At 38.6% G+C, this 144,179-nt stretch overlaps 5 protein-coding genes across 6 annotated transcripts in view; 2 read left to right on the top strand and 3 right to left on the bottom strand.

Moving 5' to 3' along the window:
- Positions 1–2,336, bottom strand: part of LOC131941180 (uncharacterized) — a 5,221-nt gene extending 2,885 nt beyond the window's left edge. The window contains exon 1 of the mRNA XM_059300194.1: positions 2,290–2,336. Coding sequence (XP_059156177.1) covers positions 2,290–2,336 — 47 coding nt within the window. The remainder of the gene's footprint in view (positions 1–2,289) is intronic.
- A 6,070-nt stretch (positions 2,337–8,406) lies between these two features.
- Positions 8,407–17,317, bottom strand: LOC131941187 (beclin 1-associated autophagy-related key regulator-like). Its single transcript, XM_059300205.1, has 9 exons — positions 17,102–17,317; positions 16,028–16,090; positions 15,407–15,449; positions 15,208–15,289; positions 14,460–14,844; positions 13,386–13,558; positions 12,388–12,541; positions 11,932–12,099; positions 8,407–11,135 (listed from the first exon to the last, which is right to left on the bottom strand). The coding sequence occupies exons 1-9, from the start codon at positions 17,290–17,292 to the stop codon at positions 10,850–10,852; spliced, it is 1,545 nt and encodes a 514-aa protein (XP_059156188.1). The 5' UTR covers positions 17,293–17,317; the 3' UTR covers positions 8,407–10,849.
- A 377-nt stretch (positions 17,318–17,694) lies between these two features.
- Positions 17,695–31,079, top strand: LOC131941183 (DNA annealing helicase and endonuclease ZRANB3-like). The gene is made up of 19 exons (XM_059300203.1): positions 17,695–17,780; positions 18,831–18,849; positions 19,605–19,783; positions 20,056–20,290; positions 21,630–21,748; positions 22,125–22,269; positions 22,469–22,624; positions 23,145–23,312; positions 23,441–23,512; positions 23,759–23,938; positions 24,248–24,406; positions 24,718–26,415; positions 27,130–27,260; positions 27,702–27,819; positions 28,106–28,237; positions 28,594–28,737; positions 29,476–29,579; positions 29,781–29,889; positions 30,438–31,079. The coding sequence occupies exons 1-19, from the start codon at positions 17,731–17,733 to the stop codon at positions 30,627–30,629; spliced, it is 4,110 nt and encodes a 1,369-aa protein (XP_059156186.1). The 5' UTR covers positions 17,695–17,730; the 3' UTR covers positions 30,630–31,079.
- A 455-nt stretch (positions 31,080–31,534) lies between these two features.
- On the bottom strand, positions 31,535–44,198 carry LOC131941184 (uncharacterized). The gene is made up of 9 exons (XM_059300204.1): positions 44,136–44,198; positions 42,614–42,785; positions 41,217–41,306; positions 40,361–40,509; positions 38,203–38,384; positions 36,406–36,537; positions 35,054–35,163; positions 34,469–34,687; positions 31,535–32,311 (listed from the first exon to the last, which is right to left on the bottom strand). Exons 2-9 carry the CDS (start codon positions 42,716–42,718, stop codon positions 32,237–32,239), a joined length of 1,062 nt encoding a protein of 353 aa, XP_059156187.1. The 5' UTR covers positions 42,719–42,785; positions 44,136–44,198; the 3' UTR covers positions 31,535–32,236.
- Positions 44,199–56,151: 11,953 nt separating this feature from the next.
- Positions 56,152–126,036, top strand: LOC131941189 (A disintegrin and metalloproteinase with thrombospondin motifs 6-like). Of its 2 annotated transcripts, none has more exons than XR_009386620.1 (12): positions 56,152–56,457; positions 77,762–77,926; positions 89,574–89,678; positions 91,046–91,099; positions 91,635–91,746; positions 94,772–94,905; positions 100,202–100,325; positions 101,398–101,481; positions 101,991–102,154; positions 104,057–104,200; positions 105,040–105,184; positions 125,925–126,036. XR_009386620.1 is itself a non-coding variant. In XM_059300207.1 (12 exons), exons 2-12 carry the CDS (start codon positions 77,843–77,845, stop codon positions 115,780–115,782), a joined length of 1,182 nt encoding a protein of 393 aa, XP_059156190.1. In that variant the 5' UTR covers positions 56,152–56,457; positions 77,762–77,842; the 3' UTR covers positions 115,783–115,827. The 2 variants fall into 2 exon arrangements, 1 of the variants encoding a protein (XP_059156190.1); XM_059300207.1 differs by lacking the exon at positions 125,925–126,036 and adding an exon at positions 115,746–115,827 and having other exon boundaries at positions 104,057–104,195.
- The last annotated feature ends 18,143 nt before the right edge of the window (positions 126,037–144,179 follow it).

The following is a 144,179-nucleotide window of genomic DNA, read 5'->3' as shown; positions in this document are numbered from 1 at the left end:
CTATTTCCGATTTATCAAAAAACGCATGTAAATTTATAAAGTACTAATAATATTGGATTAAAAATCATAACTGTCCCGAGTTCCCATCCCCTGTTGTTTTATATAAGAATATTCGAGAAAGTTTAGGGGAGATCACTCCCGGTTTATTCTCTTACATATTAAATTATGTGTAATATTTTGTATCAAAGGTTGTCTCGCTACCACTATTCCGCTCTATTATACGTGCATTTTGGTGCGCAATCGTTTTTAATCATGAAACTCTATGGTATTAAAAAAATTTAAATTTCTGTGAAAAAGTTGCATAAAAAACGTTTTAATAACAAGCTTTTTTGTAATAATGCACTTAAAGGAGAAAATAAATGATTTTCTGGAAATATATAATAATACATGACTATTTAATTTAATAAATGCAGAAAAGCGTGGGTCTCATACCTACATTTTGGTAAAGATATCCAATAGATAATTTAGTGACTCACGCGTAATTTTTTTTTATAGTTGTCCTATTTTGGGAACTCTTGGTGATTTTAAAATCTCGAAGCAAGGCTTAGAAACAAATAAACGCCATGTTTTGTATCAATGGAGTTCATGTTCACAACAATTAATTTTACTCAAAATTTTTCTCTCTCTGGCTAACGAGATTTCGGATTTTAAGCGAGATATACTGAGACTTACACGCGTTATTATAAAAGTCCTAGATGTATATTATTTCCTGGGCGTTCGCACTTACTTTTGATATAATTGTTTTAGATGTTCATAAAATATTCAATATTCAAAAAACTATTTATTTTACCGTATCTGGATATTGGTAAAAGTGTGCTGTACTTAACGCACACGAACTTTGGAATTCCTAAGAAAAACTCATCGACCTTTCTGTTTAGCACTTTAGACCTAGATCGTTCTCTAAGACCTTTTCTTAGAGCTTTCAGGGGATCTTGTGCTATCGGAAATAGGTCTTTGTGGCTAGGATGAACAAGTTTCTAATGCAAGTTTAATAAACTTAACGCGTACCAAATTATACATATAGTTTTAAATTTTTAAGAATTTTCGGATATTAAGGGAGATATATCGAGACTTACACGCGTTATTATATCGCAATTTTGATATAATTTTTTAAAGATGTTCATAAAATATTCAATATTCAGCATCCAATTTTATTTTACGTATCTGAATATTGGTAAAAGTGTGCTGTGCCTGGGAAAAGGTCATCGTGGCATATTTCACGATGTTAACGCACACTAACTTGCAGATAGAATTTGGAATTCTTGTGAACTCGTCGACTTTGGACTGTTATAGCACTTTAGACCATGAACGTTCTCTAAGACCTTTTCTTAGAGCTTTCAGAGGATCCTGTGCTATCGGAAATAGGTCTTTGTGGCTATGATGAACACGTTTCTAATGCAAGTTTAATAAACTTAACGCGTACTAAATTGCACTTATAGTTTGAAATTTTTAAGAACTCGTCGCCCTTCGCGATCTAGTACTTTCGTTCTAGAACGTTCTCTAAGACCTTCTCTTAGAGCTTCCGGAGGAACTTGTGCTATCGGAAATATAGGACTGCCCACTGGTACGGTTTTGCCCCGTAACTTTACGATTTTAACCCTCGGGTTACTAGATATTTTACGATTAAATAATGCTACCGCGGTTACCGTTTCGCCGACCATTTAAATACAAAATTTCGCAGTACGCCGCGAAACCGATTTACAAGGTTTTATCGTTTTTCCGTAGCGTGATTGTAATGAAACTAATAGTCACTTTTTATTCGCAATTCTGAATATATATTTGCGCATGCGTGAACTATGTTTCCCTACGTAGGGGCTATTGATGAATCGAATATTAGATCTATCGATATGAATATGCGTGTTCGTTCTGAAAAATAAAGCGAAGCAATCACTAAAATGACGGAGAACCTAAAAAAAAAATGCATTAAATTTCATAAAAATCTGTAATTCAATTACGAGTAATGAAGGCTGAATTTGTTGATGCTTGCTAAAATAACAAGACCCACGCTTTGATTTTTTTTCCTAGTTGTCGAATTTTGGGAACTTTTGGTGATTTTTAAAATCTCGAAGCAAGGCTTAGAAAAAAATAAAAGCCATGTTTTGCATCAATGGGGTTCATGTCCACAACAATTAATTTTAATTACAAAATTTTTTCTCACTCTGGCTAACGAGATTTCGGATATTAAGCGAGATATACCGAGACTTACACGCGTTATTATATCGCAATTTTGATATAATTTTTTAAGATGTTCATAAAATATTCAATATTCAGCATCCAATTTTATTTTACCGTATCTGAATATTGGTAAAAGTGTGCTGTGCCTGGGAAAAGGTCATCGTGGCATATTTCACGATGTTAACGCACACTAACTTGCAGATAGAATTTGGAATTCTTGTGAACTCGTCGACCTTGGACTGTTATAGCACTTTAGACCTTGAACGTTCTCTAAGACCTTTTCTTAGAGCTTTCAGAGGATCTTGTGCTATCGGAAATAGGTCTTTGTGGCTATGATGAACACGTTTCTAATGCAAGTTTAATAAACTTAACGCGTACTAAATTGATTTTTAAAATCTCGAAGCAAGGCTTAGAAAAAAATAAAAGCCATGTTTTGCATCAATGGGGTTCATGTCCACAACAATTAATTTTAATTACAAAATTTTATCTCACTCTGGCTAACGAGATTTCGGATATTAAGCGAGATATACCGAGACTTACACGCGTTATTATATCGCAATTTTGATATAATTTTTTAAGATGTTCATAAAATATTCAATATTCAGCATCCAATTTTATTTTACCGTATCTGAATATTGGTAAAAGTGTGCTGTGCCTGGGAAAAGGTCATCGTGGCATATTTCACGATGTTAACTCACACTAACTTGCAGATAGAATTTGGAATTCTTGTGAACTCGTCGACCTTGGACTGCTATAACACTTTAGACCTTGAACGTTCTCTAAGACCTTTTCTTAGAGCTTTCAGAGGATCTAGTGCTATCGGAAATAGGTCTTTGTGGCTATGATGAACAAGTTTCTAATGCAAGTTTAATAAACTTAACGCGTACTAAATTGATTTTTAAAATCTCGAAGCAAGGCTTAGAAAAAAATAAAAGCCATGTTTTGCATCAATGGGGTTCATGTCCACAACAATTAATTTTAATTACAAAATTTTATCTCACTCTGGCTAACGAGATTTCGGATATTAAGCGAGATATACCGAGACTTACACGCGTTATTATATCGCAATTTTGATATAATTTTTTAAGATGTTCATAAAATATTCAATATTCAGCATCCAATTTTATTTTACCGTATCTGAATATTGGTAAAAGTGTGCTGTGCCTGGGAAAAGGTCATCGTGGCATATTTCACGATGTTAACTCACACTAACTTGCAGATAGAATTTGGAATTCTTGTGAACTCGTCGACCTTGGACTGCTATAGCACTTTAGACCTTGAACGTTCTCTAAGACCTTTTCTTAGAGCTTTCAGAGGATCTAGTGCTATCGGAAATAGGTCTTTGTGGCTATGATGAACAAGTTTCTAATGCAAGTTTAATAAACTTAACGCGTACTAAATTGATTTTTAAAATCTCGAAGCAAGGCTTAGAAAAAAATAAAAGCCATGTTTTGCATCAATGGGGTTCATGACCACAACAATTAATTTTAATTACAAAATTTTATCTCACTCTGGCTAACGAGATTTCGGATATTAAGCGAGATATACCGAGACTTACACGCGTTATTATATCGCAATTTTGATATAATTTTTTAAGATGTTCATAAAATATTCAATATTCAGCATCCAATTTTATTTTACCGTATCTGAATATTGGTAAAAGTGTGCTGTGCCTGGGAAAAGGTCATCGTGGCATATTTCACGATGTTAACTCACACTAACTTGCAGATAGAATTTGGAATTCTTGTGAACTCGTCGACCTTGGACTGCTATAGCACTTTAGACCTTGAACGTTCTCTAAGACCTTTTCTTAGAGCTTTTAAAGGATCCTGTGCTATCGGAAATAGGTCTTTGTGGCTATGATGAACAAGTTTCTAATGCAAGTTTAATAAACTTAACGCGTACTAAATTGCACATATAGTTTGACATTTTTAAGAACTCGTCGCCCTTCGCGATCTAGCACTTTCGTCCTTGAACGTTCTCTAAGACCTTCTCTTAGAGCCAGAGGCGTATCCAGGTTTTCGTTGTAGGGGGAGCGAAAAGATAAAAAAAAGGCGCCGAATTTTTAATACGTTCTATATACGTGTATTATATATATATATATATATATATGTTACGGTCAAAGCCCGAAGTGCGGCCAAAGCGCGGATTGGCCGGCCAATCCGCGCATTGGCCGGCTCTCTTGGCCAAAGCCCGAAGAACTTAGCACTAAGATCTTATTTCGTACATTGGCCGGCCAATGCGCGCACTGGCCGGGACGCACTGGCCAAAGTCCGAAGCGCTTAAAATTGACAGCGTATTTTGTACATTGGCCGGCCAATTATTTTGGGTGCGTTTTCATTTAAAGTAACGTATTGTTCAGCTCTTGTTTGTATAGCATTCTATATGCAAGGCGACATGGACCAAAAGGGCCGTCAGACCATGAGACAGACATAGCAGATGGCTGTCAAAAGAAAAAAATGTAAATCCATGTTAGTTTCCATATAAGGGCCCTGGATAAAATAATTACTGAGGAAGATCTTGAGAACATTGAACAAGAAATGGAGGTTGCCACAAATGCAACGACATCCTCAGCTAACACATCTACTGCCGTGGCGGAACGCCCAGACCAGTTGCGTGACAATAATGTGGCCAACAGATTCTGTATAGTTTGTGAAAAACATTGTAGTGCAGCTCATTCTTTTGGATCCTGTGGCAACGATGTCCATGCAACTTGTGAAATACCCAATGAAGCAGACGAAGGATACGGAGGGAACAATACCTGCAGATTGTGTCACAATAAACAAGACATCATGGAACACAGATAAGCAGCTCATACTGGCTTGCAAACTCAAGGTGCTAAGATGCTTAAAACATCAAATACAAAATTTAAAGAATTTTTTTTACCGGGACGAACTGAAATTTAGATAATTTATATAGAAAATATATACTTTTAACAGTGCCCGCCCCCCCCCCCCCGAAGAAAGTTTACCGCCCCCCCCCCCGAAAATTTCAAGTGCCCCCCCCCCCCGGAGAAAAAAAGTCTGGAAGAAACACTGGTCACGGTGATCCGCGAAGCGTGATTGCAGTTGTCATGAGCGTCGAGGGCGGTTTCTACAAATTAAGAACGGAACATGGTGTTCTAAAACAACTGTATGCTAGAAGTGAGTTTTCAATTCTTCAAGAAAAACTGCTCTTATTGTCGTCAGTTGGCACTGAGGAAAAATCACTACGAACCATCGCATCTTCACAATCATTGACTGGGAGACAAGGCTATTGCATAACTAAGTGCACAACAAATCGCTGCAAGTGTAAAAATAACAAGCTGCTATGTAATTCTAAATGCCATAAAAGTTCAACTTGTTGTAACAAATGATGATATTGATAGATTGAGACTAGAGTACAATAAAATTTTTTGAATGTTTCTGTCATTTACTTTAATTAATAATCAATAAAGACTTAATTTCATGATCCTTACGGCATAAAAATAAAACCCAAAATCTGCTCATGATCTTCTAATTCGGACTTTGGCCAGTCGTCCCTAGCCAGATGATCTCCTAATTAAGACTTTGGCCGGTCCACCATGGCCAGTCTGCGGATTGGCCGGCCAAAGGCCGAAATCAAGCAAAGTTTCGGACTTTGACCGACCTATGGGAGGCGATATTGGCCAATGCGCGGATTGGCCGGCCAATCCTAGCATTGGCCGACTTCGGGCTTTGACCGTAACATATATATATATATATATATATATATATATATATATATATATATATATATAATAACTAGCTGTATGTCATTGCTTCGCTATGATGTAAAATAAATTGAAAGTAGCACTCTGAAGAAATAAGAAAAAACACACAATGTAGGCCGACAAAACAAAAATTGTATCAATCTAAACATATATATATATATATATATATATATATATATATATATATATATATATATATATATATATATATATATATATATATATATATATATATATATATATATATATATATATACTACAACCAAAACAATGAACGTAACACAATCTGTTTTGTACTTCTTGTAAAAAAAAACTCTTATATAATAATTCCTGGGAAATTATTTCAGACAAGTGATATAGGGGAAATAATCACTCTCTTAATATAAATATGTATATATCAACACATTTAATTATAAATGTCAAAACAAATAAATAATTACTTTAGAATATAATGAAATTGTTTAACACTATTCGTGTTTACAAAATGTTTTTGTCTATAATCAGAATTTAAGATATCGTCATCATAAATGCTAAAGTATAACAGCATAATGAAAGTTTTTAAAATCAGAGTTGGTATAAAAACACGCTTTTCGATATAATAGAAAAACATTCGGAATAACAGGCTACATTTAACTAAATATCGGTGTTTTAGTTCAGATCATATATTTTAATTAATTTGCTTCTTTGTGTTCTTATGTGTTGAATCTCTGTATTGATCACACACCTTTTACTGGTAATTGCAAAAACAACATTCCCAGAGTTTTACGTTTAAAAAGCTTATTTTCTGGCGGCATGGTACTTTGGTACATCATTACGCTTTTTTCTACATGTACTTAACAGATCAGTTCGGGGTGGGTTGGGGGGGGGGGGTGGGTTCAACTTCATTCACCACAGTCCGTTCACTTTAGGTCAATTATCCAACCCAGTGTATACCTAGGTGTGACATTAATGTCGCTCTATACAATTGTGGTGGTGAGGTGTGTAGGGGGGGGGGGAGATAACCAACTCAAGAGTGAACATAGCGTTAGTTTTTAGATGACGGTTCTAAACAAACATATATATTACACAAATATATTAAATATATATTACAGAAATAGATTTAAATAAGTAGCAGTGGTATTATGACAATATTTTTTGTATAAGGGGTCCATGGGGGAGGGGGTTGTAACTGTTTCATATAATTTGTAATCGCAATCACTATCGCCCAAATTGTCATAATACTACTACTTCATCGTGATGACGTTATCGACCTTGTCGAAATCTCCCCACAACTACGCAGTTTGCTCATAAGTAAATTTAAATAGAGGTGCCACATCAGTTGTATTTGTTTCTGTATTGTAATTTTTTTTAAATTAATCACACGATACAAACTGTATATATAAAGTAATTATGTGTGAAGTTTTATGTATAACTTTTTCTAATTCAATTATTTGTAAGCAAATACATTATAGAGTTGCCTTAAACTTAACACTCCTCTTGCCAAGTGGTACTACCGTAGAGGTTTTTTAAACATTGCAATGCATCGTAATGGTTATTTTTAGAATGGCAAACTGATGCAGCTGTTAATACGTGTTGTAAACGTAGACACTACTAGACTAGTACAATAATGCTTAATTTCTGCATGAATAGAAATCTTGTGATTTACATAGATGTGCCGACCAAAAATATTTTTTTAACAAATATCATTGTTTAAAACTTTGAGTTTAAAAAGTTTCCAAAAAGGCGCCACTTTGCTGAAAATGGCCAGAGGGGGAGCGGCCGCTCCCCCTGCTCCCCCCCTGCGTACGCTACTGCTTAGAGCTCGTTTCGCCGACCATTTAAATAAAAATTTCGCAGTACGCCGCTAAACCGATTTACAAGGATTTATCGTTTTTTCCGTAGCGTGATTGTAATACCATATACCAATATATTTGCGCATGCGTGAAATAGGCTATACTATGTTTCCCTACATATTGATAGATAGAATATTAAATCTATCTATATGAATGTTTGTGTTCCTTCTGAAAAATGAAGTGAAGCAATCACTCCGATGACGAAGAACCTAAAGAAAATATTCGTTAATAAAAATTTGTAATTCTATTACAAGTAATGAAGGCTGAATCGATGCTAGTTTAAATAACAAGAGTATTTCCATTATTGATAAGTGGACTTCTCCCTACAAAAAGCTGGCAGAGGGGACTGTCAAGTAGATTGCCAGACCGGTAAAAGTGGAAAAAAAAACTTTCTGTGAGGCGTCCCCATGTGTTTTGGGCACAAAAAAAAAAAAAAAAGATGGTTTAATTGCATAAATGTAAAGCAGATGTTACTAATAATACAATGTTTTATAAATATATTCATGGTACAACAATAGGTTTTGTGTCAGAAAAATTGCAACAAATTGGCTGGAGTGAGGAGCTAAAGTTTGACCAACTAATGACTACAAGGGGTGGTTACATTTGCAACTAAAAGCATAATGACCACTTACAATAGTTATAAACAAAAAACAAACAAAGCTAAAGTCTGTGGACTCACTTCTGAACACATTGTTTAATTTTCAAAATATATACCTCACATCATTTATCATTAAATGAACATGAATGGAAATTAAGATGAAAAGGTACGAATGTGAAAATTGAAACGATAAAATTTTTTTTTTTAAATTAAAAAAAAGCTGCACTTCAAAGAAAGTAATGAATTGTAGAGCAAGAAATTTTGATGTACAAAAACTGAATTGTTTAAATCACACCATAGTGGCGCAGCTAGGGGGGGGGGGGGGGGGAAGCATAATGTACAGGGCGATTCTATTCATTTCTTGGACACTATGTTTTGGAATAGTTCAGTAAATCAGCACCGGTTGTCAAAGGATGTATAAAAAAAAAAATTTCCATGAAAGATGGATAAGTCACGGACCACGATGTACAAAAAAAAAAGAATTAAAAACAACAAAAAGTGCGTGTAGCACGGTATGAAAGGCTATGGCAAATCTAAATTATGTACAGCAATAGTTCTGCCACCGATGGCAGTAAACAAAACAATACAAAGCTGTTTTCATTTGTTCAACAAATAAAAAAAAAGTGCTTTGTTTTCACATTTATTGAGTTGTGGTTTTTTAATAAAAACTCACAAGAGGGGCGAAGGCTAGCACTATTGGGTGACGCATAGGGAATGTACACCCAGGTTGCAGTTTTCTATATATACATGTGTATGTATATATACATATATATGTATATATATACATATATATATATATATATACATATAAATATATATATATATACATATAAATATATATATATAATATAGGGATGAGGCAGCATAGTTGAGTTTGTCTTCATAAATATGTATACACGAGGGCAACAAAATCAAATATGCCTCATACGATTTGTGCAGGTTAAAAAAAAATCTTTAATATGTAGTATTGCTAATAGGGCTAGAGATCTTTTATCTTAGTACACAACAAAAAATTTAACTTCACATTCAGAGAAGTGAAAAAGTTGGCAGATGTATTTTGTAATCTCTTTCTAAAGTAATTGATAATGCTGAAGCTGTGAGTGGTCGTTACACTCACATTTCATGCAGTCCTATGATCCGAATGTCGGAAGAAAAAAACGCTTAATTAAAATTTAAATGGCTATCAAAAGATAAGCAACCCATAACAGCCTAGAAATCTCCTGTAATGTGGCTTGATCATGAAGGTTGAAACAGACTATGAAGTATCACTAATGTAAATTATAAACAAAATTTCCCACGGCTTTTAGAGAAAAATTAGCAAATTAATTGTTGATGCATAAAAGAATAGAAAATGTACTCCCATTTTCCTCCAAACATTATATAATGAAATCTTATAAAACTGTTGTCCAAAACTAACTACAAATTTATATTTTGTTTATGTATTACCTCATTAAGTTTTTTTTTTCAAAACCAAAAAATATTAGTTTATGGTTCATGAGAATCAATATTGAAGCATATCATCTATTTAAAAGTAAGCAAATTATGGTAATCAATAAATACATAAATGTATTTTATAAACAAAAAAAAACTTAGAAGTTCTTTTAAAAATATTTAAAAACAGATGAAACAATAAATGCACAAAGGCAGATGTATTTCACATTTAAAAAGCGCAAGTTGTAACCAGACTTTAAAAATGTTGCATATATAAATATTGCTAGTTGAACCACTTTTCCATATTTTGTACAGCACTTCACTCAATTTATAAGTAATTTTAGCCTACATTTCAAATAAAATTTTCACCACAGTTGCTACGGATCATTTTAAAAAAAACAACAATGATGTCAGAAAATTTAACTGTAAAACTTTAGAAATTATCATACAATTTAGAAAAAAATTATGTTAAGCCTAAAGTCAGCAAGGTTAAATCAATTTTAAGCAACAATTACAACAATACAAAACAAGAAGTTTGTTACATTAAAATTCTATCATTAAGATTGTTTTTTTTTATAAATATTAACACTGGCTCCAATGAAAAAAATCTAAGACTTTCAAGTTACTTCAGGATAAAACAAGAGCACTCTGGGTAAAAATGACAAAATACATACCCAATAAATTATCTTGCCATGAAACAAAAATATTATTGCACAATGATTTTTAAAATATTCAGCCTGTATAAACATATACAGCCGAATAAAATTTTATTTTCACAGATCTGAACCCCACAAAGTCACTTATCCATTGAAAAAATACATTTTAAGACTCAATGAATAAGTAAGGTGGATCCTTTACCGGTAATTAAAAAAACTAATTTTACTTTGAAGACATCAGGAAAATATTTCTCGCTACAGTTCGTGAAGGTAATATGTTGCAGACCAATCCCCATTGGTCAGTTTCCACGAGGGTCACATGTGAAACACCTTGATCTGATCCCTGATGAGCTGACTCAGTAAATCCTCTGCTTTTGAAGGAAATAACATCCGTTGATATTAAACGAGGCGGAAATTTTTGAAAAAATTATTTTTTCCCGTAGTAGGAAGTGAACCACCCAGTGAGGCTGGCGGCCGCACGATTGGCTACGTTGAACAAGGCACCAGCGGTGGATGTGTTGTTGTCCACCTGCGAGGACAAGCCCATGTTTGAGGCGTCGCACGTGGGAAGACTTGTCGGCACGCGCTCCCAGTCCCTGGACAGGTCCATGTCCGCTGCTGCCTGGTCCGTGTCCTCCTCTACGTCGTCGTACTCCAAGGGGCAAAGTTCGGCTTCGACTAGCATTTCATAGTTTGGACAAAATGCCCCACTCCTGTAACATTATAAAAACGTTAATGATCAATTAATAATAATTTGAAGAAAGTTGTTTTATACTGTCTGTTTTCACTTCAACTTCTATATTAAAATCACTGTACTAACTAAGTTATTACTACATTACTATGAAACCACAAAAATCCGGAACAAAGATCATAAAGTAAGTATGGTTTTTACAAAAAAAAATATTTTCAGGCAGGACCAGTGGCGAATGTAAGGGGGGGGGGGGGGGGGGGGTTGTCAGGACACAAAAATGATGAATGTTTTTAAAATAACAGCCACTGGTGATTTGCCAAGAAACACCCAACAATGCAAACAACACAAAGATGGGCTACACCTGGAGTCAAAATGACAAGATGGCACAGGATAGAGGACTCTGGAGATCTTTGGTTGGCAGTCAATACCCCAGCAAGGGTGACTGATGAGAGGTGATGATGTGATAGTGAACTCAGTTATTTTTCTACAGGTAACACTGTCATGGTAAGGACTCATATTAGGGTTACAATCTGGGCTATGATAGCAATTTCTGAAAACATGATTTCATAACAAATTATTGGAGCATGACTAAGCTGGAATCCCCAGGGAAAAAGGAGGGTGGGCAGGCCAAGGAAGACATGGAGAAGAACGGTTGAAGAAGAGGAGGCGAAAACAGCTGGGCACAGACAAAGGGGGCAGCCCAAAACCGAGTCCGATGGAGATGTGTGGTTGCAGCCCTTTGCTCCCCAGGGGCCACAAAGGAGTGATGATGATGATGACTAAGCTGCAGTATAACACAACTGACCAGGCTGACTTACCTGCCAAGACCTGGGCTATGGAGGATGGTCAAAATATTCTGAAGGGATAAGTTTTCTAGAAGGTTATCAGGGTCAACGTCCTGGCTATAAGCCAGGTGTAATATATTCTGGTGTAAACGCCAGACAAAGTTGCAGAATTCATGCTCAGTCATGTCATCTTTAACTTCTCTGAAACAGATGCAAGTTCCAGTTAAAATATTTTTTATAAAAGAATTTTTTAAAAAGTAAAAGAAAAATTGCTTTATTTTGGGGGAAAAGACAACAATAAAAAAAAAAAACAAGTCAAAAACCCTTAAATAAAAAATTAAAAGGAACATAGTAAAAACAATACATACTTAAATTAACACATCTTTGGGAGAAAATAAACTTTAAAAGTAAGAAATAAAAAAATAATGAGAAACCCCAAAATAACAGAACAAAACAACATAATTTAACATAACAAATAAAATCACTCACTTGATTGAACACATTCTGGGTAGGTGAACATCTAGTATGTGGGACAGCAGTCTGACAAACATGGATGTGTATGTGAGTGCTGACAGAACACCGTAGCTGGAGTTACCCACAGGAATTTTCTCTGGGTTCTCTAATGTATGCCTGCTTGCCATGGCTAAAAATAAATAAATCATGTGATTAGTAATGTTGTTCTACTAGAATTTGTGTTATGTTCTGGGTTCTCTAATGTATGCCTGCTTGCCATGGCTAAAAATAAATAAATCATGTGATTAGTAATGTTGTTCTACTAGAATTTGTGTTCTGTTCTGGGTTCTCTAATATATGCCTGCTGGCCATGGCTAATTAAAAAAAAAATGTGATTAGTAATGTTGTTCTACTAGAATTTGTGTTATGTTCTGGGTTCTTTAATGTATGCCTTCTTGCCATAGCTAATTTTAAAAAATTATGTGATTAGTAAAGCTGTTCTACAAGAATTTGTGTTATATTTTCAGAAAATAAGAATGTTGTTTACTATTAAATTTTGTAGTGTCAATTAGCCTTTTTCCATATTCATAATATCACTAGGGTGATGACTAAGATGTTAAACATCATTATTAAGATGACTTAAATAATTATAAACTACATTTATTTACCTTAAATTAGATACCAATTTTAATTACCAAAATTAATCGGAAGCCTAGAAAATGATTTTTGAAAAATCGCATTTGTTTTTAAATGGTTAAGATGCTATGACTGAAAAGTTGGGTTAGTTTTTAAGGAGTGTTGTTGTGGCGCAATAGACAGTTCAGCACAAATGTGTTGTCTGCTAGAGTTCTTCCTGTAATTTACTTTATTGGTTAAAAATGATTATCAACTGATACTATGGCACAGGTAGCTGACATGAACTCTAAACCTAAATTCCTTTTATAATGGTTATAATTTTACAAAGTTGAAATTTTAAAATTGTTACAATTAAATCACACTGTAATATTGTTATATTAAAAAATAGTTCTCCCTACCAAACAAATGAATGGCTGATGAGGTTCCACTGTAGTCTGCTAGGGTAGAGCCCACAATTTTACAGTGGTTCTCTCCCCTGTGGTCGCCATGGACCCAGCGCCCTCCAATAAATGCAGTATCACAAGCATCCCTGAGTGCTGTGGCCATGCTCATCTCCAAGCTGTCAGTATCTCTGAAATATTGAGGTTTGTTTTGTTGAGACCTGGTTTTATTTTTTAAAGAACCTAAGACAAAATTAACTGGGCAAGTTATGATTTTATTAAGATGATTTAAAAACTGAAATATTTTGTTGTTTTGTTGAGACCTGGTTTTATTTTTTAAAGAACCTAAGACAAAATTAACTGGGCAAGTTATGGTTTCATTAAGATGATTTAAAAACTGAAATATTTTGTTGTTTTGTTGAGACCTGATTTTATTTTTTAAAGAACCTAAGACTAAAATAGCTTGAAAATCAAGACTGTTCTAACTCAAACTTACGATTTTTTCAAGGTTTATACACCATTAAAAATAATCCATGTAAGCATGATGGTGAAAGAAAATTGTGGCCATATCCCTATTATTACACAACAGTTCTACTTCACAAAGTTTAAATATATAAAATATAAAAGAAAACCTGAAAGCCTTGTGGTGAACATTAAAAAAATATTGAGTGACATGACATTTACAGCCCACAGTAGAAAGGAAAGTATTTTTGGATGATTAAAGATACAAATGTACAATAATAGACTCTTCTAAAAATAGGTGTGTTAGGTTGTTAGTAGTATTGTAATCTTGTCTAGTTATATGGATAGAAATAAGGGGTTAGGTGTATAGCAGGACTAGGGTTGAAGTTAGGCTTAGCATTGACATTATCAAGTCATATGTAGAATTTAGTTAACTACAAGTAACCTAACACCCCTTTTTAAGGAAGATTCTATTATCAAGTCATATGTAGAATTTAGTTAACTACAAGTAACCTAACACTCCTTTTTAAGGAAGATTCTATTATCAGACACTGGTATAAGAAATCCCCTGTGTTTTCAAACAAAGAACACAGAATTCAGAGAAAAACACAATGAAATTAAATCACTTACACAGGTGCAAAAACTTCTTCAATGGTGAAAATCCTCTGGGATAAAATCTTGACAAATGTTGCTCTTCTGTGGGCCAGGTACTGGTGGTACAGGTCAAGCTCCTTTATGAGAACAGGCACAGATTTGTTCTCTAGATTTGTTTCTTTCCCGTCCTTCCCACTTTTTGACTGGGCTCTGAGAGCTGCTTGAATCAACTGCTTCACATCACAGTCTTTGTTGAACTCCACCTCGCAAAGATCTTGCAAAGATGGGAGCCTGGTCGTGGGCAGCTCGGAGAGTGAGACCACCTTCTGCCTGACCACCTGGATACTGACAGCCTGGTTTTGATCCAAGCTGGCCTGCAGGTCTCTTCGTTTCTTTTTGCTTTTTTTCAAGACTTCTTTGTCTAGGTTTGGAAAAAAAATATATATAAAAATGCAGAAATAAGAATAATTTGCAATTTAGTAATATACAGGCTGTTACACTCAATGCTCTTTAATTTCTACTTTATATCAGTGTCATAACTACAGAAGTTTGTTTCGTATGTTGATGACCATTTTTGTTACCCCGGTTTACATGTATTCAATTTTTAATCACTCCCACATATGTATATAAAATGTAGGACCAAAATGGATTCCCTCAACTTAGAGCAAAATTTACTGAGTTTACAGAAAAATTCTTTAAAAAAGTGACTTTGTGGACATCCCCAGCAACACAATTGCTTATAGCCATTTCAGAAATGAATACATTCCTGTAAACTAATACCTACCAACTTCACATTTTGCTTTAGTTTCTGTTATTGCTTGCTTGAGAAGTTGAATCCTCTTTTTGATAAGTGCAATGTCTGTCCTCTGAAATTAAAATCCTTTCGTAATTTATTTCCATTTAAAAAAAAACAAAAAAAAAACTTATTTTAAACAACTTCAAAAATGTAATCAGATTATTCTATTACAGTTATAAAAGCTTACTTTTGAATCTGCCCTTTCAATGTCCTCAATCTCTAATTCAAATCTGCAAACAAACATACCAAGATCTTTATTTAACCACCACTTTTGTTGAATTAAGACCAACTAATCTAGATATTTATTTTAGTAAATCATACTGTGGGAAAAAAGTGTCATACCATTGTTCTCAAAGTGTTTTGAAATTTTTAGATAGCAATTACAACTTTAAGGTTAGGTTTAGAGGGATAAAACACAATTTACAAAAATATTGAAAACACACATCTGTGTTATTAAATAAAGGACAAGTATAATTATTCTATTATTTATTTATAGGCCTGATTTTTTTTTACTGAAAAGTTCGGATGATTACAGATATCGGTGTCTGAAAATGGAATCTTCTTTAAAAAAGGGGTGTTGGGTTGTTAGTAGAATTGTAATCTCGACTAATTTTATGGTTAGAAATTAGGGTTAGGCGTATGGTAGGACCAGGGTTGGGGTCGGGGACAGGATTAGCACTGACATTAGCCAGCCATGTGTGTACTTAGTTAACTACCAGTAACCTAACGCCCCTTTTTAAAAAGAAATTTCCATTATCGGACACAGGTGTAAACATTCTCCCAAAAATTCATTTTAAGCAGAGCTTACCTTTTGCACACATCTTCTCTTTCTTTTTTTTTGACCTCCCATTCTACTTTTTTTTCACTAAATCTGAAAGAGCAGAAAACAAAATCAATACAATCAACACAATAAGTCAGAAGTCTTGAGTTAACTTCCTGGAGAAGTTTTGTTTTGGTTTAGGCACTACACACAACACTGTGCATGCGAGGTATGTGGCCCGACCGACCGAAAGGATATTGTTTATATCACTGGAGATGGGATTATATTTAACTCAATGCAACAAGCCCACAGGTTGGTTGAAGCCAGGCCGTGGGGATGTTCTGTCCGGGATTCAAAGGGTCAAATCGAAATATCATCCCACATGTTTATCTCACTTTACAACAGTAGGCCTAATTAAAATTAATTTTCAAATTTTTATTATGGCCTACTTATTTGGGTAAGATTAAGCAAATTTTACTGCTAATAAGTCAAGTTCAGTGGAGGGTGCCACAATAGGCTGACCTGACTTTGGAATTTTTTTCAGTAATAATGACTTTGCACAGACAGTTAAAATATGCTAAATTGGCTTAGTTTACAAGTGTGATAGTGATAGCTAGATCTATAATCAATAATCTATAGGCCTATTGATACATTTTTTTTAATAAAAAATCATTTAGATCTAGGAATTTTCATCAAAATAGTTAAATACCTACTAAATCTAGAATTCTAGAGCAGTAACTAAACTATATTATACTATAACTATTCTATTACTACAGAGTAGTAGATCTAGATCTAGAGAGTAGAGTAGAGTAGAGAAGAGAGAGAGCTAGATCTAGATTCTAGAATTAGAATCTCTAGACTAGATTTCTAGATCTAAATCTAGATCTAGATCTAGAACTAGAATCTAGTTCTGCCCACGATTTTTAAAATTAAATTTGTGTCCTTGAGTTGAGACCTTGACCTCGTAAACATATTAAAAGATTAGAACAACCTATTAAAGTGAATACATTTTCAAAATATTCTTTAGCCTGATGAGTTACTTTAGCCCCAGCTCTTCTCTGCTTCATAAAGAAAATAAAATAAAATAGGGCAATTTTTTTCTATTTTTAAGTGTTGTCTCACCGTCGTCCGTCTCTCCTTTGAGTGTGAGTAAATTCGCCTTTGTTAACACATGTATCACATAAAAGATTGCTCCTGTTTTCACAACATAAAGGGCACTTCTCAACTGCTACTTTTACAATTTTCCCCTCTTTTATGGCCTGTTGCAAAATTCTTCTAAATTCGTCAGTAGTCTGTGAAATACTGGCGGCCATAACAAAATTGTGTTTACGATGAGGAATTGTGGGATAGCCATGTGATTGGTTGGAAACGTAAATAAAAGAGATTCATGCATTATATCAGTTCTATTTTTATCCCGCACGTTTTTAACCGAATTTTTGTTTTATATTAGCTGAAAATGACAATTTATTCGTAAAATTTTCAAGTAAAAATCACCAGAGGCAAATCAATCTGCTTTCTTCTGTTTAACTATAACCTTTCTTGCTGCAAAGCAATGTAAAAAACAAACAGATGTAGATTCTAGAACTTGGGCTTTACATTATTTTAGTTCGGCCCCGTTATTATTTTTAATAACCTTGGCGGGGTTATTTTAAAATTGCGAATCTTAAAAAATAATTAAGATTAGCAGCATAAATATGTCAACACTTTCGGATATTTTAAATAAACTACCCCATAAATTAGTTGGTAGACTTATGCCATTTCAAAAAGATGGTATCAAGTTTGCTATTGAGAAAAACGGACGGTAAGAACTTTAGATCTATAAACTTATTAAGTAGGCTTAGAAGAGTTAAGACTGAGAGATTTAGAATTTACTTTTAGCTAGGGCCTACTAAAATAATTTACTTTGTTCAGACTTTTTTTTTACTTTTTTTGTTGTTGACTTTGAATAAAGCTGGGGTTTGTATTATTTAAAAATATTATATATTATTATAATATTATAGTATTAGGCCTGGGCCTATATTAATTATATTATTATTATATTATAAGAGGGCCTATATTATATTAAATTAAGTTATATAATATTATTTAATAATATTAAGATTAGGACAACAGGCTCCCGCTCAACAGGTCACAACGTTACTGACTTTACTTTAGTTAGGAGTTTAGGACACAAGTATTCAAGAAAGCAAACTGCTGCAAAGCAAGAGTTCAAGAGTCAAATGAAATTGTCAGTGAATTGAGACAAATATGATGAATAGCCCACAAGTAGATCTAGATCTAGTATGATTGCAGTCAGAGCAAGCTTCCCAAGTTACCCAAGTGTCGCCAAGTTAAATGCTACTAAATACTACTAATTACTAAGACTCTAGTACTCTAGATTCTAGACTCTCTAGACTAGAGACTCTAGATATAGATTTAGTGACCATAGTCACCATAGGGCATAGTCCTACATGAAATAATGATAATGATTAAATCATTAAGTCACATGTGACATTTGAGTGACAGTACAAAATTGAGTACAAAACCAGAAAAATACTAGAAAAATAGGTCATGGTAGTTTTTTTTTAGTCCAATTCTAGCCGGAAAAAGATACCCATGTGCAATTAAGCGAAGCTATTAAAGTCACTGCGCATGCGCAGAACTATTGAGTTTCATATTTTCTTTTTCAGAGTAGTCACTTCGTATTTTTTTACCCATCCCCCCTCCCTTCAAGGTAGTACAAAGAGCTGATAATTTCTACCACTAGTCTATCATCTCTAATCCTTAACGAATGCTTCATACAAACTACCTTAGTTAAATGAACTATCAGTAGGCAGTAATATCTTTTTTAACTTGATCTAACGTTTTTCAGCTGTCTCATTGCAGATGAGGTGAGTGAATAAATTAAGCTTACATTAATTATAGATAAATTAGCGAAATGGTAAAGTTTGTTGTTGTTTAAATCTTAGTTTTTGTTGTTATATTTGAATGTTGGCTGTGCTACAAGTAATGTTGAGTACAAGCTGACCCACAACGCTATTTAGTTGTTTTATTTCCTATTTTTCAGTAGTTCATAATTTGTGAATTTGACACTACCAATGCTGCGACTTAAAATATTTTGTTTTTAAACACTATCAGTAGCTTGTGAAGGACGATTATCCTCACCTTCACTTTCCACTCCTCCCCCTCCCCCGCCCCTGTAAGAGCAGCCATCCGTGATGACAGTTTACAGACAACAATGAAAAGATCAAGCAGAACTTATTACCTCCCCTTAGTTTCAAATAGTTTAAAAACTAAATTTTCTGCCCCTAATACTAATGGCCGTCACTAATTTGACCCTGCTCTACGATTGTAAACAGCTCACCAGACTGGTAGGGGTGGTAGCGATATGGTCTGTTGAGCTTATGTGGTGGTGGTGTCCCGCATTGTCTGTCACTGAAGATAATTATATATATAGATACTATTCTGTTATGACAGTGAAATTTTTTAAATGCGGGTATACCAGTTATATTTTGGTTTAGGAAAACATTTTTAGTTGGATCCAAGGTTACAACTATTAGAGTGAAATTATTATTACATCAGCAGATGTTTAAATTCTATTGTTTTTTCTGTTTTAAATATTGTATTATTCACTCACCTGTTTCAGATGGGTCTTGGAAAAACCATTCAAGCAATATCTGTGGCTTATTGCTACAGGGAAGAGTGGCCCCTCTTAATTATTGTTCCAGCTTCTCTCAAGTTTTGTTGGATTGAAGAGATAGAGAAATGGTTGCCTGATGTTTTACCTCACCAAATAAATCTTGTCCATTGTGGTACTGATGCCAAGTAATTATATTCTATTGGACCATATAATTTAGGCACAAAACTGGATGCTGGTGTTAAAAAAAATTTAATAAAACAAAAAAATAAACTATAGGTTTAAAATAATTTTCTAATAACTTGTTAAAAATAACTTTTCTCTTTTAAATATGTATTTTTAATATATATTGTACTAAACTCTAAACTGTATACTTTTAGTCCTGTTTTGTAGTCTTCATCTAAGTTTCAAGTAACATATATTTTTTTTCAAAGAGTGTTTATTTTTTTTCAATTCTCAGTGGCATAGACAATAGCCCCATCACTCTTGTGACTTACGGGCTGCTGAGAATGCCCACCAGCAGACTTGTCAGAGAGGCAATAGAAGCGCGTCAATTCAAAGTCATCATTTGTGATGAATCCCATTATCTTAAGAACCACAAGAGCTTGTCCACCAAAACGGTTATTCCTCTAATAAAAAAAGCCAACAGACGGATTTTGCTCTCTGGCACTCCAGCGTTATCAAGACCAGTTGAGGTTGGTCACATTTTTTTTACTTTCTTTAAAACAGTGGTTCTCAACCTTGGTTCAATCAAACCCAAGTGACAGTGAGGTTCGTCACATTTTTGTTACTTACTTTAAAACAGTGGTTCTCAACCTTGGTTCAATCAAACCCCAGTGACAGTGAGGTTGGTCACATTTGTGTTACTTTAAAACAGTGGTTCTCAACCTTGGTTCAATCAAACCCCAGTGACAGTGAGGTTGGTCACATTTTTGTTACTTACTTTAAAACAGTGGTTCTCAACCTTGGTTCAATCAAACCCCAGTGACAGTGAAGTTCGTCACATTTTTGTTACTTACTTTAAAACAGTGGTTCATAACCTTGGTTCAATCAAACCCCAGTGACAGTGGTTAGGTGAGTTTGTCTCAGGGGTCTGGCGTGGATAAAGACACACGTCTGACTCTTGATTCACGATGATTTTATGGACAATAGAACTATTAAGAAGGGTACTGTGAGTACCCTTCGTTACCTCCAAAAAGGTTAAGAACCACTGCTTTAAAAAAAAGTTATTTTCTGTTGTGTTACACTAGATGGCGAAGCATATAGATTCTTAAAGCACAACATATTACTGTTAAATAAGTTGTTTACAATTCACAAAACTCTTTGTACATGTTAAATTTATTGTTGATGTTTGCATACCACCACGACATGATGGCACTACCAAAACTACTGTGATCATGCCACCACCATTTCCAGCACCATTTTTATTATCAACCAACACCATGATCACTATCAGCACATCATTTTTCACATCAAACCCAAAATTGACAGCATTACTAGCATCAATTGTTATCTTTAGAATTGGTTACTTGATAAAATATCTCGGGGAAAAAATATCCAACCATCTCCAAAACCATCCTCAAATATGCTTTGTATTTAAAAAAAAGTAGTTCCTTTTTTTGAACCTGACAGTCCATGGGGCAAGTGAAGTAGTTCACCAGTTTCTGTGACCTCAGCATAAGAAGAGATAGTGCAGCCAGCACTTTGCCCAGCCACCTTTACTTTCCCAAAAGTGAGTTAGGTACCCATCAGAGCTGGGTGGGCTCAGGGACATTCTACTGACTTAAAAAACTGGATTCTAATTTGAGACTTTTGGGGTAGCAGTCTACTGCTCTACCGCTAGACCACACCCCCCCTCCCCCCCCATCCTCAAATATGCATTATATATACATATTAATGTTATAACTTTCTTATTTGAAAACATTTTTTTCTACCTGTAAATCTTAAGACATAACTGACTATCCCACCAACACAAGTAGATTTTAAAACCTCCCCACAGTTGTTTTTTTTTTATGTCCGACACTTTGTTTCCAGCTGTACCCCCAAATTGATGCCATCTGCCCCAACCAGTTTGGCACATTCTGGAAATACACAGAACGTTACTGTGATGCACACACTGTGTTCTTTGGCAAGTTCAAAAAAAGAGAATGCAAGTAAGTTTGTATAATATCCTCATTAATTTTTGTTGATTTAATTAAATTAAAGGTAGTTTTATTAAATTTTTTTATTACATTGTAAAAGTATAATAGCCTTTAAAAAAACATAGCTGGTTAAATCAAGAAGCATATTTCACTTCAGACTTAAACTTTTTTTATAATTAAATTCATGGGATTTTGTCTAAGATATTTTTTTTTTTTATAAAACAGATTCAAAATTAAAAAATCTGTTTCTGTTTACTTATTTTTATCACTTAAAAACCAAAAGACTTTATTTCAATTCACACTTAAAAGAAGCAATAGATGCAAGTTACTTCCCTTATAAAATATTCCCATGAAACCACACATTGACATTGTGTACTTACAATCTTAGTGGCGCCAGTAACCTCCTGGAACTTCAGCAGAAGTTGACCAGCCTGCTAATGATCAGACGTGAAAAAAGTGAGGTACTGACTGAACTACCTCCTAAACAGAGGCAGCGAGTTTTATTTGAATTAAAAGATTCTCCAATGAAAAAGGTAGTTCAGTTTTTGCTACATCAAAGTTTTATGACTGGGAGTTTATCATATACCTATATTCCTAAAATTCCTCAAAATTATTTTTTTATGAATTTTCATTGGTATTGCTGGTACCTCTAGTTAAAACTCAATGTTTTTTTTTTATAATGCCACCTAGAGGCAAATTATTCCTAAATACCTTTAAAACTCCATCTTTCAGGAAATACTAAAAAGTTTTGCTGAGCTCAGACAAACAATTGTCCAAGGTAAAGGAGGCATTTTACATCCAGACCAATATTTGGACACGGAATCACGAGCCGACCAGAGCGTACACTACCAGATATCTAAACTCTATAAATTGAGTGGGGATGCTAAAGTAAGGACAAGTTTTAGCATAATATTTATTCAATTTAATAAACCTTTGCAAAAGCATCTAAAATTTTTAAGGATATTTATTCAATTTGTTTTTTTTGTGTCGGTTATGCTAGCAGTTTAAAATATATATAAATATATATAAATATAAAAAAAAAAAATTAGGCAGATGAGGCTTGTTAGCTGGGAACAGCCACTCTTCTAGGAGGGACAACTTGGTTGTTCTTGGTTGGACAAAGGCTATGGAAGCAAATCCAAAAAGAAAAGCAGGCTGAAATCAGTGTCGATGGCCTAAATGGCGCATAACCAGTTGACATGTATACTTAATTGTGTTGGAGGTGGTCCCTTCCAGCACTAAAATAAAAGAAGAAGAAAAAAAAAAAAAATTTATTAAAGGGAAGCAATTTTTTGTATACACATAAAAGAAAAGAAGACCTATTAGTATATAAAAATTACAACTTGTATTTGTTTATTATCTTAGACTAGGATTATAAAAAAAACATATCTCATGCTTATAATTGCAGATAGGTCCAGTGCGAGAGTACATAGAAATGTTGTGCGAGAACGAAGAGTTAAAGTTCCTGGTGTTTGCGTACCACCACGACATGATGGATGGGATACAACAGACACTGTGGGAGAAGAAAGTCAAGTTTGTCAGAATAGATGGAAAAACAAACAGCGCTGATCGGCAGGTACATAGAATAAAAATTATTCCCTTTGGGTTTTTAAATTTTTTAAAAACATTGGTATTATTACAGTGTTACCAAATTTTATGTTATTAATTTATAGAATTTTTTTTTAACACCAAACTTTTTTTCAGGTTTATGTAAAACAATTTCAGTCAGATAAAGATACTAGGGTTGCGGTACTTAGTATACTCGCAGCAGGTGTGGTAGGTATTTTATTAAAAAATTTACTATGTAGACTCTCAAAATATTTGAATTAAAAAAAAACGTTATAATTTTTAAATCCTTTATTTATTTTTGGGTGAGCAATTAAAATGAACCATTTTCGATAACAAAATTTAATTCTTTAAACAGTTTATATAAACCAGGATCTTTTTTACTTGGCTTTTGAGAACAACTTTTCATATACTAAAATCTTAAAGCTAGTTAATGAGTTTAAATTTCACTCTCAGGGTCTAACATTTACTGCAGCAAACTTGGTTGTATTTGCGGAGCTGTACTGGACCCCTGGGGTCATGGTGCAGTGTGAGGACAGGGCCCATCGTATCGGACAGACCAGCAACTTGTCAGTTCATTATCTTGTTGCCAGGGGAACTATGGACGAGTGGGTGTGGTCAGCCGTGTGTAAAAAGGTAAACAAAAACAAACAGGCAATAGTTGTAGTTATTTAATAAATAATTTTTTTTCTCTCTAAAACAATGTTTATTATAACTGTAAAACATATTAACTTATGCTACCCTAAGTGTAAACAATAGAAAGATTGTTTTGGTGCAATATTTAGTTAATTTTAGTCAATATAACTTCACTAAAAATTTGATTACAGTTGTCTACATTTTTCTGTGTCAAGTAGTAACATTTTAGTTTTAAACTCATCTCATTGAACTGTGACCCTGTAAATACATTAACACCTCGTGATCTACTTAATTAACTGTCCTGTCCAGACTATAGTCACAAGCACAGCTCTAACTGGCCACACCAGACAACTGGACCACGAAGAAGGTGAAGGTTACCAAGTGGCCTTGCTCTCTAATGCTGACATGTGGGAGCCTGAGAAGGTCAAGGCTGATGTTAATGTATCTGACCTGGTACAGAACCAACGGGTATGATCAACAAATACTTGTTTCTTTATACACTGATAATCAGTTTATTAGATTAAATAAATAACAACTTTTAAAGTTTGTTTCTTTGCATGCTTGACTATTTTAAAAAAAGTGTTAAGTGTAAAATTAAAGAACATAATTATTTTGATTAACTGTCTGTCATCAAAGTAACATTGTTTTAAATAAATTAAAAATATTGAATTTTTGAATGCTTAATATAAATACACCTTCTTGTTTTGTGTGTACTGTGTTCTTTATGTTCATATTTTTATATCAATCCAAACTAGCTGAAACATTTTTCCTAATTTCAGCCAGCAAACCAAAGCTCCATCCTTGAGTTTTTCAGCTCACAGCAAACGTCCACTCCAAAATCAGCCATCCGTAAAAGAAAATTTTCAACAGAGCAAGACAAATCCCACCGTAGCTTTCTAGGAATAAATTCTGAGAAACCCTCATCTAGTCATTGCACAGGATCTAAAGATACATTGTCCCTTGAAGGTTCTAATGCGCTCAAGTCTAAATCAACCAAAAAAATGAAGCTGTCAGATATTGTTGTCGTCAGTGATGATGATGATGAAACAGCATTCAAATGTGATAATAAAAAGTCGAAAGCAACAACTAAAAAGAAAAAGAAACCAAAACCAGATACTATTAGTTCACAAAAGCTGCTTGGCAGTAAAAAAGTTGTAAGAGATAAAGAAAAATCTTCTTTAAAGTTGGATACAAGTATTTCTATAATTCTAAGTGATGAGGAAAGTAATCCTTTACCTAGTGCTGTATGTGGTCCAAATGTTTCTGGTACAAAGTTTTTTGGTCAAGGTATTCCTAATTCAGATAGACCTAAGGAATCTGAAAATCTTACTGTCAATGAGGCTATAGATGAACAAGATAATGTGATGAATAGTACAAGTTTTGTAAAATCAAAAGATTCTCATCCAGATGAAGCTGCATCAGAAAAGCTCAGTACCATTTCACCAGGGGTTTCCAACGCTGGCACAGTACATGATGAACCAGATTTTAATATAACTGATGACACATTTTTTGAAAGCCCCACTAAAATGGGTGACAATAGTAATATTGAAACTAATTTAAATTCTCCTATGGAGGAATGTGATGTAAAAGTTGATGCATTTACAAATGAAACTGTAGCCTCATCCAAAGATCAAGATGCCAAGACACCAGTCAAACATCCAATGGTTTCAGTCCTAGAATCACATGACCAAACCGATGCTAACCATTGGTCCTGTAAAGCCTGCACATACTTAAATCACTTAGACCTTCCCCACTGTGAAATTTGTGACACACCAAAAAGTAAAAATCGTGTTTGTAAAAATCAACGAAACAATGCAAGAACTAAAGTAAAACGTGAAATCAATTCTTCAGGTTCAACTAAAAAACAGACAATGTCAAAAGAAATCTTACATTCTAAGGTTGATGAAAGTTTAGAAATTGAAAAAAAATCTAAAATGTCATCAGGTCAAGATCAGCTTGACCCTCTACATCAGGAGTCTGAACTTGAGGTTAATTCCTCACCATTTACAAGAATCAATGGCTCTTCAGACTCACCACTTTCCAGAAACAAGAGACATAAACCCATCAAACACGAGGCTTCATGTTCTAGTGAAGAATCAATCCTTAAAACTTTGTCACCTGATTCTATGCAAATGTCTTCTTCATTAGATAATTCTAAAAGTTCCGAACAATTAGAAACCAAATTTAATAATTCAATAGAAAGTAATTCTAATACAAATAAAAGCTCTGAACAATTAGAAATGGACGTAAATAATTCAGATAAAGAACCAACAGCCAAAACCCTACCTGGTTTTATGAATATTGAACCAACAGAAAATAATTCCGTGTGTGAAAGTTCTAATCAGTTGGCAGCCAAGGCAGATAACTCAATCAGCACAGATGGTGAGAATGCAGGGGAAGGGCAGATAATTCCTGTACATCAAGTTTTCAAGTACAGCTGCAGCTTGTACACTGGACGGATATATGTTTATGATGAGGTATGTGTGTACTTTCTGAGGTGATGTATGTGATGGGGCAATGATTTTTGTTAAGATAATGCTGACAAAAAGGGATAGCGTGGTCGGATGGTAGAGCTTAGGACTACCACTTGAAAGTTTTGAGTTTGGATCCCCTACTCAGTTTGGCTTGGATGCTTTTGAGTCCACTCAGCTATAATGGGTACCTGACTCACATTAGGGAAACTAAGACTGCTGGGCACAGTGCTGACCACACTGTCCCCTGTATACAGAGGTTACTGAAGCAGATTAATTCCATTTTTCTTGGCTACCAACAGTAAAAAATGAATGAGGACAAATACATAAATGATGATGTAAAAATGATGATAATCAGTAGATGTTCTCAATCAATGTAAAGTTTATTTATTAACTCTTTTATTGCATTGGCTCAAGATCCACAGTGATATCATTGTTTAGTTTGTTTATCTTTATCCCATCAGATAACTATAACTTAAGTCTGACCCATACAAGTTGTTAGCCTGTCATCTTACTGGGACATATGCCTTTCTGGCAATTCTGTCCTGGCTAGTTTTTTTAAATGTCTTCCATATTAGTACCTTGAGTCACTCCTGTCTCTAGATTCTTCTTACCTATTTCTTTCTATAGGACTGCATTATGTTTTTTCTTTTTATTTTATCTGTGTGGCGGTTAAAAAACTATCCGTTAATGTACTTTTTAAAAAAATGTGTCTGTTAGAGCGGAATGTCTCTAGATGCAAACTTCCATCCCATGGACATCGAGGTAGGAAATTTTGATGATTTGCCAGAGTTGCTTCAGCTGCCTCAACATCAGAAACTGATTAAAAAATTCACTAGGGAGTGGTCAAGGTGAGGGTCAAATTTTTATTTCCTTTGGTTTCTCTGAAAAAAAACCCAGCATGGTTGGTTGGTAGAGTGCATGACTGGGAACCGAATAGTCTCAACTTTACTTTGTTTTATCAGATCAAAATCATTTGTAGAAGCATTATTTTAGTGTTTTCATATATTTCTTATTCTTGATGTAAACAATACTCCTGGATATTTTTATTTCTTAGAAAATTTCTGATGAAATCGGCTAAAACTTAAAAAAAAACAACCAACTAGCACTGTAAGGTTGTTTTTAAATTTAAATTTTGTATCTTTCCATACCTATCATAAACTTTTTATAAAAATTAGCCTTAAATTTCTGTCATACGGTTATCTTAGCCCATATTAAACAAAAATAAATTTGATTGCCAAAATTAAACTGTATCTACTTCAGTTAAAATTTCTGTCCTTCAAATGTCTTAGCCTATCAGAAACAAAAAGAAAGTTGATTGCCAAAAGCGGACTCTACTTCACCAGCCCACTGGCTGTGTACGAGGCAGTAAAGACAACTACGGGAAGCAAACAGAGACATTTCACAAAGGTAAAAAACTAAAACCGTTATAAAACTTATTGAAAAGGAACTGAAACAATTAATAAACTTTATATATTAAAGGTTGTCTCAGTCAATGAGTATTTAAATACATTTTCTACAGACTTCTTAACCTTTTAATTCCTAGAATAATATTTTTTCACATTTAATTTTACTCAGTTTTAGGATTTTAATTGCATAAAAATTCATAAACATCTAAAAAATAAAAATTTTTTATTGAAAAAAAAAAAGAATTTCATTGTTCAAACTTAACTTCTCTGTAATCTTATATATGCAGGAAGACAATATAATGACAGCCATTAAGCGTGCAGAAAACATCAAGGGTTCTGTTAGGATGATAGCTAAGCATTCAGAGATACCGACAAATATAAATAATTCAGAAGATTTAAAAATGAAAGGTATTGTGCAGGTGAGAGTAATTTAAAAAAAAAATTAATTTTAATAACTAATAATTATTTTTTACTTGTATTATTACTGTATTTACATGGATTATGAAAAAAATACTAGGAACAATTACCTGTAGGTAATTTTTAAAAACTATATTTGAATTTTTATTTATGCACACAAAAATAGATTGATCTACTTATAAATTTGCCAACAGGTTGTATTTAAATTATGTTTTTTGATGGTACAACTAGCCTAAACCTTATCCTTGCCTTAATCTTAAAGCTAGACCTGGCCATACTAGCCGTAGAAGACCTTGTTAAGATAAAGTATTGTCCCACAAGTGTTTCTGTTAGCAAAGTTTTTGACCTCTGTGTTTAGACAGTGACAGAGGAAGGCGTGCCAGTTTGTCTGCAGTGCCAGAAACCTTACTCTAACCCCCTGCTGTCTGCTGAGACAATATCAAAGCCAGAGAATGCCTGGCAACTCAGGCTGTGTTCACATGCCTGTATGGATAAATATTGGGTAGGTGTGGCTATTATAGATAAATATTGGGTAGGTGTGGCTATTATAGATAAATATTAGAAGTGGCCATTATTTGGGCTTGCATATTAGGTAAAGTAAAAAGTAGTAAAGTTTCCCTTTCAAACCTGATGGTCTGTGGGGCAAGTGAAGTAGAGTTCACTTGTTTCTGTGGCCTCGGCATATGAAGAGATAGTGTGGTCAGCACTATGCCCAGCCGCCTTTACTTTCCCTAACGGGAGTTAGGTACCCATCAGAGTTGGGTGGACTCAGGGACGGTCTACTGACTTGAACCCGGATTCGAACTCGAGACTTACGAGTTAGCTGTCCAGCTCTCTACCGCTAGACCACTCCGTCCCATTAAATATTAGGAGTGACCAATATTTGGGCTTGCATAGATAAATATTAGGAGTGGCCATTATTTTGGGCTTGCATAGATAAATATTAGGAGTGGCCCTTATTTAGGGCTTGCAAGATTAATATTAGGAGTGGCCATTATTTTGGGCTTGCATAGATAAATATTAGGATTTGTTTAGGAGTGGCCATTTTTTATTGGCTTGCATATTATGAGTAGCTGTTATTTCAAACATTCATATTATGTAATAACGAGTTGTTTAATAACCAAACTTAAATTTGATCACTAACTTGCCTTAACAATTGAAGGAATTATAATGTTTAAATCAAGATGTTTTTTCTATTCCTGTCTTCTGTTAATTAGCTTCAATTTTTTTACTTGTTCAGACAATAACCAAGGGAAGCTACTGTAGAGACAAAATCTATGAGATTGAACATGGAGTCTGCAAGTTGTGTAACTTTGATGCCCAGGCTTTGTTCACCCAGGTTAAGTAAGTATAAACTTACTTTAAAAACTTGTTAATATTTATAATAACTAGTAACTAGTTTTTTTTTTATTAAAAATTTTTTCTTTCTAAATTTTTCTGTTACAAGCTGTAAAATTATGAAATTTTTTTTTGGCCTTGACCAAAATGTCATACATTGTGATGAGTAAGCTGTAATTGGTTTTCTATTTATTATTCCTTTTGCAGGTTTGTTAAAGACTTGACTACAAGAGCTGATCTAGTTAACAAAAGCCCTTACCAAACCTTGACATGCAAACAAAAACAGAAGATGATAGAAACCCCAATGGCTGGTCAGGTGGGTCATAGTAAATTTTTTGGCCGATGCTAGCCGGAATAAGATACGCATGCGATACGCATGCGCAATGGAGAGAAACTGCGACTTGCCTTCGCGGCGATGTTTTCGATGGTACTGCGCATGCGTGTGTTTACAACCGCAGAACCCTAACACCAACCCTAATCCTATCCCTAACCCTATCCCTAATCCTATCCCTAACCCTAACCCTAGCCCTAATCCTATCCCTAATCCTATCCCTAACCCTAGCCCTAATCCTATCCCTAACCCTAATCCTACCCCTAACCCTCATTCTAGTCCTAACCCTAGCCATAGGTCACTGCGCATGCGCAGAGCTATCTTTTGCCGACTAAGTGGAGACGTTAGGGAGAAAAATCTTCTTCCGAGTAGACACTTCAAAATTTTTTACTGCTGTTTTTTTATTTTATTTTTTAATTTAGCTACAGATGAGGATTTCTTATTGGTAAAATTTTAGCTCATACATTTGTAATATTGGTTTATTTTTTTTTTTCAAATAATTAAAAAACAAAAATTTAAATTTTTATTTTTAGTTCTGGCATGTTGACCACATCGTGCCAGTTTGGCAGGGCGGGGGCATGTGCGACCTTGACAACCTACGCACGCTGTGCACACTCTGCCACCTGAAGGTCACCCGCAGGCAAGCCACCCAAAGAGCATCCATGAAGAAACTCAGCCTCTCTTTCAGCAATGGAGACATTACAGCATTCTTTCAAAAACAATAGCAGTTAAAAATTCTGGACTAGTAGAAGAATTCTTCATAAATTTAATGTACAGAGTGTTCTATTTATTGTTACAAACTATACTTTCCAATTGCTACATAACAACCAGGCCACTCTTCATTAGGGAATTTAAATAGTTTTTAAGCTATTACTTTCACATTTTAGTTCCACCACAAGAAAGGACAGCAGTTATATCTTAGTTATTAATTCCATTGAATTCCATTAATCCAATACATAATATAATTAAAGACTAGGTCTATACCAGACATAATCTGTATCTATTTGATTAACCTTTATTGATAAATTATAACACATGAATCCAAATTAATTATTGTAAAACATGTTTAATTGTTATTAGGTGTTGATATGCAAAGAAACTACGATTTTTAATATCCATTTTGTGGTTTATCTTTCTCAATATCCTCAGACTTAACATAGGTCAAAGATTGTTAAACCTTTTTTTTTAAAAAAAAATAAGGAATCATTTCATTATTTGTTTTTGCTAAAACATATTTACCAAGCAGAACATAGTACTGCAAATTAATTTTTTTTGTATCTTTGTTGAAATTTTATCAAAGGTTATAGATACATTACTTTTAGTTTTTTTTCAGTAACAAGTTTTTAAATCCAATGAAAACAAGAACAGTTAATTAAACAAAAAAACTGCACAAGGTTACCTACCCTTGATAAAGGTGATTGTATTTTTTTACAAACTTGAACATGTATAGATTGGTAAGTCTTGAACACCCATTTCTCTTATTTTAATTTATTTTTTTAAAATTGAACTATTCTCTTAGTGAAAATAAAAATAAAGTAAAAAAACAAGTACATGCATATGAATGATTTACAAACTTAGTAAAATAACATTTTCTATCAGAAGCTGAATGTTATTGTGAAATTGATATCTTTCAAATATGTATTTATAAATAACTAAAATAATTTATTATTTATTTTTTTCTTTATTGTGCATGTCAATGTTACATTAAAAAAATTGTTGAAATAAGTTAATAGTTTGTTGCCATGATTAAAATAGCGCCTATTCTAAAGGTTTGTGGATACATTTGTACATTTAAAAATGTAGTGTGTTGAATAAATTGGAAGATTTAGAACATATTTTAAAAAAATAGATTTATGGAATTAGAACTTATATTTGTGGATAAATTTGTGGATTTATAAGTTAGAACAATTTTTTAATTGATGGATAAAATGAATGAATTAAGAATGTAACATTTTTGGATAATTTATGTATTTAGCTAGAACAAAGTTTATTGGATAGATTTAAAGATTTAGTATCTACCTCTGATGTTTAAAAATTTCTATTTCACACATCCAAATCACTATAAATTATTAAAAAACTTTTTTCTTGTAACTTATAAGACAGCCAAGCATAGAGGACTAAATAAAGCTACAGATCAGTGGGAACAACAAATACATGGTCAAAAAACACCCAATGGCATATAACAGTTGTGTTGACCTTTTGTAAATTACTGCATATTTGACATTTAGTAAAAAGATGGCCTATATGACATTTAGTAAATGGATGGACTATGTGACATTTAGTAAATGGATGGACTATATGACATTTAGTAAATGGATGGACTATGTGACATTTAGTAAACCACTGGTGCAGTTTGATCAGGGTTATTACCTAAGGATGGAACATCACTTCTTCTCCCTATTCTTCTCTGAAAATATAATATACATATATATATAAATATATATATTTATATATATATATATATACACACACATATATATATATATATATATATATATATATATATATATATATATATAAATATAAATGTAAGCATCATTTATGTATGTGTGTCATGTATATGTATACATATGTATACATCATCCATGTATATGTATTCATCATATATGTATGTATAAATTTATAGATACATATATATATATATATATATATATATATATATATATATATATATATATATATATATATATATATATATATATGTGTGTGTGTGTGTGCATAAAGTATACATATTCCTCACTTAGGGATGTAAACTGATTGCCACTGAGAGCAGACACCGCCTTACATATAAACCTATAGGGGGTCGGCGTGGTCGAGTCGGTAAAGCTCTGGTTGCTAAACCGAAAAGTCACGAGTTCGAACCCTCGGGCAGATGAGGCTCGTTAGCTGGGGACAGCCACTCTTCTAGGAGAGACAACTCCAAACAACTGCTGCCTTGTAGTTTGTTCTTGGTTGGACAAAGGCTATGGAGGCAAATCCAAAAAGAAAAGCAGGCTGAAATCGGAGTCAATGGCCTATATGGCGCATAACCAGTTGACACGTAACGCTTAATTGTGTTGGAGGCGTGGTCGAGTCGGCAAAAAGCTCATGGTTGATACATTCGAACAAAGTCTCGAGTTCAAACGGACTGGCAGATAAATCTCGATCCCCTTCAACACTAATAATTAAGAACGAAGAAGAAGATAAACCTATATAGTGACAAACAATCCCCGACAATAGCATGAGCTAAAGATGATACCAGATACAACCCAACAAAAATGTTCTTGAAAAGTCGATACACGTTTCAGAACTGACCAGTGATTCTCCATAGAGGGGTATTCCCCCGCAAAAAGTCTGCATGGACCTCCATTAGACAGCATCCTACCATTAAATCTATAGACAGGCATCAACGCCTTCAACAAGGTGATGAAAATGGACCCCGCGTGATCACAGTTTTTTTCTAAACCTACACATTGAAAAACAAATCCTCCATGGATCCCTATAAACCTATCAAGCCTACTCTCATTAACCTGCATATCATCTGGGCATTAGTCGTATGCAGGACCGTGTGGTCAGCGCCACGCACAGGTTGTATATAGATCTATATATTTTAATCTTTATCCTTGTTTAAACCAATGACAGATACCGATTTCAAGTTTCAAGACTTGTTTGTGAGATATCGTCTACAGAGTTTCTTCCAGGCATCTCTTTTCTCCCGAAAAAATTCTACCCCCCCGAACGAAATGAAATTTATATAATTTATATAGAAAATATATACGTTTAACTGTGTCCGCCCCCCCCCCCCCCAAGAAAGTCTACCCCCCCCCTCTCCCGAAAATTTCAAGTGGCCCCCGGAGAAAAAAGTCTGGAAGAAACACTGATCGTCTAAGATGTGCTTGGCTTTAACAACTCAGTTCTCGTTTCACACTTGGGTAGGCCGTGAGTACGAGTCTAGCCTCTACCCAGATATTCTAATTCATTAAACGTGAGATGGTGACTGGAAAGATGCGCAACGGAAAAAAATGCGCAACGGAAAACTGATTATAAAAAAAGTGCGCAAGTATTTCTAGACATGAACGGAATGTGAAAAGATCTACATGTACACTGTAGCATAATAAAACATTTACACGGAATAGTTTGTATTTGCGCATTTTTCTGTTCGCGCAGTTTTCCGATTGCGCCTTTTTCTTCTTCTGGGAACCACTTTTGATACATCTAGTGGCGTCACAAGGCGGGGTGGAGGGTGCTGTCCGCACCGGGTGACATGATTTAGGGGGTGACACAAGACAGAAAAATCGTAGAATGTCCAGGCAAAACTATATTTTATCTACCATTGGAAAAAAAAACAAGTAGAGAAGGTATTGCACGAAACCGAAAATGCCAAAAAAATATTGAAAAGGGGATGGGGGGTGACAGCCTCTTTCCCCGCACCAGGTAACACCCGACCTAGTGACGCCCCTGGAAACATCTAAGTCAAATTATAAATAGTATGCCTGTTAATTTAGTTAAAACAAATAATTCGTGAACTGTTGCCTTAACATTTGCGTTTGTTTGTTTCAGGGGGGGGGGTGGTGGAAAATCTTACCGGCTGGCTTAAAAAACTAGTCCGGCGCTCTCGAAAAATATAATCATGGTCGCTCTCCTGAAAGAAAGACAATGTGCTGGTGGTACCGTTAGTATCAAGGAATGGTGTAGTCCCTCCCTCATACAGTGAAGATTCAGACAGTATCAGTTCCGGTTGCGGGAGTTGTTCCCTAAACGGAATCAACAAACTTATGCGCTGCAGGTTCTTTTTGGTTTGGAACTGGTAAAATAAAGTTTCCACTTTTTAGACGTGAACTGGCAAGTAAACAAAAAGAAAGAAAGGATTAGAAAGTTTTGACATTTTATTTTTATTTTTATTTAAAAAAAAATGTTAACTAAGATTTTTAAGTAAACAAAAAGAAAGAAAGAATCAGAAAGGTTAGACTTAAAAAAAAAGAATTATTATTAATTAAAAAAAATTAAAGTTAGTTATATTGAATAAAGGGAGAAAGGGGGGGGGGGTTATTTTTAATTTTTTTTATCTCTTTTGTTGTATATCACACATTTGAAAAAAAAAGTTTGTTACAATCCTCCAAGACTCAAATTAAAATCAAAACAATAAAGCGAAGAAGGTGAAACTAATTACCGACAGGTAGATGTTGCCGATGATGAGGATGAAGACGTAGAGGAAAGAGTGGATCTCTGCCAGCAAGGCATCCACGGCGGCCGAATACTTGCCCTCCAGGCAGATTCTAGGTGGGCAATGGTTGTATAGAGTGGGAGGAGAAATAAAGGTTAATCAATTTTGGCAGTGGCGTAGGCAGGGGGGGGTTTAGGGGGGGTCATAACCCCCCCATAGACCCCTCGGTGTATATATATATATATAAAGTATGAGGGGGGGGGGGTGCAAATCGAAAGTTTGAGGGGGGGGGGGTGCAAATCGAATGTTTGAGGGGGGTGTGTGTGAAAATCGAAAGTTTGGGGGGGGGTGCAAATCGAAAGTTTGAGGGGGGGGGGTGCAAATCGAAAGGGGGGGGGTGCAAATAGAAAGTTTGAGGGGGGGACGGACGCAAATCGACAGTTTGTTCCCGGGTAAAAATTGGAACCCCCCCCCCCCCCTTGAGACGATCCTGGCTACGCCACTGTATTTTGGACAATGTTTGTATAGAGTGGGAGGAGATATCAACATTACATTTTTTGTTGTTGTTGTCTATGTGACAACAGTTATATGCTGGTAGCCAGAGGGGGGGGGGTTTACTAAAACTGGTGGAAACTGGTTCTAGTATATATTTTCCATCAGTGTTTCTTCCAGACTTTTTTCTCCGGGAAGGGGGGGGCACTTGAAATTTTCGGGGGGGGGGGGGGGGCGTGGTAGATTTTCTTTGGGGGGGGGGCGGACACTGTTAAAAGTTTATATTTACTATATAAATTATATAAATTTCATTTCTTTCGGGGGGGGGGGGGGGGGGTAGAATTTTTTCGGGGGAGGGGGGGGGGCTTTGACCCCCCCCCCCCCGAATAGATGCCTGGAAGAAACTCTGTTTTCCATATAAGCTCGTTCGTGTGGGGGAGGGTTGTCGGCAGAAGTGCTTGAGGGTGCGGTATGTCCAACCCCCCTCAGAAGAGATGCATGTAAGAAACACTTTCTAAATTGAGTGTCACTTATTTTTTTTGTATATATATATATATATATATATATATATATATATATATATATATATATATATATATATATATATATATATTTAAGCTTTATGTAAACACTTTCAAAATTGAGTGTCACTTATTTTTTTGTATATATATATATATATATATATATATATATATATATATATATATATATATATATATATATATATATATCGTCAACTTCAAGTTTTTATTGCCTTAGTAGCATTGACTACACAATTAAGTAATGCATTTCTCACCTATCTAAAGCTCCACAACTTTACATCCTAACTTAGGTCTACAGCTACCCCAGGACAAGGACCTACCTAGCGAAGTAGAGGGCGACACCGCCGTACAGACCAACGGTCAAGGCCAGGTAGTCGACGATGGTATCACACGTGTGGTTGGTGGCGTAGGCGCTGGTCACCAGGAAGAGGGAGAGCATGATGAGCACGTTCTCGACTGGGGAGGGATTTGAACGGGGTGAGTACGTTCTTTATGGGGGAGGGATTTGAACGGGGTGAGTACGTTCTTTATGGGGGAGGGATTTGAACTGGGTGAGTACGTTCTTTATGGGGGAGGGATTTGAACGGGATGAGTACGTTCTTTATGGGGGAGGGATTTGAACGGGGTGAGTACGTTCTTTATGGGGGGGGGGGGATTTGAACTGGGTGAGTACGTTCTTTATGGGGGAGGGATTTGAACGGGGTGAGTACGTTCTTTATGGGGGAGGGATTTGAACGGGATGAGTACGTTCTTTATGGGGGAGGGATTTGAACGGGGTGAGTACGTTCTTTATGGGGGGGGGGATTTGAACTGGGTGAGTACGTTCTTTATGGGGGAGGGATTTGAACGGGGTGAGTACGTTCTTTATGGGGGAGGGATTTGAACTGGGTGAGTACGTTCTTTATGGAGGAGGGATTTGAACTGGGTGAGTACGTTCTTTATGGGGGGGATTTGAACGGGATGAGTATGTTCTTTATGGGGGGGGGGGGGAGGGATTTGAACTGGGTGAGTACGTTCTTTATGGGGGGGGGGGATTTGAACGGGATGATCAAGTTCTTTATGGGGGAGGGTTAAACGGTTCGCTTTTTCCGGTAGACGTTTACATTTCCGTTCGACTAGCCATTGTTGATACGATAGAATTTACGGCCGTGCTAGGTTAAGGTTAGGGTCGAGCATGTGGCAGCCTCGAGTTCGGATCCCACTCATGTCTCTAGCATAACCACGATCCATTAGTGTCGGAGGGGGGGGGGACGGACTAAATTTCCCGGGTAGGGGGGGGGGCGACTAATACAAGTATATATTTTCTATATAAACTGTTTTATTTTGTTCGAGTGGAGGGGGGGGGGGGACGAAGAGGTGCCTGAAAGTAACACTCCTGTGAGTTGTGTTAATCATAGCATCCGCTCTTACCAGTTATACATCAACTCTACATCGTCTATACAAAACTGACCCAGGCTAAGCGACCTAGTCTATCTAAAAATTAACCCCCGACTTTCAAAGGGACTTAGGCACATTGGTACATAACAGCCTAAACCAGTTGGACGAGTTATCCCATGAAAACACAGGCCTTTATGAAGCAAGGAGACACAATAAAGAAGAAGCCATTAGCACATTTAAGATCCACGAATGAATGAAAATCCGTCTACTGATAAGACAAGGTTTCGCTTGAAGGAATCTACTTTTGGGATGATCCAAATTTGCTTTAAACACCAAACACCGTGAAGATGAGTTAAGCCATTATTTTTCACGCATCAGCGGATTTTCCGTTGCATTAAAAATGAAATAAAAAATTAATCGCGATAAATGATCTTGCAAGAAAAGTTTTAAACCTCTAACATAAATTGCTTTTGGGTGATCTCCCTGCAAAGATGGCATTAGCATAGGGCGGTTGGTTGGTGCCAGTCCATTGCGAATAAAAAAAATATTCAACGGCGTAACTAAGCTGGGTAACTGGGGGGGGGGGGCATACCAGGACTGCACTTAATTGATATACAAGCACACACACACACACACACACACGTGCGCACCGACACGCATACGTACACCACCATGATAACGAGATCACACAGAAAAACCACCAACAGAACACCCTGATCTCGAGATCACACACAGAAAACCCACTAATAAACAAATAGTCCTGGTGGCGTGACGTCATGCAGTACTTTGTATCATGTGGGTAGAGGAGAAACCACGTGGACAAGTACAGGGCCTCCATCACCATACACACGCAGATGAACACAGAAGGTAGCCAGATACATGTGTTTGCTTCTGGGAATTGGATTTGGCTTTCTCGATAGGACAGTCTGGAAAAAAAAATAATTAAAAACAACCTAAAGTTGTTATTCTAACTTGAAGTTTGTATATTTGTTACGTTTGCATTTTTATATTATTGAGTTTTGTAGTATAGCCTGTCCATTACCTCTTTTATTTAATTAATGGGGAATGAAAGAATGATCAATCATCATCAAAGTTTCTTCCAGATATCTCTTCAGGGGGGGGGGGGGGCTCCGCGGATACAATTTATATAGAAAATATATACTTTTAACAGTGTCCGCCCTACAGGAATTTTAGTCCCACCCCCCCGAAAATTGTATGCTCCCCCGGAGAAAAAAAAAGTCTGGAAGAAACACTGATCATCATAAAATCTGAATAGCTTTCATTCATTTTTATACTATGGTCACCTTTATCACAAGCCCACTCATTTAATATTGATGGTGTCTCTTAGAGCAGTTGGCGACCCTTGTGATGTACATGGTCGTTTAGGTGTAGTTGTTGGTATAAGTGTAGGTGTAGGTGTAGGTGTAGGTGTAGGTGTAGGTGTAGGTGAAGGTGAAGGTGTAGGTGTAGGTGTAGGTGTAGGTGTAGGTGTAGGTGTAGGTGTAGGTGCAGGTGCAGGTGCAAGTGTAAGTGTAAGTGTAAGTGTAAGTGTAAGTGTAAGTGTAAGTGTAAGTGTAAGTGTAAGTGTAAGTGTAAGTGTAAGTGTAAGTGTAAGTGTAAGTGTAAGTGTAAGTGTAAGTGTAAGTGTAAGTGTAAGTGTAAGTGTAAGTGTAAGTGTAAGTGTAAGTGTAAGTGTAAGTGTAAGTGTAAGTGTAAGTGTAAGTGTAAGTGTAAGTGTAAGTGTAAGTGTAAGTGTAAGTGTAAGTGTAAGTGTAAGTGTAAGTGTAAGTGTAAGTGTAAGTGTAAGTGTAAGTGTAAGTGTAAGTGTAAGTGTAAGTGTAAGTGTAAGTGTAAGTGTAAGTGTAAGTGTAAGTGTAAGTGTAAGTGTAAGTGTAAGTGTAAGTGTAAGTGTAAGTGTAAGTGTAAGTGTAAGTGTAAGTGTAAGTGTAAGTGTAAGTGTAAGTGTAAGTGTAAGTGTAAGTGTAAGTGTAAGTGTAAGTGTAAGTGTAAGTGTAAGTGTAAGTGTAAGTGTAAGTGTAAGTGTAAGTGTAAGTGTAAGTGTAAGTGTAAGTGTAAGTGTAAGTGTAAGTGTAAGTGTAAGTGTAAGTGTAAGTGTAAGTGTAAGTGTAAGTGTAAGTGTAAGTGTAAGTGTAAGTGTAAGTGTAAGTGTAAGTGTAAGTGTAAGTGTAAGTGTAAGTGTAAGTGTAAGTGTAAGTGTAAGTGTAAGTGTAAGTGTAAGTGTAAGTGTAAGTGTAAGTGTAAGTGTAAGTGTAAGTGTAAGTGTAAGTGTAAGTGTAAGTGTAAGTGTAAGTGTAAGTGTAAGTGTAAGTGTAAGTGTAAGTGTAAGTGTAAGTGTAAGTGTAAGTGTAAGTGTAAGTGTAAGTGTAAGTGTAAGTGTAAGTGTAAGTGTAAGTGTAAGTGTAAGTGTAAGTGTAAGTGTAAGTGTAAGTGTAAGTGTAAGTGTAAGTGTAAGTGTACGTGTACGTGTACGTGTACGTGTACGTGTACGTGTAAGTCTAAGTCTAAGTCTAAGTCTAAGTCTAAGTCTAAGTCTAAGTCTAAGTCTAAGCGTAAGCGTAAGCGTAAGCGCAAGCGCAAGCGCAAGCGCAAGCGCAAGCGCAAGTGCAAGTGCAAGTGCAAGTGCAAGTGCAAGTGTAAGTGTAAGTGTAAGTGTAAGTGTAAGTGTAAGTGTAAGTGTAAGTGTAAGTGTAAGTGTAAGTGTAAGTGTAAGTGTAAGTGTAAGTGTAAGTGTGGGTGTGGGTGTGGGTGTGGGTGTGGGTGTGGGTGTGGGTGTACGTGTACGTGTACGTGTACGTGTACGTGTACATGTACATGTACGTGTACGTGTATGCGTACATGACTGTACGTGTACATGACTGTACTTGTCTGTAGAATCACTTACTTGTAAGTCTCTATAAGAAGCACAGTGAGGAACAGCCCTAATCCTAAATGGAAGATCGCAAGCTGAGCAAAACAGGCGATGTCTTGGAGATGCGGATCGACGTACGCGGGGTGGAAAAATTTCCAGATGGGGTACTTGGTCAAGTACATCTGCAACAAAATGGTGGGTGGGGTTGGAAGGGGAGGCGGGGTGGGAGGGATAGGTTAAGATAAAGGACATTGTAATCAAAACTATCTTTGAAAAATTAGATTGAAGGTATTTATTTTTCAATGCAATAACATGATATGGGAACTGTCCTTTTTAGATGTATAAAAAGGGAAATTCTATCTAGTTACTCACAGGCAAGACATGGAGGATTAGTATAATAATATGGCGGATTAGTATAATAACATGGTGGATTAGTATAATTCCAACTAGTTACTCACAGGAAAACATGTCGGATTAGTATACTAATATGTGGGATTAGTATAATTCCAGATAGTTATTCAAAAGCAATACATGGCGAATTAGTATAATAACGTAGCGGATTAGAATAATGCTAGCTAGTCATTCACAGGCAGTGTTTCTTCCAGACTTTTTTCTCCGGGGGGGGGGGGCACTTGAAATCTTCTGGGGGGCGGTAAACTTTCTTCGGGGGGGGGGGCGGACACTGTTAAAAGTATATATCTTCTATATAAATTATATAAATTTCATTTCGTTCGGGGGGGGGGGGGCGGTAAAAAAAAATTTTCGGGGGGGGGGGGGGGGGGCAAGCCCCCCCGAAGAGATGCCTGGAAGAAACTCTGTTCACAGGCAAGACATGACTGATCAGTATAATAAACATGGCGGATTAGTATAATCCCAACTAGATACTCACAGGCAAGACATGGAGGCTTAGCATAATTCCAGCGAGACAGATCAGGATGGTGTAGGACTTATCAAACAAGGTATACAGCGGCCACCACATCTGAGGGAACAGCAACAATCATATTACGAGTCTGCGGTGTGGGCTGGTGGGCTGGGGTGGGCAGGGATGGGCTGGTGGGCTGGGACATCGGGACACCAAGAGAGGTCCCTGTGGGACGCCATGAAGGGTGCGATATTATTAGAAAATTTAAGGAAAAAAAAAGTACGAATTTTTATTTTTTTCGCCCCCCCCTCCCCCCCCCCCCCCCCCAAAAAAAAGAAAGAAAAAGGGGTTCCCGTTTCATAATAGTTTCAAAGTCTCTTGTCATGTATAACTTTATTTTATTTTGAGTAATGAAGGTCACATGGCTCTGAAGGACACACCTAACTCTCGTTTGGATAAGTAAAGGCAGCAGGGCATGGTGCTGACCACATTATCCTATCATATGTCGAAGTCAAGAAATATCTGAACTCTATTTCATCTGCCCAATGTATAGCTAAGTCCAAAGAGGAATTTATTTTTACTATGGGGTTCACGTCATTAAAAATAGGTTTAACTTTCCAAAACAAATAGCTAATAAAGAGTTAATGTGATGATTAATAAGTAATTTTTACTAAGAAAATGCTACAGTTGCGAGAACAGTGCTTTGCCTAGCGGTAGAGAGCTAGGCTGCTAACCCACAATTCTCGAGTTCTAATCCGGGGTTAGTCAGTAGGACGTCCCTGAATAAGTCTGATGGGTACCTTGCTCACGGTAGGGAGAGTAAAAGCGGTAGATGAACTCAACTTCACTTGCCCCATAGACCGTCAGGTTAGAAAAGGGGAACCTTTACAGTTGAGAGAGTTGAGATATCTTATGAAAATACTGTCCACGAATAAGAGGGGTAAAAAAATAACGTTTTCGTGGAAATCATTTAGGTGCCTATAGTTTAATATGTATCGGTATCTTATGTTTACTAATACATCGTAACGGGAATGTTCGCGTTGTTGGCGGAAGATTTTCGCTACATGCATTTTTTCTGTATTTACCTCTACAGCACCTAGATTTTAAATCTTTGTTTAAATACAACGAAAAAGAAATACAACATCAGCAAAAAAACATGGTAAAAGATATATAGTTTTACCAACGTAATCAATATAATTTTCTAGGTTCGGTTATATCTCATTTATTTACTTGCATCAAGATTTTCATTTACATCCCCCCCCCCGCCCTACCTTTGTGACGCCACTGACCTACTCTATTTAAAGAATCGGCTGACTGTTTTTCCGTGACCTACTGTTTTTCCGTGACCTACTGTTTTTCAGTAGCCTACTGTCTTTCCGTGACCTACTATTTTTCCGTGACCTACTGTAACAAAAGTGACTTACTGTAACAAAAACTCGCGTGACGGCCAGCAGAAGGCAGACGGCGATGACGGAGCTCATGATGATGAGGGTGAGGGTGTGGATGAAAAACTCGCTCAGTACCACCATGGTTTTCGTCAACGGCCGCGCCGACTGCACAAGGTGTCCTTAAAAAAGGTGTCTGAAAAGGTGTTTGCTGGATAAAAATAATATTCCTTTTATTAATTAGTACATCTTTTATCAGATTTTGAGTAAGTAGATCAGTTATTTTAACGCTAGAAGGGCAGGACAGTGCTTGTGAAGGATAAATAAAAGGCATCCACTGGCCTAACGCACTCTCTAATGATAGACTTCTAGAAGAAATGGAAATGGAAGCAGTTTCCGAAAGATGGCGCTGGATGGGGCACGTCTTAAGATGGAGTCAAGATGATATCGCAGGAATGGCGCTAAACTGGACGCCTCAAGGAAAAAGAAAATATGGAAGGCCAAGGGAGACGTGGAGGCGCAGGGCGGGGAAGCAGCTGGCAGAGACAGGACTGTCATGGGGGACTGCCAGGAAAATTACCGGAGACTGACAAAAGTGGAGGGAGCTTTTTGTTGCGGCCCCATATGTCTTGAGTACAAAAGTGAAAAGATGAGATGATGTGGACATGACAGTATGATAACGAACTATTTTTTTTTATTCTGCTGATAGTTGTGCAAGCCATGGCCCTTCAGAAATTACTACACTCGTTTTGCGTCTTGATTTTCAAATATCATAAAACGCAGCCATCCAATTATATTTCTAGACAAAGGAGCTAATGATATGGCTGATCTAGAGAGAAAAATATTTTTTTATGATACAAGAAAAGAATGCCGTTATTAAAATATGGACTGTACACTTGATTCAACTTCTCTAGAACCTAAGCTGTAGTTTCCGCTTCTCAAAGTACGGAAACCACTGGGGTAGAGATACAATCACATGGTAGAGTTACCATCAAATATCACAAAGATTAATGTTATAAATATTAATATTGATTAATAAATAAAATTATAATTACCCTGCAACTAGTATCAAATGTGTGAAACCGGTGTGGTCGGATGGTAGAGCGTACGATTGCTAACCTGAAAAGTCTCGAGTTCGGATCCCGTGCTCGAGTCCGTAGAACATCCCTGAGTCCACCCAGCTGTGATGGGTACCTGACTCAGGTTGGGGAACGTAAAGGCGGCTGGGCACAGTTTCGACAACAATATCCCTTCATATGGCTCTACTTCATCTGCCCAGGTTCCAAAGGGTAACTAAGTCTTAAGTTTAGCAGATGAAGTATTAGATCCATATTGTCTAGATCTAGTGTCCATAGTGCTATCGTCTCATCTTTTATAATTGTTATTGATCTATTCAAGATCTTGTATTAGATCTATAATCATAAAGGTAAATTTAAAGGGATCTAAATGTAGCGATGGCTAATTAAAAAGCACCTAACGAAGTATAAATCTACAATCTAGTTATCTAAAACATAACCCTTTGGTAGTTCTAAAAATACAGACATTAGAACTCTAAACTTACAAACAAACAAAAATGGTGGGCAAAGGCTTGTATGGTAAGTTTTTTAATATATATATATATACCACCAGCCACACCAACTTATCTGTCTGCTTACTAAGTTGTGTTCAATGACTTGGATTTTTTTGTGTCAATCGGGAATATCCGCAGGGGTGCGAAAATAAAATAAACGGGAGACAAAATGGATTTCGCGAAAAGAAGAACACATTAAAAATAAACCGGTAGTGATCTCCCCTAAACTTTCTCGAATATTCTTATATAAAACAACAGGGGATGGTAACTGGGGATATAGTTATGATCTTTAATCCATTTTAAATACTGAAACTTTTAAAAATAGAATAGAATCTCAGTAAAAAACAATTGCGCACCAAGCGAACGCCTAATAAAGGTGTGTATAATAGTGCGCAATAGTATTAGTACTTTATAAATTTACATTAGTTTTTTGAGAAATCGGAAGTAGCGTAAAGTACTACTTCCGGTCAACGGAAATTACTCAAAATTTAACAGAAGGTAGAGAATTAGATCTTTTACTTACATGTGAAATTTCATTTATCTATCTGAAATAGTACTCAAGTTATAGGCTTTTGAAAAATTCAAAGTAGAAAAAGTACCACTTCCGGTTATCCGAAATCGCTCAAAAGTTGATACGGATCTACGATTTTGATATAATACTTGTATATGAAATTTCATCAACCTAGCTGTAACGGTACTCAAGTTATCGTGTTTACACACGGACACACACACACACACACACACACACACACAGACACACAGACATACGGACAAGATTGCAAAATTATGTTTTTCCGTATCAGTGAGATGTAAAACGTCGAGATTTGCAAAAATCTCGATTTTTTTTTTTTGCACGATTACAAGACTTTCTCTATACTTCGTATATACGAGAAAGTAAAAACACTGTTATATTAGACAGCTTTGCATCACATAACCCTATTATATTACACGATATAACAAAATGAAGAACCAGGGGCGTAGCGAGGGGGGGGGGGCGGGGGGTGCGGACCGCACCGGGTGACACCATTTAGGGGGTTGACACCAAGGCAAAAAATAGCAAAATATATAGAGATAAACTTGAGGGGAGGTGCAAATCGAAAACTTGAGGGGGGGGGGGGGGTGCAAATCGAAAGTTTGAGGGGGGGGTGCAAATCGAAAACTTGAAAGTTTGTCCCCGGTAAGGGTCGCAACGCCTCGGGGGGGGGGGGGGGTGAAACCATTAAGTGCTGCACCGGGTGACACCCGACCTCGCTACGCCTCTGTGAAGAACTACCACTAACCTAAGGTGGTATATGATAGATCTATATCCGCCATCCCTAGCTAGGGCTTTTGGGTCAATTATACCTTCCGTTTGCTTGCTCTATTTACTTTTTTTTTAAACAAAGAAGCACTATTTTAAAACACCCATATACACGCACGTACGCACGCACGCACGCACGCATATATATATATATATATATATATATATATATATATATATATATATATATATATATATGTTGGCTGGTACCAAATTGTTGATTCTTAAGTAAGCATGTTGGCTGGTATTATATTGTTTATTTTTAAGTAAAATGGTAACTTGGGTTCTTATTAAAGGGGCTAAGGTGACTAGGACTAGTTACAGAAACCCAAGGGTTTAATCTAAGATATTGGGGAGGAGCAGGCTAGGGAAATCTAAAATTTAATTAAATGTTATCGGCTCACTCTTGTCGTTAAGAGCTACGAGCTCTATGCAGGTGCATGAGTGACACGTAATGCTGGGAAGACACCCGCGGTGATTTATGTCTAAAGTTGAGTTCGGACATGCCGCTGGACGACTCGATAGAATCATTACTCATGATCTCTGTTGTGGTCAGTTGTCAGGTGTGAAACGCGGCGGGAGTACCGCGTAGTCGTGCGTTAGCTCGAGCGGTGTATGACACGATCGTTAGCCCTGAGACAACGTGAAGATCTATAGCGGTCAATTATCGGGTGTGCAACGCATGGGTACATAGTGACCGGTGTTATCTCGAACGTCGAGAGATGGGACGGAGCCCAACTCGGGTTCTATAGCTCTAGGGAGATGATAAGGGGGTGAGACTAACCTATATATGAGGAAGGGCGACTATGTTGAGGTCTCTTTCTCTGACAGACACATAGGCTAGACACGATGGTCTAGGCCTCGGATGGTGGCAGCCTTATGGCTGGCCACTAAGGCTGGATTATTGGCCCAGCCGATGTTTTGTTGCTGTACATATGTGTTTCGTTCCAGATGTTTACATGTGTGACCTGGTGTTTATACATGTGGCCAATGTTGTACCAGTGGCCAAACGTTTGCCGTGTAGATATGTTCTTCGTTCTAGTGGCCATTATCTTTGTGGCCCGATGTTTGTACCAGTGGCCAAATGTTTTATTCCAGTGGCTGGAAATCTCCCTGCAGCTTGAGTGTCGAGCTAGATTGTTGTGAGTACTGATGAGTATTCATAGATGGACTTTAACCGTGTTTGATTAGTGAAATCAGAATTAGCGATGATAACATTTACCCGTGTGATCCTGGGATTACATAACAGTGCAAGTAGTAAAGTTAGAACTAGAGACGATGATATTTACGTTTTTGATTTTGAGATTACATAGCAGTACAAGTGAAATTAGGACTAGGAAGAATAACTTTGACAAGTGTGATTCTGAGATTACATAAGCAGTGCAAGTAGTTAAGTTAGGACTAGAGGAAAGGACATTCATATGTATAAATTCTGAGTTGTGTAAATGTAGGTTTGCTATCCACACTTATATATGTGTTTTCTATGAATTAATGTCAGTAACTACGGTGAATAATTCTGCATTGAAATGTAAGTTTGATTATTTTTGTCTTTTTGACTAGTATTAGAAATTCAAGTGATGTTTTCTTGAATATAAAAGACTGGCCAGGTCTTATTTGTATTGTGTCTTTGCTTTTAACATATAAACCTTTGTGACGTCAAACAAAGATAAATAAATGCATATTATGTGTGTTTACTATGTTTTATTTTTAGTTTAATATTGGTGTTATTTAGATTTTAATTAGTTTTGCTCAGGTCTTATTAGACCCCTTTGTCACCACGCAAAGGTGCACGGATGAGTGAATAAGATCACCTCATCGGTTTAAACCCCCCTAACATTTGGTGTCAGAAGTGGGATATAAGATTTCTATTTCTCGAAGAACCCCTAACATTTGGTAGCAACGAGTGGGATCCGTGCTTGAGCAAACTAAATTAAGATTTTTTTAAAAATTGGTTTTTAAATATGTTGAGCATTTGTTGTTGGTTTACCTCAGCATAATTTTTCTATATTATTGCCTTTTTTATTTGCATTGTAAACTTTTGGGACGTGTAATATACGTTTCATTTACTGTAAGAATTTTTTTGTGCGATTGCTTTTACTTTTGTGTGTTCCTGATGAACACATTGTGCTAATGTAACACATTTTATTAGCACTGACGGAATTATTTTTAGACCATTTTTTATAAGAAGTTGGGTAGCCAGTTGACATGCAACCTTTGTAATTTTTAATGGTGTTGACCGTATAATTGGCAACTATGGTATTCGTTGAATAGTAAATATTGTAGATGAAACATGCTGTTACGTAATTTTATGACTGGGAAGACTTGGCTGATATTGGTACTGGACGTACATTATCAGGCCTTGTGGTATAAAATTATGTGTGACTGACGAGTATTTATCTTTACTGATGGCCATTTATTTGTAGTCGAAAGGCGTGATTTGTCCATTTTGGTTAACTACCCTTTAAAGATAAGTACGTGTTTATACCTGGTTTCAGTAGATGTTCATTTTTGAGACATTTTAGTATGCTCATTGATGTTTTTGCCTTCAGTGGCCTTTACTGTAAATTAGTGGTATGTGTTGTGTTAGTAGGTGAACAGTAAAGTAGAATGTTTATCTCAATTAGTTGCCATTGTTAAGTTGATTGCGGGGACGCAATCATTTTTGCGGGGGAAGCATGTTGGCTGGTACCAAATTGTTGATTCTTAAGTAAGCATGTTGGCTGGTACTATATTGTTTATTTTTAAGTAAAATGGTAACTTGGGTTCTTATTAAAGGGGCTAAGGTGACTAGGACTAGTTACAGAAACCCAAGGGTTTAATCTAAGATATTGGGGAGGAGCAGGCTAGGGAAATCTAAAATTTAATTAAATGTTATCGGCTCACTCTTGTCGTTAAGAGCTACGAGCTCTATGCAGGTGCATGAGTGACACGTAATGCTGGGAAGACACCCGCGGTGATTTATGTCTAAAGTTGAGTTCGGACATGCCGCTGGACGACTCGGTAGAATCATTACTCATGATCTCTGTTGTGGTCAGTTGTCAGGTGTGAAACGCGGCGGGAGTACCGCGTAGTCGTGCGTTAGCTCGAGCGGTGTATGACACGATCGTTAGCCCTGAGACAACGTGAAGATCTATAGCGGTCAATTATCGGGTGTGCAACGCATGGGTACATAGTGACCGGTGTTATCTCGAACGTCGAGAGATGGGACGGAGCCCAACTCGGGTTCTATAGCTCTAGGGAGATGATAAGGGGGTGAGACTAACCTATATATGAGGAAGGGCGACTATGTTGAGGTCTCTTTCTCTGACAGACACATAGGCTAGACACGATGGTCTAGGCCTCGGATGGTGGCAGCCTTATGGCTGGCCACTAAGGCTGGATTATTGGCCCAGCCGATGTTTTGTTGCTGTACATATGTGTTTCGTTCCAGATGTTTACATGTGTGACCTGGTGTTTATACATGTGGCCAATGTTGTACCAGTGGCCAAACGTTTGCCGTGTAGATATGTTCTTCGTTCTAGTGGCCATTATCTTTGTGGCCCGATGTTTGTACCAGTGGCCCAATGTTGTATTCCAGTGGCTGGAAATCTCCCTGCAGCTTGAGTGTCGAGCTAGATTGTTGTGAGTACTGATGAGTATTCATAGATGGACTTTAACCGTGTTTGATTAGTGAAATCAGAATTAGCGATGATAACATTTACCCGTGTGATCCTGGGATTACATAACAGTGCAAGTAGTAAAGTTAGAACTAGAGACGATGATATTTACGTTTTTGATTTTGAGATTACATAGCAGTACAAGTGAAATTAGGACTAGGAAGAATAACTTTGACAAGTGTGATTCTGAGATTACATAAGCAGTGCAAGTAGTTAAGTTAGGACTAGAGGAAAGGACATTCATATGTATAAATTCTGAGTTGTGTAAATGTAGGTTTGCTATCCACACTTATATATGTGTTTTCTATGAATTAATGTCAGTAACTACGGTGAATAATTCTGCATTGAAATGTAAGTTTGATTATTTTTGTCTTTTTGACTAGTATTAGAAATTCAAGTGATGTTTTCTTGAATATAAAAGACTGGCCAGGTCTTATTTGTATTGTGTCTTTGCTTTTAACATATAAACCTTTGTGACGTCAAACAAAGATAAATAAATGCATATTATGTGTGTTTACTATGTTTTATTTTTAGTTTAATATTGGTGTTATTTAGATTTTAATTAGTTTTGCTCAGGTCTTATTAGACCCCTTTGTCACCACGCAAAGGTGTACGGATGAGTGAATAAGATCACCTCATCGGTTTAAACCCCCCTAACATTTGGTGTCAGAAGTGGGGTATAAGATTTCTATTTCTCGAAGAACCCCTAACATATATATATATATATATATATATAAACACACACACACATATATATATATATATATATATATATATATATATATATATATATATATATATATATATATATATATATTTATATACACACATATACACACACAATGTTTAAACAAACAAATAAAATGAAATAACCTTAGACAATAAGACTTCCTCAGAATTTTCCCCATGACAACATTTTTTTTATATTCGTAAATATAACAATTCTATTTTTTCTGTATCAAATAAATTAGATTTGAGTTTCTAATTGGACAAATCAATCATTTCTAATCCTGGCACACGAAACGCGAATAGATGACCTCCCCCCCCCCCCTTCCCCCTTTAGCAATCTATGTACATCGGTTTACAACTACACGAGCCATTGGTTTCACGACAACCTTTTGAGTTTTATTGACAGTGATTAACAGGGATTAATTTAATTGGGGCGCAGACGATATCCGGCGCTCAAGCGTGTGTGTGTGTGTGTGTGTGTGTGGACCTGTAGGCTCTGTTTCTTGTATGTCAGGCTGTGTGTGTGATGTCTGTGTGTGTGATATGTGTGTGGGATGTGTGTGTGTGTGTGTGACAAGAGTGTGTGCTTCGTCTATATGACGTGTGTGTGCATGTATGACGAGTTTGTATGTGTGTGTGTTTGTGTGTGTGCGTGTTAGCGAGATCATTATCAAGGTCGTTGACCTCGCCAGGTGTTGAAACAAGAAGGACCATTAGACTGATCAATGGTCACATCAAATTTTTTTTTGTTCCTATCGTGGGAACAAATCTCAAGTAGTTTTTTTAATACAAGTGTTACCGGAATTTTTTCAACTTCTTTTTTTTTAATTTTAATTTTTTTACAAGCGTTACCGGCATTTTTTTTGGTTCTTTAATTAATTTTTTTAAAGGTGTTACCGGAATTTTTTCAACTCCTCCTTTTTTTTACAGCCGTTTTTTTTTTCATTAAGAAGATAAACATCTTTTAAAAAAACGATTCAAAGGTTTCAATTAATGAATTAGAAAAAAATCGATTGAACCGATACATTATAATTAGGCTCTGGACAAAAGGCAAATGTTAAATAGGCCACGCTTATGTGTGTCACAAGGGTAGGTAAACTAGGATAAGGGTTCAGTATACAGCCAGAGGCAGGTAAACTAGGATAAGGGTTCAGTATACATCCAGAGGTAGGTAAACTAGGATAAGGGTTCAGTATACACTCAGGGGTAGGTAAACTGTAGGATAAGGGTTCAGTATACAACCAGAGGTAGGTAAACTAGGATAAGGGTTCAGGTTACACTCAGGGGTAGGTAAACTAGGATAAGGGTTCAGTATACATCCAGAGGTAGGTAAACTAGGATAAAGGTTCAGTTTACACTCAGGGGTAGGTAAACTAGGATAAGGGTTCAGTATACACTCAGGGGTAGATAAACTGTAGGATAAGGGTTCAGTATACATCCAGAGGTAGGTAAACTAGGATAAGGGTTCAGTTTACACTCAGGGGTAGGTAAACTAGGATAAGGGTTCAGTATACAGCCAGAGGTAGGTAAACTAGGATAAAGGTTCAGTTTACACTCAGGGGTAGGTAAACTAGGATAAGGGTTCAGTATACACTCAGGGGTAGATAAACTGTAGGATAAGGGTTCAGTATACATCCAGAGGTAGGTAAACTAGGATAAGGGTTCAGTTTACACTCAGGGGTAGGTAAACTAGGATAAGGGTTCAGTATACAGCCAGAGGTAGGTAAACTAGGATTCACTATACAGCCAGGGGTAGGTAAACTGTAGAATAAGGGTTCAGTATACAGCTAGAGGTAGGTAAACTAGGATAAGGGTTCAGTATACAGCCATGGATAGGTAAACTGTAGAATAAGGGTTCAGTATACAGCTAGAGGTAGGTAAACTAGGATAAGGGTTCAGTATACAGCCATGGATAGGTAAACTGTAGGATAAGGGTTCAGTATACAGCCAGGGGTAGGTACACTAGGATAAGGGTTCAGTATACAGCCATGGATAGGTAAACTGTAGAATAAGGGTTCAGTATACAGCTAGAGGTAGGTAAACTAGGATAAGGGTTCAGTATACAGCCATGGATAGGTAAACTGTAGGATAAGGGTTCAGTATACAGCCAGGGGTAGGTACACTAGGATAAGGGTTCAGTATACAGCTAGAGGTAGGTAAACTGTAGGATAAGGGTTCAGTATACAGCTAGAGGTAGGTAAACTGCAGGAATTCAATTAAATAAAGTGCTACGTGGTGCTTAATGTTTGACAGAACATTAATAAACCAGTAAGAGATTGATAATTTGGGGGAACTTGGTGTACAATAAAGTTCCTTTTTATGGCTCTACCACCCCCCCCCCCCTCCTCCAAATAGATGCCTGAAAGAAACTCTATTCATATGTTTCTCGACCTCGACACATCAAGGGATAGCGTGGGCAACACTATGCTCAGACGCCTTTACTTTTCCCAACGTGAGTTAGGAACCCACCACTGCTGGGTGGACTCAGGGATGTTCTACTGTCCCGAGATCCGAACTCGAGACCTTCGGGGCTATCAGCCGAACGTTTATCGCAGTTGTGTTTGTTTATTTTGTTTTATTTACATCTATGTTGTTGAGGTGTGTGAGTTTTTGAAGAAGAGTTGAGATCTGACAGTGGTGCAGTTAGTGCTACGGATATGTTCCTCATTAAAATGGACAAAAGAAACACACACAAACCAAGAAACTAAAGATTGTGAAAAATATACAACCCCCAACTCCAAAAAGAAGAAAAAAAAAACAAAAAAAAACCAAAAAAAAAAAAAAAAAAACCAACAACCAACAAATAAACAAAAACAAAGTGACAAAAATACATAACCAATGTACTTTTTATATATCAAATGAACACCCCCCCCCCCCCAACACAGGTACTTAAAAAAAAGACAACAAATAACGAATGGATGCACCCAAAAATAATAGTACAAAAAACCTTAACTAGCGACTACCAACATTTTCCTTACTAAAAATAGCACTATTTATATCGCCGTCATGTGACCTACTATAGTACCACTTATTTTGTTTGGTTGATTTATGACAAGGGAAATTACTCTAACTATAGTATCGTAAAGCAAACACCCCCTCCCTTTCTATAGTTCACTTTATGACATAATGATCTACACTCACCACTTGAAAGACTTGAATTGTTTCACTATTACAATAACAAGCTTAGTTCTCTATAATCTAAGAGTAAAAAAAAAAGTAAAAAAAAAAAAGATTCAGTAGACTAGCCGAGAAATCAGACAAATCGAGGGGTTAAAGGTCAGTTTTTTGTTTTACTAGCGTGAGAAAACGAAGTGACGGCTACCGATAGATGAAGAGATTATTACCGCCCCTGGCCGCTGTATCGGGGTTAACAAAACATAACTGGACTTGCTTCCCTTTGTTGTTTCTTCTTTTCTTCTCTCCTCTTTTTTTTTCTATTGGAATAAACCTCAACCTAGTATAGTCGCCAACGTTGGTTTTTGCAAATAGTCATTCTGGAGTGAGGGGAGGGGGTGGGAGGTGGGGAGACGGGCTAGATTGAAAATGTCTAGACCCTGTGGTGGTTTAAACTGTATTGGTACGGTGATTGGGGGCAGTTCACGTGACCTCATTAACCTACATTCCAGGTTCAAAATGTGTTAAGGTCAGCTAAAAAAACGCAAAAAAACGAAGCCTCTCCCCCACACACTAGCACTTTGATACAAGTTCCGTAACGTGAATCCTGATACATAGTTTCATATGCCTAAAGGCAATAGCGTCGCCAATAAACATTCACATCCATAATGTACATAGGTATTCAACAATTATAATCCCGCCCACAAGATCATCAATCATTATTCCCACACACAACACACACACACACACACAAACACACACACACCCGTCCCCACTATCCTTGCCACACAAAAAGTCTAATAATAGTTTATTTTAGTTTAGTAGGTTTATAAATATGACGTCTCAAAAAGGGTTAAAAATGTTGTGTGTGTGGGGGGGGGGAGGGAGGGGGTAAGGGGGGTAGGAAGGTAGGGGTCTGACTTTTTGTGAAGGTGTTAAGCAATTAGGGATGTAGGGTTTTAATCCATTACAATTGTATTATGTTATTTGTGGAAGATTCTCCAAAACCAAACATGCTAGGGGAAGTAGAGTTTTTTTTTTTTTTTAAAGGAGAAGTATATAAACATACTGGCATCGACGCCCCTCGACCCTCTCTTTTCAAACACCAACCTAACACCGCGCTGTCCTGTCTCTTTTTTCTCATTTCAAGCTCATTACATTTTTTTAAACCACCCTTTTTTTGGCAGAGGCGTAGCAATCTATTCCGGCGCCCGGGCGGACCATCAATTTTGCGCCCCCTGCCTCTCATTTCCATATATAGTTATTCCTGTCTGCGAAAAAGCGCCCCTGCCCCTTTTGGCGCCCCCACCCGCCCTTCCCTAGTTACGCCACTGTTTTTTTTTGCCAACTTAAGTGTGTTGTATCTTAGGTTAAACTAGTTTGGTGACATGCTAGGGGAAGTACAGTTTTGAAAAAATAAAAAAAAAAATAGACAAAAATAACAATAAATATTTTTTTTATTTTTAACAACACTACCTAAACCCTTCTCAAAATCTTATTCACTATTATTTATTTCTTAACCATTTTAAAAAGGTTTTTTTATTTTTAGCTAACGTAAGACAGCTCTATCTTTAAAATAAAACCGGTTTGGGGAATGTATTTCTGCCTCGGGTCCCTGCCCGTTCAGCAAGCCGGGTCTAGACTAGCACTGTGGTTGTTTTAATGTACTGTATACTGTACGTCGCTAACACCTCATACATAAGTGTAGGTGTCCTATAATCCTACATACATATATTTTGTCGTAACATCGGATTGAGTATTAAAAGAGACGGCGGTAATGTTATGTTCACCTCCTCCCCACACCCCCACCACACACCTCAATGTGCGGCGGGGGGGGGGGGGGGGGTTGATTAAGTGTGTAGCAGACGCAAGTGTGATGAATGGTAGATAGGACAAAGTGACTCAAAGTTCACAAAACGAGTTTAGCCAGACGTGTCGTCTGCGTTGTGTGTGTGTGTGATGTGTGTGTGTGTGTGTGTGTGTGGGGGGGTGGGTGGATTAAAATTTTGTAACGGAAGTATTAATGAAATAAATGTATGTATGTGGTGTTTGTCGATTAGCCGTAGACATATCTGTGGGTTTCGAGAAAATATGAAGTAATTTAAGACAACACGGATGTCCTAGAAGTCTGCAAAATCAACAGCCGGGGACCGAAGAAAAATGGAAGGGTAGGGTTGAAGCAGGGGCGTAGCGAGGGGGGGGGGGGGCGGGGGGGCACCATTTAGGGGGGTGACACCAAGGCAAAAAATAGCAAAATATATAGAGAAAAACTTGAGGGGGGTGCAAATCGAAAGTTTGAGGGGGGCGGGTGCAAATTGAAAACTTGAGGGGGGTGGTGCAAATCGAAAGTTTGACGGGGGGGGGGGGGGGTGCAAATCGAAAGTTTGAGGGGGGGGGGGATGCAAATCGAAAACTTGAAAATTTGTCCCCGGGAAGGGTCGCTACGCCTCTGGGGGGCGACACCATTAAGTGCCGCACCGGGTGACACCCGACCTCGCTACGCCACTGGGTTGAAGCCATATGCTCTACCAAGAGTAAAGAGGATTAAGTCAAGTAGTAACCATAACTATACAGTCAACATAGTTCTAACATAAACCATGTTGTTTTACAAGAGATAAAACTATCCTTAGCTCTAGATCCATACCTTTTGTTAATCCTGAACTTAACTCATAGATTAGCCGTACCCAAATATTTGAGTTATCGAAGATACATAATAACGATAAGTAATGGTTAACATATATCTATCCCTAACCAGTGTTATCTCAATAGAGATAAATCGAGCCTTAACAATTCACCTATCCCTTTTTATAATCCTAAACCTAGCTCTAAACTCAATTCAAACCGAAAAAATGCTTTAAACATCATTATCGGCCTTTAAATCTAATTATTTGGGTACGGCTAATCGGTAAGAACCGTAGCCTACTTTACGCCCCCTCCCCTACATTAAGGTAATAACATAATGTCTTTAAAAAATAAATTAGGATTTAATAATATTTTTTTCTTGGTCATTAAGTTTTTTAAATAAGAAAAAGAAATAGTTTCAAGCCCCCCCCCCCCCCTTACAACCCTCCCCCCCCCCCCCAAACAACCTTCCCCTTAAGTCATATCGGTCAAGACCGAGACTGAAACTGAACTTCAACTCAAGTCTGATGCGCCTGCGCAGAAAAAAAAAACCCACGGACCGAAGAGAAAAAAAACACACACAACATTCAAGCGTAATGTGCTGTCGTCTGCATTTTGGTTCTGTCTCCCCCTCCCCTCCCTCTCCTCCTAACAGCCCGGGCGCATTATGGTGCAATAATGACGAACTCCAGTCAGTGAAATATTCCCGGAGATTAATTCTGAGAGCTAAAAATAATGTTGAAAATAATGTGTTTTTAGAATTTTCTAACGACAAGGATTATCTGAAATTTTAGGAGTATTATCAGTATTGGATACGGACATCGAATTGGATGTGATATTTTTGTGTCGAGTGTTTAAACAAAAAAAAATTGTATAGTGTCATAACTTTAAGGTAAGTGTTGGCATTGAAGTGAACTTTAACTAAGATAGCTTTATAAAGAAACGGTTGATACTTTTCCGTTTAAGGGTACCAATAGAACTTTGCTTATAAAAAAAAAAAATCTCACGAGTTGAACCTTGAGTTAAAATTTAATTTCGACCTAAGGGTACGTCCATTAAGAAGTACGCTAAGGATTTTAAAATTTTACACATTTACCCCCCCCCCCCCCCCCTTTCTCTTTATACATCCTCACAAAAAATGACCCCCCCCCCCCGTTGTAATTTTTTTGTTTATTGAATCAGTGTTTTTTTTTTCTAAAATATTAATTGGCCCAAATGACAATTTACTAAGGCGTCTCTCAATACTCAAAATAACGTCACTAATTCAATAAAAATATTTTTACTCCAAAAATATTACGTCACACTTTTTATTTTACTCCCCACCCCCCTCCCCCTCCCCACCCCCACCTCGTCACATAAGTCGGGCTCCCTCCACCTTAGGAGTACGACGTGATTCATAAACAACCCGCCCTAAACGTTAATTAACACACACACCGCTAACCCAAACACCATTTCCCCTTGTTAATCGAAACCTAATCAATGACACCTTAAAAAAGACGACCTTTAGAGAACGAGTTGTCTTCCCGTCTATGCTAAAGTGCAGATATTGACGAGTTAAAGGGAGACGAATCTAGCAATCGTTGTATAACATTCCAATTTTTGAAAATGAAAGTGATATGTACGGGTCTTAGTCAATAGTTGTTACTTATAGTAAGACAGCTATTATTTACATGGTTCATTAAGTGTGTGTGTGAGTGTGTTTGTGTGTGAGTGTGTTTGTGTGTGTGTTCTTAACCACTGTCTACTTCCCCACCAGTGCCGGCGCCAGGTTATTTAGCGCCCTGGGCAAAACTTATTAAAACCCCCCTTTCTCACATATTAATTTCATTAATTACTAAAACATATGTATAAGAAAACAATTAATTAAAAGTGACATTAATTTATTATCAGTTGCATGCACGTGATGCACGTTATAAGACTTAGTAGACATCAAAATCTAATTTTACTTGCCTTCTTAGTCTCAAAATTTTGTACCAATTCCTTCAATTCCAGTTTGCAGGCGTAATCACATTTTATTCAAAAATTCCACGAGTCTTTACGACTTAGGGGTCATCCATAAATGACGTCACGCTTTTTTGGACGATTTTTACCTCCCCCCTCCCCTCAGTCACACGTCGTCACAAAAATCCAGACCCCCCCTAAAATGACGTCACACCTCAACCTACAACCCCCCTCAAAATTGCAGTAAATTTTTTGAAAAACATCGATATTTTTCTAAAATCTTGTCTAAACTGTTACAAATTATTAAAACAGTTATCTAAAATGCGAAATAACGTCAAAAATTCGTTTTCTAACATTGCTTTTTTATTATGCAAAAATGTGACGTCGCAACATCTGAACCCCCCCCCCCCGCCCCTCATCACACATCGTCACAAAATTACGGACCCCCTCCCCCCTACGAGTGTGACGTCATTTATGGATGACACCATAGCCCCCCCCCCCCCCTCCTTAGAAAATTTAAAGTGCTTCCCCCCTCCCGGGAGAAAAAAGTCTGGAAAAAAAACACTAATAAAAGTTCTTGTAGTGTTGGGCTCTTTGCAGTCCTCCCAAGGTGAGTTCCTAAACGGAACTTACCTGTTTAAGCTTGGGTGTCGTTAGTTATAGTTGTAAAATGTCTATTTTATGTAATTGTGTAACAATTTTTTGTTTTTGAAAAATAAAAGTTTATAAATGTTATAGGTTCGAGCCTAAAATTGTTATATATGAATCCTTTAGGAGAGGGTGAAAAATATGAAAAGACAATATTAGATGTTTAATTTACGACTAATACTGTATGTCTATTAACATTAAGTATTGCAATCTACAACGGCTACTGATGTATTTGTTTTTCAACTTGATAATGCCAAAAAAAAAACCTACCAAACTATTTTGTTTAGAACTTCTGCTCTATATAATTTTTATAATAGAAAATAATAACTTTAATTTGTATTTATATGTAAGCGGTCAACCTAAGGTGCAGGAATTTGAAATGAATGTAAAGTTAAGCAACGTATTATCTCCCATTTGAAAATCCAAATACCAAAATTCATTCAAGGGAAATAATTTTCACAAGAATAGCTAAATTAACCAAATATAACTAACACATGCTTGAAAAACACATTAAAACGCTCTAAATTTCATTACGTAATAATTATAACAAATCTTTCATATTTTCTATTTAATCTTGTTAAAATAATATATTTTACTAATTGAATACTTAACTGTAGGTTTTTTTTGAAAGTCAAAAAATAGTAGCTTTATTATAACAAACTTCTATTCAATTTTGATGACATACTATCAATTATCTGCCATTTACCATATATTCACATAAGTAAAATTTTGGATCCCCTAAGTAAAGGGACGCCTATAAAAAAAATCGAACACGGGTGGATGTTTTAGACATTGCTCGAATTATTAAGTATAAAAAAATATAATTTGAAAAAAAAGAAGTTTACCGTTAGTTATAAATTCCATCCTATTTAATATAATATAATAATACTTTAAGAGTGGTAATGTAGATTCCTAATAAAAAATTAAGGATTTTTCCACTATAGAACGCCCAGCTTTCTTTGTAGTGTGTTCCGTACTTAATTGAAATCCTCTAGTTTACGATAAACTCAGGTACTCGATATATTCTATCACATTCAAAACACATATCAAACTTCCATACCTAAACATAACTAGACTCGATGCTCCAGAACTACGACACCAACTCGTTTAACTTCACCAAGCTCTACAAACGGTACTCCCAATCAACGATTTCACTGGACCTACTACTACACTTTAACAGTCAATATAATTTGATACCTTAATACCAAAAGAATCATTACTCCCGAACTACGATACTTCATCACCTGCATTTTCATTTCTCTATTACCATTCAGATTCCTCTAGACCTTCAACTACAAAATATCCGAATAAAAATTATGACACTTAACACTTCGATACTTTATACCAACGAAACCATATCAGCAACATCCTTCCGCCGTTACTTCTAAATCTAAACGATTCATCAAAACTTACTAAACAAGTACAATACTTAGAACACCCCGTCATTACAAAACTCTAAATACCAGGTCAGAATTCTAAAACGAACTTACAAGGTCTATTAAAATTAGATAACTGTTTAAAAAGTTCGAAGTTTAAATTACGAACGTATTTAATCGTTTTCTACATCAATTATGTGACACCAAAAAAAAAAAAAGCAAAATGACTGGTAAAAAGCACCCCGACCTTTCCGAATTAGGTGGGGTTGCATTGTCACCATCGCGAATAAATATGGGCCTATATAGACCTAATTTTGGGATGGGGGTGCAAAATTGATAGTTCGTCCTGGGTGCCGAAATAGATCGCTACTCCTTTATAAAAGTTATTAATTATTAGGTACTTTTTGATAATAGCAATTAAACCTTTTGCGCCCTAGGCGACCGCCTAGTTCGCCTTATAGGTCACCTCTATAGGGCTGGTAAGTAGGTCAATAAACAGTTCTACGGCTCAATAAAACCTGCATGAGCCATAGAACTGTTTATTGACCTACTTACCTGCCCTATTGCATAGAGCGAATCCACCTGCCCAAATAAAATACAATATTTTGAATTCCTGCTGCCAAGTTTTGGTAAAATTATTAAATAAACTATTTTATCTAAAGGAAACTATTTCTACATCTGTATATTCGAAAGGAGCCCTTGTGTATTTTTACTCATTACATTTTCTTGAGCCAGAGATGAGTTATTATAAACAACCCCCCCCCCCCCCCCCAACCAACCTCCCCCCACCCCCAAACAAAAAAACAACAAAAAGCAAATAAAAAATAAAAAAATACAACAAATTCATGCATATTTAATAAAACCATCTGCGACCCTAGCATATAACTAGTCATAATTTATGTCAGCCCACATACCATTTGTCGTATGTAATGGAGGCCTACATACCACTAGTCATCGGGAATTTCTTTCAGCCAACATCGGCTACGTAATCTGTTCGCTACAAGTCATACAGGCTTTTCAAATTTTTTTTTATTACCGTGTTAGGTGTACGCTGCCAAGGTGAATATTCATGAATGAATAGGTTTTTCTATTTGGGCCTTATCTTTTTTACTAACATTCAGACTAGATATGCAGAGACGTGACTATTTTTAGATCTTTTAGACCTTTCATACTGAACAAAAAAAAAAGAAAAAAGAAAAGAAAATATTTCTTTACCACTGTATGTCTTTTCTGTTGATCGTAATATAAAAGAAAGTAGATATTATTTTTTGTTTTGTAATATTTAAAATCATGCAAACTAATTCATCTGAATTGATGACATGCGTAGAATAGATATACTTTGGTTAACATTCCAAATCCAAGAAGAAAAGCAGGCTGAAATCGGAGTCAACGGCCTATGCGGCACATAACACGTTGACACGTAATACTTAATGTGTTGGAGGAAATGAAATCCCTTGCAATACTAAAATTACGAACGAAGAAGAAGATAGAAGCTCAGTTTTGTGGTGGTAGATCTACTTGTAGGATAAGTGAGGTGAAATGGATTAAACCACACTTCGTCATTACATGTTTCGTGCTTCCAACCAACCACTTCATCCGTATTGTTGCATATATCACTGTCCTGGTTTTATGTTTACGCGAGTTGGACTTGATGAAATGACTTGATGAAATGACTTGATGAAATGACTTGATGAAATGACTTGATGAAATGACTTGATGAAATGACTTGATGAAATGACTTGGTAAAACGACTTGATGAAATGACTTGGTAAAACGACTTGATGAAATGACTTGATGAAATGACTTGATGAAATGACTTGATGAAATGACTCGATGAAATGACTTGATGAAATGACTTGATAAAACGACTTGATGAAATGACTTGATGAAATGACTTGATGAAATGACTCGATGAAATGACTTGATGAAATGACTTGGTAAAACGACTTGATGAAATGACTTGATCAAATGACTTGGTAAAACGACTTGATGAAATGACTTGGTAAAACGACTTGATGAAATGACTTGATGAAATTACTTGGTAAAACGACTTGATGAAATGACTTGGTAAAACGACTTGATGAAATGACTCGATGAAATGACTTGTATGAAATGACTTGTATGAAATGACTTGATGGAGTACTGGTATTACCGGTATCCGACAATAGAATCTCCACCAAAACATGTGTGTTAGATTACTAGTAGTATCCAGTGGCGTAGCGAGGTCGGGTATCACCCGGTGCGGCACTTAATGGTGTCACCCCCCCCCCCCCCAGAGGAGTAGCGACCCTTCCCGGGGACAAACTTTCAAATCTTCGATTTGCACCTCCCCCCCTCAAACTTTCGATTTGCACCCCCCCCCCCTCAAATTTTTTTTCTATATAATTTGCTATTTTTTGCCTTGGTGTCACCCCCCTAGATGGTGTCACCCAGTTCGGTCCGCACCCCCGCCCCCCCTCCCTACGCCCCTGGTAGTATCGTAATCTCAGGAGTAGTGTTATGTCATTTGTAATCGTTTCCACAGTAGGCATCGGTCATCCTGTGTTAGACATCGGTCTTTTAAAATTTCAAGTGGGGTTAAATTTTAGAGATTGTTCATGAGATATTTTGGACATCACGCGTAAGTGAGTGATTCGATTATTTACAACGAGCCGACCGCTGCGTATCATATGCCGCTATTTAGTTGTTTTTTTTTTCTACTTTTCGGTAATTCATAATTTGTGAATTCGACAGTACCAATGCTGCCACTGAAAATATTTGCTTAAAAACACTAACCCCACCCCCCTTCCCCCCACGTGAAAGCCTCCTCTTAGTTACCTCCTCTGTTTAAAATCGTTTCAAACTAAATGACTAAATTATCTGCCCCTAATAGTCGTCACCAAGCCCGGCTCTTTGATTGTAAAATGTAAACAGCGTGAACCACAGCTCACCAGACCATGTGAGGGTGAGGGGTGGGGGGTGGGGGTTGGGTGAGGGTGGGGTAAGGGTGGGGGTGTGGGGGGTGGTAGCGTTAAGGAGGAAGGGAGGTGACTGTAAGGCGCGCATGCAGCTTGTTTTCTAACGTCTCCCAGAAGAGAATTATATATATAGAAGATAGATTCTTTTTGAGGTTTTGTGGTTGATTGTATCACAAAATAAGATAGCCTTCTGATGTTAACAAATTAAATATTCAATACTGTTCAACTTTTTCTATTAAATTATAGTCTCTTATAAATTTAAGTTTCATCATAATACAGTGAATAATCCTATACAAACTATTAGGTTTCTATGTAGTCATATATTTAAAAAAGTGTTTTTATTTTTGTTGTTCTACTACTGAATTTCTTTGTATTTTTAGCAAATTTGGTAACACAACATAAGTTGTATCCCTTGGTTTGTTTGATTCAACAAATGGGAGACAACTAAAAATTTATTTTACTGTGAAACAGTTCTAATCAAATTTGAACTATGTAACTAACATGTAGGAAAGATTCTATCTCTGGTGGACATGAATCAGGAAAAAAAAAACACATTTTTTGTAAAAATGAATGACAGGTACATACGAGTTAACAGAAATTAAATCCTGTAATAATAATAAAAAGATCAATTATACGTTTTTAAATGCACAGCAAGAAGAAAAAAAAAGTTTCAATGTTTAGTAAAAAGTTAGCAAAAATGTGTATTGAGCGACATTTACAAATAAAGCGAGAGTGAGCTCCCATAAAATGTCTCGTATATTATTATATCAAAGTTAGATTAAACGTGGCACGTTCAGTGGAATCCAGCTACAGAAATGTAGCATTTTTTTTTATTTTTTTTTTAGAAAAAAAATCACATAACTGCCAATAATTTAAAAAAAAAAAGTTTTATGGAAGCTTGATAGAAAAAAAAAGGATAAAGTTCCCCTCCCGTTAACCGGAAATTTCTCAAAATTTGAAAGAAATCTTAAGGGGTCGGCGTGGTCTCGAAAAGTCTCGAGTTCGAACCCTCGGGCAGATGAGGCTCGTTAGCTGGGGACAGCCACTCTTCTAGGAGAGACAACTCCAAAATTAAACAACTGCTGCCGTGTAGTTTGTTCTTGGTTGGACTAAGGCTATGTAAGCAAATCCAAAAAGAAAAGCAGGATGAAATCGGAGTCCATGGCCTCAATGGCGCATAACCAGTTGACACGTAACGCTTAATTGTGGCGTGGTCGAGTCGGCAAAAAGCTCATGGTTTATAAATTCGAACAAAGTCTCGAGTTCAAATCTGCCAGTGGGTTTGAACTCGAAAAACAAAAGTGGGCTGGCCTTGAAAATCTTTGTGGAGAACAGTAGAAGAAGACTTTTTGAGGCAAAGCCGCTAGGTTCAAGCGGCGCAGTGTATGAAAGCTGCCCAGAAGTATCGTCCCCCCAAATGAAACAGCACTCAAGGTATCAGCATTTTAGACACAGGAAAAATAGTACCACTTGATAATGGAGGTCAATTAAAAAAAATGAGATCTTAAACTTATATACAAAATTCCACCTACATATCTGAAACAGCACTAGAGTTATCGAATTACCACGGAATTACCACATCCGGTAATCGGAATTTGTTCAAAAAGTTAATAGAAACCTGAACATATAAATTAATAATTATATAAGAAATTTCGTCCATCTAGATAAAAAACCGGAAGTAGGGTAAGCACCGCTACCGCTTACCGGTTACCGCTCAAAAGTTGATAGAAAACGACAAATGGGATATAATTGGATATAATACTTCTGTTTGAAATTTCGGAAACCTAACTGCGAAAATACTCAAGTTATTGTGTACCAGAGTTTCTTCCAGGCATCTCTTCGGAAAAAATTCTTCCGTCCCCCCCCCCCCCCCCGAACGAAATGTAATTTATATAATTTATATAGAAAATATATACTTTTAACAGTGTCCGCCCCCCCCCCCCCCCCCGAAGAAAGTCTACCCGAAAATTTCAAGTGCCTCCCGGAGAAAAAGTCTGGAAGAAACACTGTTGTGTACACGTATAAATACACACACTCTCTCACGCACACACACACACACACAGTCATACATATTTCTAACTTATTCCGACTCAGGGAGGTCTATAGGGCTGGTAAGTAGGTCACCAACCAGTTCTACGGCTCAATAAAACCTGCATGAGCCAAATAACTGGTTGGTGACCTACTTACCAGCCATATAGCGGCGAGATGTGTCTTAAATCTCGATCTCATTTCAAGGTCAAAATACTTCATTTTAAAATTATTTTTAATTAAATTTTTGTTTTGTTTTGCAAATCAATCTTAAATGTTTGAATATCTTTTTTTCTTTCCCTTATATTTTCCTTATATCCATTCAATTCATTCTTTCCTACCAATATTTGTCATCAATTTAAAAGAATAGCTGTACGAAAGCTACATGGAGTCAGTTTTTCTTTTAGGTTAGGTTAGGTTTGCTTGTCGCCCCTCCTGAGACATTGCCGCTGACAAGAGTTTTCCAGGGCTAGTCTCTCCATCTGTCCCCAGGTGTATCCAATCTTCTTGGTATCTTCTTCCAGGTCTCATCTCCAGGTGTTTCTTGATAGTTTTTCTTTAACAAGCGTATAGTGCGTAATCATTTGTAAATTATAAACATATGACATCACGAGAAGATTCTTGTTTGCTACTGTTATGCGTGTTAGAGGAATATTTGTGTTTCCCCAGTAGAACTGTGATTTGAAGCGGAAGATACTTGGTGTTTGACTCATTTTGTTGTCAGGTACTTGAGCTTTCTATATCCACGGCTGATTTTTAGAGAGTCGTCCGAATCGAGTGTTAAATAGATCCATCTTCAAGCGACCCTTTCATGATGGCGGTTTTTATTTGTGTTAAAATAGTTTTAATATCCACGGCTGATTTTTAGAGAATCGTCCGAATCCAGTGTTAAATAGATCCATCTGCAAGCGACCCTTTCATGATGGTGGTTTTTATTTGTGTTAAAATCTGTTATTGTAATTTTGGTAGCTATATTCGCAGTGCCCACATTCGTAGTATGCGTTTGATGTGTGTAGTTTATCATGATATTTGGCTAGTTGGTTCCTTTTATTATTTTTAAATAATTTTTTAAAATTAATTTAAACAAAGACAAACCCTTTTTTTTCGTTAAAAAAAAATTCATTTCATAAATTTTTACATGACATTTCGTTGCTTTAAATGTGTATCTATTTCATAATCAACTTATACGATTTTATAACTTATTTATATTTTCTTATGTGTTTAATACAAAATGTCTAACATGTTTTCAGTATAAAGGGACACAACTTAAAGGGAAAAGCAATAGTTGGTAAACAAAGGGTATAAAAACTTGGGTTTGATGGTTTTTCTTTGGATTAGTTTGGGTCGAAGATGAGGTGGTTCTTTTTCGCTCCAGTCCTATACTGACCTGTGATATAATTGTTTCGTCTTTGGTGTGGAGATTCTTGAGATGTAGATCCATATCTGTTAATTGAGGATGCGCTAGATCGCGATAATGGCATTTGTATATACTGGTTGTTGCATGTCTTGTCTTAAAGTAAAAGTAACGTTTCCCTTTCAAACCTGACGGTCTATGGGGCAAATAAAGTAGAGTTCACTTGTTTCTGTGCCCTCGGCATATGAAGAGATAGTGTGGTGAACACTATGCCCAGCCGCCTTTACTCTCCCTAACGTGAGTTTGGTACCCATCTGAGTTGGGTGGACTCAGGAACGGTGTACTGACTTGAACTCAGATTCGAACGCGAGACTTACGGGTATGCAGTCCAGCTCTCTACCGCAAGACTACTTCGTCCCACATTTGTATATACTGGTGCTTGGATGTCTTGTTGGATGATGAATTTTTAGGGTTTTTGTGGTTTTCTTTTTTTCCCGGCATATTTGACAGTGTTCTAAAGTTGCGAGTGTCTTGTCTTCATGCTTGATTTGTTCCAATCTTGAAGAAGTGCTTTCTGCGCAATATCTGCAGATGTTTGCCTTAATAACAGCATCTAGTCGATGTTGTTTGTCCTCGTCTGTCTCAGGTTGTGTGGTTTACCTTAATTAATCAGTAATGGAACTGGCAAAAAGCATTTATCTTCTGTACATTTTGCTATTTTATTCCACGGTGTCAACCCCATATATGGTGTGGCCGCACCTCCGCCCCGCCCTCGCTACGCCTCTGAACCCACTTAAGGATGCCATTGATTCTATCCTTGTGATAGACGGAGAAAGATAAAGTGTATGGGCCGAGAATTCTATTTGTATTATGCATTGCTGTCACGTCGAAGTCTTGTGAGGAAAAGTAGCCTATCAGGTGTCAGCTCTGCCATAGTTTAGTAAAAGAATTTGTTGGTTGCTGATGAGTTATCTGAATATGTGGCCTCGCAGGTTTGGTGAGATGCAGGTTTGATTGTCCTCTTGAAGTGATGCAGGTTTGGTTGTCCTCTTGATGTGATGAAGTTTGGTTGTCCTCTTGATGTGATGCAGGTTTGGTTGTCCTCTTGATGTGATACAGGTTCGGTTGTCCTCTTGATGTGCTGTAGGTTTGGTTGTCCTCTTGATGTGCTGTAGGTTTGGTTGTCCTCTTGATGTGCTGTAGGTTTGGTTGTCCTCTTGATGTGATGTAGGTTTGGTTGTCCTCTTGATGTGATGCAGGTTTAATTGTCCTCTTGATGTGATGCAGGTTTAATTGTCCTCTTGATGTGATGCAGGTTTAATTGTCCTCTTGATGTGATGTAGGTTTGGTTGTCCTCTTGATGTGATGTAGGTTTGGTTGTCCACTTGATGTGCTGTAGGTTTGGTTGTCCACTTGATGTGATGTAGGTTTGGTTGTCCACTTGATGTAGGTTTGGTTGTCCTCTTGATGTGATGCAGGTTTGATTGTCCTCTTGATGTGCTGCAGGTTTGGTTGTCCTCTTGATGTTCTGTAGGTTTGGTTGTCCTCTTGATGTGATACAGGTTTGGTTGTCCTCTTGATGTTCTGTAGGTTTGGTTGTCCTCTTGATGTGATGCAGGTTTAATTGTCCTCTTGATGTAGTGTAGGTTTGGTTGTCCTCTTAATGTGCTGTAGGTTTGGTTGTCCTCTTGATGTGCTTTAGGTTTGGTTGTCCTCTTGATGTGCAGTAGGTTTGGTTGTCCTATAGATTTGATAATTGCATTGCAGGCGAGGCTGTTGCAGTTGAATAATGGTCTGAACATTCTTCTTCGGGTAGTTCTAGGGTTATTTTTTGTTGACTCTAAAAGGTTGGGACCATTTTGTTCCATTAAACTACTTGAGCCGTGGCCTCAAGTAGTTTAATGGCTCAAGTAGCTCATCTCACCGGCTGTTGTCTTAGAGGGAATAGAGGAAGTGAGAGCAACCCTCACTGTTGGTGTCGGTTATAATTGCTTTTTCCATGCTCATTTGAATAGCTCTGGATATTTGCTAGTTGAGAGACATGTTAAGTCATTTTTTTCATCAACCCTGCAAGACCATCTTTAGAAATAATCCCTAAAAATATGACCTTGATAAACTTTTGTATATTACTGACTTTGAAATAGTTGAAAATTAGTTTCTAAGAAGGTGCATGACCCGCTACATCAACAGAACGGAGTTAGGAGGTAAAACTTTCTTTTGTAACCAAATTAAGTATTAAATACCGTTAATGTTTTTTCCTTTGAAACTAGGATTAAATATCAGTTCAATTGTTTAAAATTTCATTAAAAATTAACTTGTGCACATACTAATTTTTTAATGCATTTAAGTTATAAGATAATAAACAAAGTTTTTTAAAAATGTTATTAGTTTTTAATTTCTTTTTATTTATAGCAACTTTTGGGAAGGGAATACTAGGTTGTGTCCCTTTATAGTTATGATTTAATAACACTGAAGCAGCTAACAATTTTATTTCAATGTAAAGCAGTTATAATAATATTTCAACATTGCAGTATGGCTAAACTTATTAATTAAATAATACTTTAAAACATTATTAATTTTATCTACAATAATTTAAGACATTATTAATTTTATTAATTGATAAATGTTAGCATTCTACCTGCCCCCCTTCCACACACGCCAAAAATATAGGAGCAAATATCAATTGTGGTCGGGTATGTTGACAAAGTTTTTTTCTTGCAGAGCCAGATGTAGATGATTTATGCGCTACTGTATCCCGAGTACACAAAGGAAATCTTGTAAAGATAAATTGTCACTTGGACACAATCAAACACAACAAACTTGTACCGTAACACCGCGTTTACACTTGCAACATGTATACTATACATTTCTAGGAAAAAAAAAAACTTCGCTAAGTGAGTTTTTTTTCTAGACGTGTCTAGTATACATGTCGCAAGTGTAAACGCGGTATAAGACTGGATTTACAATTTTCCTCTCCCCCCCCCCACCCATGGTGAACTACGTCACTGGGCTCCTCACCCCCCCCATCCTGCTGACTCCCGTTGTCACCCTCTCACCCCCCCTCCCCATGCTGTCTTATGTCATCTTCACCGTTGCTTATTTTCATACCCCCCACCCCCCTTGACGCATTTACACACCCTTTCATAATCTCCGCTACATCCTGTTTTTTTAATTTTCCATGCAATTTCAGACGCATCACCCCCCCCCCCCCGGGTCTGACCCCCCCCCCTCCGCCTCGCCCCCCAGTCCCAGCTGGCTTCCGTCAACCCCCGTGTCTCACGTACCGCCTGTCTACACGTTGTTCTCAACGCTTGACTGTGGGGCCGCAACGCTGATTTGCCGTCACCGGATTAACCCACAACAGTGTAGGACTAACCTTAAGACAACGGTTCTCAAAGTTTGTTTCTTTACATTACCAATGATAAGATTAACCCACAATAGTGTAGGGCTAACCTTAAGACAACGGTTTTCAAAGTGTGTTTCTTCAAGTCGTCAGTTTAGCCTACAACAGTGTAGGACTAACCTTAAGACAATGGTTCTCAAAGTTTGTTTCCTTACGTTACCAGTGATCAGATTAACCCACATCAGTGTAGGACTAATTTTAAGACAACGGTTCTCAAAGTGTTTCCTTTATTTCCCCAAATTAACCCACACCAGTGTAGGACTAACCTTAAGACAACGGTTCTCAAAGTATGTTGCTTTATGTAACCAGATTAGCTTAAAACATGGTTCAACATTAACCTAAAATGTCCCTAACGCAATGCTTCTCAAACTGGTTTCCTTCAAGTCACCACACCAAGCTACACCGGGATAGGACTGGGGTCTATTGAGTCGATGGTTCTCGATGCTTATTTCTTTTGACTTACCTAGGTGAGGATAGTACATTAGGGCAAACTTTGGCTCTATCGATTATGTAGACGTGAGGTCACCAGTAGATCCACATAAGGTCACCAGTAGACCCACGTTAGGTCACCAGTTAGGGTAAACAGTAGACCCAGGTGAGGTCACCAGGTCACCAGTAGACCCACGTGAGGTCACCAGTAGACCCACGTAAGGTCACCAGTTGAGGTCACCGGTAGACCCACGTGAGGTCACCAATAGACCCACGTACGGTCACCAATAGACTCACGTACGGTCACCAGTTGAGGTCACCAGTAGACCCACGTGAGGTCATCAGTTGAGGTCATCAGTTGAGGTCATCAGTTGTCACCAGTTGAGGTCACCAGGTGAGGTCACCAGGACGAGGTCACCAGGTGAGGTCACCAGTAGACCCACGTGAGGTCACCAGTTGAGGTCACCAGTTGAGGTCACCAGGTGAGGTCACCAGGACGAGGTCACCAGGTGAGGTCACCAGTAGACCCACGTGAGGTCACCAGGTGAGGTCACCAGTAGACCCACGTGAGGTCACCAGTTGAGGTCACAAGTAGACCCACGTGAGGTCACCAGTAGACCCACGTGAGGTCACCAGTTGAGGTCACCAGTAGACCCACGTGAGGTCACCAGTTGAGGTCACCCACGTACGTTCACCAGGTGAGAGCACCTGTAAATCCACATGTCACCAGGTCAGGTCACCAGTACACTCACGTGACGTCACCATATATGACTCCCTGCTTTGTACGACCGTGTGATTTTCAGCCACCAGAGGTCGCTAGCTGAGACCATGTACCAGATACCCAGTCTATGTATCCCAGTGAACACATCTAAATGTCTGGCTCTAGTCTCAGATGGCTTTATGTTGCCGCGTAAAAACGGGAGACATCTTGTTTCTTTTTTTATTATAGTTGTGGTGGGCAGGGCTCATTTGGCGTTATGAACGTGTGTTTGTGCATGTGTGTTAGTGTGTGTGCTTTTGAGATGTTGTATATGTATGTATGTACGTATGCGTGTTTGTGTATGTATGCGTTACAGTTTGACTTAAACAGAAGGTTTTTATATATATGTGGTTATTTAAGAAAAAGATCATGTATTATGAAATACCACAATTTAACCCAGTAGTTGTTGTTTTGACAGAAGGTCTTCGTCAGATATAGAACTTCAGATATTCATCTATTTGTCTTTGTGCATTTCTTTCTGTAAGAATTAAAAGAAGAAAAAAAAAATCCAGTCAGAAAGAGATATTACCCCCCCCCTCCCTTGCTCACACATCACTACTATAGTAGTGGCTAACGTGGTGTGCATAGGTCAGCCTGGACCGCAGGCAAGGTCAGTCCCCACTTCCGTTCTTATCACACCTCAGGATCTGCGCGGGGGGAAGGTCAGCAATATGTGGGCCCGGAGCCACTCGCGGCTCTTGGGGAAAATACATCTGGCTCTTTTAACGAGAAATAAGGCCAGACTTGTCCGAAATGGAAAAATATTGATCAAATAGAAATATTATTATGCTGAGTTTACATCCTCTGTATCAAACTATAAAAAAAACTTATAAAGTATACATTGCAATTTTATACAGAAGTAGGTTATAAAAGGAGCTATTCAACCAAAATGTCTGGTTGAGTGCGATCACTGTGGGAGGGGGGGATGTATCACCCGCGTCACTGGGGGAGGGGGGGATGTATCACCCGCGTCACTGGCGGAGGGGGGGATGTATCACCCGCGTCACTGGGGGAGGGGGGGATGTATCACCCGCGTCACTGGCGGAGGGGGGGATGTATCACCCGCGTCACTGGGGGAGGGGGGATGTATCACCCGCGTCACTGGGGGAGGGGGGGATGTATCACCCGCGTCACTGGGGGAGGGGGGATGTATCACCCGCGTAACTGGGGGAGGGGGGGGGATGTATCACCCGCGTCACTGGGGGAGGGGGGATGTATCACCCGCGTCACTGGGGGAGGGGGGGGATGTATCACCCGCGTCACTGGGGGAGGGGGGGATGTATCACCCGCGTCACTGGGGGAGGGGGGGTTGTATCACCCGCGTCACTGGGGGAGGGGGGATGTATCACCCGCGTCACTGGGGGAGGGGGGGATGTATCACCCGCGTCACTGGGGGAGGGGGGGATGTATCACCCGCGTCACTGGGGGAGGGGGGATGTATCACCCGCGTCACTGGGGGAGGGGGGATGTATCACCCGCGTCACTGGGGGAGGGGGGATGTATCACCCGCGTCACTGGGGGAGGGGGGATGTATCACCCGCGTCACTGGGGGAGGGGGGATGTATCACCCGCGTCACTGGGGGAGGGGGGGATGTATCACCCGCGTCACTGGGGGAGGGGGGATGTATCACCCGCGTCACTGGGGGAGGGGGGATGTATCACCCGCGTCACTGGGGGAGGGGGGATGTATCACCCGCGTCACTGGGGGAGGGGGGATGTATCACCCGCGTCACTGGGGGAGGGGGGATGTATCACCCGCGTCACTGGGGGAGGGGGGATGTATCACCCGCGTCACTGGGGGAGGGGGGATGTATCACCCGCGTCACTGGGGGAGGGGGGATGTATCACCCGCGTCACTGGGGGAGGGGGGGATTATCACCCGCTGCGGTAACTGAAGATATCACCCAACCATTTTTGCATTTTCAGGTTGTTGTCACACCTCTCCCTTACTAAAAAAAAAACTAGCTCAAAATTGTTTTGAAAGTATACTTTCGTGGATCTGTTCTATTTCGTAACACTCCTTAAAGGTATGTGTGTGTGGGGGGGGGGAGATAGTGCGAGAGAGATGAGAGAGAGAGATGAGAGAGAGAGAGAGAGAGAGAGAGAGAGAGAGTTAGATGTAGAGCCTATAACTATTGTGCTGCAATATTCCAGCGAGGCTATGTCTTCTAGACTTCCCATAAGACCCAGTCTAGACCCTTTTAAAGACCACCGTTGTCCCCTCAAGAAGTAGCGAGTCCCGCTAGACTTCTCGTAAAAAGCCCTCAGCTTACCCACCATTGTTCCCAGCAAAAGCTCCAAGTCAACATCCGCGCTCGTAAAGTCACGAGCCGATGTAACCCTACGCCATTTGATTTATCAGTGCGTTTAAGTTAGACGGGACTTTTTTTTTCTCCACAAGCCGTACGGACTTAATCGAAAAGTACACATTTAGAAGAAAAAAAACTCGAGTTGGTGAATCGCTGTCATGTTTATAGTGCTAATGCTGGTCGGTTTTTTTTTGCTTACTGTAAACAGGGCGGGAGTTGAGGATAACGGACTGATAATGAGTTTATGCGTGTGTGTGTGTGTGTGTGGGGGGGGGGGGAGGTAGGAGTGGATATGGAGGGGGTCAGGAGGGCAGTACTTGTAGAAACGACAAAAAATGAGGCCAAATAAGAGTTTAGGTGACGGCAGAGGCGTAGCGAGGGGTGGGGGGGGGGGGGGTGCGGACCGCACCGGGTGACACCATTTAGGGGGGTGATATATAGAGAAAACTTTGAGGGGAGTGGGTGCAAATCGAAAGTTTGAGGGGGGGGGGGGTGCAAATCGAAAATGTGTCCCCGGGAAGGGTCGCTGCGCCTCTGGGTGGGTGACACCATTAAGTGCAGCACCGGTTGACACCCGACCTCGCTACGCCACTGGGTGACTACGTTGCCGAGGGGTAGAGCGCTAGTTGCAAGTTCGGATCCCGGGTTCGAATCCGTATGACGTCTCCGAGTCCACCCATATCTGATAGGGCCTTACGTACTTTAGGGAAAGTAAAGGCGGCTAGGCATAGGACTGAACATACTATCCTTTCATCTGCCGAGGTCACATAAACAGGTGAACTCTACTTCACTTGCCCTCGGGGGGTCTTCAGGTTCGAAAACGAACTTCAATTTTTTTTTGTCAGAAAAAAAAATGTATACAGCGAAGAAAAGGTCTGTATGTAGAGGTAGGCTGTAGTACACACTCTGCTATTGAAAGAAAAACTTAGAAAAAATTTAGTCCACTTGTGAAGTAACTTTTGAAAACTATGAGATTGTTCATTGACTTTATGGACTAAACGTCACAATAACCCAATTTGGGCTCTCAATTGCACACTTGCTAAAATCTTGCAATCAGGTATTGCTTTCAGAATTATTTTTCCCCGGAGGAAAGATGGAACCTGAAACTTTTGTTTCGTATATATTTTCCTTATAACATATCTTTGTCTATTACGTACAGGGAGGGGGGGGGGTGAACGTGTATGAGGAAGAGTGCGGACTTTTATTTTTATTTTCTAGCACCTGCGAAACGTGACACAAAAGTTGTACAATTGTGTCACATCGGAGACCCAGTTTGGAAACCACCTTATTAACCTTTACCTTAAACCTGGAGAGATAAACCTCTGTGAATTTTATTTTTGTCTTTATCTGAGGAGACGCGGAAGGAGAAAATAACTCTTAATTTTTTTTTTTTATAAATGAAAGACGGTTATCTTTGAAGTTAAATACTATCAGACCAAAGGGGGACTATCGCGTTGGCGATTGAAGTCATTGACGTGAAACAATGGCCCTCATCGTGTGGAGTTAAAAAGTTAAAAAGCTGAAGAGCTCTTATAGACATAGTTAGGTGGAGCTTGAGTTCAATGTGGCAATGGTATACAGTTCCCTAATATTTAATGGTATACAGTTCCCTAATGTTCCAATGGTATACAGTTCCCTAATGTTTAATGGTATACAGTTCCCTAATGTTCCAATGGTATACAGATCCCTATTGGAACCTTACGTTCCATGCGGAGTTTCTTCCAGCATCTCTTGGGGGAGGGGGGGGGGAACTCCTACCGCCCCGCGAACGGAATATAATTTATATAAAAAATATACACTTTAACCAGTGTCCTAGCCCTAACCCAGAGAGAAAAAAAAGTCTGGAAGAAACACTGATTCCATGGGGGCAAGTGTAGTAGAGTTCTTCTGCTTCTGTGACCTCGGCATATCAAAGGATAGTGTGGTCAGCACTATGCCCAGCCGCCTTTTACTTTCCACAACATGAGTAAGGTCAGAGGCGTAGCGAGGGGGGGGGGCGGAGGGTGCGGACCGCCGCACCGGGTGACACCATTTAGGGGGGGGGGTGACACCAAGGCAAAAAATAGCAAAATATATAGAGAAAAACTTGAGGGGGGGGAATCGAAAACTTGAGGGGGTGCAAAATCGAAAGTTTGAGGGGGGGGGTGGTGGAAATCGAAAGTTTGAGGGGGGTTGGAAATCGAAAACTTGAGGGGGGGGGGTGCAAATCGAAAGTTTGGGGGGGTGGAAATCGAAAATTTGAAAGTTTGTCCCCGGGAAGGGTCGCTACGTCTCTTAGGGGTGACACCATTAAGTGCCGCGCCGGGTGACACCCGACCTCGCTACGCCACTGAGTAAGGTACCCACCAGAGCTGGGTGGACTCAATGACGTTTCTTATGATTCGGACCTGAGATTTTTCGAGTACACAGAGGCAACATGAAAACATGGAGACTTTTTGAATAGCTTGTTGTTTCGGGTCATTTGTAGGTTAGGCTAGTATAGGCAAGAATTGTGTATAACTTAGGGGATGGTGCATGTGTGAGTTGAGGTAACCCCGGTGTGGTTATGTGTTGTGATCACAATGTCGAATGCGGATATAAGAAGGTGTGTGAACGGTTGTGAGGAGGGAGTGTAGGTGGTTAAGTAGTGGGTGGAGATTATTGACAGCTGATAGTACTAGAGAGTGGAATGCGGATTGCGAGTGTGTAAACAAGAGGAATAAACACGCTAGAAACTACCAGTGGGAGTGACGTGTTCTTGTGTGCTTTGGTCAGTGTGCTGTGAATAATAGTCGACCACAACACCTTATGGCCAGTATGAAGATAAAAAAGTAAAGATTCCTCTTTAGACCTAATGATCCATTGGGCAGATGAAGTGGAGTTCATATGTTTCTTGACCTCGGGATATAAAGGGATAATGTGGTCAGCCGCCTTTACTTTATCATCAGAGTTGGGTGGAATCAGGGACGTTCCACTAACTTGAACCGGGATTCGAACTCGAACCTATCGGGTTAGTAATCTAGCGCTCAGTATGGGGATAAGTAGAAGAAAACACCGGCTTGAACTACAATCAACTTCAACTCTTGTCACTAGGTAAAGAGTAAAACAAAATATAAATCCTCTTTTTATCAAATTTTCAAAGTTCGATGTGTCCGAATATTTCAGCTAAGATTCCAAAATTTTAAAATATCTAATCTAATTGATTTAAAGGTAACTAAATTTATTAATCTTATCACGTACATGATTAAGAAAACGTGCGGCCACTTCGACTTTTTGGGGATTGTGTAGGCGGGCTTAAACGATTGGACATAAAGCCCCTGGATGTAAACCCTTGACAAAAACCCAGAACAACCCTAGGATATAAACGCTGGACAGAAAACTTCACATAAACCACATAGTTATAAGCCCCATAGACTTACACCACATACATTCCATAACCCTCCCGGACATACACTCTACATATATTCCACACCCCCCTCCCCTCACCCATGAAAAATAATCTTGATCCGACCCCCTGCAAAATAGCCCCTGGATATAAGCCTACCCACCACCCCCCTCTCACTGTACATAACAATGGCACGACATATCCTTGCTGTAGAGCCCTTGTCTGCTAACCCGAAAGTCTCGAGCTTGAATCCTGGTTCAAGTCAGTAGAACGTCCCTGAGTCCACCCAGCTCTGATGGGTACCTAACTCACGTTAGGGAAAGTAAAGACAGAGCTGAACACATTATCCCTTCATATTCCAATTTCCAGATACACATGAACTCTACTTGAACTGCCCAATAGCTCGCGAAGTCTTAAGAGGTATCTTTACTTTTACAGTACATTTCTTCCATAAAACCCCTGGACATACCCCCCCTTGATAAAATACCTTGACCCCAACCCCTGCTCATAGTCCCTACATTCACCACAAACCTTCCATAACCTTCTCGATACCCCCCCCCCCCTCCACATATCTTCCATAACCCCCCGGGAACAAACTCTTTTGACATAAATATCTTGGATTTAAAAAAAAGCAACTCTGGACGCACCGTCTAACACATTCACTGTCATGAAACAGCGACACCCAGTTCTGCTATCCCCCCCCCCCCTCTAAACATGAGGGGGAGGGTGTCTTTCATTTTAAAAATCTCATAAATATACAGTGATGATGTGTAATTTTTGTAACGATGAGTAGAATAACACAGTTCGTCCAGTGCTAGATAGTATAAAACAGTGTTATATATCAAAGGCATTTCATAGATATTTATCATAGGTGTGTCAATGTTGTATCGGTGTTCGTATCGAAACTGTATTAGGATAACATTTGAATTATTTCAATTGTAGAGGATTTACTGAAACATTATTTCTTGTCAAATGACCAAGTAAGGGGACTGAATAACGATAAAATTTTATACTACTGGGTAAAAAATAGATGAGGCAACGAGAAGAAACCCGTACACAAAAAAGTCAAACTTTTTAGTTTATCCGTTTAATGTCTTCGTGTCTAGTCCAAACAATGTTAATATCCAGTTCGTTGCGTGCTTTAGATCACCCTCAGGGGAAAGAAATCCTTCAAGGGATGTAACTCTTTAAAAAAAATCTTTAAAAAAATATAATGCGATAAAATCTTTTTTTCTTACCTGATGGAATGATAAAAGGGATTAGTAAATATTAAAAAAAAAACAAAATATGTGTTTTTTTACATATTATGTTTTACATTACATGTTTGATCACCATAATCTTTTTATTTTCTTGCCTAAGACACATAGTGCACATTAATTCGAGTTTATTTGTTTTATTGTCTTGGACACGCAATAATTTATCTAGCGAGAGTTGAGTATCCACAAGAGCTGGGTGGACTCAGGGGGAAGTATTGCAAACTTGAACCCGCGATTCAAACTCGAAACTTTCGAGTTAGCTGTTGCCAACTCTACCTTCTGACCACAGCGCTCCGTTGTATAATTAATATACATATTATAGCGCCTTGAGTTTGAGTTGTTTTTGACTGAAGTTCATACTTTATCTTCAGGTTAGGTCTTCCGTGGATGTTATAAAACTACAACTTAAAAACAAAGAAACAAAAAACTCAAGAGAGTGAACAAGGACAAACATGATCCAACGGCACTGGGTGAGCACACATTTCAAGCTTTGGATCCTCACGTGCATCACTGGGCTACTGCTGACCGGCTCAAAGGTGAGTACCTCTTGGTCTTAAAATTATTTTAAAAAATGTTTTTTTTAAAGATGATCTTCTGTCTTCTTCTTCGTTCTTAATTGAAACGTTTGAGGGAATTCCCTCCAACACATTTAAGTTACGTGTCAACATGTCAGTGGCGTAGCCAGGATCGTCTCATGGGGGGGGGGGGGGGGGTTAACCCCCTCTAACTCACCTGCCTACACCACTGCAACATGTTATGTGCCATATGGCTCGGTGACTTCGATTTCAGCCAGCTTTTCTTCCTGGATTTGCTCCCGTATCCTTTTTGTTTGATTTTGGGGTTTTCTCTCCTAGAAAGTTATAAGTTAGCTAACGTAAATAATAGCAGTGGCGTCGTTAGGTCGGGTGTCACCTGTGTGTCACCCCCCCCCCATAACAAAGTATATATATATATATATATATATATATATATATATATATATATATATATATATATATATATATGGGTCCATGGGAGGGGGTTATAATCCCCCTAACCGCATTGCCTACGCCACTGATATACGTATATATAATGTGTGTGTGTGTATGTGTGTGGATAAATAAGATAAAATGCCTAACGGGTTGGTAGGATTGACAAAAGGGCAATTAATAAAATTAAACAGCGAAAGATTAAATTTTGCAGCAATTTAGGGTTTTTTAGTTATAAATTCTCCTACCAATAAAAGAAAAAAAAAGAAAAAAGGGATATAACTTTATACTTAAAGTACACAAACGAACACATTGAACAAGGGCATGGTTTAATTAGCAAATTTTGTCAGTTGGAAAAAAAATATTAAAATATTTATCTTACAATATAATAAGGTTTTGGAAACAGACAGTTATGTTGTTTAATTTTGTAAAAATATATTTAAATTTGAGCTGTATTGAAAGTATTTAGACATTAATGAGTACAGGGAAATTTATGGTATATGAATGATCGCTTTCAAAATTGTATGATGTTTCATTAGTTATTCTGTAAAAGAAATTTTGGATTCCTACTCGGGGACACGCATAAAATATAATAGAAATATAGTTCACTCTGCACTACAACAAAAGAGTGTTCTGACACAGTGGCGTCGCTAAGTCGGGTGTCACCCTGTGCGGCACCTCGTGGTGTCGACCTCCGGATTAGTATATATATATATATATATATATATATATATATATATATATATATATATATATATATATATATATATATATATATATATATATATATATATACATATATATATATATATATACATATATATATATATATATACATATATATATACATATATATATATATATATATACATATATATATACATATATATATATATATATATATATATATATATATATATATATATATATATATATATATATGTGTGTGTGTGTGTGTGATTGTGTGTGTGTGATTGTGTGTTTATTTGTAAGTGTATAGGCCTACATAAACCTATGCTTTAAATATATGCCACACACGCGTACATGTATGCTTATAAGGTTTAATCACTGCAGACTTAATAGTAACGATATTTTTCTGTATTTTGTTAATAATACAGTTGGATGTGGCATTGTTACAGCTAGCCTAGTTATGTCAAATTGTCACCCCACCCCCTAGTAATAATTATCGCATTGTACTTAAAATACTAACATTAATTAATTATTAATGTAACTGGCAAAAAGCATTTTTCTGTACATCTTGCAATTTTTTGACTTGGTGTCACCCCCCCCCCCCCCAAATGGTGTCACCCGGTGTGGCCCGCATCCTCCGACCCGCCCTTGCTAGGCCTCTAAATAAAAGTATTTGAAATTGTCTTTGAGTATTAAGGATTTAACAAAAACAAATCTATCTTATTCTTTTGGCAACGATTTTTTCAATGTGGCAACCCTGCCCACATCGCGCCGCTGGTAAAAAAAAAACCCACTTGAGCCAGACACTATTTTTTTTATCTGGCGAGATTAAAGCGACTCTTGACTTCCAGGTGTGTTTGTTTACTGTAACAATAGCACCTGTTGGATCACGTGAACAATGATGACGCGCCAAGGGGGAACAATTACCTAGGGTTGCGAATAAATAAAAACGGCCGAAGGGAGGTAATTGCGGGGGTTGTCTTACATTACAAGATACCGCCATGGCACTTATGACGCAGACAGGTGTGGGGGTGTAGTTAAGTATTTCGGGATGGACGCCGTACATGAAATTTGTTTTAGGGCTGTTGGAAAGACAAGATTATATATATGGGAACAGGGCATTACCCCCCGTCAATTACCGCCGGACGTTTCCCCCTCGTAATTACTCCCCCCCCTTCGAAGTAATTACCCCCTGTCAATTACCCCCCCCCCCCTAACCCAGTAGTACATTACCCCCCCCCCCCCCCCGTTAGCGTAGCTTAAGGTTCTGCTAGGGTTAGAGCCAGGGTTTGAGTTTGGGCTAGGTCTAGGGTTAGGGTTAGGGTTAGTGTTAGGGCTAGGGCCAGGGCTAGGGCTATGGTCAGGGCTAAGGCTAGGGTTAGCTTTAGGGTTAGGGCTAGGGTCAGGGCCAGGGCTAGGGCTATGGTCAGGGCTAAGGCTAGGGTTAGCTTTAGGGTTAGGGCTAGGGTCAGTGTTAGGATCAGGGTTACGCTTAAATCAATGTCTAGAGTTGGTTTTGGGTTAATTTTAGGGTGAGTTGAATTCATAGGTTTTTCGTCTTTGTTAGGATTAAGGTAATATATAGGTATAGAGTTGGAGTTAGAATCAGGATTCTATCTTGGTGGATCGGGGTGGATGGGGGTGGGGAGTAATCCCCCAGGGGGGTAATTGACAGGGGGTATTTGCTCCGGGGGTAAAATACGGGGGGATGTCCGGGGGGGGGGGGAATGTCCGGGGGGGGGGGGGGAATGTCCGGGGGGGGGGGAATGTCCGGGGGGGGTAATGTCCTGTAGCCGATTATATATAAAAAATGGCACTTGTTTGATATCCGACAAAGCAATACAATAACGAATGGGTAGTTAAGTTGCTTGGTAAGTATTACAACCAATATTCACTCTAAGGGGAAAATACTAGCGTGCAACTGTATTTTGAGTGCGCGGTGTTCTAAAAATCTTATTCTAGAAAATGACTGCGCGGAAGGTTCAAAACTACTGCGCGGCCGCACAATCGCGCAGCCGCGGAGCTTAGAGGGGATACTGATTACAACCACCCTCAGCAGATCACTGCACTCTTGCCAAACTTGGTGCTTGCGAAGGATAAAAGGCATTCTCTGGCTTAACGCTATTTCCAATGATATACTAGGAGAGATGGAAAATGGAAGCAGTTTCCCAAATAACAAAAAAAAAGTAAGAAAATGGCGTAAGTCTTAAAATGAATCCAGATGACATCGCAGGAATGGCGCTAAACTGGACGCCTCAAAGAAAAAGAAAGAATGGAAGGCCAAATGAGATGTGGATGCGCACAACGGGGAAGCAGCTGGCAGAGGCAGGACTGTCATGGGGGACTGACTGGAAGCAGCTGACAGAGGCAGGACTGTCATGGGGGACTGACAGGAAGCAGCTGACAGAGGCAGGACTGTCATGGGGGACTGACAGGAAGCAGCTGACAGAGGCAGGACTGTCATGGGGGACTGTCAGGAAGCAGCTGGCAGAGGTAGGACTGTCATGGGGGACTAACAGGAAGCAGCTGACAGAGGCAGGACTGTCATGGGGGACTAACAGGAAGCAGCTGGCAGAGGCAGAACTGTCATGAGGGACTGCCAGGAAAATTGCCGGAGACTGACAAAAGTGGAGGGAGTTTTCTCTGGCGGCCCCATCTGTCTTGGGCAAAAAAGGAAAACGTTGATGAATTAATGAGTCTGCGTTTGACGCTGGTTAGGGCTGGGTAGAGAGTTAGGGTAAGCTGTTCGGCGAGGGTTAGGATGAGTTCCCTTTTCAAACCTGACGGTCTACGGGGCAAGTGAAGTAGAGTTCCTTTGTTTCTGTGACCTCGGCATATGAAGAGATAGTGTGGTCAGCACTATGCCCAGCCGCATTTACTTTCCCTAACGTGAGTTAGGTACCCATCAGAGTTGGGTGGACTCAGGGACGGTCTACTGACTTGAACCCGGATTCGAAATCGAAACTTACGGGTTAGCAGTCCAGCTCTCTACAGCTCGGCCACTCCGTTAGGATGAGAACAGCTGTAGAGTCGCTCAACAACAGTTTTATTGAGACATGGGGGTAAGCATGACTTCAACGTGACACGGGCGCTCTAGAAAAATTTGCGTGACACCCGAACTCATTTCGTTCGGAGTGGGGTGGGCGAGGGGTGGGTGGGGGTTGGGGCGTGGGGTGAGGGTGTGTGTGTGGTGTGGTGGAGGGCGTGGCGTGAGGGTGTGTGTGTGGTGTGGTGGAGGGCGTGGCGTGAGGGTGTGTGTGTTGTGTGGTGTGGTGGGGCTTGAAACTTCTATGGCAGGTTTAGACAAAGGTTAAAAAATATTTTCTTTTTTCGTTTTATTATATTTTCTATTTAGTTAGGTAACGGAGAGGGGTGGGGGGGGGGGGGATAGGCACTTGCCTCTGAACCTACGGCTCCCAGAGTTTCTTCCAGGCATCTCTTCGGGGGGGGGGGGGGGGGGCTCCATGAGTTCTGGGTAGCGACATAAAAAGAGGTTGATTTAAATCTACATTTGACTTCGGACATTTTAAATTTTACCCCCCTCCCCCTCCCTTCCCGCTGAGCTTTCAAGACTGAGACTTAACTACAATACTGCACAAGATATCTCCACTTCACGTCTGTAAATCTCTAAACAAACATCGCCCCACACTCCCAGTAGAATTTAGTGATACTCGCACTAATCACTTTTAACAGCAGGGATTTTCACCCTCTCCCCATGCGTGCATGACAGTCGCAATTTTATACTGCTAGGAAACGCAAAAAAAAAAAAAAAGGTTAGTCGGGAGAGTATGGTAATTGCGGCGACCTTTTGAAAAAAAAAAAACACAACAAAAATTTTCCCATTGTCTTGTTTTGAAGATGGTTTTGTCCGCGCGAATTGGAGCGTACGGCGTTTTTAATCTAAAACTCGTCTTATTTAGGTTACGGAAATGTAAGACGCAGGCGTTAAGAGATTTCAAAAACTGATAAAATAATGTCACATAGATCTTATAACGGCGTCACACTTAACTGACATTGTGTGTGTGTTTAAACACAGCATTCTTGACTGCTGCTATGTTGAAACAAATTAAGGTGTTAGTAATTAAATTTTTTTGTTTCATTTACATGTTATGGCATTACTAGACAGGAGTAGATGTGTGTTTTCTTTAATTGAATATGCTAACTCCCCCCCCCCCTTTAATATATAATGTTACAAATTTGTTCATATAACGATGATCAAATAAATAGCTATTATTCAAGCTGAAACGCAACGTCTATCCGATCCAAAATTGTTTTTGGGTGTGTTTGGTGTCACCCTTAATGGTGTCAACTGGTGTGGTGTGCACCACTGCACCCCCCTTCCCTCTCCATCCTAACATAAAGCGTCAAATATGTATACGACTGGTTTTATCAATCGATCTCACAAAATTAGAGCTTTATCTGAAACGATTGGCTTGTTTATTTTGCTAGATGAACAAGGCGGCATGACTTGTCCTTTCAACCATCACGAGTCAACCTAGCTGTACTCAGTATCTGGCATAAATCGTAAGGGGGGTGGGTGGGTTGGGGGGGGGGAGAAGCAGATAGTAAAGACGCAGCTCTAATGAGTATCTGGCATACATTGGGGGGGGGGGGAGGCGGTTAGTAAAGACGACCAAGTTCTAATGTGTATATGGCATACATTGGGTTGGGGGGGGGGAGAGGCGCAGTAAAGACGCAGCTCTAATGTGTTTCTGGCATGAATTGGGTAGAGGGGAGAGACGTATAGTAAAGACGACCAAAATGTAATGAATATCTCCCATTAATTGGAAGGGGGGGGGGAGAGAGAGGCAGATAGTAAAAACGATTCAGTTCTAATGAGTATCTGGCATAAATTGGAAAGGGGAAAGGAGAAGGATAATAAAGACGACTATAACTTGCATTAACCACCTGAACATAAACGACGTTTCGACCAAATGTCTTCGTCACACAAACACTAACTGTTTAAACTCTCCCCCCTCCCCATCCTAAGAAGAAGACAGGTCCATCGCGCGCTGTGTCTAATGCCAGTTAGTGTTTGTTCACTAACGAAGTCCTGGCCACCACTCTGACGTCACGGCGATGTCAGTGTTTGGTCTGTCAGGGTTAATGGCCTGTCATATGTGTGGGGGAGGGAGGGAGGGAGGAGGGGGGGGGGGAGGGAGGACATTCCCGGGATTCTTTTCACCTGCAGCAAGACAAGAATGTCGCAGTCAAGTAATATCCGACACATCAGAGGAGAGATCAAGGGGGGGGGGGGGGGTGTTCATGGCGATCGCATTACGTTCCGCTTACGTATACACAGTGGCTTAGTGCGTGGGGTATTGGGTGAGGGGGTGGGCTAGGACACTACTTTGACCCCCCCCCCCCCAAATGACAACCGACTCAGTTTAAGTTGCAGCAATCGGCAACGGCGTGCTGGAGTTGATTTCAACTTTAGAAAAAAAATACTGATTGTCGCAAGTCCATAATGTCACATTTTCAAAGTCTGTATGAAAATTTTAGTGTCATAACACCACATTTCACTATATATATATATATATATATATATATATATATATATATATATATATATATATATATATATATATATATATATATATATATATATATATATATATATATATATATATATATATATATATATATATATACATGACACATGGGGCAGATGAAGTAGAGCCACCTTTACTTTCCCTAACGCGAGTTAGGTACCCATCAGAGCCAGGATGTTCTACTGACTTGAACCTGGATTCGAACTAGAGACTTCCGGATTAGTAGTCTAGTGCACTACCTCTAGACACGTCCCCCTTATATATATATATATATATATATATATATATATATATATATATATATGTGTGTGTGTGTGTGTGTGTCTGTATGTGTAAAAAAGCAGAAAGTAATATGATCGTTAACACTGTTGTTTGTCCCGGGGAAAATGGCATATTTTGAATAGCTTATCCTGCTATGACGTCAATATTACATCATTAGGACGGATAGGGGTTAGAGGGGGGGGGGAGGGTTAAAAGTTCAGATTTGACAGTTGGCAGTTTGGAATGACATGTCAGTATAAATTAGACGTGTTTTTTTTTTTTTACTCACAGAAAAGTAAATTGTATTATAATAGAGTGAACTATTGTATAGAACCACAGCTAGGTTTCTTTCTATAGACATGTACAACGAGTACTATAAATGAAAAAGTAAAGTTCCTCTTTAAACCTAGCGATCCATTGGGCATATGAAGTAGAGCTTAATATATTTCTTGACCTCGGCGTTTGAAAGTATGGTGTGATCAGCATTATGCCCAGCCGCTTTTACTTTCACCAACTAAAGTTAGGTACCCATCAGAGCTGGGTAGACCCAAGGACGCTGTACAGTCACAAGACCGAACCGAGATCCGAACTCGAGACCTTCGGGCTGCCAGCCAAAAGCTCTACCGTTCGACACAACATGTAGTAGTCGGTACTTGATATAATATTAAAAGATAAGCGTTAATATACAGACGTTTGTTTCGTCATTATAGGAGTAATGAGAGAGTGATGGGATATGAAATGGGTAGGGGGGGGTAGGTCTGGATTTTTGTGACAACCTGCGACCTTAGTGACCTTTATTGCCGACGCCCAAACCCACGCCCCCCTCATTACCCCCATCCGAGGTAGCTGTATGTTACAAAGAATTTTATAAATGTTGTCTCACTATTAGAAAATACTTTCACAGTAAATTATGGCCTGCTAATTAATAGTCTGCTTATTTAAAGTCTGTAGGCCTGTTACACGTCTAGGTCTGGTGTAGGAATTTTAAAATGATTACCAGCTGTCGCTAAGTGAGGGGACGGGGAGGAGGGGGTGGGGACAAGGCTCGGTTTATATTTTAAAATGATGACGTTGGTTAAAGTTGTATAATAAGTTGTATAACTAGTTTTATAATAAAGTGTATAAATAATGTGTATAATAAGGGGTATAATAAGGTTATAATAGTTACAAGTTATATAGTAATGTGTACAAGGTGTATAATAATGAGGTTAAGTTGTATAATAAGGTGTATAATAAGGTGTATAATAAGGTGCATAATAAGGTGCATAATAAGGTGTATAATAAGGTGTATAATAAGGTGTATAATAAGGTGTATAATAAGGTGTATTATAAGCTGTATAATAAGGTGTATAATAAGGTGTATAATAAGTGGTATAAGGTGTATAATAATGTGTACAATAAGGTGCATAATAAGGTGTATAATAAGGTTTATAATAAGGTGTATAATAAGGTGTATAATAAGGTGTATAATAAGGTGTATAATAAGGTGTATTATAAGCTGTATAATAAGGTGTATAATAAGGTGTATAATAAGTGGTATAAGGTGTATAATAAGGTGTATAATAAGGTGCATAATAAGGTGTATAATAAGGTGAATAATAAGGTGTATAATAAGGTGTATTTATATGGTGTATAATAAGTTGTATTTATAAAATGTATAAGGTGTATAATAAGGTGTATAATAAAGTGCATAATAAGGTGTATAAGTTGTATAATAAGTTGTATAAGGTGTATAAAGTGTATAATGTGTATACAAATTGGTATAAGGTGTATAATAAGGTGTATAATCAGCTACATAGTATTTGTGTCCATAGATAGTTTTGGTTTGGAGTTTAGAAAAGGCCTAGGCAGGGCTGATTATCTGGACTTGGAGTTCACTGCGATAAACAATGTATTCACTCTAGAGTATGGCCAGGGGTCGGCGTGGTCGAGTCAGTAAAGCTTAACCGAAGTCTCAGGCAGATGAGGCTCGTTAGCTGGGGACAGCCACTCTTCAAGGAGAGACAACTCCAAAATCAAACAACAACTGCTTTGTAGTTTGTTTTTTGTTGGACAAAAGCTGAAGTAGCAGTCTGAAATCAATGGGAGGAGTCAATGGTCTATATGGGGCACAGTTTCTTCCATTCATGTATTCGGGGTGGGGCTCCCCAGAAGAAAGTCTACCGCCCCCCAGAACGAAATGGAGTTTATATTGAAAATATATACTTTTACCTGTGTCCGCCCCCCCCCCCCCCACCGCAAATTCGTTCGACCCCCTCCCGAAAATATCAAGCACCCCCCCCCGGAGAAAAAAGTCTTTAAGAAGCACTGATGGCGCATAACAAGTTGACACTTAAATACGTAATTGGGTTGGAGGAAATCCCTTGCAACATTACAATTAAGAACGAAGAAAAAGAAGGGCATGGTATAATGTGTATAAGTTGTGTAATGAAACATATGCTAATGACAATATCTCTGGGTGCTATCTATGTTCATGAACATATGTATAATTCTTCATGTATAGATGACACATTTCGTACATGCCATTAGTTATGTCCACATTTACCAAATGTCCATATATAAAAAACGTACACAATATCATCCATGTAACCACATCCTATACGGGACGGTTTGGCCTAGCGGTAGTGCGCTGGGCTACTAACTCGAAAATCTCGAGTTTGAATCCGGTTTCAAGTCAATACAAAGTCCCTGAGTCCACTCAGCTCTGATGGGTACCTAACTCATGTTATGTAAAGTAAAGGAGGCTGGACATAGTGCTGACCACACTATTCCTTCATATGCCGAAGCCACAAGAACAGGTGAACTCTACTTCACTTGCCCTAAGGACCGTCAGGTTCGAAAAGGGAACACCACCCTATTTTTTCCCATCCCAAGCCAATAGATCTAACAAGCCACAGGCTATTCCCGCCCCCCCCCCCCCATCCCTGTGAAAATGCCTGCCTGCCTGCCATGCTCTTTGTAACACAGGCACGTAACAAACCTGACCCAAATTGAAAATGTCAAGAAAATTACATCAGATGTCACTCAAATGACCTGTTGACATGCGCATGCGTAGTCAGACAGGTGGACGGAAACCAGACATTACTGACGCATGATTTTTTGTAAACTTTTATTTCCGAGAGTTTTTCTTTTTAACCCTTTACATTCCTATTCGGCAGTAAATGCCTCCTCTGTCTATGCATGCTCTTTCAATGCCATTTTTCACTATAAAACTGTATGCTGCTTTTTAAATTAAAATATTTATTGCATGTTAATTCGAAGTAATGCACAATAACCTACATACATTTTACTCTGTGAATTATATTTTGTTTTGATTTTTAAATACACGTGGATTTTTATTTTTATTAATGATTATGGATAACAATTTTTAAAAAGTGAGTAATTCCCCTTGCTTGGACGCACAGCAAGGACAAAACAATTCAGAACCCGGGCTGTAAGGGGTTAAGGAATTATTTGTGACAGGACAACATGAATAAAAATATAATGAACGAGCCGACCCGCAGCGTATCATACGCCGCTATTTAGTTGTTTTATTTTCTACTTTTCAGTAATTCATAATTTGTGAATTCGACAGTACCTCTGCTGTCACTGAAAATATTTGCTTTAAAACACTATCAGTAGGTCGTTAAGAACGATACTACCCCCACCCTCCTTTCCCTCAACCCCTACCCCACCCCCCACCCCCCGTGAAAGCAGCCTCCTCATAGTTACCTCCCCTAAGTTCAAAATCGTTTCAAACTAAATTATCTGCCCCTAATAGCCGTCACTAAACCCGGCTCTACGATTATAAACATTTAGCGTGAACCACAGCTCACCAGACCATGTAGGGGTGGGGTGGTAGGGAGCGCGCTTACAGCTTGTTTTCTAGCGTCTCCCAGAAGAGAATTATATATATACGAGCCGACCCGCTGCGTATCATACGCCGCTATTTAGTTGTTTTTTTTTCTACTTTTCAGTAATTTATAATTTGTGAATTCGACAGTACCAATGCTGCCATTGAAAATATTTGCTTAAAAACACTACCCCCCCCCCACGTGAAAGCAGCCTCCTCTTAGTTACCTCCTCTAAGTTTAAAATCGTTTCAAACTAAATTATCTGCCCCTAATAGCCGTCACCAAACCCGTCTCTGTGATTGTAAAATGTAAACAGAGTGAACACAACTCACCAGACAATGTGGGGGCGGGGTGGGGGTGGTTGTGATATTGATATAGAGGAAGAGAGGGGACTGTAAGGCGAGGTTGCAGCTTGTTTTCTAACGGCTCGAAGAAGAGAATTATATATATAGATAGAAATATATAGATGCTTATTTTCTCGTACGGTCAGATTATAGAATGGGGTTCAATGAATGCTTATTTTCTCGTACGGTCAGATTACAGAATGGGGTTCAATGAATGCTTATTTTCTCGTACGGTCAGATTATATAATGGGGTACAATGAATGCTTATTTTCTCGAAGGGTTTGGTTAAATAATGGAGTTCAGTGAATGCTTATTTTCTCGTTAGTTCAATGAATGCTTATTTTCTCGTAGGGTCAGATCACAGAATGGGGTTCAATGAATGCTTATTTTCTCGTAGGATCAGGTTAAATAATGGAGTTCAATGAATGCTTATTTTCTCGTAGGGTCAGATCACAGAATGGGGTTCAATGAATGCTTATTTTCTCGTAGGGTCAGGTTAAATAATGGAGTTCAGTGAATGCTTATTTTCTCGTAGGGTCAAGTCACAGAGTGGGGTTCTTGGAGCGGCTACACAGAATGTTCTAGAACATGCGGGAGTGGCGTCCAAGTTCGATCAAGAGTTTGTCTAGTGAGAAGGCAAGTGCTAGAACATGACCAATTGATTCATCGCCAAAAACATTAATTCACAACATGTAACATTCGTATACCACTTAGAAAATTCATTAAATACCAATTGCGTTTATTAACGAACTAAAGCCAGTTTTGACGACAGAACATTCATGTACAACATTCAGCAACCATGAAGAACATTGTTTCGTCACAAAGATCATTCATTCAGCACACAGAACATTCATTTATCACATAGAACAATAATTCATCACCTAGAGCATTCATTCATCACAAAGATCATTCATTCATCACCTAGAACATTCATTCATCACCTAGAACATTCATTCATCACCTAGAACAGGGGTCTCCAAACTGCGGCCCGCGAGGTCCTCTCTTCCGGCCCGCTGAGATCATTTTGTCCAAGGAAAAAACGTTTATTGGTGATGGCTGAGGAACTTTGCCCAGAAAAAAATCAAAGACATGCCTAGAAGAAACTGGCCCCCGAACTGAAATTTGATAGTTAATGCGGCCCTCGGACTAAAAAGTTTGGAGACCCCTGACCTAGAACATTCATTCATCACCTAGAACATTCATTCATCAACTAGAACAATAATTCATCACCTAGAACATTCGTTCATCGCCAAGAACATCCATGTATCACATAGAACAATAATTCATCACCAAGAACATTCATCATCTAGAACATTTATTCCTCACCTAGAACATTCATTCATCAACTAGAACAATAATTCATCACCAAGAACATTCACTTATCACTATAAACAATTATTCTTTCAATTCTTATTTGTATACTTATGTATAATGCAAGCCAGTGCGACTAAAGGATTCTATGGAAACTGTACTAAATAACTACAGTATATGGGGGCAGGGGTGGTGAAGGGGGAGTGAATAGTTCTTTGTAAAGTAGTGCCAGCAGTAATACTGTTCTGTAATGGTATTTAATATTTAATTAGGGATAGTTTTTTGATGACGGATGTACTTGAGGGAAATAGATAGTGGGGGAAAATACTGGAAATGCTACTCAAAGGTAATAGGTAAAAAAAAAGTAGTTTTAGTGATTTATTGAACAGATGAAGTAGAGTTCAGATGTGTCTTGAACTTGTCATTTTAAGGTGTATAGTGTCGTCAGCACTATGCCCGACCGCATTTACTTTCCCCAACGTAAGTCGGGTACCCATCAGAGCTGGGTGGACTCAGGGACATCCGTCGGTCACAAGTCCGAACCGAGATCCGAACTCGAGATCTTCGGGCTAGCCGCCGAACGCTCTACCATTCGACCAAGCCGTCCCATAAGATAAAAATACACATGTTTAATTAATTATAAAATTGATTAAAATTGAAGAGAATTAACCTGATTGATGTTGATGACACAGGCAGGTGGATGGTGCATGTCAAGGGGACAACACACAAGCGCGCTCATGTAATACAGAGGTGAGTTCTTTTGGGGCGGTGTTTCTTTCAGACATTTTTCTCTGGGGGGGGGATGAGAGTGGGTGGCAGACAATCTTCCGGGGTGTGTGTGTGTGTGTGTGGGGGGGGGGGGTTACATGTTAAAAGTATATATTTTCTATATGAATTATATATTTTTGCTATTTCGTTGGGGGGGGGGGGGGGGGAAGGGGGGAAGGGTTGGGCCCCGAAGCGATGCCTGAAAGAAACACTAGTTTGGGAGTTAGATGAGGCTAGAGTTTACGGTTGCTTGATATGGTATACATTTTGCCATGGACTGTTCTAGAAAATGGTTGGTATGGTTGGGTTAGAGAGTAGAGTTGTACTTTGGTTTTAGGAATGATTATCTAGTAAATGGGACAAGAAGGGGGGGGGGGGGGTAGGGAAATGACCTGATGTGTTGAATGGTAATTTGGTCAGTTAATTAGTGAGCTGGTCGGTTCGTTAACCGATCATTTGATACTTAGCCGTGGGTCTTGGTCGTTAAGCTGTTTTTGCTGTTTTATCATCCGAACAGCCCTGTCCGGCGGGAACAGTGGACTTCAGGACAGCCCAGTGCAGCTCCTTCAACGGCGTCCCCATCAAGGTCAATGACGTCACGAAGGAATTCTCGTGGAGGCCATATTTCGGTAATTTGTCGTTTTTAATTAGTTCTTAATTATTTTGTTTTTCTAAATGTCTGCATATTTAATTTACCCGTTTTTTTAGTCATCTTTACTTAACTTCCTTTTAAATGCCGAGGTCAATAAACATATGAACTCTACTTCACCTGCCCAAGGGATCGCTAAATCTAAAGAGGATTCTTCACTTACTTACCGCAGACCTACATACTATAATTAATACGCGTTTTAAATTATCTATTTTTCCGTATTCCTTCACATTTTATTTAACTAAATTTAGTTATCTTTTTGTAACAGTAGGCTTACATAATAATATTTTAATTAATAGCCTAAATTAAAATAAAACACCAACTTCAAACAGCGGAGACTTCCGCCATGTTGGAGAACTAACCCATAACAAAACTTTATGATAGCGATAACTCCGAGCGTTGTAAAAAAGTTCTAACTGGAATAAAATTACACATATCAGCCGTCCCATCAGAAGAAAAAATTAAACACCCACTCCCACCCCAATTAATAATAATTGAAGGCAAATACTAGTCTGTACGCCCGTTAAAATACCGGGCAACTAAAGATATTGTTAAAGCTTGAAGGTGATTTTAACCTCAAATGTGTTTAACTAGACGTAGTCTCGAAACGTGGGAGCACATTATGTGTGGGTATATTTAATGCGTGTGTGTGTTAAGTATGTATGTGTGAGTCTCTCTCTCTTTCTCTGTGTGTGTGCGCGTAAAGTGAGATACCTCGAGAACTCGGGAAAATGTAGCAATGTTAAAAAAAAAAAACCCTCTCTAATTTGTGACCTTTAGCTAGACAGTATGAAATGTTGACTTTAATGACGCGTCGAGCGAGATGCCACATAGAGAGAAGGTGGGGGGGGGGGGGGGGGTGGGCACCCTAACCCTCCCACCCTCCCATGACGGTTCCCTATGGCGCCTCAAGATCTTTATTCAGGGACTATTGGCGTGTTTATCTAGCCGGGCATGTCGTAGATACACGCTACAGGTGCGGTCCTACGGTTCTCACCAGCCTCCCAGCATGCTAAAATCACCGCCTCACATTCTCCCCCCCCCCACAGTACTATCACCCTCCCAGCACCCCCCCCCCCCCACAATCCCACCACCCTCCTAATACCCTCCACCCACAGTCCCACCACCCTTCTAATACCCCCCCCCCACAGTCCCATCACCCTTCTAATACCCACCACAGTCCCACCACCCTTCTAATACCCCCCCCCACAGTCCCACCACCCTTCTAATACCCCCCCCCACAGTCCCATCACCCTTCTAATACACCCCCACAGTCCCATCACCCTTCTAATACACCCCCACAGTCCCATCACCCTTCTAATACACCCCCACAGTCCCATCACCCTTCTAATACACCCCCACAGTCCCATCACCCTTTAATACCTCTCCCCCCACAGTCACATCACATTCCTAATACCCCCCCCCCACAGTCCCATCACCCTTATAATAACCCTCCCCCCACAGTCCCATCACCCTCCCAATACCCTCTCCTCTTTTCCAAGTAAGTGGGAAGTAACTTTTCTATTTATGTTATTACCGCTTGAATAAAAATACATTTGGTTTGATAAATACTAGCTGGCAAACTCTAAAACGAACTATTAAACTAAAAAAGTTCTAAACTCTAATGAAAGTAGTTTTCCAACTTTAAAAGTAATAGTGAACTCTAAAAATACCTCCAGACTCTACAAAACTATGAAAGTACTTCTGAGCTATAAAAGTACCATTGAACTATAAAATAAAAGCACCTTCCAACTCTAAGAGTAGGCCTACTTTCTAACTATAATTTCTCCCAACTATACCTCCCAATTATAAAAAAAAACAAACATCTCTAACAGTAGCCTACCTCCCATCTCTAAAAGTACATCAACTCTAAAAGTACCCCCTAACTAAAAGTGCAGCCCACTGAAAAGTGCAGCCCCCTAAATGTGCAGCTCAGCTAAAAGTTCAGCCCACCTAAAAATATAGCCCCACCTAAAAGTGCAGCCCACCTTAAAGTGCAGCCCACCCAAAAGTGCAGCCCACCCAAAAGTGCAGCCCACCTAAAAGTGCAGCCCACCCAAAAGTGCAGCCCACCTAAAAGTGCAACCCACCTAAAAGTGCAGCCCACCTAAAAGTGCAGCCCACCTAAAAGTGCAGTTCACTTAAAGTGCAGCCCACCTAATAGTGCAGCCCCTAAAAGTGCAGCCCCCTAAAAGTGCAGCCCACCTAAAAGTGCAGCCCACCTAAAAATATAGCCCACCTAAAAGTGCAGCCCACCTAAAAGTGCAGCCCCCTAAAAGTTCAGCCCACCTAAACGTGCACCCCACCTAAAAGTGCAGCCCCCTAAAAGTGCGGCCCACCTAAAAGTTCCGCCCACCTAAAAGTGCAGCCCACCTAAAAGTGCATCACCCCTTAAAGTACAGCCCACCTAAAAGTGCAGTCCACCTAAAAGTGCAGCCCACCTAAAAGTGCAACCCACCTAAAAGTGCAGCCCACCTAAAAGTGCAGCCCACCTAAAAGTGCAACCCACCTAAAAGTGCAGCCCACCTAAAAGTGCAACCCACCTAAAAGTGCAGCCCACCTAAAAGTGCAGCCCACCTAAAAGTGCAGCCCACCTAAAAGTGCAGCCCACCTAAAAGTGCAGCCCACCTAAAAATGCAGCCCACCTAAAAGTGCAGCCCCCTAAAAGTGCACCCCACCTAAAAGTGCAGCCCCCTAAAAGTGCAGCCCCCTAAAAGTGCAGCCCACCTAAAAGTGCAGCCCACCTAAAAGTGCAGCCCACCTAAAAGTACACCCCACCTAAAAGTGCACCCCACCTAAAAGTGCAGCCCACCTAAAAGTGCAGCCCACCTAAAAGTGCAGCCCACCTAAAAGTGCAGCCCACCTAAAAGTGCAGCCCACCTAAAAGTGCAGCCCACCTAAAAATGCAGCCCACCTAAAAGTGCAGCCCCCTAAAAGTGCACCCCACCTAAAAGTGCAGCCCCCTAAAAGTGCAGCCCCCTAAAAGTGCAGCCCATCTGTTCCAGATGCCTCCAGACCGTGTGCCCTGGTGTGTCGCAGCAACAAGGGTGACGTCATGACCCTGAGAGAGACGGTGGCAGACGGTACCAGCTGTGACCACATCGACACGATGGGGGTCTGTGTGGGGGGCGTCTGTAAGGTAGGTCACATTGTGTGGGTGTGTGTGTGGGGGTGTGTGGGGGGGGGGCGTCTGTAAGGTAGGTCACTCATGGTGTGTGGGTGTGTGGGGGTTATGTGGGGGGGGGGGGGTTTGTGTGGGGGGCGTCTGTAAGGTAGGTCACATTTTGTGGGGGTCTGTGTGGGGGTCTGTGTGGGTGTCTGTGTGGGGGGGCGTCTGTAAGGTAGGTCACATTGTGTGGGGGTGTGCGTGTGGGGGGCGTCTGTAAGGTAGGTCACATTGTGTGGGGGGTCTGTGTGGGGGGCGTCTGTAAGGTAGGTCACATTGTGTGTGTGTGGGGGGGGGGGGGGTCTGTGTGGGGGTTTAGGTGGGGGGGGGGGTGGGCGTCTGTAAGGCAGGTCTACTCGTGGTGTGTGGGTCTGTGGGGGGGGTCTGTGTGAGGGCGCCTGTAAAGTAGGTCACATTGTGTGGTTGTGTGTGTGGGGGGGTCTATGTGGGGGGCGTCTGTAAGGTACGTCACTTATGGTGTGGGGGGGGGGGGCGTCTCTAAGGTAGGTCAACTCGTGGTGTGGGTGTGTGCGGGGGGGGGGTCTGTGTGGGGAGCGTTTGTAAGGTAGGTCAACTCGTGGTGTGTGTGTGTGTGGAGGGGTCTGTGTGGGGGGCGTCTGTAAGGTAGGTCTACTCGTGGTGTTTGGGTGTGTGTGTGGGGGGTCCGTCTGTAAGGTAGGTCAACTCATGGTGTGTGGGTGTGTGGGGGTTATGTGTGGGGGGGGGGCGTCTGTAAGGTAAGTCTACTCGTGGTGTGTGTGGGTCTGTGTGGTGGAGCGTTTGTAAGGTAGGTCAACTCGTGGTGTGGGGTATGTGTGGGGGGTTCTTTAAGGGGTCTGTGGGGGGGGGGGGGGCGTCTGTAAGGTAGGTCAACTCGTGGTGTGTGGGTCCATGATATCATTTGTTCGATATATTTTGTCCTGGTGCTTTTTGTCAGTGAGATAATTTGTCCTTGAGATCATTTTGTCTTTAAAATTTTTGAGCGATTTCGGTAAACGGAAGTAATTCTTTTCGATTATTTCAAAAACATTCAGAATTTTAAAATTTGATATCGTAGAATAGCATATGGTAAGAGCTTCACGTCTCTCCATGTTTGCTCGAAACTAAGCGGTTTCGCCACAAACATACCTACCATAGCTCAAGTCAATAGCTCGATTTTACTGCAAGTACCACTCCATTGTGTGATATATATATATATATATATATATATATCTACACCCATTTTTAAATATACATAAAAGAATAAACGAGAAAAACGTAGGAGAGTTCACTCCCGCTTTGTTACCCAAAAGACCTTCTTGCGGCATTCTTTTAATTACACAAGTGAAAATCAGGATCTTTAAAATTGAATAAAGTTGGACTAGTTACTCCCCATTTTTAAATTTAGAACATTCAAGGGAACTAACCCAAAAGTATGTTTACAAAAGTTGTTAAAGATACAGATAATTAAATGTTAACAGATTACAGAAAAAAAAACAACTTGATTATTTTTTTATTTTATTAAAGTTAAATATTTAAGTTGTTAAAAGTATTGTCTGTTTTAATTTTGTTTTAGATTTTGAATTATCTTTTGACTTAAGCCTAAATAGATAACTGTAAACAATCGTAGATACAAATTTTAAAGAGGCGCGAATCTTTCTGGAAATTATTGCTAGCTCTTCGGCACAAAATGATGCTTATTTAATTGGCTTCTCTGTTGTCAGTCTGTCTTGATCTGGGTCAGCAACCTGCGGCTCGCATGCGGCTCCTCTGATGCCAAAGTGCGGCTCTCCAGTGACATGCACAAAGATTAATAGTTATATTATTTATCATTAAAACTCAAAAATATTTTTTGTTAAAAAAAACAACTTTAACTTAAACAGAATAAAAACACTCATCATTGAACAATGAGAGTAGGTGAGTTGTAAAATATACAGATAACTGGCAGCCGCTTAGGCACCAGGCCCAGCCCCACACCCATGCTGTGTACAGCTCCGTGACAACTATTCCATGTTTGCCACAGCCCAAGTGTCAACTTTTTCGAATATCGTTCAATGGGGAAAGTTATTTAATACAAAATGCACTCATCTACCTTTCAGTATGCATTTATTTGACCTGCGTGACGTAGTATTGTAGTTATTAGCGTTCTACCGTTGAGCCGGGTACTAGACGGTGGGGTACGAGTAGTGTGGAAGATAGTCCGGTGTGAAACGAAGGAAGGAAGTGACCGATACTGTAATCAAACCGATATCCAAGCCAGTTAGTCGGAGTTTGTCGTGTGTAGGCCTGTCTGGTTGTTGGAGACTCCTGAGCCGGTGATGTCGTAAAGAAAGAAAAAAAATTCATAAAAAACGTTTTAATAACAAGTTTTTATGTAATAATGCACTAAAAAATAGAAAATAACGTATACACTACTATTTAAATTACTATAAAGAAAAGCGTGGGTCACTTTAGTATCTATTGGATACCTTTACTAATATTTAGGAAGAGAAGAGACCCACGCTTTTCTTTGTAGTAATTTAAATAGTAGTGTATAATTTTTCTACTTTTTTGTGTGCAATATTACATCAAAACTTGTTATTAAAACGTTTTTTATGAACATTTTTAGTACTTTACACTGTTGTTGTGGTATCGTCAGCGGCTAAGTTAGCCTAACCAGTTGGTGTATTCTTTTGAATTTTTAGAGATTTGTTGTTCGTGTGGGACGGCGTGGCCTAGCGGTAGCGCGCTGGACTGCTCACCCGAAAGTCTTGAGTCCGAATCCGGGTTTAAATCAGTATAAACCCTGACGGGTACCTAATTCACGTTAGGTGGGAGTGTATAGTGCTGACCACACTATCCCTTTATAAGTAGAGGTAACAGAAACAGGTGAACTCTACTTCACTTGCCTTATGGACCGCCATAGGTGCCTCAAATGTAATCATATCAGGACTGTAAGTAAGACATTAAGAAAAGTGATATGTGTTAAACATGGGAGAAGGACATTTATACCACCTGGTCAATTACCCCCCGGTGCAATTACCCCCCCCCCCCCCAAGAGTCAATACCCCCTTATTATACCCGTTCCCCCAACCACGCCTAGTTATCGATAAAATAGGGTTAATAGTTACGGCTAGGGTTAGGGTTAGAGCTAGTAAGAGGGTAATGACTCCGGGGGGGGGGGGGGTAATGTCAAAAGGTTATTGACGTGTGTGTGGGGGGGGGAGGGTAATTCTAGACCCGTTAAACATGTCTGTCTGGTTACCTATAAAAGAAGAGAACCAAACTTCATTTTAAAAGAAACGTCACAACTAGACAACCTGTTCATCTGATCGGTAAAAAAAAAAACCGGTTCCGATACACGGAATTTCCGTGTGTTGTCTGGTGTTAAAAAAAAAACAAAACAAAAAAACAACAAAAAAAAACAAAAACAACTAGCGTTGAAGATGGGAATGTCTTGTTCAGACTAAACCTTCAGGGGCCGCAGGTGGGTCCACAGCGAGCCCGATTGGTGGTTGGACGGGTTGACCAACCCGTGCAGGTTGGCCAGTTCCCTGTGTACGGCCTATCACCTGAGACCTAAGCTCACATCAAACATGAATGCAAACCACCACGAAAAACAGAGTTGTTTGTAAACTCGTCACTAATACTAACATTCTTGTTAGCTGAAGTTTTAAACTTTTTTTCCCCTTTTATATTTTTTCCCCATTGTCAATATTAAAGGATTTAGCTGGCATCGCGATTCCTTTTTTCAGTGGCGTAGCCAGGATCGTCTCAAGGGGGGGGGGGGGGGTGTTCCAATTTTTACCCGGGGACAAACTTTCGATTTGCACCCCCCTCAAACTTTCGATTTGCACCCCCCCCCCCCTCCTCAAACTTTCGATTAGCACCCCCCTCAAACTTTCGATTAGCACCCCCCCCCCCTCAAACTTTCGATTTGCACCCCTCTCAAACTTTCGATTTGCACCCCCCCCCCCAAACTTTCGATTTGCACCCACCCCCCAAACTTTCGATTTACACCCCCCCCCCCTCTTTATATATATATATATATATATATATATATATATATATATATATATATATATATATATATATATATATATATATATATATATATATATATATATATATACCGAGGGGTCTATGGGGGGGTTATGACCCCCTAACCCCCCCCCCTGCCTACGCCACTGCCTTTTTTACTATTTTAACGGTGTGGGTCTGGTATTTAGTAAGCTTAAAGATTCTCGTTGTTTTCTAGGAAAGGGGGCGGTATCAACCTGGGTCAGCTTAAATATTGTAGCGTCTTAAAAGAAAATAAACAAACCCGCGTCTGTTTACGTTACATTTTAAAATCTGTCATCAAAGGGCCACAACCCTGAATTACCCGACCAACATGTGGCTCTCCTAAGGGAGTAAAAAAACGAATATTCCCCCCTGGTGCATGAAAATATTATGTTAATAAAAATGTATTGGTGCACAAGAACAGTCTGTGTTTGAAGTATAGTTTATTAAAAAATATATATAACGAATTTATCTTACATGCTAAAAACATTATTTTAAAAAAAAATTGAATAATTTTTTTTAACTCATAAGAGTTGCCGGCCCTATTTTCATTGTTGTTATATTTTTTTTTTACTATCGCTAGTTTAAAAGAAAAGTTAGGGTTTAATACACATTAATCTAAAACTCAAAACTTACATGAAGTGGTTAGATTAACGTATGTCATCCAACTTATTTCAGGCTTAGCGTCTATAGGTGGGGGTTGGGGGGGGGGGGGATGGGGTAAGAAGGGGATATGATAAGGGTTATATAATTTCAGTGACATTTTTATAATGCTATACTTGATGGGCGACAGGAAACCTTCAATTCTGTTACTTTTTCTGGTTTCGCTATCCTAACCCTGCCTCTGAGTATTTTTCTAATCAAAACCCTAGCCCCGACCCAAATCTACAAATACATTAGTTCATTTAATTATCACCCTTGACCAAAATAAATTTGTTAGTTGGGTTATAACCCTTAACTCAAACTAAACTTGTTTACTGAGGTATCACCCTTTACAAAATAAATTCGTTTATTTGATTATCCCCCTTGACCAACACAAATTTGTCAGTTGGTCAAGGGGGATAATAAAAAAAACTATTTTATTTTGTAAAAAGGTTATAACTCAACACAAATTGGTTAGTTGAGTTTATAACTCAAATTTATTTTCTGAGTTATCTCCCTTTACCAAAACAAATGTACTCACCGAGTATTTTTATCCCTCCCCCCACCCCCCCCCCACCCCCACCCCCCCCCCCCCCCCCCCCCACAGAATATCGGCTGTGACAGGGTGCTGGGGTCAACTGTCAACGAGGACAACTGTCTGGTCTGTGGGGGTCAAGACAAGAAATGTCACACGGAGGAGGGGTCAACGCTCAACGTCGACTTCACAAACGGTAGGTTGTCGGGTAGGTTGTCGGGTAGGTTGTCGGGTAGGTTGTCGGTAGGATGTCGGTAGGTTGTCGGTAGGTGTGGGGTAGGTTGTCGGGTAGGTGGCGGGTAGGTTGTCGGGTAGGTTGTCGGGTAGGCTGTCGGGTAGGTTGTCGGGTAGGTTTTCGGGTAGGTTGTCGGGTAGGTTTTCGGGTAGGTTTTCGGGTAGGTTGTCGGGTAGGTTGTCGGGTAGGTTGTCGGGTAGGTGGCGGGTAGGTTGTCGGGTAGGTTGTCGGGTAGGTTGTCGGGTAGGTTGTCGGGTAGGTTTGTTGTTGTAGGTCGACGTGTCGGTTTACTTGTAAATAGGGCTTGCAAGACTACGGTCTCGAAGTCTACTAGCTGGCAAGTACGAGAACGAGAAGTTGTGACCTACTTACAAGCCCTATTGTCGTGTATGTTGTCATTTAGGTTGTCGCGTTAAGTAGGTTGTCGTGTAGGTTGAGGTTTTCGTTTTGATTGTCGTGTAGGTTTAGGTTATCATGTTGGTTGTCTTGTATTTCAGGTTGCCAAATAAGTTTTGTTGCTTGACAAGTAGGTTGTCATGTTACTTGTCTTGTATTTCATTGTGTAGGTTGTTCAGGTTGCTATATAGGTTTGTGCAGCTTGTCAAGTAGGTTGTCTTGTTAGTTGATGTGTAGTATATGTTGCCGTATCGGTTTGTATATATATATATATATATATATATATATATATATATATATATATATATATATATATATATATATATATATATATATATATATATATATATATATATATATATATATATATATATATATATATATATATATATATATATATATATATATATATATATATATATATATATATATATATATATATATATATATATATATATATATATATATATTCCAACCCCATCCTTAACCTCAACTCTACATTTCTGGATTAGTCATTTATGATCTACTGAAGTTCTTAAAAAAAACATGTGCAAATCAAACAATAGTAGTCAAGACCAAATATGTGCATGTTTCTGACCACGTTTAACATTTGTGTACCCCCCCCCCTCCCCAACAGGTGAGTGGAAGGAGGTAGTGACGTTTCCCCTGGAGGCGACCCGACTGGCCATCACCATCCTGTCTACACCCCCCAGCGCGTTAGGTGAGTTTCATCTTGTGTTGTTGTCATCGAATAGGCTGGGGATCCTATGGCTTGTATGTCTCTCTCCCTCCGGAATTGGCAAGGGGCTCGCTAGATGGAGGACACCAGATGAGAACATTCCAGCTGTCAAACCTCAAATAAATAAATAAATAAATAAATATAAATAAATAAATAAATAAATAAATAAAAATAAATAAATAAATAAATAAATAAATATAAATAAATAAATAAATAAATAAATAAATAAATAAATAAATAAATAAATAAATAAATATATATATATATATATATATATATATATATATATATATATATATATATATATATATATATATATATTCTTTAACCACGTCGACCCCCCCCCCCTTTGCCCCGTACTGAAATTTCAGAAAAAAAAACCGCCTATACTTTCTCAACAGTAAGCAAACAGCATATTTTCTCTACTACTAGCAATTTCCGCCGTGAATGATTTTAAAAAAAAGTCGGTACTATTTGTTTTGAAATTCCAGAATTACGATCAGACGATGGTCAGTCGATTGAGCTGACTCAGCTCATGTCCGGTTCTAGCAAGGCCGCGGTCGAGTTCGCCGGAACCCGCTTCATTTACCACACGGAGGAGGACGAGTCAAAGTTCACGGCCAGGGGCCCCATCAATCAAACTCTGTACTTAAAGGTATACACTTTAATATGAGCTACACTAAAGGTATACACTTTAATACGATCTGAAGGTATACACTTTAATATGAGCTAAACTAAAAGTATACACTTTAATATGAGCTACGTTAAAGGTATACAATTCAATAAGATCTAAAGGTATACACTTTAATATGACCTAAACTCTGTCAATTTTTGCCGGCCTCTGACAACTTTTGCTCGTCTCTGTCAACTTTTGCCGGTCTCTGTCATCTTTTGCCGGTCTCTGTCAGCTTTTTCCGGTCTCTGTCAACTTGTGCCATCTCTGTCAACTTTTGGCGGTCTCTGTCAACTTTTGCCGGTCGCTGTCAACTTTTGCCGGCCTCTGTCAACTTCCTGCACAGTTCCCGAAGACAGTCTCTTGTCAGTTGTGAACCTCCACGTCTTCCTTGGCCTTCCCCTTTTCCTTTTACCTTGAGCCGTCCAGTTCCGTCCTACTCCTATCATTTCGATTGTTTCTTAAGACTACTAAGACGTGCCCTATCCAGCGCCATCTTCTGATTTCGATTACTTCTGAAACGGCCAGGGGATGCCTTTTTTATCCTTATGTAACAGCTTATGTAAATGGGACGGTGTGATCTAGCGGTAGAGAGCTGGACTGATAACCCGTAAGTCTCGAGTTCGAATCCCTGAGTCCACCCAGCTCTGATGGGTACCTAATTCATGTTAGGGAAAGTAAAGGCGGCTGGGCATAGTGCTGACCACACTATCTCTTCATATGCCGTGGTCACAGAAACAAGTGAACTCTACTTCACTTGCCCTATAGACCGTCAGGTTTGAAAAGGGAACTTTAACAGCTATATTAAAATGTACCTGTAGTAACGTATGTTTAAAATATAATAGTACTAAAGGTGAACTTATAAATTGAACCAGTACTAAAAGTTTACTTTTAAATTTATCGCAGTAGTAATTGTATACTTTGAAATTATATAAAGTGAACCAGTATTAAAGGTAAACTTTTAAATTATTCCAGTGTAATGTTTTAATCCCACACCTAAATATGTTGTTATTTTTAAAAAATATTCTACGATTTTAAATCACATCAGGATTAATTGCACGTCTTATCTGTGTGAAATTAGGGGAGGGCGCACATAGGTAAAGGGATGGGCAGTTAAAGGTTTAAGATTTTGAAAGTTACAAAACTCAATATTTAGTTTTATTACTAAATCTTTATAAGTCTGTAATGAAGGAAAAGGAAAGTTAATTATTCAAAATTTTTTAACACTTAATTTTAAATAAAGTGGGATACATTTTGCAGTTCATTTTAAAAATATGGTTAAGATAAGGTGTCGTCCATAATGACGTCACACTCATGAGGGGGGGGGGGGGTGGTCAGTAATTTTGTGACGATATGTGAGGGGGAGGGGGGTGTTCAGATGGTGTGACGTCACACTTTTGCTTAATAAAAAAGCAATGCTAGAAAAACGAATTTTAGCTGGGTTTTTTTTGCGTTTTAGAAAACTTTTAATAATTTGTAGTAGGAATTGATTAAAATACTCTATGTTGACAGAGTTCAGACAAGTTTTTGTAAAAATATCATATTTTAAGAAAAATTCGACTGCAATTTTGAGGGGGGTTGTAGGCTGAAGTATGACGTCATTTTAGGGGTTGGGGGGGTCTGGCTTTTTGTGACGATGTGTGACGGAGGGGAGGTGGAGGGGGGGGGGGGTAAAAATCGTCAAAAAAGCGTGACGTCATTAATGGATGACCTCTAAATTATCGAAAGACAATGGTGAAATTGAATCTTTTTTTAAAAACTATTTAATTTTGTAAACATTTAAATAAAAAAAAGTTTGTTTTAGATAAAGAATATTTAAAAAGTATGTAGGACAATTCTTTTTAGTAATAAATAATTTTCTTCGTCTTTCTTTTTCATGAACAGCTTCTGTTTAACCGCCAAAATCCGCTAGTCCAGTATCGATACTCCATACCCAGGTCTCGATACATCGAGGCGGATGCACAAGACCGCTACGCCTGGCTGCACGGGAGCTGGTCTCTGTGTTCGGCCAACTGTGGAGTTGGTAAGGTGTGATAACTGTCTTTAAAATACATTCACCCAGTCAAGCCAGAGTTAACTGCCCCTGGAATGAGCCGGATTTAATCCTGCTATAGTTGAAAAAAAAAGACGTGCTTAATATGTGGAAGATTAAATTTTTTTTTTACTGCATTGATTATTGAGCGTCGGCATGGTCAAGTAGTAGAACCTATGCCTGCTAGCCTAGAAGTCACGAGTTCGGATATAGGTCTCGAGTCGGTAATGCGTCCCTGAGTTATGTTGGGGAACTAAACCGGCGACCTCTACTCACATGTGTAGACCTATGCTCACCTGTGTTTACCATGTTCCCCAATACTCACCTGTGTTCCCCAATACTCACCTGTGTTCCCCTCTACTCACCTGTGCTGACCTCTTCTCACCTGTGTTGACACCTTTTCCCCCCTACTCACCTGTGTCGACACCTGTTCCCCACTTCTCACCTGTGTTGACACCTGTTCCCCCCTACTCACCTGTGTTGAAACCTGTTCCCCACTACTCACCTGTGTTGACACCTGTTCCCCCCTACTCACCTGTGTGACACCTGTTCCCCACTACTCACCTGTGTTGACACCTGTTCTCCCCTACTCACCTGTGTTGACACCTGTTCCCCACTACTCACCTGTGTTGACACCTGTTCCCCACTACTCACCTGTGTTGACACCTGTTCCCCACTACTCACCTGTGTTGACTCCTGTGTTGACACCTGTTCCCCACTACTCACCTGTGTTCCCCCCTACTCACCTGTGTTGGCACATGTGTTGACACCTGTTCCCCACTACTCACCTGTGTTGACACCTGTGTTGACACCTGTGTTCCCCCCTACTCCCCAGGCTTCCAGCTCCGTGCCGTACGCTGCATCGACCGTGTGACTGGTCAGTATGTCAACCAGACCCTGTGTCCATCTGACGAGGTCCCCATCAGCAACCAGACCTGCAACAACGGACCCTGCTACATCTCAGTAGAGGATCGCTTCAAGTGAGAGCTTTTTTAAAACTTTTTTTTAACGAAATCTAATGACTAATAAGGGGAATAACGTTATTTTTTTTAACGAAAATGGAATATTACTATTTTACGAAATTTAATGAGAGAACTAAAAAATTTTAATTTTTTAAACGAAATGTAATGAAAGTAAGAGGAATAACAAATGTTATTTTTCTGACGAAAAGTAATGAATATTACCTATTTTACGAAATTTAATGAGAGAACGAACATTTTACAATTTTTTTAACGAAATGTCATTATTAGTTAAGGAATAAAACGTTATTTTTCTAATGAAAATAATGAAAAGTAGGCCTACCTATTTTACAAAATTAAATGATAAGATAACAACTTTAAAATTTTACAACGAAATGTAATGATAAGTAAGAGAAAGAGAAATAACACATGTTATTTTTCTAAAAAAATGTCATGATAAATATGATACATTTTTAACATGTTTTTTTAAACAAATGTAATGATCAATGAGAAGAAAAGCAAATATTTTTTAACGAATTGTAATTATAAACGCGAAAAAAAAATCTTTTTTTTTTCCTAACGAAAAGTATTCACCAATCACCAAGCTCTTCTTAATAGTTCTATCGTCCACACTGGCTTATGGATAGTATGTATGTCTTAACCTCCGGTGAACCCATTGAGACTAACTCACCGAACCCCAGGGGTTCAATCAAACCCAGGTTAAGAACCACTGTTCTAACTGTAACCTCTGCCCTGTGGAACCCTAGGCGTCCGTCCTTCAACTCTTTCGTTATTGATCTTCTCATATTTCTTTTGACCGCCCTTTGTTGTTGTTTAGCCTTGTATTTTCTATCCTGGAGAAATTGTCCTGGCCAATGCATCGGCTCTCATACTAAAAATACATACTGCTGAATGCAGAGGCGTAGGGGGGGGGGAAACATATATCCCCGGGCGCCGACCTTAGGGGGCGCCAAAATGGGTTGGAAAAACTAATTGAAAGTTTGAGGGGGGGGGGGAATCGAAAGTACGAGGAGTGGGGTGCAAATCGAAAGTTTGAAGGGGGGGGGGGTGCAAATCGAAATTTTGTCCCCGGGAAGGTTCGCTACGTCTCTGGCTGAATGTTTACTTAGGAGAAGTTATTTATTACTAAAATTGATGATACTAATAACATGGCATCCACCCCCACATCATAAGGGAGACAATTCAGTATAGTTGCCGCAAGATTGTGATGATTACACATTTGTTTCCCTTATAGACCCATACCAACAGTGTTTCTAGATCGCCATTGAACATGGATATTTATTATTACTCATGGGGTCACAGATGGTTTAAGCCTGCTCCAGATAGTGTTATCCTCTTTAAGATGTTATCCTCTTTAAGATGTTATCATCTTTAAGATGTTATCCTCTTTAAGATGTTATCCTCTTTAAGATGTTATCCTCTTAAAGATGTTATCCTCTTTAAGATGTTATCCTCTTTAAGATGTTATCCTATTTAAGATGTTATCCTCTTTAAGATGTTATCATCTTTAAGATGTTATCCTCTTTAAGATGTTATCCCAATTTTAGATGTTATCCTCTTTAAGATGTTATCATCTTTAAGATGTTATCCTCTTTAAGATGTTATCATCTTTAAGATGTTATCCTCTTTTAGATGTTATCCTCTTTAAGATGTTATCCTCTTTAAGATGTTATCATCTTTAAGATGTTATCCTCTTTAAGATGTTATCCCTCTTTAAGATGTTATCCTATTTAAGATGTTATCATCTTTAAGATGTTATCCTCTTTAAGATGTTATCCTCTTTAAGATGTTATCCTCTTTAAGATGTTATCATCTTTAAGATGTTATCCTCTTTTAGATGTTATCCTCTTTTAGATGTTATCCTCTTTTAGATGTTATCCTCTTTAAGATGTTATCCTCTTTAAGATGTTATCATCTTTAAGATGTTATCCTCTTTAAGATGTTATCCCTCTTTAAGATGTTATCCTATTTAAGATGTTATCATCTTTAAGATGTTATCCTCTTTAAGATGTTATCCTCTTTAAGATGTTATCCTCTTTAAGATGTTATCCTCTTTTAGATGTTATCCTCTTTAAGATGTTATCCTCTTTAAGATGTTATCCCTCTTCACCAAGCGGTGTCACCCTCAGTGTTTCTTCCAGACTTTTTTCGCCAGATGGGAAGGGGCACTTGATATTTTCGGGGGGGGGGGGGGGGGCGGACACTGGTATAAGTATGTTTTCTATATAAATTTCATTTCGTTCGGGGGGGGGGGGGGGGGTTATGGTTAGGGTTAGGGCTATCCCCCCCCTCCCCCAGACGGAGAGATGCTTGGAAGAAACTATGGTCACCCTCCCTCAGATAAGATACAATTGACAATTCTATATAAATTTCATTTTGTTCAAGGGGGGGGGGGTTATGGTTAGGGTTAGGATTAGGGCTATTCCCCCACTCCCATGGAGAGATGCTTGGAAGAAACAAAAACATTTTTTTTCTCAAATTTTTATTGACTAAATTAGTTATCGAGTTCGAACCCTCGGGCAGATGAGGCTCGTTAGCTGGGGACAGCCACTCCTCTAGGAGAGACAACTCCAAAATAAAACAGCTTCTGCCTTGTTGTTTGTTCTTGGTTGGACGAAGCAAATCCAAAAGGAAAAGCAGGCTGAAATCGGAGTCAATGGCCTCAATGGATCTTAACCAGTTGACACGTATACTTAATTGTGTTGGAGGCATAGTCGAGTCGGCAAAGCTCATGGTTGTTAAATTTTTTAAAAAGTCTCGAGTTCTCAATAAAGATCCCTTTCAACCGGGAGTGATCTCCTTTAAATTTTCTCGAATATTCTAATATAACACTACGGGGGATGGCAACTCAGGACATAGACAATATTTGTAATCCATTTTTAATGGACGCGAGCGAGAAAAGTCTCAAAGGTATTTGAGAGGCCCATTAATTAATTTAAAAATCTTGCACGGCGTAGTTACAATTAATATGGTTATAAATCCTGCCTGTCTGGTTTATTTCGGACTTTACTAAAGATTGGATGTATTTGATGTTTTTAATATTTTCGGTAACTAAATAAAAATAAAAAAAAGCAAAAACAATTTGGTTTTGACGTGTAATGGTGACATAAGCAATGTCATCCTGCTATTCGATGGGCTGCCATAAAGTTTATTGTACACACTGTAAGCTAAAGAAAGAAAAACTAGGTCATTGGGTTTTAATTTTCATTGTTATTTAAAAACTTGATCTGCAAAGTTTTGTAAACAAATAATTATCGATCACGGAGTTCCTGTACAGACAATCAATATGTGCCTTACGAAAGTGAAATATCCGGTTATAACTTAGGCTTGATGAAAATAAATAGAAATATAGCCTTAAACTCAAGAAATTATTTTCAAGTTCTCTGGATTTGCAACTTTTATAGCATCTATTCTAAAAATAAAAAAAATTCTAAATTAATTTTAGGCTTAAGTTTTTATTTTTTTAATTATTTTTACGGTCTAAATCTTAAAAAGCACGTTTTTATTCCATGTCAACAACATTATGGAAGGATTCTCGTCAACTCACTCGCGTCCATTACTTAAACTTTTTATAATAGAATAGAATCTCGTAAAAAAAAAAGAATTGCACACCAAGTGAACGCCAAATAAAATGTGCATAATAGTGCGGGATATTATTAGTACTTTATAAATTCACATGCGTTTTTTGAGAAATTGGTAATAGCGTAAATTACTACTTCCGGTCAACAGAAGGCAGAGAATTAGATCTTTTACTTACATGTGAAATTTTATTTATCTATCTGAAATTGTACTCAAGTTATAGGCTTTTGAAAAATTCAAAGTAGAAAAAGTTCCACCTCCGTTTATCGGAAACGCAAAAAAGTTGATAAGGATCTACGATTTTGATATAATACTTGTATATGAAATTTCATCAACCTAGCTGTAGCGGTACTCAAGTTATCGTGTTTACACACACACAGACACACATACACACAGAATTCGACAAGATTGCTAAAGTATGTTTTTCCGACTCAGAGAGCCCTAAAACGTCGAGATTTGTAAAAATCTCGATTGTTTTTTGCATGATTGCGAGACTTTCTCTATACTTCGTGTATACAATAAGTAAAAATTATTATTATTTTTTTTTAACTCGTATATGAAATTTTATTAACCTAGCTGTGAGGTACTCAAATTATCGTGTACAAGTACACACATACATATACGCACACACACACATACAGACAAATTTGCAAAACTATGGTGTAAGACGTCGAGATTTGAGAAAATCTCGATTTTGATTTTTTGCAAGATTAAAATACTCCTTCTATAGTCTACTTCGTATTTTTTTTTCTTTTTATGTAATAAGTAAAAATTAAGAACGAAGATGAGAAACCTTGTATGTAACATAGTAAATAACCGATTTTCAATAAAAGCGTTCAAAAGTGTATATATTTCAAGTTTACTATCGTTAATGGTCTTATATTTAAACTAGAGCCAAAAAATATATACAAATTACATTATAAAACATATCCTTAGAGCCCATTCTTAAGTGATTAATTTTTATAATATAGTAATTAATAAACAGTGGTTTGCATAGAAACTATCCCATAATTTTACAATTGTTTTGTTTAGAGCGAATTTCAGGGAAAAATCAAAAGTTGTATCCCTTTGTTAATTCAATTATTTAAATGGGAAGAAACTAACCCAATTTAAATTTCACGTAAGACTTATATTTTTCAACATTAATGTTATACAGTTTGATATTTATGGCCTAGCCATCTAGTATTAAAATTTAGATGCATGTATATTTATTAAATATCTATATAATCTTTATCGTCACTGTCTTAACGCCGCATCTAGCACTAGTCCACGCATTCCACCCTGTTTGGTTACCGACGCCTTACTTGTTCTTTCAGCAAAATATTCTGTACGAGCTGACCCGCGACGTAGTATACACTGCGATTTAGTTGTTTTATTTAATATTTTTCAGTAATTCATAATTTGTGAATTCGACACTACCAGGGCTGCGACTGAAAATATTTTTAAAACACTATCAGTAGCTCGTGAAGGACGATTATCCTCACCCTGACTTTCCAAGTGGTGTCATCCCCCCAAGTGGTGTTACCAAGTGGTGTTACCAAGTGGTGTTACCCCCAAGAGGTGTCACCAAGCGGTGTCATCCCCCCAAGAGGTGTCACCAAGTGGTGTCATCCCATAAGCGGTGACACCAAGTGGTGTCATCCCATAAGCGGTGCCACCAAGTGGTGTCATCCCCCTAAGCGGTGTCACCAAGTGGTGTATTCCCCCACCCCCAAGCGGTGTTACCAAGTGGTGTCATCCCCCCAAGTGGTGTCACCAAGTGGTGTTACCCCCAAGAGGTGTCACCAAGAGGTGTCATCTCCCCAAGCGGTGTCATCAAGTGGTGTCATCCTCCCCAAGCGGTGTCACCAAGTGGTGTCATCCCCCAAGCGGTGTCACCAAAAGGTGTCATCCCAATAAGCGGTGGCCCCAAGCGGTGTATTCCCCCACCCCCAAGCGGTGTCATCAAGTGGTGTCATCCCCCAAGTGGTGTCACCAAGTGGTGTTACCCCCAAGAGGTGTCACCAAGAGGTGTCATCTCCCCAAGCGGTGTCACCAAGTGGTGTCATCCCCCAAGCGGTGTCACCAAAAGGTGTCATCCCCTAAGCGGTGGCCCCAAGTGGTATATTCCCCCACCCTCAAGCGGTGTCACCCTCCCTCAGATTGGGTACCGTCACAAGTGTGCTCTCTCCCTATCTCAAGTATTTTGGTCGCCCCCTCCACTTGTAGGTGGGGTCACCGTCCCAATGGTGTTGTCTAGAATAGAGAGTACCATACATGTATATTATGAAAGTGGGACTGAAATCTTAACCCCATAAATGTTGATGTTGAGTCCTGACTGCTTATATATTTCAGTATTGCCATTATATCATCGTCGCTTGTCTTTGAAGGCAGCCAATTCAGCATGCCCCTTTGCCCAGATTTATCGGCGTGGGTTATTGATATTTTCTGCACTCTGTATTTTGATGTTACCCCGGGTGGCAAATCTCTGTGAAATTCCTTTAGGTGCATTTTCTCATAGAGTTCCTTTCATCTAATGGTGACATACCATAGACGCAGTGTCCCGTAGTTATACAGACCTTCAAATTCAGTTGGTGATAGGCTACATAACATACATAGCTCTCTAATTACTAAAATTGATGATACTAATAACATGCCATCCACCCTCACATCATAAGGGAGACAATTCAGTATATTTGCCACAAGATTGTGATGATTACACATTTGTTTCCCTTATAGACCCATACCAACAGTGTTTCTAGATCGTCATTGAACATGGATATTTATTATTACTCATGGGGTCACAGATGGTGTAGGTCTGCTCCAGATAGTGTTATCCTCTTTAAGATGTTATCCTCTTTAAGATGTTATCCTCTTTAAGATGTTATCCTCTTTAAGATGTTATCCTCTTTAAGATGTTATCCTCTTTAAGATGTTATCCTCTTTAAGATGTTATCCTCTTTAAGATGTTATCCTCTTTAAGATGTTATCCCTCTTCACCAAGCGGTGTCACCCTCAGTGTTTCTTCCAGACTTTTTAGTTTTCACATGAATTGGCGACATAAACAATGGCATCCTGCTATTCGATACACATTGTAAGCTAAAAAAAAAAAGAAAACTAGGTCATGGGGTTTAAATGTGCATTGTTATTTAAAAACTTGATTTGCAAAGTTTTGTAAACAAATAATTATCGATCACGGAGTTCCTGTACAGCCAATCAATATTCGTCTTACGAAAGTGAAATATCCGGTTATAACTTAGGCTTGATGAAAATGAATAGAAATGTAGCCTTAAACTCAACACATTATTTTCAAGTTCTCCGGATTTGCAAATTTTATAGCATTTATTCTAAAAATATAAATTTTCTTAATTAATTTTAGGTTTAAGTTTTTATTTTTTAAATTATTTTTACGGTCTAAACCTAAAAAAACACGTTTTTATTCCATGTCAACAACATTATGGAAGGAATCTCGTCAACTCACCCGCGTCCATTGCTTAAACTTTTTATAATAGAATAGAATCTCGTAAAAAAAAAAGAATTGCACACCAAGTGAACGCCAAATAAAATGTGCATAATAGTGCGGGATATTATTTGTATTTTATAAATTCACAAGCGTTTTTTGAGAAATCGGAAATAGCGTAAATTACTACTTCCGGTCGACGGAAATTACTCAAAATTTTATAGAAGGCAGAGAATTAGACATTTTACTTACACGTCAAATTTCATTTATCTATCTGAAATAATACTCAAGTTATATGCCTTTGAAAAATTCAAAGCACAAAAGTTCCACCTCCATTTATCGGAAATCGCTCAAAAGTTGATAAGGATCTACGATTTTGATATAATACTTTTATATGAAATTTCATCAAACTATCTTTTTCCGACTCAGGGAGCCCTAAAACGTCGAGATGATTTTTTTTTGCACGTTTGCAAGACTTTATCTATACTTGGTAAATACAAAAAGTAAAAATTAAGAACGAAGAAGAAGAATACTTGTGTGGAATATGGCGAACTAATACAGCGCTTTTATATGAAAAAGTTCAAAACTGTATATATTTCAAGTTTACTATCGTTAATGGTCCTATATTTAAACTAGAGCCAAAAAATAATTACAAATTACATTATAAAGCATATATTTTAGAAACAATCTTAAATGGTTAATTTTGTATAATAAAATAATTAATAAATAGTGATTTGCATAAAAATAAACCCATAATTTTACAATTGTTTTGTTTTGAGCGAATTTCAGGAAAAAATCAAAAGTTGTATCCCTTTTGTTTATTCAATTATGTAAATGGGAAGAAATAACCCAATTTAAATTTCACGTAAGACATATTTTTCAACATTAATGTTATACAGTTTGATATTTATGGCCTAGCCATCTAGTATTAAAATTTAGATGCATGTATATTTATTAAATATCTATATATTCTTTATCGTCACCGATTTAACGCCGCATCTAGCACTAGTCGACGCCTACCACCCTGTTTGGTTACCGACGCCTTACTTGTTCTTTCAGAAAAATATTCTGTACGAGCTGACCCGTGACGTAGCATACACTCCGATTTTGTTGTTTTATTAATTATTTTTCAGTAATTCATAATTTGTGAATTCGACACTACCAGTGCTGCGACTGAAAATATTTTTAAAACACTATCAGTAGCTCGTGAAGGACGATTATCCTCACCCTGACTTTCCAAGTGGTGTCATCCCCCCAAGTGGTGTTACCAAGTGGTGTCATCCCCCAAAGCGGTGTCACCAAGTGTTGTCATCCCCCAAGCGGTGTCCCCAAATGGTGTATTCCCCCACCCCCCAAGTGGTGTTACCAAGTGGTGTCTTCCCCCAAAGCGGTGTCACCAAGTGGTGTCATCCCCCAAGCGGTGTCCCCAAGTGGTGTATTCCCCCACCCCCTAAACGGTATCATCAAGTGGTGTCATCCCCCAAGCGGTTTACCAAGTGGTGTCATCCCCCCATGTGGTGTCACCAAGTGGTGTTACCCCCAAGAGGTGTCACCAAGAGGTGTCATCTCCCCAAGCGGTGTCACCAAGTGGTGTCACCCCAAGCGGTGTCATCAAGTGGTGTCATCCTCAGCAAGCGGTGTCACCAAGTGGTGTCACCAAGTGGTGTCACCCCAAGCGGTGTCACCAACTGGTGTCATCCCCTTAAGCGGTGTCCCCAACTGGTGTATTCCCCCACCCCCAAGCTGTGTCACCCTCCCTCAGATTTTGTATCGTCACAAATGTGCTCTCTCCCTCCCTCAAGTATTTTGGTCGCCCCCTCCCCCCCCCCACTCGTACGTGGGGGTCACCTTCCCAATAGTGTTGTCTAGAATAGAGAGTACTATACATGTATATTATGAAAGTGAGACTGAATTCTTAACCTCATAAATGTTGATGTTGAGTCCTGACTGCTTATAGATTTCAGAATTGCCACTATATCATCATCGGTTGTCTTGGAAGGCAGCCAATTCAGCATGCGCCCTTTTCGGCGTGGGTTATTGATATTATCTGCAACCTGTATCTGGATGTTACCCCAGGTGGCAAATCTCTCTGAAATACCTTTAGGTGCATTTTCTCTTAGAGTTCCTTTCATCTAATGGTGACATACCATTTACGCAGTGTCCCGTAGTTATACAGACCTTTAAATTCAGCTGGTGATAGGCTACATAACATACATAGCTCTCTTTTTAGTTCGTCAGCTGTGAGGGTAGCCAAAGAAAAACCCACTTCTTTGAAAATCTCTTAGAGTTTTTGGCGTATGTCCTGTCAAACTAAACTTAGACAAGAATAGCCGTTTAATGTATTTTTCCGACATACACAAACAGGCACCTGACTAAGATGTGTGAGCATTCGAGGACTCATACTCTTGACGGCGTCCAGCTAGTAGATGGACAGTACAGGGCAATTGAGCCTTGGGATGCAAATAATAAAGAAGAATTTAGGGAGAATCTAAGTAACAATAGAAGTTTACAACGACATTACTAATTGAACATTGATATTTATTATTACTCAAGGGATCACAGCTGGTGTAGGCCTGCTCCAGAGAGTGTTATCCTCCTTAAGATGTTATCCTCTTTAAGATGTTATCCTCTTTAAGATGTTATCCTCTTTAATATGTTATCCTCTTTAAGATGTTATCCTCCTTAAGATGTTATCCTCTTTAAGATGTTATCCTCTTTAAGATGTTATCCTCCTTAAGATGTTATCCTCCTTAAGATGTTATCCTCTTTAAGATGTTATCCTCTTTAAGATGTTATCCTCCTTAAGATGTTATCCTCTTTAAGATGTTATCCTCTTTAACATGTTATCCTCCTTAAGATGTTATCCTCTTTAAGATGTTATCCTCTTTAAGATGTTATCCTCTTTAAGATGTTATTCCTCTTCACCAAGCGGTGTCACCCTCAGTGTTTCTTCCAGACTTTTTTCGCCGGATGGGAAGGGGCACTTGATATTTCCGGGGGGGGGGGGGGGCGGACACTGGTAAAAGTATGTTTTCTATATAAATTTCATTTCGTTCGGGGGGGGGGGGGGGTTAGGGTTAGGGCTATCCCCCTCCCCCCGGAGAGATGCTTGGAAGAAACTCTGGTCACCCTCCCTCAGATAAGATACAATTAACACAACAAAAACAAAACAAACACCAACGGCTGTTGGCCCATTAAAATTAAAAGATATTGAAACATTTTTTTTGACGTTAGAATTTTTTATTCTCAAATTTTTATTGACTTAATTAATTATTAAATTGTAAAGGCATTTGATTGTAGCTTGGACCAGTAATCGTTTCTTTCTGGGAAACATTATTCTTTTTACTTGCATCTGATATTGTTATTCAGAATCAATCTCACAAAGTGCAGTCTTGAATACAACCTTCATTAGCGTACACATTTTGGTATTTTGTTGATAATCTTGGATAAGTTGTGTAGGGTACCTTCTTATGTGTTTACTAAAGGTCTATTTGCTTTGATTTAATCCAGGTAATTTGCTAAGTGTTATATTTTATTTAACAGATTCATCTTAGAACTAGAAATCTACAATCTAATCTAGATATCTAGATCTCTAGCTCTTGATTCAGGAGCCAAGTCAGGTGCATCTTGAGTAGAGTAACTGTATATTACATTGGTCGGCAACCTTAAGAGCCGAAAGAGCCAAAAATTACAATTTACAATATTACCCGGATTTTAAAGAGCCACTAACATTGTTATGTCAATAGTATATTTGTTTAGGATTATATATATATATATATATATATATATATATATATATATATATATATATATATATATATATATATATATATATATATATATATATATATATATATATATATATATATATATACAATCCATAACAAATATCATATTATATATATAATTTAAAATAAATAGCCTTGAATATATGAGATTATCTCATTTGAATTTGTGTTGAGAGGATCTACTATGTAAGTCAGAGTACTTGCATTTGTTTTGAATAGCTCATATCTCTCAGTGAAAACATCCTTCATTTTGTTTATATTATTGCTGAAGTGATTGAGTAGTAGCATTGGTTTTATATTGATATTTTTTTTTCAGATTTTTTTCGTAATTAAGTAATTTACCTCTCACCATGTATTCAATAAAAAAGTATTTTCGAAACAAACCACACCTTGAAGCAAGATATAGGCTGTGTTTTCCTTTCAGTTTTACATTTAGCTGGTTTAGTTTCTTAGTGATATCCACTATGATGTTGAATGTTTTAATTCGGAATGGACAATGTAATAGGAAGTACATTGAGATAGGGAGTAACTAAATATTCTAAAAGAATAGTGAATGTTTATTGTTTATATCTTTTGTTTTATCGTTTATTACCGAATGTTGCAGGCTAATATGTTTATGAGTTTTGAAAATAAATAAAATAATTATTAATATTTGTGCATGGACCTGAAGAGCCGCAACTGGACACCAAAAGAGCCGCATGCGGCTCGCGAGCCGCAGGTTGCCGACCCCTGGTATATTTGATTAAAATTAGAAAACCTATTGTTGACGATTAAAAAGTGCATGTTTGTCAGTAATAATAAAAAAAAAGCGTTCAAAAGTCCATATATTTGAAGTTTACTATCGTTAATGGGCGTTAATTTTAACTATAGCTAAGCAATAATTACAAATTACACTATAAAACAAACATATACTACAAACAAGTCTTAAACGGTTAATATTTATAATATAGTAATAAATAAGCAGTGATTTGCATAGAAATAAACCCATAATTTTGAAATTGTTTTGTTTTGAACGAATTATAGGAAAAAAAAAGTTGTATCCCTTTGTTAATTCAACTATATAAATGGGAAGAAACTAACCCAATTTAAATTTCACGTAAGACGATTATATTTTTCAACATTGACGTTATACAGCTTGATATTTATGGCCTAGCATTAAAAATTAGATGCTTGTATGTTAATAAATATCTATATATTTTTATCGTCACTGGTTTAACGCCGCATCTCGCACTAGTCCACACCGGGTTTGGTAACCGACGCCTTACTTGTTCTTTCAGCAAAATATTCTGTACGAGCTAAACCGCGACGCAGTATACACTACGATTTAGTTGTTTTATTTAATATTTTTCAGTAATTCATAATTTGTGAATTCGACACTACCAGGGCTGCGACTGAAAATATTTTTAAAACACTATCAGTAGCTCGTGAAGGACGATTATCCTCACCCTGACTTTCCAAGTGGTGTCATCCCCCCAAGTGGTGTCAACAAGTGGTGTCATCCCCAATGTGGTGTCACCAAGTGGTGTCATCCCCCTAAGCGGTGCCACCAATCCCCCCAAGCCGAGTTACCAAGTGTTGTCACCCAACTAAGCGGTGTCACCAAGTGGTGTCATCCCGCCAAATGGTGTCATCCCCCATGCGGTGTCCCCAAGTGGTGTATTCCCCCACCCCCCAAGCGGTGTCAGCAAGTGGTGTCATCCCCCAAGCAGTGTCACCCAAGCGGTGTCACCAAGTGGTGTCAGCGGTGTCACCAAGGGGTGTCACCCCAAGCGGTGTCACCAAGTGGTGTCACCCCAAGCGGTGTCACCAAGTGGTGTCAGCGGTGTCACCAAGTGGTGTCAGCGGTGTCACCAAGTGGTGTCACCCCAAGCGGTGTCACCAAGTGGTGTCACCCCAAACGGTATCACCAAGTGGTGTCACCCCAAACGGTATCACCAAGTGGTGTCACCCCAAACGGTATCACCAAGTGGTGTCACCCCAAACGGTGTCACCAAGTGGTGTATTCCCCCAAGCGGTGTCATCCCTCTAAGCGGTGTCACCTTCCCTCAGATTTGGTACCGTCACAAGTGTGCTCTTTCCCTCCCTCAAGTATTTTGGTCGCCCCCCACCATCCCAATAGTGTTGTCTAGAATAGAGAGTACTATACATGTATATTATGAAAGTGAGACTGAATTCTTAACCTCATAAATGTTGATGTTGAGTCCTGACTGCTTATAGATTTCAGAATTGCCATTATATCATCATCGCTTGTCTTGGAAGGCAGCCATTTCAGCATGCCCCTTTGCCCAGATTTATCGGCGTGGGTTATTGATATTTTCTGCAATCTGTATCTGGATGTTACCCCAGGTGGCAAATCTCTGTGAAATTCCTTTAGGTGCATTTTCTCATATAGTTCATTTGATCTAATGGTGACATACCATAGACACAGTGTCCCGTAGTTATACACACTCTCAAATTCATTTGGTGATAGGCTACATAACATACATAGCTCTCTTTTTAGTTCTTCAGCTGTGAGGGTAGCTAAAGAAAAACCCTCTTCTATGAAAATCTCTAGAGTTTTTGGCGCATGTCCTGCCAAGCTAAACTTAGGCAGGAATAGCCGTTTGATGTATTTTCCGCCATACACAAACAGGCACCTGACTAAGATGTGTGAGCATTTGAGGACTCACACTCTTGACGGCGTACAGCTAGTAGATGGACAGTACAGGGCAATTGAGCCTTGGGATGCAAATGATAAAGAAGAAGTTAGGGAGCATCTAAGTAACAATAGAAGTTCACAAAACATTACTAATTTATTTTTTGATGTTCGATAGGCTGTTCTAGTTCTTATGCCATTTTATTTTCTCCATTTAATTACTACTTTGAATTTCTATTTGGAACCTTGTGTGGTTGTTTTTCTTTACATTTTATACATTGTAAGTATTTTATTCCTTTTGTTTATTTCTTCTTGTGAGTGTTGCCAGTTCCCGGGTGGGCCTCACGCACAACTATATGGGAAAAATACATTACACGGCTTAACCCCAAAAATGATAAGCTTTATCGATTTAGTGATGATGTATTTTTTTTTATGCAAAGACTTCTTTAATATGTACAGCAAGTATAATTTTGGACTTTCACAAAATTCAATGTTTATATTTTCTTGGAAAATGAACTATGTACATAGTACGGAAGTTCATACTGTATCCAACTTTGTTACAAATATCATATCTTTGTTTTCAAAGATCAGAAATTAATAGTATCAATGACTGCAGTATAAGGAAGATAAAATTCTAAACCGTTGACATATTTGCAATGAAATAACATACAAAAATATTCCAATTATGTTTTTTTCAATTATTATGAACAAAACCAGTAAGCACTACAACACCATAATGCAGAAAGAAAATTGTTTTACAATTGTAGAAAAACTGCATCTGAATTTTAAGAAATAAATTAACCCTAATTTAATACAGTCAGATGCGTAACATACCCTATTTAACACTTATTTCCCCAATATGTCCTGATCTGGTAGAATAATACTAGGACATTATTGTGTTTGCTAGATATAACAGAATTCTTTCTTTCTTTCTTTCTTTCTTTATTTTTTTTAAAAAGTAAATAGTGCTTTATTTTGAAACTATACATCAGAGATACATCACCACATTTTTTAAATGTGCTTTTATACATTTTTGGAAGTATTTAAATATGCATTAGAAATCAATATTTACAAAAAGAATTTTTTTGTACAAACAGAAATTAGGTTCAAGTTTTTAAGAATCTCCTGAACAGAATTCTTTAATTTTTTTTTTTTTTTTGTTTTTTTTTTTTTGTGTTCAATTACTCAATGCCTTTTATTAAATCTTCTATAACCACTGAGATAAATGACAGTGTATACATTCATTCAACTTACTTGTGAGCATGTGTTAATAAAGGCATGATACATCAATGGTGAAACTTTAGGGTTTAAAAATAAATGATGCTTTTCTTACACCATCCCATATTACAATCAGACAAAACATGGAAATTAAACAATACATTAAAAGACATCAGGAATTAAAGTTAAAAAGACAACTGTTTTGAGTATACTTAACTGCTTTGATTTCCAACTAATACTCATGTTTATGGAGAGAAAACAATTTGGCAACAAAAGAAATGTTAGTGAGGATGTAGCAATCTCGGAACTGAAACGTTCATTAATCTACATATTTTAAGTTTATTATCTCTAATGGTCTTTTATTTAATTTAGAGCCAAAATTTAATTAAAAATTACAAAATAAACATATACTTTAGACTCATTTATTATCTAATATGTTTAATGTTTATGATATACTTATTAATAAATAGTGAGTAGAGTTAAAATAATTTATATATTTTTCCTTTCTTTTTCTTTAGCGAATTTCAGGAAAAAAGTTTAAGATTGTATCCCTTTGTTAGTTTCATTTTATAAATGGGAAGAAACTATTTTTCAACATTGATATACAGTGTAATAATAATGGCTTAGAATTAAAATTAGATGCATAATATACTTATCAAATATCTATATCGTCGCTGTTTTCACACCGCATCTAGCACTAGTTCATGACTATCACAAAGTTAGGTAACCGACGCCTTACTTGTTCTTTCAACAAAATATTCTGTATGCTTAAATGTGCAGATAAAGGAAATAGAATGATAAAAGCAGTATAATATACATTATGTGCTAATTATAAATATGTTTTACCAGAGGCGTAGCGACCCTTCCCGGCGCCCGGGGACAAACTTTCGATTTGCACCCCCCCCCTTCGAACTTTTCATTTGCACCCGCCCCTCAAACTTTCGATTTGCACCCCACCTCGAACTTTTCATTCGCACCCCCCCCCCTTCAAACTTTCAATTTGGCGCCCCCCCCCCCCTAAGGTCGGCGCCCGGGGACATATGCCCCCCCCCCCCCCGCCCCCCTCGCTACGCCTCTGGGTTTTACAAAACCAGGTATATTTTTAAATAAATTAAATATGTATGCTGTAGGATTTGTTCTATAGAGGGTTATTATTGAAAAACTGGGTTCTTGTCGAATTGGCCTTGGGAAATCAGTTTATAAAATGTGGCCAACGATTTAGAATGTGACATAATTAAAAAAAAAATTCGCTTGCAGTGGAACATAATAAATGTTTTTTTTTAGTATCTAAGGGTAAATACAGCTCTATTATGGTTGTATTACCATATTAAAAAAAACTATTAGAATTTTTTTGTCGGGCTTTAAAAGTGTCGGTAGAAGAAACAATAAGCTCAATAGAGCAAATTTTTACTAACGTTTTAAGGGGGTCATCCATAAATGACGTCACGCTTTTTGGACAATTTTTACTCCCCCCCCCCTCTCCTCTTTTACACGTCGTCACAAAAAGCCAGACCCCCCCCCCCCTAAAAATGACGTCACAACTCAGCCTACACCCCCCTCCCTCAAAATTGCAGTTGAATTTTTCTTAAAATACGATATTTTTCCAAAATCTTGTCAGAACTCTGTCAACATAGAGTATTTTAATCAATTCTTATTACAATTTATTTAAAACAGTTATCTAAAACGCAAAATAACGGCTAAAACTCGTTTCCTAACATTGCTTTTTTATAATGCAAAAAACGGACTTCACACCATCTGAATCCCCCCTCCCCCTCATCACACACCGTCACAAAAATACGAACCCCCCCCTCCCCCCTACGAGTGTGACGTCATTTATGGACGACCCCTAACGCAAAAACACGCAATAAATAGAGCCTACTATAATTATATAATTCAAATGTGACACACTTCTGCGTACATTATTTATTTTGAGTTAATTATGTAAATTAATTTAACGAAGGTAGAAATAGCTCCTAGAAATGGTCTACCCAAAGATATTGGTAGTCCACGATAATGTATCAGTGTGCGAATTAAAGGAAAATTAAATAGGTAACATTCAATACATAAAATTAAATAACGAGCGCATATGTTAATTACAATCAATATACCATGTGTACAATTGGTATGTAAAAATATTAGCAAAGTGGCGTGGTATTAATTTGCATTTATAAAGAACAATATAATAGGTGTGTGTGTGGGGGGGGGGGGGGGGGGGCTGAAGGTGAGATAAATAATAATTTGGCGTTAGTGTGGGGAAGTTTCGCTTTGTATGACATTAGTCAGTGGCGTAGCCAGGATCGTCTCAAGGGGGGGGTTCCAATTTTTACCCGGGGACAAACTTTCGATTTGCACCCCCCCCCCTCAAACTTTTGATTTGCACCCCCCCCCCCCCCTCAAACTTTCGATTTGCACCCCCCCTCAAACTTTCGATTTGCACCCCCCCTCATACTTTTTATATATACCGAGGGGTCTATGGGGGGGGTTATGACCCCCCCTAACCCCCCCCTGCCTACGCCACTGACATTAGTTGGCAGGTGGGGAGTAGGAGGGGTGAAGAGTTTTGCGTCTAAATTATTTTTACTTTTAATTGTCCCTTAAGTTATTTTTTTTTTACTTTTACTTTTAAATATAAACAAGTACATCAGCTTATATATGTGTGTGTTAGTCTGGTACATTTCTCAAATATTTACACAATTTTTATAACAAGAATAAAATAGTAAACAATGATTTGTCGATGAAAGCATTCAAACGAAGGTAATAATAATAATAAAAAAAAACAGGAAATACAAGCATGAAAAAAAAAATCAACCATTAAACCAATTTAAATAATTACAAATAAGTTGATTTATGACTACTTAAAAAAAAACAACGTTCGACGTGAATCGGATAGTGGGGGTCTAGGGGTGGGGGTCGTGGTGACAAAGGAGATGCGGTTATGGGGGCAATATGAGATGGGGGTCATGGGGTTTGGAGGCGGGGAAGGTGTGATGAAGGGGGGGGGGGTGTTGGTTAGGATGGGGCGGGCCAGGCGACCAAAGCAGTGTCACGTGATCTTTACAATGTGGTGTTGGTGTTTATGGTGTGTGTGTGTGTTTAAATGCTGTCGTTGTCGAGTCGTCTGCTTTAAATCTAGTCTAGTGTTTGATCGGTGAACTGTACCTTGTCGTGTTCCAAATTTAATAGTCCGTTTATTATAGTCCTTTACAAGTAAAGGAGTCAAAAACTTCTGATTTTTATGTATTTTATAATATCTATACAACTGTGTGTAATCTTTAGCGTTAAAAATCTTCTTGAAACAAAGCTAATCCGTTTTATTTTATTTTAACTAGCCTTTATTTATATACCAATGACCGATTTCTGAAAAATATACCTTCATTTAAAAAAGTACATTTAATTATTTACTTGTTTATGTAATATTTATTTTAAAAATTGTGTTATACTTCGTAAACTATGCATGACATATTGTTTTTATTGATTATGTATTTCAATATCGGTAGCCTCCCTTGGTTATAGTAGCATTCATTTTCTTTTAGATAATAGTTTCACTATGTCGTAATGATAATAATAATGAGTCGTACAATACATGATAGAAATAATTTTTTTTTAAAAAAAGGAAAAATTTTAAACTAACCAATCCCCTGTAACTTAATTTTTTTTTACAATTTATAATTATTTTTTTTATTTTGCCTCAGATATGTAATTTACAGCGTCAGTTTGCCTTGCCATGTTCGCTTTAGTATTTAGTTTTACAGTTTTCATCATCGGCTTGTGAGGATTGATACAGATTTACAATAGTAATACTCGTTTCTGACTTGTACTTTCATTCATTAAAGATGGTTTACTTATACCTAATTCAAACATCTAATTATAATTTTATTTTTAAACCTGGAATCTTAAATGTTTAATTAAGTTGTGCCTCTATGTTCTGTGGAGAGGAAAAGAAATTAATTAATTTTTTTTATAAAAACCGTTTTAATAACAAGCCATTATGTAATAATGCATTAAAAACTAGAAAATAAATTATACACTACTATTTAAATTACTATTGTTATTAAAACGTTTTTTATGAAATTTTTTTTAGTACTTTACATGTTTTTATTTACAATAGAGTAACATGACTAAAAACCATTGCGCAGCTATTGAACGTGATGACGCGCTTTTGCCGTAATGACGCGTGCGGATAGAACTGCCTACTAATTTGGTCAAAATTTTATTTAATTAAAAAAAAATTAATCAAGCGACCGATTAAGTCAAATTTATTTGAGGTCACAATGCATTATCTTCATGCCTTAACCCACGTACCAATTTCGCTCCGCCGTTTCGATCTAGACAGACTGACGACAGACAGAGGAAGTGAGTTAAATATAAAAATAAACTTGTAAAAAAAAGAAAGGCAATTTTGTTTCGGTGGGGTGGGTGAAGGGCGAATGTGCTAATAACTAGAACTGAAATAAATTTGACTTTAAAGGAAAATAATATTATAATATTATAAGCAGCACGGTTAATACGTAAAGAACAATAAGACACATCAAATCAAACATTCTGCCTTTTCAAACAGGCATATCCATAACAGTTCTCGTTTCTTTTTGTTTAATTCAGTGTTAAAAGTTGAGATGAGCTGCGTTTTTAAGTGACAATAAAAATTCAAACGTTCGTAAATCTATAAATTAAGTGTTAAATATTGTTGATAGCTTTTTTTTTTACTAGAGTCAAATAATAAAATAAAAATATAAAATATAACATTAGAAAAACAATTACACAAATGTTTTTATATTCACGCTTTGCTATATAATAAACAATTAATTCCGTAAACAATAAATGCTGAATTTCTCTATATTTAACTAATTTCGAGAATAAAGTTATAAGTTAAAATCCTTAGTTTTTTTGTTTATATTTTATTTATATAAATGGGAAGTATCTAACTCTTTTTTATATTCGATTGTTTTTACAATACCTGGTATATTTTTTTATTTACCAAATATATATGCTTCAGCATTAGTACCTATGGAAAGTTGTTGACTAAATAAAATTGATGGCTATACTATGATACCCGTTCCTCTGCATAAGGGGGACAATTCAGTATAATTGACAGGTTTGTATTACACATTTGTTTCCCTTATAGACCCATACCAACCGTGTTTTGTAGATCGCCGTTGCACATTATTTGAAATGTATGAAATTATAACGACATGGTGGTTTAACAGGTAGGATGACATCTGGTGTGGCAACTCATGGTGTCAATACACCACAGAGGGTGTAGGCCTACTCCAGATGGTGTCACACTCCATGAGATGGTGTTATCCTCTTTAAGATGGTCTCCCTCCCTCCAAGTGGTGATATTTTCCGGAGGGGGGGGGGGGGGTTGAGGGTGGGGCAGACACTGATAAATGTATGTTTTCTATATAAATCCGTTTCGTTTGGGGGGAGGGGGTTGAGATGCTTGGAGGAAACTCTGGTGTTGTCCCCCCCCCCCCCCTAGTTCTTACAAACGCAGTCCTTTCAACACCAACCCACACGAGTTATCCATTCTGATTAGCCGATTATATATTGTACCAGCGTACCCGTCACCGCGCGTTGCCGCGGGGTTAGAAGAAAGTCCGATGATAACCCGGGGCAAATCGCACCCTGCCAGTGCGCGGGCAGACGCGCGGATTCGGTTTAGTGAATGTCTATAAACTACTTCTTGTCCATATTGTATCACACTCTTTAAAACGAACGTATGCGCCACAGCTCAAGGGATATCCCTGTGCTACAAATCGCACCCAACACAACACACTGCACATAACACATAGCACACAACACAAAACATACAGGACACAACACGCAACACACAGACACACGCACAGACACCACACAACACAACACACTGCACATAGCACATAGCACACAACACACAACATACAGGACAAAACACGCAACACCCAACATACAGACACACGCACAGACACACCCACGCAATACACAGACACACACGCAACACACAGACACAAATACGCAACACACAGACACACACACGCAACACACAGACACACACACGCGCCCACAAAAATCAAAATTAATTTTTTCCCCCAAACTCCACAGGTGGATGGCGGACCACTTTGACGAGTGTAGCGTGGAGTGTGGGCTGGGTGAGCAGATGCAGATCTACGTGTGCACGGAGACGGGGCTGGAGGGTAGCTCGAGTGTCGTGGAGGACGAGATGTGCACCAAGCACATCGGGGAGAAACCCGTCTTCAAACGGGCTTGTGTGGGGGAGGAGGAAGATTGTCCCAATAATATGACGGAGGACACGGCCTTGGTAAGTAATAGGAGTGGGTGGGGGGTGTGGGTGTGTGTGGTGTGGGGTGTGGATGTGGGGGAGGAGGATGATTGTCCCAATAATATGACGGATGACACGGCCATATACACGCAGTAACCCACGCAGACAGACACAGACAGAGACATGGACATGGACATGGACATGGGCATGGGCATGGGCATAGGCATAGGCATAGGCATAGACACAGACACAGACACAGACACAGACACAGACATAGACACAGACACAGACACAGACACCCAACCCAGTCACGAGCATTGTCCTGCTCCACAGATCTCTATGGACTGTAAAATCTCATCATTTGGTTGCTGTCCTGATCAAGTCACACACGCCAAGGGAGATAACTTTTATGGATGTCCTGCGGATACATTTTCTAACATAAGTAAGTAGCTCCTATCTAATTAAGGTAATTAAGTTTCTAATTTAAGTTAAATAAAACAACAACATACCATAATTTGATATATTTATTCAGAAACTTGAGGAAATTTTTTTTATCATTTAGTATTTTGTTTAGTATTAGATTCAAACCGTAAAAGGGTATGGGCGTGGTTGAGTCGTTATAGCTCACTGTAGCATAACCGGAAAGCCTCAAGTTCGAACCCGCGGGCAGATGAGGCTCGATAGCTGGGGACATGCAGCTCTTTTAGGAGAGACAATTCCAAAAGACTATGGAAGTAAATCCAAAAAAAGAAAAGCCGGCTGAAAGCTGAGTCAACGATATATGGCGCGTAACAAGTTGACACAAAATACTTAATTGAATTTTAAAAAAACCGAGGAAGAAGAAGAAACTTTAATATCTATACAGTTTTGATTAGATAAAAGCATTTAAAAACATAACTACTGAAACTAATCAAATTGTTATTTGACTAAGTTAAATTAAAATTGGTGACCATGTCAATGAGTTATCATAAAAGTAACGGGAGGTAATTGGTAATAAAAAAAAATAAATGCAATCATTTTAAAATGTTTGGTTAGCTACCTTTAATGTAAATCTAGAGTTCGTTTAACAATGACGTTGATCAACCAAGTAGCTCCCAAACTATTAAATTTCAGTTCGTTTTAAGGAATATGTTTATAGGTAGTATCCCTTGCATATTTAATATTATAAAAGGGAAGTAGCATTTTTAAATTTAAAATCAGGCGTAAAAAAAATTGTATTTTAAACATTGCATTGTGATTACAACTTATTTAACTGTGTCACTGAAGAATTCGTGTTAATAATCCCTCCCCATATTGCTCACTATGACAGTGTTGAAAATGAGTCAGTATGTTTTTTTTGCAATCCGTTTATATGCAGTCTGTATTACAACCCAGTGCTATTTTAAAAATAAGGGACAGCGTGGCCTAGCGGTAGAGCGCTAGACTGCTAATCAGAAAGTCACGAGTTCGAAACTACTTCATCTGCACGATGTTTCTTGGGCACGAACGGGAAAAAGAACGGGTTACCAGTCGAACGCTCTACCATTCGACGACATCGCCCCTGATTGCTTCGATAAACAAACAAACAAAACAAACAAACAAACGAACAACAACGAAATGTTGTAGGGTGTGTGAGATTGTAAATGTGAGGGTGTGTGTGTGGTTACACACTACATGCTCGTGTTTATGTGCGGGCCGGGGAAGAAACACCAGCCGCAACATATTGGCTGATGTGGTGTGGGTGTAAGTTCTCGGGATGTTCCGGAGTCGTCAGACATCCACCCATACAGCCAGGATTCCGGTACTTGCTGCTTGGGTATCACAGGAATCCTGAACTACTTTCATGCAGGAAGGTGAAGCTGATATTCCTGTATAGGTTGGGGTTGGTGGGTGGGTGGGTGGGTGGGGGTTTTGGTGGTTGGGTGGGGTAGCGGAGTGTGCTGGTTGGTAAAGTGTACGGGTAACCGTGCGGGTAAGCGTGCGAGTAAGTGTGCGGGTAAGTGTGCGGGTAAGTGTGCGGGTTGGTAAAGTGTGCTGGGTGGTAAAGTGTGCGGTTTGTAAAGTGTGCGGGTTGGTAAAGTGTGCGGGTTGGTAAAGTGTGCGGGTTGGTAAAGTGTGCGGGTTGGTAAAGTGTGCGGGTTGGTAAAGTGTGCGGGTTGGTAAAGCGTGCGGGTTGGTAAGGTGTGCGGGTTGGTAAAGTGTGCGGGTTGGTCAAGTGTGTGGGTTGGGAAAGTGTGCGGGTTGGTAAAGTGTGCGGGTTGGTAAAGTGTGCGGGTTGGTAAAGCGTGCGGGTTGGTAAAGTGTGCGGGTTGGTAAAGTGTGCTAGGTGGTAAAGTGTGCGGTTTGTAAAGTGTGCGGGTTTGTAAAGTGTGCGGGTTTGTAAAGTGTGCGGGTTGGTAAAGTGTGCGGGTTGGTAAAGTGTGCGGGTTGGTAAAGCGTGCGGGTTGGTAAAGTGTGCGGGTTGGTAAAGTGTGCGGGTTGGTAAAGCGTGCGGGTTGGTAAAGTGTGCGGGTTGGTAAACTGTTCGGGTTGGTAAAGTGTGCGGGTTGGTAAACTGTGCGGGTTGGTAAAGTGTGCGGGTTGGGAAAGTGTGCGGGTTGGTGAAGTGTGCGGGTTGGTGAAGTGTGCTGGTTGGTAAAGTGTGCTGGTTGGTAAAGTGTGCTGGTTGGTAAAGTGTGCGGGTAAGTGTGCGGGTAAGTGTGCGGGTTGGTAAAGTGTGCTGGTTGGTAAAGTGTGCTGGTTGGTAAAGTGTGCTGGTTGGTAAAGTGTGCGGGTTGGTAAAGTGTGCTGGTTGGTAAAGTGTGCTGGTTGGTAAAGTGTGCGGGTTGGTAAACTGTGCGGGTTGGTAAAGTGTGCTGGTTGGTAAAGTGTGCTGGTTGGTAAAGTGTGCGGGTTGGTAAAGTGTGCGGGTTGGTAAAGTGTGCTGGTTGGGAAAGTGTGCGGGTTGGTAAAGTGTGCGGGTAAGTGTGCGGGTTGGTAAAGTGTGCTGGTTGGTAAAGTGTGCGGGTTGGTAAAGTGTGCGGGTTGGTAAAGTGTGCTGGTTGGGAAAGTGTGCGGGTTGGGAAAGTGTGCGGGTTGGTAAACTGTGCGGGTTGGTAACGTGTGCGGGTTGGTAAAGTGTGCGGGTTGGTAAAGTGAGCGGGTTGGTAAAGTGTGCGGGTTGGTAAAGTGTGCGGGTTGGTAAAGTGTGCAGGTTGATAAATTGTGAGGACACGGGTATATGTGTTGCTTGAATGGGAAAGAGGGTGTTTCATAAAGTGTATCGACGCTGTCTATAATACGTTCTTTCCAGGTTACCACCCCCAACCCCCCCCCTAACATTCGAAACGCCGATTAAGGGGGTAGGCTCCAGAAAAAAACCAACTTCTTAATTAAAACCTTTTATTGATTCATTTGTGTATATCTAAGTTAGGGTACTTGAAGGAAAATATTTCCATGCATCAGGGAATATTTTGAAAAAATGGTTGCCATGGCAACGGCGGCCATCTTGAAAAAAACATCCTTTTCTGGAGTTCTAAAATTGCATAAACTAACATAAATATCGGCTATATAACCATTGATCCTTCTTGTACTAACGCTAATAGAGTCAGCTGGCTAGTTTTTGTAACAGAAATCACTCTAGAAATTTTTTTTTTTAATTTTCAAAATTTGGTGTGACGAAATTCCAATGAAAATAATGCTAAATTCAGTGGAATTTCACCACATATATTTTTGAAAATTTGAAAAAAAATATGTCTAGCTGTGTTTCGGTTACAAAAATTGGTCAGCTCACTCTATTGATGTTAGTACAATAAAGATCAATGATTATATGGGCGGTTTATATGTTACTTTAGGAAATTTTAGAACTCCACAAAAGGTAGTTTTTTCCAAGATGGCCGCCGTTTCCATGGCAACCATATTTTCAGAAGAGTCCCTGGTACATCCAAATATTTTTCCTTAAGTACCCTAACTTATACATACACAAATAAATGAAAAAGGCTTTTTAACTAAAAAGTTTTTTTCCCTGTTTTTTTCGGGAGCCTATCCCCTTAAACGTTTTATTCTACGGCAGTGGATCTTAACCTGGGTTCGATCAGACCCTAGGGGTTCGGTGAGCTAGTCTCAGGGGTTCGGCGGAGGTCAAGACACACACCCGACTCATATGATTCAAAATCAGATTTTGTCAATGCGGACGATAGAACAATGAAGAAGGGTTCGCTGGATGCGCATAAGAAACTGGTGGGGTTTGGTATCACCAAAAAATTGGGTTCACTGTGCCAAAATGTGTCCAGTACTAAAACCGCGACAGCTGCAGCTAAATTTCGTTTACAAAACCTCACATACAAGAAACCTTAGCAACAAAAACAGCCAAAAGCTTGTGTATCGACAAAAGGCATCTAGGTTTTTTTTTTATTCGACGTTTATACAGCACGGAAAATCTGATTTTTATAATACACTTTTAAATATTACCCTGTTCGTTATAAATCAATGACAATGTGAAAAATTATCATAGATAGTTGTTTAATAGCTTCAGCGAAAAAAAAAGAAAAAAAACCCCCACACATAAATAACAATAAATCACACGGCCCAATAACAGACGTATCCAGTTACTACAAGTTTTAAAAGTATTTTTTTTTATTCTTCGCGAGAAGATGGGAGATAACCCGCTTTAACAAATCTTGGGAGGAATGATATCACGGGAAAACCCGATTAGTAGAAATATCGCCGGTATGTTTTGTGTCATAGCTATTACATAAAACACACAGGCTGTCCTCCGTATTATATGTAGCTGCACTTGTGCATAAAGGCGTTTATTTGTGCAAACATTTTATTAATCCAACTATCAATTCATGTAAAAAAAAAGCATCGTTTTTATGGTAAATTTTATATTTGGTGTTACCAAAAACGTTTTTTTTTCGTACATTTTGCAGTTGGTGTCCCCCCCCCCCCCCTCCTCCCGTGATAGCTCTAAAGTGTACACATTTAATTTGTAACGATGTTTATAGTCGGTTGAATGTAGTATTGGTTTCTCTATAGTTTGCAAGTGTACATCGTAGCGTCACCACATCCCCTTGCCGGGATCGTCAATTTCTGAATACAAATGTTTTTAACTCTAATTAATAAGTAATTGAACTGCAAAAAGCATTTTTCTTCTATATGATTTGCAATTTTTACCTTGATGTCACCCCTCCCTACTAAGTGGTGTCACCCAGTGCGGCCCGCACCCCCCGTCCCCGCCTCGCGACGCCTCTGGTAGTATCTGTTGATGCTATCGACAAACGTCAGTATTCAAGACTAATTTGATCTTACTTTGCTTTTTAATGTTAATCCCGAATTCAAAGTTTTTGGTTGGATAAATAAGATAATATGCTCAACAGGTTGGAAGAATTGACAAAAGGGCAATTAATTCAATTAAACAGCGAAAGATTAAATTTTGCAGCAATTGATTATCTTTTAGCTATAAATTCTCTCCTAAAATTTTTTTTTTATCTTAACTTAATTAAAGGGATATAACTGAATACTGAAAGTGCAGAAATGAACATACTGAACAAAGGCATGGCTTAATTGGCAAGTTTAGCTCAATTGGAAAATATATTTAAAATGTCTATCTAGCAATATAACAAGATTTTTAAATAGACCAATTATTTTTGCTTAATATTTAAAAATAAATTCAAATTTAGGGTTGTATTGAAAGTATTAAAACAGTAATAATTACAGGAAAATTTAAGGTATATGAATGATCGCTTCCTCCTCTTAATTAGATGCATATTGCGCACTGTATGTTTAATTTTGGATCCCCCCCATTCGGGACAGGTACTAAGTGTATTAAAAAAATCCAGTTGCACTAGGTCAGGGGTCGGCAACCTGCGGCTCGCGAGCCGCATGCGGCTCTTTTGATATCAAGATGCGGCTCCCCAGCTCCTTGAACAATTACTAATAATCTTAATAAAAAAATAAAATATTTGAAATAAAAAAAATGTTAGTGGCTCTTTAAAACCATGGAAATTTTGAAAATTGTAACTTTTGGCTCTTCCGCCTCAAAAGGTTGCCGACCCCTGCACTAGGTCAAATGAATGCCTTGCTGGTGGTATTGCGAGGTCGCGTGTCACCCGGAGGGCAACTTGGTCACCACCCCCCCCCCCCCACAGACAACAAAGTATCACCCCCGACCCTTCATAACAATTGTCGTATTGTACTTAAGACTATTAACTTTTTTCTTCTGTACATCTTGCAATTTTTTTTTGCCTCGGTGTCACCCCCCCCCCCCCCACAGGGAGTGGGTAGGGAAGAGTGACTTATATCACTAACAATATTTACATCTAGATATAGTTACGAATGAGAACATTTTTTTAGTGCGCTTAGAATTCTATGCCCCAGGTATATATATATATATATATATATATATATATATATATATATATATATATATATATATATATATATATATATATATATATAGTGTGTGTGTGTGCGCAAATTCTACTCCTGTCTCTGGCAGGTTCGAGACAATAACGCTACAGACAATTCATTACCGCCTGTAAGCCCCTTGCACTAATTGCTGCGATAAATCTAGCATTAAGTGCACCTGTCAAGTTCCCCCTCTAGAATCAACGCCTTGTTTCCCTCGAACTTTCCTCGGTCGTTGTGGAACCCCACACGAAAAAAAAAACCAACTAACAGCGATCTCTCCTTTCGATTCATGTTTGCCCGCCGTGTTTATTGACTTAGCTGAAAATATTAACTTTGAAGGGAAGTGGGTCAATAGGTCAAGAATCACTTGTCCCCCCCCCCCCTCCCAGACGATAGATTTCGCACCCGTTTCTACAAGCCAAGTCCTGCTACCACGGTCCTACTGATAGAGTCCTACAAGGACTTTTATGATGGTGTATTTTTTATATTATTTTTAATATCTCCGAGCAAGGTGGGTGATCTACGGATTAGGACAAGGGACAAACATTGGGCGCCGTATCGTTGGGCTATAGCCTAGAGACGGCGGATTGTCGTAAAACACGCTAAGCCGATGGTAGGTGATTTTTGCGACATCAACCCCTTTCACATTTGTTGTTGAGTTTGACTGGGATGTGATTTAAAAAGAAATATTTGTAAAAAAAAATCATCGTTCAAAGCGGACTAAAATTTCCGGGGGCCGAACACTGGTAAAAGAATATAATTCTAGATACATTCTTTTTTGTTCGGGAGGGGGGAGGGGGGTGGGTTGGCTCAGAAGAGATGCCCGGAAGAAACTCTGAGTATCACTCTCCCCCCTTCTTTTCCTTTTCTTTTAATGGGCGATCCTCGTTTGCATTATATACCTGCTCATTTTCTTTCCAAAACTTATTTTTTTCCAGCTACCGCTCACTCTAAATCAAGCGCTAGTGTTATATGTCCACAACCTTAGCAGACGATAACTGAGTTCCTACCTAGGCATTCTGGGAACTAGTCATATTTAAACAACAACTGGGATTCCATTGTTCAATCCAGTGTGATCACGTGACGAATTCTCCCCCCCCCCCTTCCCCCCCCCCCCCCCACCACCATGTAAACCACGCCGTGAACAATTGCCTCGATTATATCCCCTGTTTCAATAACGTGTTGCGCGTGATTGAATAACGAGTGGTTTCCCCTTGATGTAAGAATCCACATTCCCTCCCCTGGATAGGGAAAGCATTTTACCAGCCGGATGCTAAACGTTATCTTAGTGGGGTCTCTATAGGGGTCCTCGTATTGGGGTCGGTTGTAAGATTTCATGGGTTCGGAAACTTGGATAAGACCTCTGAATAAAAAAAACCGAGTTATTTCTTCCGTTTCTTATATATTCGGAGAAAGAGGTCAGTGTTCTATATATGAGTAGCATTGCATAGAGGTCAATGCCCCGCCCCCTATTCCGTAGGTGCGTGATATTTATTTATTTTTATGGACGACCCCCTGACCCTACACTATCAACATTCACAAACAAAAGCTTGTGTGCAAAAAATGTTTTGTGTTCTCAATGCTAAAAAAGAACAGTTATCTGTATTTTATAACCTGACTGCGCGGTAGGTTTACAGATATTGCCCGACCGCGTAGCTTAAAGTCAGGTTCCCAGAAAATGCGCAATCGGAAAAGTGCGCAACTGAAAACTGCGCAATGGAAAAATGCGCAAACAGAAAAATGCGCAAATACAAATTAATTCTACTAATAAGTAGCTAATATACTTAAATTTTGTCATATTTCATATTTCATGGAAACATGTTTTATTATGCCACATTGTAATGCAATTACTCTTTGTTAATGTCTTTAAATGCTCGATTAAAACAAAATGCCCTTTTGCACTTTTTTTGCGGATTTTTCCGTTGCGCATCTTTCCAGTCTCATAAAGTGAATACTACTGACTAGCACATGAGATAACGATGCACATCTAACTAGCATAAGGGTCTAGCACAGGGGTCAATGACTTATACCGGTCTAGCACAGAGATCAAGCCATTAACTAGCACAGGGGTCAATGACTTAATTCTGAGCAGCACAAGGGTCGGTTACCCACGTATGACTAGCACTTGGGTTGATGACGTATATCCGGTTACCACAGTGATCAATGACCTATATTAGACCAACACAGGGGTCAATGACTTATACTTGACTAGCTTAGGGGTCAATGACTTATACTTGACTAGCTTAGGGGTTAATGACTTTTGACTAGGAGTTTGACTTATACTTGACTAGCATAGGGGTCGATGACTTATACTTGACTAGCATAGGGGTCGATGACTTATACTTGACTAGCATAGGGGTCGATGACTTATACTTGACTAGCATAGGGGTCGATGACTTATACTTGACTAGCATAGAGGTCGATGACTTATACTTGACTAGCATAGGGGTCGATGACTTATACTTGACTAGCATAGGCGTCATGACTTATACTTGACTAGCTTAGGGGTTAATGACTTATACTTGACTAGGAGTTTGACTTATACTTGATTAGCATAGGGGTCGATGACTTCTACTTTGCATAGCACAGTTAATGCCTTACACCTAACTAACACAGGAGTCAATACTCGACATCACATTAATAAAAAAATAATATGTCGATGAAGCAAAAAACAAAAAGGAAAGAACAGCTGGACTAGACAAACTGTTCGGTAAAACGAGACAGTTATCTTCTCCTTGGAATTTGGCACAATTTCTTCACAAGGTTAATGAGGTTGGAATCAGGCTGGTGATTGTATTGTTCTGTCAGGGGCCGCTACCCCAGGCTCATGATATTGCTCTATTAGGGGCCGCTCCCCAAATAGGTGAAATTGTTCTATAAACGGCCACTACCCCAGGCTGGGGATATTGTTCTATACGGGGCTGCTACCCCAGGCTCATGATATTGTTCTATAAGGGGGCCGCTACCCAAGACTCATGATATTGTTTTATTAGGGTCTGATACCTCAGGTTCTTGGTATTGTTCTATAAGGGGGCCGCTACCTCAGGCTGGTTATATTGTTATACAAGGGGCCGTAACTTCGGGCTGGTGATATTTTTCTATCAGGGGCCATAACTCCATACTTTGTTATTGTTCTATAAAGGGCCGCTATCCCTGACTGGTGTTACTGTCTGGGCCAGGGAATTCCCAAGGTAAACGGCAAAATTACTTTCACACGGGGTCAGGGGTCACCCACGCAAATCAGAGGGGGGGGGGGGGGGTCATTAAAAGCGAGGGGTAATGGTTCACCTGAAAGAGACGGGGTCAGGGGTCGTTAGATTAAGAACCGTCGTAGATGTCTACGAGAAAGAAATACGCTACACAAACAAGTCGGTTAAAGTTAAAGACGCTTCTGCAGGCATCCCCCATTGGACAACGATAACCCAAAGCTTCAACGTTAAACCTTAACAAAACGAACACAGACAATGATAACCCTAAACTTTAAACCTTAACAAAACGAACACAGACAACGATAACCCTAAACTTGTAACTTTAAACCTTAACAAAACGAACATTGACAACAAAAACCTTAAACACATTAACGCTAAACCTTAACATCAACGCCAGCAAGACGCTCTTACAACTACGATGGTGTGAAGGTTATTTGAAAATGAATACTGAACTTTGATCAATTATACTTGCGAATGATTCATCGTAATTTACGCTGCTTGGGGCTATTTCAAATAGAGTCATAATGTCGAGTCATCGCTTGTTATGTTTGTATATGACAAGTTTTAAAAATATTTTTTTTTATTACCAAACACGTTGCTCTCAGTATAAAACCTTTGTACTAACAAACATTTATCAGCTTGGTAAATCAATTATTTTATTGTTGGTAAAAATTAATCACGATAAGACTGAATGATAAATGTGAAATTAAGGTCCTTAATTTACAGGCGAGTTAATGAGCTAGTTAAGTTTCTGTTCTAGGTCATATAACTTTCTTAAATATCTAAGAAAAATATACGTCTTAATATATCTGAATCTGAGACTCGGATGTCTAAGGGGTCATCCATTTATGACGTACACACGCGGGGGGGGGGGGGGGGGGGGGTCCGAAAAAAACTGATTTTTGTGGACGTGTATGGACTTTTATAAGAAAAAAAAAGTAGATTTTTGTGTGTGTGGGGGGGGGGGGGGGGGGGTGTCCAAAATTTTAAAAAATTGTGGACGTCATAAATGGATGACCCCTAAGAAATACACGTCCAATGTCTAGTGTTTTCGAGTGTTAAATATAGTCTCAAAGTGGGACAATTTTGCTGTATCGGACGCCTTGGGATTCCGAACTTGAAAATCTCTGAGAATCTATCCTGCGTCCTTGTGACTCCGAGTCTGAAATGTCTGACCCCTGCACTCGATAATGCCAACCCCCACACGTATTATGACTCTTTAATGTATTCGACGATACTTAAGTGGTCAGCTCCCCTCCCCTATTCCACTTTCACCCCCACCCCCATACCCCAACACCACACGTTATATTTAAGAATTGTTTAAACTATCCGTCGCCCCATTCCTGAAATTCCAGCCCCGCGCCCCCCTCGCGACAACGGGGCGCCCCCACCACCTCCCCTGGCTCTATCACCCACTCGAGGTAAATGATTTACAATATCCTATCAACTTAGTTACCGGTGAGATGTTTACTTACGACGCTGTCGTCTCTTGTTTACCGATAGCTTCAAGAGAAAAAAAATACTCTCGTTCGCAAAGTTCAAACTGTGCGAAAACATTTCATTCATCACCAGGCGCGAAACATTGGATACGTTTTGTGGTTGTTTTTTTTAAAGTTTTATCAGAGGCTCGATGAGAATGCGTGGCCTAGTGGTAGAGCGCTAGACTGCTAAGCAGAAAGTTTCGAATTCGAATCTGGGTTCAAGTCAGTAGAACGTCCCTGAGTCCACCCAACTCTGATGGGTGCCTAACTCACGTTAGGGAAAGTAAAGGCGACTGGGTATAGTGCTGACCACACTATTCGAGATCACAGAAAGTGGTAAACTCTAATTCCCTTGCCCCATGGACCGTCAGGTTCGAATCTAAAACTTTTGTTCTAACTATCAGAAGTTCGGAATCGAAAATATAACAGTTAAAATAGTAGAATAGGGCTGAGGGGGCGGGGCCCCGGATAAAAAAGTATGTAGAGCCCCAAAAATATTATCATGGAAATGATTTAGATTTGGTTAAAGATGTGACGGAACTGAGTGGTAGAGCGGTGGAGCGCACGACTTCTAGCCTGAATGTCTCGAGTTCGGTTCCCGCAGTCCATAGCGTCCATCCAGCTCTTCATCTGCTCTATTGTACTGCCTCTCCCCTCGGGTTAAAAAAAAATAACTGGATATCATGGCTAGAATACTCAATTTTAGGACCCATACCCCTTCCATCATCCATCCATAACAGATTACTTGATTACCCGACCTCTAAAGCCTATGGCACCCTCATTCCTTCCATGTAAGTTCTCAAATAAATTATTTTTTTTATAAATTTTACCTTAAAAACTGGCGTCATTTGGTGCGGATTCCCCCCCCCCCCCACCCACCCCCCCCCCCCATACACACCTCTGCTGTCGTCTTGTGACACTACTGCAGTGTATCGAATTCACCAGTTATACAAAATACAACATCCACAAAATTTTAGAAATTGAGTTTTTCCCCCACCTGACCCTATCAGCGACCGTGCTGGTCAGTTTTCTTGAAGTGGACAGGTCATCTCGAGGCCCTGTCAAAGTATGATAGATGGACGTCTCATATAAAGACAAATCGTCTGTCACACGTCACCGGATGTCACAGGCCACGCCCCTGTCACATGTCACCTTCCTGTCACATGCCACCTTCCTGCGATATCACTAAGTCCAACACACAATAAACCCATTAACGCTAAGCTAGACGTGTACCAAAAATAAACTTTTTTTTACAGTACCATCAAAGCACTGAGTACCATCTGAGTACCATTTATTACATTCTTCCCGTGCTGGATTGTTGATTTATTGGCTTGGTTAGTTTGGTAGTACCCTTCTACCTTACATCGTTGGGGGGGACGGGGTGGGGAGGGGTGGGGGTGGGGGGTAAGCGTGTGTAAAACTTAACCCTATCTTTACTATTATCTCTTATTCTTCCCTGTTCTTTATGATACACGTATCTTGGATGTAATGCCTGGCGTAGACGGAACATGTAGATAGAAAATTATCAAGATAGAAATAGTATAGTAGGTAGAACTTATATTATAGTTATAACTTTTATAATAGATAGAAGTTTAATCACCGGTAGAATTTGTATCGCAAATAGAAATTTTATCATAGATATAAATTTTATCATAGATATAAATTTTATCAAATATCTAAATTTTATTATAGATATACATTTTATCATAGATATAAATTTTATCAAAGATATACATTTTATCAAAGATATACATTTTATCATAGACAGAAAATATATACCAGATGGAAAATATGTAATATATAAAAATGTAGTATAGACACAAAATATGTCACCCATATACAGTTTCTCACTCACACAAAACAAAATGTGTTATAGATACAAAATCTTGAATCGACACAAAATAGGAATGCCAGACCCTCGCAGTTTATCAACACGGCGCCTTAATAAGGATAGCAAGTATTCGGAATCTTCAAGAGAATTAAAAAATCTAAGTTGTTATGAACATAGATTGAGGTAGTTATTTTTGAAGATCGACGGTAGTTTTAGTTAGTTAGAAGGTAGTTTAGAAGATAGTTATAGGTAATCAAGCAGAACTCAACTTGGAGTAGGGGGGAGGGGTAGTCTAGTACTAAAGCAAACAATGCGCATGTCAGGTGGACAGCGGCTATTTATAAAACAACAACCGGAAGAAACATTTTTTTTTATTCAAACACCGCCTAGTTTCTTTTGGCTTTCGACCCCGGGGTCAGGGGTCCACTGTAAATAACCCCCGAGAGTACCCCGGGAGAAAAAGGGGGTGGGGGTGGAGGGGGGGGGATCTCAAGGGACCACAAGGGCGATGGCGGTTTATTTGCCTGACCATCGTGTATAGGGGTACAATAATACTCATAGAATTTTTTCTCTCCCCCCTCCCTTCCTCACCTCAGCCCATCCCCCCCCCTTCTAATGGTCATGCCTATACCTAACATAATGCCAGTGTTTTGTTTCAGACTGTTTTTCTCCGAGGGGAGGGGGGCATTGTGATAAGTATCTCTTTTCTATAAAAATTATATTTCTTTCGCGGGAGGGCGGGTGGGGGGGGGGGGGGGCGGGGGGGGGGGGGGGTAAGTGTAGACATGCTTCAATGGGGATAGGGCATTCCCCGAATATATGCCCGAAAGAAACACTGATCATACCCTCAACTTAAGCCTTACTTTGTATTCCGCCCCCCCCCCCTCACCCATACTTTTTTCGTACCGTTTATACCTCAATTGTAACACCCAAATCAGCACCATTAGAAATATACAATAGTTGAGAATCAAGTTTATGTGGGGCCATACGGTTTTTTATCTCTACCTGGGGTAGTCCATTCATGACGGTAGTGTTGATTTTACGTCAGACGTCACACATAAGATAAAGGACGTCTCCACCTCTAAAGATACGTCATAAAATACGTCATACGTTACCAGGCTCCACAACCTTTACTTTCTACTAAAACATATTTCTCAATGAAAATATCCTTGATAATGTGAGACAGAAAACACGATTTTCTAAAAATTGGGGTAAAACTTCTTGAAACAGGAGCTGGTTATGATAATCTGTTAAAATTTAATTATTTAGAATTCGTTTATCTACCTTAATATTAATAGCAGTAGGACGATAAATATAAACTTGAACTTATAAAGGAGCAAATTTATATACAAAAAGATTTTTTCCACGATACCTTTCTTTAGCTTTAGCCATGTCCATTTATCACATTTCGCTAAATAATTTACCTCCCCCCCCCACCCGCACCCCTTGCGATAATCTCCCGAAAGTATTCAAAAATAAAATAAAGTGGTCTCTTAACATCAACAGAAAAAAACCCCGAAAACCAACTAGAGTAGCGGCCCTTTGTTTGAAGTTTATCACAACAACCAATACCCAGTTATCAAGGTTTAAAAAAAAGCTAACAGAAACAGAATGACGGGATCCAGTTAAGCACCTACATACCTTAAAGTCCATTTCTTATCATAAGCCCCCCGAACTATTTTTGTCTTTGAGAAGCTTTCGCCTGATATCTACTCCCCCCCTCCTACCCCTCCTCCACTTAATTCTCCCCCCTTCATTATAACAACGTTTGTAGAATTTTCCGTTGTCGGCGGAAATGAAAAGATAAGAAAGAAAGAGAAAAAAAAAATAGGTTAGACACGGGGGCATATGCAAATCAGGGGGGGGGGGGGGAACAGCGAGACAAGAGGGGGATCAATTGTTGTAATTATGGGCGGGGCTTAAATGGTAGACAATTAGAGTGGGGGTGGGGGGAGGTAGGGGGGAGGTATATGTAAGGGAAAAAGGTGTGGGGGGTGACGTCGTTTAGAGAGTTGCTATGATAGGGGAAGTGCATCGATAGAGAAAGTGAGGCGCCTTGTAATAATAATGTTGGCTAGATACAACTTGACTTTTATCTAGCGAGGCGCGATTCAAACGTGGAGTTCTTATTCCCGCAAGTGTGATTTTGACTGTCGTGTGATTTTAAATGTTCTCGAGTGCTGCGTGACTTTCATGTAATCCAAAATTTTGCTCAAGTACAACTTGAATTTTGTGTGCATGTCGCCTTCATGCTGGAGTTATTTATTGTGTGATTCTGGATTTATGTGTTTTTCGTTTTTTTAAGGAGATAATCTTTATAAGCATGTGAATTCGTATTGATATATACTACTCTCAATGGTTCTACTTTTAATTTATTGGTATTTCAAAGAAACAAAAAAGGATTTTGTTCTGTTATATTAGAAATCATTTTATATATTATATTAGAAATTTAAAAAAAAAATAGTATTTAACAATTCTTTAGTGAGTATTATGTTCTTCTGTTATCATATTGTTCTTTTCTTTTGACGTCACACTTTGGTTATTTTGTTTTCACGATACCCCTATTTATATTTTCTGTACACTGTTTTAACCTTCCACGCCCCATCCCCCCCCCCCTTTTAAAATTTTAAGGTTTTTTTTTCTCTCTTTCTTTTTGGACTTAATAAGATTTTTTTTTTGTGTGTTTGATTAAAATTCTTTTGATCCTTTTTGGTCCGTTTATGTCTGATTTTGGTCAAAATATGTCTGATTTTATTCCTAAGTTTTTCAGCATTTGGTCCTATTTAAGTCTACTTTTATATCCATTTTTAAAACACTACTTTTGTATTTAGGTACCGGGTTATGCAATGCTGTTATTAACCCTGCATTATTGCGTAACGCGAATAGATTAAGCCCCTTAGACTGTTATGTTTCTGATGAACAAGCAGATAGCTATTGTCTCTTAAGATTCCCTTTGTCATATGGAATCTACATACACCCCCCCCCCAGTTTTAATAATGCCAAAATGTGTTGCAAAAATGTGTAATAGTCTGTGTGTGTGTGTGTGTTTGCCTATGGCAATATTGTACAACGTTATATGTGGTAGAAAGGTGTTTGAAAAAAAAAGTTCCATGTATTGAGTTATGTAATATTCGCACGATCCTTGGTCGTTGAAGGGAATTAAAACTCAATGAACATCGAAACTCATTAACCCTGCTCCACCTGCTATTATTGGGGAGGTGGGGGAGGGTGTCGTGATATGACCAGTCCACAGCGCTGACCCATCCCCCCCCAACCCTGTGATACCGCTGCCTTATACTTTAAAAAAAAAAAAAACAAAAAAAAAACATGGCTTTCTACGCCCCTCCCATGGTTCGTAGCAAATCTGATCATTCAATTTTACCTTCTCTAGGCTAGTTCAAACTCTCACTTATCAATTTTACCTTGTCTAGACTAGTTCACGGTAAATCGAATCAATCAAGTTTACTTTCTCCATACTAATTCCCTGTAAAGGTAATCAATAAATTCTACATCCTCTAAACTAGTTCACGGTAAATTGAGTTAATAGATTCTACCTTGTCTAGACTAGTTCACTTAAATCGAATCAATCAAGTTTACTTTCTCTAGACTAATTCACGGTAAATCGAATCAATATATTCTACCTTCTTTAGCCTAGTTAACGGTAAATCGAATCAATAGATTCTATCTAGTCTAGACCAGTTCACTTAAATCAAATCAATCAAGTTTTACTTTCTTTTGACTTACAGACATACGCCTAACAATACAGGTATTGTTTGGCAAAAAAAAAAAAAAAATTGCCATAAACGTCTTTTTTTTTTAAAGAAAAAAACCCCAATCACCACCCGCCCTTTCTAGGCATGCCAAATTCTTACAGTGTCTGGCGAAAATCTTTCAGCAGGTCTGGCCCAGAATGTACTGGGTGCCGGATAAACAATAGGGTTGATGAGGCCGTGACCCAAGGGGCCAACGTGTTCATTGTTTTAAAAAGAGAAGAAGCTTATTTATTTTTGACACAAATACTCGGGAAGAAGAAAGAGGACGCAATAATGTATTGACACTAGTATATCCCTCCCCCACCCTCCCTTACACACATATCAAAGGGTCTTAATTGAGAACTGGCGACGTAAATCTTTTAAAACCACAATGCGTTAGTCCTACACTGTAGTGGGATAGCTTAAATTACATCATAAAGTATAATTTGTGTAATATGAAGTAATTAATTACACCCCCTCCTAAAATATTCTTTGTAATATATGGCATTTAAATGGGAAGTATTCTTCGAATACCACCCACCCTAAAATTTACTTTGAATATTTATGTGGATCAACCCTTAGAATGGTGTGGCCAAGCGGTCGAGCACTAGACTGCTAACGCGAAAGTCTCGGGTTCAAATCATTAGAACGTCACTGAGCTCTTATAAGTACCTAACTCAGGTTAGGGAAACAAAGGCGGCTGGGCATAATGCTGACCATATTATTCCCTTGAATGCCGAGGTCATTGAAACAGGTGAACTCTACTTCATCTGTCCTCATGTGTTTTGGGCACAAACGGGAAATGACGATCCTTTGAATACCACCCATCGTAAAATACACTTTGCTTATTAATAGGTTGAACTATTCTTCGACGCCTACACTATAATTTGTATAATAGCTACATCTATTTTTCAAATACCAACCAACCCCCACAATGCTCTTTGTATAACCACCCCCCCCATTGTCCCTTGTATAGCGTGTGGTATCATTGCTTCAAACCATCCATCCCACAATGATCTTTGTATAACCATCCATCCCACAATGATCTTTGTATAATCATCCATACCACAATGATCTTTGTATAACCATCCATCCCACAATGATCTTTGTATAACCATCCATCCCACAATGATCTTTGTATAACCATCCATCCCACAATGATCTTTGTATAACCATCCATCCCACAATGCTCCTTGTATAGCGTATGGTATCATTGCTTCAAACAATCCATCCCACAATGATCTTTGTATAACCATCCATCCCACAATGATCTTTGTATAACCATCCATACCACAATGATCTTTGTATAACCATCCATCCCACAATGATCTTTGTATAGCGTTTGGTATCATTGCTTCAACCCCCCCCCAATTGTTCCTTGTATAGCGAGTGGTATCATTGCTTCAAACCATCCATCCCACAATGATCTTTATAT

The sequence above is a fragment of the Physella acuta genome, unplaced genomic scaffold (genome assembly GCF_028476545.2).
Source record: "Physella acuta isolate Inbredline_101_S28 unplaced genomic scaffold, ASM2847654v3 ptg000352l, whole genome shotgun sequence".
Lineage (NCBI taxonomy): Eukaryota > Metazoa > Mollusca > Gastropoda > Physidae > Physella > Physella acuta.
This window is presented reverse-complemented; position numbering and strand designations above follow the sequence as displayed.

Excerpts from the sequence above, each read along its gene's own strand:
- LOC131941187 (XM_059300205.1), bottom strand. The coding sequence starts at position 17,292 with ATGGCCGCCAGTATTTCACAGACTACTGACGAATTTAGAAGAATTTTG. Across the intron at positions 15,450-16,027 it reads AGAGAAGATGTGTGCAAAAG|ATTTGAATTAGAGATTGAGG; the intron begins GTAAGCTCTGCT and ends GTTTGTTTGCAG. Across the intron at positions 13,559-14,459 it reads GAAGAAGTTTTTGCACCTGT|AGATACTGACAGCTTGGAGA; the intron begins GTAAGTGATTTA and ends TCAATATTTCAG.
- LOC131941183 (XM_059300203.1), top strand. The coding sequence starts at position 17,731 with ATGCCATTTCAAAAAGATGGTATCAAGTTTGCTATTGAGAAAAACGGA. Across the intron at positions 23,513-23,758 it reads GTATACTCGCAGCAGGTGTG|GGTCTAACATTTACTGCAGC; the intron begins GTAGGTATTTTA and ends TTTCACTCTCAG. Across the intron at positions 28,238-28,593 it reads AAATGAAAGGTATTGTGCAG|ACAGTGACAGAGGAAGGCGT; the intron begins GTGAGAGTAATT and ends CTCTGTGTTTAG.
- LOC131941184 (XM_059300204.1), bottom strand. The coding sequence starts at position 42,718 with ATGGTGGTACTGAGCGAGTTTTTCATCCACACCCTCACCCTCATCATC. Across the intron at positions 41,307-42,613 it reads TCACGCGAGTTTTTGTTACA|ATGTGGTGGCCGCTGTATAC; the intron begins GTAAGTCACTTT and ends CTGTTCCCTCAG. Across the intron at positions 36,538-38,202 it reads CCAGGACTATTTGTTTATTA|TCGAGAACGTGCTCATCATG; the intron begins GTGGGTTTTCTG and ends ATCCCTCCCCAG.
- LOC131941189 (XM_059300207.1), top strand. The coding sequence starts at position 77,843 with ATGATCCAACGGCACTGGGTGAGCACACATTTCAAGCTTTGGATCCTC. Across the intron at positions 89,679-91,045 it reads TTTGTCTAGTGAGAAGGCAA|GTGGATGGTGCATGTCAAGG; the intron begins GTGCTAGAACAT and ends TGACACAGGCAG. Across the intron at positions 101,482-101,990 it reads TACACCCCCCAGCGCGTTAG|AATTACGATCAGACGATGGT; the intron begins GTGAGTTTCATC and ends TTGAAATTCCAG.